Here is a 144,179-nt window from a genome sequence, read left to right on the forward strand (position 1 = left end):
TGGAAGACTTTCAAGTTCTTAAATGCTCTGGCTGCCAGTGGAAGATTGGACCTCACAGGCATTCTTTCAGAATCCTTCTGGGAAAACCTGGTCTCTTGTCCACAATTAAATAAATACATTGTATGCAAGAGAGACACCATTTTATTAGATCCCATGTTTGCACTGCATAGTAGAAGTTAAAAGAGGTCAAAATAAATGTTCAGCCCTATTCATAATTGCCAGATGCTGGAAAGAACCCAGGTATCCCTCAACAGAAGAGTGGATACAAAAAATGTGGTATATCTACACAATGGAGTACTATTCAGCCATTAGAAACAATGAATTCATGAAATTCTTAGGCAAATGGATGGAGCTAGAGAACATCATACTAAGTGATGTAACCCAGACTCAAAAGGTGAATCATGGTATGAACTCACTAATAAGTGGTTATTAACCTAGAAAACTGGAATACCCAAAACATAATCCACACATCAAATGAGGTACAAGGAGAAAGGAGGACTGGCCCCTGGTTCTGGAGAGAGTCAGTGAAACAGTATTTGGCAAAACCAGAACAGGGAAGTGGGAAGGGGTGGGTGGGAGGACAGGGAAAGAGAAGGGGACTTAAGGGACTTTCGGGGAGTGGGGGGCTAGAAAAGGGGAAATCATTTGAAATGTAAATAAATTATATCGAATAAAAAAAACATATTTTCGTCATAACTGAAGCAGATGAGTTTTTTTAAAACCTCATCCACTATACACTCTGAACAAGCACATCTGCACAGAAGCATAAGGAATGAGCTGCAAATGTAGGTATTAACAATATCTACATAAACATGGCATTTCAATGAATTATGTAATCGAGGATTGGGCTTGTGTCACATATTCCCAAAGACAATCTTCAAATGTTCATCATGATCCTTGATGCCAGAGAGTCATGTTTGTGAAAGCCACAGCTCCATTTGATGTTGGATGGAAAACATAGTTCACCATGTCTCACCTTGGACAAGAAGTTGGATTAATGGCAAAGTGCAGTCTTTTCCTGCTGCAAAAATGTTTCTGTTAATCTGAAGAAGCTCTAATTTTTAATTAGAAGAGAAACATGAATGAATCTGTTTAATATTGACTGCATACTGAAGTCTGTACCATCTCTTAATAAGTAGCAACATCATATCACCATTGTAAATCTGGATCTTTGAAATTAATTATCCCAAACTTATTCTTTGTTGGCTGGGTTACATGTGTAATTTTTAATCTATTAATACAAATGCCTGTTTTATCTTTTTCCCTTTTACCTGGAGACAATATTAAGCTTCTCAAAAGATGTTTCACTAAAAATTTAGCCTTTGATAATATTTACTGGGTTAACTGTAAAAATTTGACCCAATCAATTCTAATTAAGTCTTTACATGTTACACTGTACACTGAGCCATTTTTAGCACTGATACATTTTTCGGTGATACATACTTCTTGATAACATAGTAGATTCAAGAAATATGATAATTGTGTTTTATTATTCCTGTAGATTCCTTATTGTTATTTACCTAGAGAGTAATAAGTGAAAAGTGAGTTAATTTAACCTTGAAATGAATATTTCCTACAATTTAACAACAAAGCAATTTCTTGTATTTTTCTGTTGCTGACACATTCTTATTAGACATGTTTTTCATGCTATCATTTCCCATTAGTCATGGATTTTATGGTTTCTTCAATGGGCGTTTCTAACCTTATTATCTAATGATCCATTGATTTACTGCTACCTCCACCACACATTTGATGTTTAGATTTATGCAAATTTCACGTTTTAAGTATAGCTTTAGAAGATTTTTCACTCCCCTTTTCTTACTTTATATTTTCTCTTAATTTTACTACTAGTTCTTTCTCTTCTGTTTAAATTAAAATTCCAAGTTCAGCCAATATCCAAGGTGTAATATTTACATGTATAAACAATCCTGTGTGACATCATTTCTTTTTTTAATATTTTTATTTTCTATATTCTTTGTTTACATTCAAAATAATTTCCCCTTTCCCGGAACCCCCTCCGCATATGTCCCATAAACCTTCTTATCTCCATCCATTCTCCAATCACCTCCCTCCTTTTTCTCTGTCCTTATATTCGCTTCCAATGCTAGATCAATCCTTTCCAGGATCAGGACCCTCTCCATACTTCTTCATGCGAGTCATTTGTTATGCAATTTGTGCCTTGGGTATTCAGGGCTTCTGGGCTAATTAATATCCACTTATCAGAGATTGCATTCCATGTGTATTCTTTTGTGATTGGGTTACCTCACTTAGGATGATATTTTCCAGATTAAACCATTTGCCTAAAAATTTTGTGAATTCATTGTTTCTAATTGCTGAGTAGTATTTCATTGTGTAAATATACCACATTTTCTGTATCCATTCCTCCTTTGAGGGGCACCTAGGTTCTTTCCAGCTTCTGGCTATTATAAATAAGGCTGCTATGAACATAATGGAGCATGTGTCTTTATTGCATGCTGGGGAATCCTTTGGGTATATGCCCAGGAGAGGTATAGCAGGGTCCTCCGGAAGTTTCATGTCCAGTTTTCTGAGGAACCGCCAGACTGATTTCCAAAGTGGTTGTACCATCTTGCAGCCCCACCAGCAGTGGAGGAGTGTTCCTCTTTCTCCACATGGTGTCTCCTGAGTTTTTGACCTTAGCCATTCTGACTGGTGTAAGGTGAAATCTCAGGGTTGTTTTGATTTGCATTTCCCTAATGATTATTGATATTGAGCACTTTGTAAGATGCCTCTCAGCCATCCGAATTTCTTCAGGTGAAAATTCTTTGTTTAGATCTGTACCCCATTTTTAATAGGGTTATTTGGTTCCCTGGGGTCTAACTTCTTGAGTTCTTTGTATATATAGGATATTAGCCCTCTATCAGATGTACATTTAGTGAATATCCTTTCCCAATTTGATGGTTGCCGTTTTGTCCTTTTAACAGGGTCCTTTGCCTTACAGAAACTTTGCAATTTTATGAGGTCCCATTTGTCAATTCTTGATCTTAGAGCATAAGCTATTGGTGATCTGTTCAGGAACTTTTGCCCTGTGCCCATGTCCTCAAGGGTCTTCCCCAGTTTCTTTTCTATTAGTTTCAGTGTGTCTGGTTTTACATGGAGGTCTTTGATCCACTTGGAGTGAAGTTTAGTACATGGAGATAAGAATGGATCAATTCGCATTCTTCTGCATGCTGACCTCTAATTGATCCAGCACCATTTGTTGAAAAGGCTATCTTTTTTCCACTGGATGTTTTCGGCTCCTTGGTCGAAGATCAAGTGACCATAGGTGTGTGGATTCATTTCTGGATCTTCAATTCTATTCCATTGGTCCACTTGTCTGTCACTGTGCCAGTACCATGCAGTTTTTAACACTATTGCTCTGTAGTATTGCTTGAAGTCAGGGATACTGGTTCCCCCAGAATTTCTTTTGTTGTTGAGAATAGTTTTAACTATCCTGGGTTTTTTGTTATTCCAGATGAATTTGAGAATTGCTTTTTCTAACTCTGTGAAGAACTGAGTTGGGATTTTGATGGGAATTGCGTTGAATCTGTAGATCGCTTTTGGCAAGATGGCCATTTTAACTATATTAATCCTGCCAACCCACGAGCATGACAGATTTTTCCATTTTCTGAGGTCTTCTTCGATTTCCTTCTTCAGAGACCTGAAGTTCTTATCATATAGATCTTTCACTTGTTTGGTTAGAGTCACACCAAGATACTTTATATTGTTTGTGGCTATTGTGAAGGGTGTCATTTCCCTAACTTCTTTCTCAGTCTGCTTATCCTTTGAGTATAAGAAGGCAACTGATTTGCTTGAGTTGATTTTATAACCAGCCACTTTGCTGAAGTTGTTTATCAGCTGTAGGAGTTCTCTGGTGGAGGTTTTCAGGTCACTTAAGTAGACTATCATGTCATCTGCAAATAGTGATAATTTGACTTCTTCCTTTCCAATCTGTATCCCCTTGACCTCCTTATGTTGTCTAATTGATCTAGCTAGAATTTCAAGTACTATATTAAAAAGATATGGAGAGAGAGGACAGCCTTGTCTAGTCCCTGATTTTAATGGGATTGCTTCAAGTTCCTCTCCATTTAGTTTGATGTTGGCTACTGGTTTGCTGTATATTGCTTTAACAATGTTTAGCTATGGGCCTTGAATTTGTGTTCTTTCCAAGACTTTTAGCATGAAAGGATGCTGAATTTTGTCAAATGCTTTTTCTGCATCTAATGAGATGATCATATGGTTTTTTTCTTTGAGTTTGTTTATGTAGTGGATAGTATTGATGGATTTCCTTATATTGAACCATCCCTGCATCCCTGGGATGGAGCCTACTTGATCATGGTGGATGATCATTTTGATGTGTTCTTGGATTCGGTTGGCAAGACTTTTATTAAGTATTTTTGCATCAATATTCATAAGAGAAACTCACCTGAAGTTCTCTTTCTTTGTTGGATCTTTGTGTGGTTTTGGTATCAGCGCAACTGTGGCATCATAGAATGAGTTGGGTACAGTTCCTTCTTTTTCTATTTTGTGGAATAGTTTGAAGAGTATTGGTGTTAGGTCTTCTATGAAGGTCTGATAGAATTCTGCACTGAAGCCATCTGGTCCCGTGCTTTTTTTTGGTTGGGAGACTTTCTATGACCTGTTTTATTTCTTTAGGAGTTGTGGAACTATTTAGATGATCTATTTGATCCTGATTTAGTTTTGGTGTCTGATATCTGACTAGGATACGGTCCATTTCCTCCAGATTCTCCAGTTGTGTGGAGTATAGGCTTTTGTAGTAGGATCTAATGATTTTTTGAATTTCCTCAGTTTCTGTTGTTATATCTCCCTTTTCATTTCTAAGTTTGTTAATCTGGATACTGTCTTTGTGTCCTTTGGTTAGTCTGGCTAAGGGTTTATCTATCTTGTTGATTTTCTCAAAGAACCAGCTCCTGGTTTTGTTGATTCTTTGTATGGTTCTCTTTGTTTCTATTTGATTGATTTCGGCCCTGAGTTTGATGATTTCCTGCCTTCTACTCCTCCTGGGTGAAATAGCTTCTTTTTGTTCCAGGACTTTCAGGTGTGTCATTAAGCTGTTAGTGTATGCTCTCTCCATTTTCTTTTTGGAGACACTCAGGGCTTGAGATTTCCTCTTAGCACTGCTTTCATTGTGTCCCATAGATTTGGGTATGTTGTGTCTTCATTTTCATTAACTTCTAAAAAGTCTTTAATTTCTTTCTTTATTTCTTCTTTGACCAAGGTATCATTGAGTAGAATATTGTTCAGTTTCCACGTGTATGTGGGTTTTCTGTAGTTTTTGTTGCTATTGAAGACCACTTTTACTCCATAATGATCTGATAGGAGGCATGGGATTAGTTCGATCTTCTTATATTTGTTGAGGTCTGTCTTGTGACCACTTATATCGTAATTTTGAAGAAGGTTCCATGAGGTGCTGCGAAAAAGGTATATTCTTTTGCTTTAGGATAGAATGTTTTATATATATATATATATATATATCTGTTAAATCTAATTGGTCCAAAGCTTCAATTAGTTTCACTTGTCCCTCTTCAGTTTCAGTTTTCCTGATCAGTCCATTGAGGAAAGAGCAGTGTTGAAGTCACCCACAATTATTATGTTAGGTGCAATGTGTGCTTTGAGCTTTAGTAAAGTTTCTTTTATGAATGAGGGTGCCTTTGCATTTGGAGCATAGATGTTCAGGATTGAGAGTTCTTCTTGGGGTGTTTTTCTTTTGACCAGCAAGAAGTGCCCCTCAGTGTCTCTTTTGATGACTTTAGGTTGAAAGTCAATTTTATCTGATATTAGAATGGCTACTCCGGCTTGTTTCCTGAGACCATTTGCTTGTAAAATTGTCTTCCAGCCTTTTACTCTAAGGTAGTGTTTGTCTTTGACACTGAGGTGTGTTTCTTGTATGCAGGAAAATGTGGGATCCTATTTACGTATCCAGTCGGTTAGTCTAGGTCTTTTTATTGGGGCATTGAGTCCATTAATGTTAAGAGATATTAAGGAATAGTGATTATTACTTCCTGTCATTTTTGATGTTATGTTTTAAATTTGATTGGTTAACTTCTTTTGAGTTTGATGAAAGAAGGTTACTATCTTGCTTTTTCCAGGGTGAAGTTTCCCTCCTTTTATTGCTGTTTTCCTCCTATTATCCTTTGTAGGGCTGGGTTTGTGGATAGATATTGGGTAAACTTGGTTTTGTCATGGAATATTTTAGTTTCTCCATCTATGGTGATTGAGAGTTTTGCTGGGTATAGTAGTTTTGGCTGGCATTTGTGTTCTCTTAGAGTCTGCATGAGATCTGCCCAGGATCTTCTGGCTTTCATAGTCTCAGGTGAGAAGTCTCATGTGATTCTGGTAGGTCTTCCTTTATATGTTACTTGGCCTTTTTCTCTTACTGCCTTTAATATTCTTTCTTTGTTTAGTACATTTGGGGTTTTGATTATTATGTGATGGGAGGTATTTCTGTTCTCTTCCAGTCTATTTGGAGTTGTGTAGGCTTCTTGTATATTCATGGGCATCTCTCTCTTTAGGTTAGGGAAGTTTTCCTCCATAATTTTATTGAAGATATTTGCTGGCCCTTTAAGTTGTAAATCTTCACTCTCATCTATGCCTATAATCCTTAGGTTTGGTCTTCTCATTGTGTCCTGGATTTCCTGGATATTTTGGGTTACAAGCTTTTTGCTTTTTGCATTTTCTTTAACTGTTGAGTCCATGGTTTCTATGGAATCTTCAGCATCTGAGATTCTTTCTTCTATCTCTTGTATTCTGTTGTTGATATTTGCATCTATGGACCCTGATTTCTTCCCAAGGTTTTCTATCTCCAAAGTTGTCTCCCTTTGAGTTTTCTTAGTTGTTTCTATTTCTGATTTTAGATCCTTGATGGTTTAGCTTAGCTCCTTCACTTGCTTGTTTGTGCTTTCCTGTAATTCTTTAAGAGATTTTTGTGTTTCCTCTTTCATGACCTCAGCCTGTTGACCAAAGTTCTCCTGTATTTCTTTAAGTGTTTTTTGCATTTCCTCCTTATTTGCTTTTGTATTCTCCTGAATTTCTTTCAATGATTTTTGTGTTTCCCTTGTAAGGACTTCTAACATTTGATCCATTTTCTCCTGAATTTCTTTAAGTATGTCCTTCATGTGTTCCTCTACCAGCATCATGACCAGTGATTTTAAATCCAAATCTTGATTTTCTGGTGTGATGGGGTATCTAGGACATGCTGTTAAAGGAGAATTGGGTTCAGATGCTGCCATATTGCCTTGATTTCTGTTAGTGACATTTCTGCATTTTCCTTTTGCCATCTAGTTCTCACTGGTGTTAGTTGGTCTTGTCCATGCTGGACTCACCAGTGCAAGCTTCCTCTTCCCAGGTGGCCTCTGGTGCATAGCTGACCTCCTGCACTGCCTGGACACAGGGTGCTGTGGCCCAGGCTGTTCAGATCCCGAAGCAGACACCTGAAGGCTCCCGCTGGGGCCTGCTGGACTCACCAGAGCACACTGACTCCTCCCAGCCGGCCTCCCGGGTGCCCCTCTGGCCTCTTGCAGGACCTGGAGATGTGGTGTTACAGCCCAGGCTGTTCTGGATCCCGAAGCGGAGATCTGAAGGCTCCTGCCCGAGGCCTTAGGACTGGAACCTAAGCTCTGTGCTGCTGGAGCAAGCTGTGGGCTCCCAGTTTGCCTCCGGGTGCACACCAGGCCTCTTACACTTCCTGGAGACCGAGTGCCTGTGACATCATTTCTATGCTAAGCAATGAAGAATATTATCCAAGAAAACTGTTAGTTATATACAAAGTCCCAAGTGTAGCTGGCTTACAAGGGCAAAAAAATAATTTCAACACCCAGTTTTTACCCATTCTTTTTGTAGAAGATGTATGATATGTTACAATAGGTTGAATCACTTTTCCTCATTACTTTTTTTTTATTCTTTTATTATACATGTATGGGTGTTGTGTTTCCATGTTCTATGAACATACTTGGTACCTGGAGAAACCATAAAAGGGAGTCAGATGCCCTGGATTCAACAGATGATTGTGAGCTGCCCTGTAGGTACTTGGAATTGAACCTGGTTCCTTTGGAAGAATGATCAGTGACCTTAACTACTGAACCTCTCTATTTATTCTTTACATACTCTTGATAGCTTTATAATTTAATGGGAATTATTGCATGGAAAATAAATGTTATTCACAAGAATAAAATTTTTTGAGGTGGTAAAAAAACAGCACAGAATCACTTTCTTAAGTAAAACAACTTCCACAAGAGCTGAGGCTCCTCTTTCCTCTTTTAAAGTTCACAATTAGTATTTGCAATACTGAAAGAGACTGTGTTATGAGCCAGGCATGATGGGATACATCTGTAATCTCAGGACTTGAGAGGTAAAAGTGGCAAGACCCAAAGTTCAGGGCCATTCTCCACTACATAGTGGGGTTGAGTCCATCTCAGGCTACATGAGATCTTGCCTCAAATCAAATGAACCTATAGGTAAACAAACACCAAACAAAACAACATATTTATGAGTTTGATTTCTACAGCTAAATTTAACTATAACTTGCTGTCTTGCAGCACAGACTGGCACCAGCTGGTACACTTCTGTTCCATTTCTCCATGATGGTGTCAGAAGCTACAGGTATGTGAACTTTTCAAAATCTTTTTTTCAATATATATGTATGGCTGTTTTGCCTGCATGTGTGTCTGTGTATCACTTTTGTGTCTTATGACTTCAGAGGACAGAAAAGGGTATCAAATCCCTTGGGACTGAAGTTACGCACCATTGTGAACCACTATATGGGTGCTGGGAATTGAGCCCAAGTCTTCTGCAAGAGCAGTAAGTGCTCTCAACTCTTGAGATATCTTTCTGTTCTCGCTCCCTCTTTTCTTTGAGGGATGATCTTATTGTGCTGTGCTGGTTTTGAACTCACTGTGGAGCTAATTTTGACCCCCCACCTCCACCTCTCCAGTGATAGAATCAGAGGCATTTATTACCACATTAGGTCTGTGCATGCTAATTGACTTACAAAGCTGGTCTCTGCATGTGTCTTTGTCACACACATCAGCCTACTCTAGGATTTTTGAGTCCCCTGCTATGTTATTTGTAAACCACACTAGCATAATCTACTATTTCCAATCTTAAACAGAGATATATATTTTTGTCTACCACATGCATTTGTAAATCTCAGGCCCCCAAAGACTTCAATGTTCATACCTCTGAAGAGAAATTTGAAAGCACATGGAAAGTTTCCATTTGAGTTCATTGTCCCAAATGCTGAAAGGAGAGAGAAAAGTGGCAAAAATCGAAAAAAAAAATCAGAACAAGGCCTAAAAATAGTTTTGTTCTCAGTGAAGAATATGTTGGGCTTTCTTTCCACTCTTCAAACCACCAATCTTTCCCATGTCGTGGTCAGCATCTCCCACACTTCAGCCAGTAACCACTCCCTTCACTGTAGAAAGGCACAGGAAGCAGCTGAGGAAGCAAGGCAGTCTCCAGGAATGCAAACACTCTCTCACTTCTCTTACATCATTTGCTTTATGACATAAGTGTACGTGTAAATACCACATACTGACCACATTCCCCATAGGCCTCTGCTGTCCCTGTTCTCTCCCCTTTCTGAGAATACTCTGTGTTTATACCTCCTATAGCATCAACTATATCCACTCACAAGGGGAAGAAAGAGCTCTGGAAAGCTGTGATGTGATTATGGGACTCATTTTTCTCTTTAATGTCCTGTGATTGTACGCAGAGGTCCCACTCTCCAGACTCGCACACAAGACCCTTTTGGTAGCTCCTACCTTCTCTTAGTGAGTTCCTATTTTCTCTGTCTTTGATAGCAGCCCTATTTATAATTGCCAGAAGTTGGAAAGAACCCAGGTATCCCTCAACAGAAGAGTGGATGGAAAAAATGTGGTATATATACACAATGGAGTACTATTCAGCCATTAGAAACAATGAATTCATTAAATTCTTAGGCAAATGGATGGAGCTGGAGAACATCATACTAAGTGAGGTAACCAGTCTCAAAAGATGAATCATGGTATGCTCTCACTAATAAGTGGATATTAACCTAGAAAACTGGAATACCCAAAACATAATCCACACATCAAATAAGGTACAAGAAGAACGGAGGAGTGGCCCCTTGTTCTGGAAAGACTCAGTGAAGCAGTATAGAACAAAATCAGAACAGGGAAGTGGGAAGGGTTGGGTGGAAAAACAGGGGGAGGGAAGGGGACTGATGGGACTTTCGGGGAGTGGGGGTCCAGAAAAGGGGAAATCATTTGAAATGTAAATAAATATATCAATAAATTAAAAAAAGAAAAGAAAAGTACATTTCCATCTTAATTGGAAGAGTAAGTAGACATGGCATAGTGCCCATAAAAAAAAAAAAAAGTGTTCGAGATCACTCTGGCATGATGAAGAAACATGAACTTGCAATATGAACTTCCTGCTACAAGAGAGATACCTGGGGTGTTTTGTTTTATCACACAGGTGAAAAGTTACCTCAAAGTTTTCCCCTGGATATCCCTGTCAAGCCTTCTCTATCCCATGGGCACCCCCTTACATGTCTCCTTATTTTCCAAGTATTGTTGAGTGGATAGTCCCCAGCAACACAGCAGCAGATACATTTCACAGATTGAGTAATCTGTAGTCTGATCAGATGTTTGATTCTGCAAACACTTCCTGGAACAGAAAAGTCTCTCCATGGCTGAAAGATGGCTCTGTAAATACATGGCCATTTGTGATGATCTGAGTTCAATCCCCAGAACATACATGGTTGAAGGAAATTGCAAACTCCCACTTCTCTTCTGATCTCCACACATGAGCTATGGCATCTGCACCCCAATAAATGAACAATTGTAATTAAAAATAATTAAATTTTCATCTATGATGCTGTTGTATGAGAAAGTGGTGGGAAGGTACAGAAAGAAGGCCCATAACATCATGCCAAGGAGAGATCTTGTGGTAGAATATAGTGGGGGCTGAGTGAAAGAAAGCTCTTGTACATGCTGACAGCATCTTGCCTGCAGTATACATCCCAGAACAACATATGAGGCTGTTGGTGAAGGCTAAATGCTCAGAGGGTCTGTGTCAATGAAATTCCATCTCTCAGTCAATAATACAATCTCTTTACCAGACTGACTTAAGAACACAGCACAGTCCTCCTTCCTGGCCTTCCTCAACAGGGCAAGTTGGCTTTGAGCATCAGGAATAGTCAGTAGTCAGGACATCGATACATAAGGCTTTAGCATCCAGCATCCTAGAACTGCCACACTCCTTCACAATTCTCACATAAGACAACAAATTGGGTCAAAAGTCTATAATGAATTCTGCTCCAATTCAGACAGGTGCTAGTGGTCAAAATCAGAGGGGACAGCACAATGCCTGTTGCCAGGTTGAAGACAATGCCTTCAATGAGATCTGTGTATGTACAGGCCAACCTGATGAGGGCTGGCATTTCGCAGAGGAAGTGGTCTACCCTACAATACCCACAGCAAGCTAACAACAATTATTTCCATACCCCTCAAGACCAGGAACAGGACCAGCTGCAGAGCACAGCCCACATAGCTGATGGTCTTGTCCGGCCCGCTGAGGTTATAGAGCAGCTGTGGGATGGAGCTACTGGTGAAGCTGAGGTCCAGGAAGGACAGGTGTGTGAGGAAGAAGTACATGGGGGTGTGCCGGTGCGGGTCCAGCCTGGACACCAGGATGATGGTGCTGTTGCCCCGCAGGGTGAGGAGGTAGGCGAGCAGGATGATGGGGAAGAGGACCCTCTCCAGCTGGGGCCGGTCAGAGAAGCCTATAAGGATGAAATGGCTGAAGGTGGTGTCGTTGACTGTGCCCATCTCTACTGCACCTGAGGAAGATGCAGAGTCAGACAGACAGACTGACTGACTGACAGATTGACAGACAGGTAAATTCTAAATTATTAATGATACTTTCTGGTAAAAATGACACATTTGTGCACAGTTTATGGGGTTACTTAAAGAAGTGGATACAATATTTCTCAATAGACCATCAGAAATTCTGTCAAAACACAGCACAAAACCTGAAAATACGTTTTTTAATAAATAAAAATATTGGCCAAAATTAAAAATAAAAACATTTTAAGGAGAAAAACAACAGAAAAAGCCTGCAAAATGATGTACTTAGACCATCTTCTGATGGTCCATTAGAAGGATGGTCCAAGGAGCCCATAAGGGCTCTGCATATGTTTTTTGGACAAAATTTCAGGTTGTTCAGAAATATACTATATATTCAAACAAGTTTCTCTTCAAATTCATGGAAAACTATTTGCTCCTGCCATATCTTTTGAAATTAAAAACGTATTCCTAATTTGAGGAAATCAGTATACTTTTAACTCTTTGGGACAAGTTCTCGCTATTGTGATAGGTAAAGATACTCCATTTCATGCCAGGCATCTATCTTGGTACCCACTAGCTATTTGCTTCTGACCCCAAACCCTGGGAGATAAGGTCCCATAACCCTGACTCAGAGACCCCCACCCAAAGATGGATTGCTGTGACTACTTAATTTATTGTAATACAACTAACTGCTTGTTTGGCTTTTGTAACTTGCTTATTAGGATACACAAAGATGGTTTGGTAGTCACCTCACTTGATAGAACAAGGCAGTTTTCACTTGCTTGCAGATAGTGAAGATCTTGTAGTTTCCCATTGAAAAATCCTTCCCTGACCTTATTTCTCAGGGCAATCTCAAATCTGGCTCAGAGATTATTCTTCATGCTAGCAACTAACAATAGATCTTTTTATGAATTAATTAACATCCTAAACACTGTCCCCCTCCTTGTCCCTCCCTCACTGAGTCCCTCTTTTGTCCCATTATCTTCTGAAAGAGTAGGGACAATGTGGATACCCTCCCCACACACCCCCATCCATTTGCCTGTGAATTTCATGACGTTCTTATTTTTGTTATCTGAATAATATTTCATCATGCAAATGAACCACATTTTCTGTAACCAATCATTGTTTGAGGTACATCTGGGTTGTTTTCCAGGTTCTGACTATTTTCACAAATAAAGCTGCTATGAACATAGTGGAGGACTTGTCCTTGTTGTGTTGTGGAACATCTTGTGGGTCTATGCCCAGGAGTGGTATAGCTCAGTCTTCAGATAGAACTATTTCCAATTTTATGAGAAACCATCAGCTTGATTTCAAGACACTAGCAATGAAGGAGTATTCCTCTTGCTCCAAATCCTTACCAGCATGTATTTCTCTTGAGTATTTTATCTTAGGCCTTCTGGTTGGTATAAGGTGGAATCTCAGAGCTGTTTTGATTTGCATGTCCCTGACGACATTCCCTTGTTGAGAATTCTCTGTTTAGCTCTGTACCTCATTTTTAAATTGCATTATTTGGGTTTTTGGAGTCTAACTTCTTGAGTTCTTTATATATTTTGAATATTATCTTTTAACCGGAGGTAGGGTTAGTAAAGATCTTTTCCCCAATCTGTAGGCTGCTGTTTTGTCCTATTGACAGTGACTTTGCTTCACAGAAGCTTCTCAGCTTCAAGAGGTCCCATTTATCAATTGTCGATCTTAGACCACCAATCATTGGTATTCTGTTCAGGAAATTTTCTCTTGTGCCAATTCTTTCAAGGCTGTTTCCCACTTTCTCTTCTATTAGATTCAGTGTGTCTGAATTTATGTTGAGGTTCTTGATCCATTTGGACTTGAGCTTTGTGCAGGGTGATAAATACGAATCAAGTTGCATTCTTCTACATTCAGACTGCCAGTTAGACCAGCATCATTTATTGAAGATGTGTTCTTTTCCACTGTATTGTTTGGCTTCTTTGTCGAAAAACAGCTATCCATAAGTGTGTGCATTTATTTCTGGGTCTCCCATTTTATCCCATTGATGAACCTGTCTGTCTCTGTACCAAACCCATGCAGTGTTTATTACAATTGTTTCTTAGTACAGCTTGAGGTCAGGGATGATGATGCCCCCAGAAGATCATTTACTATTGAGAATTGTCTTGGCTGTCCGGGCCATTTTTTTTCCATATGAAGTTGAGAATTGCTCTTTCATGGTCTGTAAAAAAAAAAAAATTGTGTTGGAATTTTCATGAGGATTTCATTAAATCTGTATATCGCTTTTGGCAAGATGGCCATTTTCACTATGATTGAAGATTTAGTATTTTTTTCTTTTACAAGTGTGGGTGCTCCCATATACACTTTCTGCTTACCTTGCTGTGTACCACATACGGTCTTGAAATCATGTTTCTCCTATCTCATTCTATTAGTATGATTGTTTATTTATTTGATTTTTTACACTATACTATGGTTTTCAGAACAGCTTACATATTTCAAACTGATGTATACAGCCAAAAGAAATGTAGACAATAAATTTGGGAAGCCGCTTGTAAGAGAACAACAAATAGTGAGACTGACTGCTTTGCTTGATATTTATAATTATTGTATCAATTTTGAAGAAGAGGACCTTATAAGTTACTCTTTTTCTGAGATGAATGCTTTTCAAAATCATCATAGCCAACGAACCAGAATCTTACCCTCACCTAATGTATGCCATCCTCCAGCAGAACCATTGCTCATTGAAACAGTAGATGAATGACTTCACAGACAGACCATCTTAATACACACGCCATTTCTTACATGAATGTAACCTGTTCCTTGTGGGCTGAGAATGATGACAATCACTCAAGTCAAATAGCTTTGACCATAGCAGGAAATCTGTATCCAAATAATCATGCCTACAATTCATTCCTTGGATCAGCATAACTGTCAATTCTTAGCTTAGCTACTAGGCAGGTAAAACATTTTGGTGAAATGAGGGACATTGAAGTACAGCCTTATTACAATGAACCTCAATGTCTAAAAATTGTTCTTATTTTGGGTTTTTACCACAGTAAGAGCCAAGATTTTAAGCTTTACTAAAAATAAAATAAACAAAAAAGAAAGAGAGAGAGGGGGAGGGAGAGAAGAAAGGAAGGAGAGAGGAGAGAGAGAGAGAGAGAGAGAGAGAGAGAGAGAGAGAGAGAGAGAGAGATTGAAATGTATCTCCTGAGACTTAAATAAAAAGCTAAAACTGTGAGACTATGTGGCTAGCGTTAACCATCAGGAGGTACTTTCTATGATTTTTCTACTACTCTAAATAAGTTAATCTTCAAGGAGAAAATTATGAAACTGCAAAACCGAATCTCAGTGTCTCATACAATTAAAGGAATAGAAAGGTTCACATGCTTTATATAGAGAAGTAATAATGCTCTAAACATAGTATTAAATAGTTTTTATCATTTTTCCTATTTTATCTCCATCAAAAAAAAAACAAAAACAAAAGACAAATGTGGATTCCCATCCATTTGGAGCATAGATGTTCTAAACTGAGATATCTTCTTGGTGGATTTTTCATTTGAGGAGGATAAAGTGTCCTTCCCTGGCTCCTTTGATTACTTTTTTGGTTGAAAATCTATTTTATTAGATATTAGAATGGCTACTCCAGCTTGTTTATTGGTTCCATTTGCTTGGAAAATCATTTTACAGAACTTTATATTGAGATAATGACTATCTTTGTAGATTCAGCCAAATTATGGATTTTGTTTAGGCATCCATTCTGTTAGCCTGTGTCTTTTTACCGGGGAATTGAGTCCATTGATGTTGAGAAATAGTAATGACCAATGATTGTTAATTCCTGTTATTTTGATGTTGTTGTTGGTGGTGGTAGTGGTGGTCATGGTGGTGGTGGTGGTGGTGGTGGTGGTGGTGGTGGTGGTGGTGGTGTGTGTGTTTCTTCTATTGGCTTTAATGGTATGACATTATTTCTTGTGGTTTTGTGAGTGTAGTTAGTCTCATTAACTTGGAAATTTCCTTCTAGTGTCCTCTGTAGGACTGGGTTAGTAGAAAAGTATTGTTTGAATTTGGTTTTATCATGGAATATCTTGGTTTCTCTATCTATGGTGATTGAAAGTTTTGCTCAATAAAATAGCCTGGTTTGGCACTTTTGTTCTTTTAGGGTCTACAAGCAAGACCTCTGCCTCGAATGAGACATTGGGTGTAATTCTGATAGGTATGCCTTTATATGATACTTGGCCTTTTTCCATTGTAGCTTTTAAAATTCATTCTTTGTTCTATGTGTTTAGTGTTTTGATTATTGTGTGGTGGGAGGATTTTCTTTGCTGGTCCAATCTGTTTGGTATTCTGTAAGATTCTTGTTCCTTTATAGCCAGCTTTTTCTTTATGAGTGAATTTTTCTTTTATCATTTTGTTGAAGATGTCTTGGGGGCCTTTGAGCTGGGCTGCTGCTTCCTTCTTTCCTCCTGTTCCTCCTCCTTCTCTCCTTCTGATTCCTCTTCCTCCTCTTCCTTCTCTGATTCTCCTCCTCCTCCTCTTTTTTCTATTTCTATCACCGTTAGGTTTGGTCCTTTCATAGTGTCCCAGATTTCCTGGATGTTTTGTGTCATGAGCTTTTTACATTTTGCGCTTTCTCTGACTTACGCATTGATTTTGTCTATCATAACTTCTAACCCTTAGATTCTCTCTTCCATCTCTTGTATTCTCTTGGTGATGCTTGTGTCTGTAGTTCTTCTCTTCCCTAGGTTTTCCATCTCCAGGATTGCCTCAATTTGTGTTTGGTTTATTGCAAGGACAGTTTTATTCATATCCTTCACCTGTTTGATTGTGTTTTCCTATATTTCTTTTTATTTATTTGTTTCCTTTTTTATTCGATATATTTTTATTTACATTTCAAATGATTTCCTCTTTTCTGCCCCCCCATTCCTCAAAATTCACATAATCCCCCTTCCCTTCCCCTGTTCTCCCACCCACCCCTTCCCAATTTCCTGTTCTGGTTTTGCTCTATACTGCTACACTGAGTCTTTCCAGAACAAGGGGCCACTCCTCCATTCTTCTTGTACCTCATTTGATGTGTAGATTATGTGTTGGGTATTCCAGTTTTCTAGGCTAATATCCACTTATTAGTGAGTGCATACCATGATTCATCTTTTGAGACTGGGTTTCCTCACTTAGGATGATGTTCTCCAGCTCCATCCATTTGCCTAAGAATTTCATGAATTCATTGTTTCTAATGGCTGAATAGTATTCCATTGTGTATATATACCACATTTTTTGCATCCATTCTTCTGTTGAGGGATACCTAGGTTCTTTCCAGCTTCTGGCTATTATAAATAGGACTGCTATGAACATAGTGGAGCATGTATCCTTATTACATGCTGGGGAATCCTCTGCATGGTATATTCCCAGGAGTGGTATAGCAGGATCTTTCGGAAGTGATGTGCCCAGTTTTCTGAGGAACTGCCAGACTGATTTCCAGAGTGGTTGTACCAATTTGCAACCTCACCAGCAGTGGAGGAGTGTTCCTCTTTCTATCAACCCTACATTAGATAGAGGGCTAATATCCAATATATACAAAGAACTCAGGAAGTTAGATTCCCAGAAAACCAAATAACCCTATTTAAAAATGGGGTACAGAGTTAAACAAGGAATTCTCACCTGAAGAACATTGGATGGCTGAGAAGCATCTTAAAAAATGCTCAACTTTATTAGTCATTAGGGAAATACAAATCAAAACAACCCTGAGATTTCACCTTACACCAGTCAGAATGGCTAAGATTAAAAATTCAGGAGACAGCAGGTGTTGTTTCCTCTTTTAATGCCTTTACCTGTTTGAATGCATTTTCCTGTGTTTCCTTAAGGGATTCATTCATGCCTTGTGTGAACCCTATTTTGCATGCTGTGTCCCAGTGAGACCCTGCTTGCTTAGTGAGCAGATATGACTAGGATGGGCAGTCAAGCAGGGTTCCAAGGTAGTTACTTTTGAGGCCCCCAAGGTTTCCACAGGGAGGAAGAATGCTCTTGGGGGCCTTCAAGACTCCTCTGAACAGAGGAGCAAGGGTAGATCTAGACAATGTGACCTTATTATTATTCCTATCACCATTAGGTTTATCTTAAACTTAATGGTGATAGGAATAGAAAAGAGAGGAGGAGGGGGAAGAGGAGAAGGAGAGAAGAAATAGGAAGAAGAAGAAGAATTGGAAGAAGAGGAGGAGAAGGAACAGGAGGAAAAAAGAAAGCCGTAACCCAGCTCAAAGGCCCCCAAGACATCGTCAACAAAAGACCCAAGATCACCAGTAAAGAATCCTTTTTTTCTAAGTAGTATTTTTTCATCTTAAGTCACAGAAAGGCCACCATCTCATAATAGGAGTTCCATTGCACTTGATCAGAGTTTCCTACTCCAGAGACTCATCCAGTAAGCATCATATGGCAGAGCAAGAGCCATAGACCACTTTAAGCAATGAGAACTGTAATGGGTGTTTTCTTTTGTACCTGGAAGTGTTGGAACATACACTAGCATTTTAATACCCTGGTATTTTGTCTTTGAAATTTTCCTGGGTAAATTTGAATGGGATGACTAACATTTTCTTAGTAAGTTGTTTATGCAAACATAGTTTAACCTTTAACAGTTGGTAATATCAAGAAATAATTCAAGATATTGACTGTATTGACTAGCCTAATAACTTTATGAAAATAAAGTCTTAAGCTAGATGGAAAAATTAGTTAAAACCTTCCATATAATGCTCATGTGTTTGCAAACTAAGGCTTTTTTCTTTCCTCCTAGTATAACAGGTGAGGTTCACAGGAAGCAAAACACACTAATTACCTGATAAAAATAGGCATGAAACAGGCAGTGTAATGGGTCCCAAAGCTCACAGTCCTTTCCCTGGAGACTGGAGTAAATTCACAGCTCACACTTTGCTTTGTTCTCTCTCTCTCTCCCTCCCACCCTCCCTCCCTCTGAAGAATGATGTCACCTCCTTACAGACCCACAGCAGTCTCTACAACCAGAACTACCACCATCACTACTACCACCACCACCATCACCACCATCATTACCATCATTACCACTATCACCAGTATCAGCACCACCACTATCACCACCACTACCACCTCTACTACCCTGCTATTCTCAGTCAGGTCTTTGCAGCCTGGGCTTTGGGCACTGAGGTATAGTTAATGAGTTAGTTATTGGAACAATAAACAAATAACTATCATCTTATTTGCTGCTGCATGTGTGTGTGTGAGAGAGAGAGGTGGGATGTAAGTGTGCACGCCACAGGGCCTTTGTGGGGATGAGAGGGCAGCTCTTGGGGCAGAATCTCCTTCTGCTTTGTAGAAGCCGGCTGTCTTGTTGCTTTTCTCACATTGCACTTTTGCCCTGGGTGGCCCATGAGTTTCTGGATGGCTCATCTGTCTCTGCCTCCCATCCAGCTGTAGGAGTGCTGGGATTACAGATGTGTGCCACCACACCAGGATTCTTTTTTATGGGTTCTGGAAATCAAACTCAGGTCCCCAGGCTTGGACAGCAAGTGCTCTTACCCTCTGAGCCAGATTGCAAAGCCCAAATAGTGGACTTAATTCTGTACTTTCCATTTGCATAATCCATGTTCTCCTCCTCTCCTTGATGGACATGATGGCAGAGTTTAGGGACACAATGGTTTATCCTCATTTCTCCTGGTGCTGCTGAAAGCCTCCAGGTAGGAGTGAAACTGTTCCAAAGAGAGACACTGTGACCCTCACTTTGGCTGTCAGACAACTGGGACTATGAATGCAAAGAACTTGGAATTAGCCCAGGAATCTTACACTTGGAGAAGAGAAAGGCTGAAGCTTGGTGCTGGCCAGAAGGGGTGCTTGTTCCCAGAAAGACATTTCATACATTTGCGACAATCATCAGACCTCCTTGTAGGAGGTAGGCATCTCAACAATGATGGGCAAGCAATGGGCAGGACCGTACTCTGATCAGGACTGGTTACCTGTACATGCCGCTTGTCGTCTTCAAAGCTACACTTCATGTCATGACACTGAAGATGAGCTTTACTGGGTCTATTGGTTTCTGTTCACAATGTGACCAGAATATGCTTTCTCTCTTTATTTTTCACTGGTACTTACCCTCTTTCTCTGGCTAACTGAGGACAGGCACCCAAGTCTGACTTGTCAGAGCTTAGGATTTAACACTACAGTCAGGACTACCCAAAGACCCTATCTCAAAAACCAAAGCAAATACCACTCGAAATAAACAAGCAAGCAAACAAACAAACAAACAAAAAACCCTCAAACAAAACAGAAGAACAAACCAAAAACAGAAACAAAAAAATAAAACCCAAAAACACCAAACAAACAAGCAAACAAACAGCCACCTATTTGACAGCAACTGTCTCTTCATCTAGGGGTTCTGATGACAGTAATCAGCATGTAAGGTTCCCGGCCTGAACTGGTACCTGTAGTCATTAGACTCATCCATATGGAGGAGATGGTGCCTGTCCTCCATCTTGCTGACCACTTTGGGAGGAGTGTGGAGGACACTAATGCTTCTGGCCAGCTGTACTTATTGTCTGTTTTTGTGAAATAAATGATCTTGAATGGGTTGAATTCTTTCACATACACCTTCGCTGTCTAGGTCAGGGTCTACTGTAGACTCAAGGCACCAGCCTTTTTACTACAGTGGGAAGGAGACCAACCCAGAGAAAGCCTGACCTTCTATTGTGGAAGTAACTTTGAACTTGCTACATAGTCAGGAGGTGAGCTTGAACTTGGATCCTCCCCTGAATTCACCTCACAAGTGCTGGCGTTACACATTCACACACACACACACACACACACACACACACACACACATACACACACACTGGTTAAGGGCTTCATGCACATTAGGCAAAAACTCCAGCAACTGAGCTATATCCCTAGCCCAACCCATAATCTCTGAAGAATAGGAGGGTGAGGTTTAGAAACAATTGGCCATTTAAAAAAAAAAAAAACCAAAACAACAACAACAACAACAACAAAAACCCATGTATTTAATGTACGAGTGCTCTCTCTGCATGTACACCTGCATGCCAGAAGAGGGCATCAGATCCCAAGCATAGATGGTTGTGAGTCTCCATGTGGTTGCTGGGAATTGAACTCATGTCTCCTGGAAGAGCAGACAGTGAGTACTCTTAACCACTGAGCTGTGCTTTCAGCCCTACAACTGGCCATTTTTAAGTTATAAAAACAATCCATTTGCAGAATCAGTACAGGAGGGCTCTGCCATTCACTCTAGACATGCTCCAGTTTTATTTTGTTCCTCTTTTGTTCCTCTGACCAAAAGCAACTCAGGGACAGAAGGGCTCATTGGCTTATTTTTGCAATCATTGTGGAAGTCAGGGCAGGGAACCGAGTAGGAACCAGATGTAGACTCCAAGAAGGAAACCCATTCCCTGACTCACTCACAGGCTCACACTTAGCTTCTTCCCTATACAGCCCAGATCCATTTGTCCAAGGAATGGTGCTGTCAGCAGTAGGCTGGGCCCTTCTGAACCAATGAAAACCAAGGCAATCCCTCATAGACATGCCACAGGCCAGTCTGACCTAGTCAATCTGTCAGTCTGTGCTCTCTTCTCAGATGACTTCAGGCTGTGTCAAATTGACAATTGAAGTTGAGTCTGACAAGATGTGTTTCTCAAACACATTGTTGTTTTCAAGATTAAACAAAATATTCCCAAGCTGGTGCTTTCCCCTGTCAACTACACAGGAGTAAGTAGCTGCTCACTTTCCGTGTTCTCCTGATTGGATGTTTCATGTTATCTTAGCCAAACCTATTATTTAGAAGACAGAGGGGCTTATGTTTCTTTTGTACACTTCCTTTGCTGAGGTGTAGCCCAAGAAGTTTCCAATTAGAGTAGAGGGTCTGCTGAGAGATGAGCCTGTGTTCCCTGATCTCTGGGGGCACAGCCATTACTAGAGGATCTGTGAAGACAGAGTGTGCCCATACACAGCAAGGGCTCACAATGAGGAGCCTGGCAGAGGCTCATCACAATCAGCTTTGTCCTGGAAGAAAAGTTGCATGGTTTTCCTGGAGGAAAACAAAAAAGGAGTCTCCCCTGCCTTTCGTGCTGGAGTTTTGGCAATAGAATCACAGCTGCCTGCAATGAAGCAAGACCTCATTGCATTGGGGTCTTGGGTATCTTGGATTGGGGGCAGTATATGTCAGGTTTTGTCTTCAGTTCTGAATCTAGTGTGGGAATCAACATAGTTAGGTCAGCCACAAAACAACACTGAGATTTAACAATAGGAGAGCCTGGTAGAGATTTACTACACATGGAGGCTTTCTCAGAAAATGAAAACAAGTCTAATAGTGAAGTATAATGCCCCATGTTGTTATCTTAGTTCAGCTTTTTTTGTTCATGCAGAATCTTATGGCAGACATGGGGTGTAGTGGGTCAAGTCAAAGGTTGGATTGTAAAGACAAAGAACCAATATATTTCCACAAAACGCTTTGGTTTGAATATTGGAAACATAAAACACTGAACTATGTGAAAGTCAGTGCTGCATGGTGGTCATGAAGAGAAAATATGTTCATATGAATAAAACACTTAGCATGTGATTAAGAAATTAAAAAGCAGGGTTGGCAAGGTGGCTCAGTGGGTAAAGGTGGTGCTTGTTTCCAAATCTCTTGACTTGATGTGGATCTTCTGGACCTGTATGGTTAAAGGAGAGAACCAACTCCTACAAAGTTGTGTAAGACTAGGAGAGCCTTAACTTTACTGGAGACCCCCTGAGTAAGCAACATGGAGACGAGAATCTATGTAAAAACAAGAGGAATTTTATTTACTCCAGCATGCTGGGGTCACATGGGGAGAGAACGACCATGCTCAGCAGGCTGTGTGGGCCTTTACACAGTTCTCCGGGCAGCCGCCATTAGATACAATGTGATTGATTTAGCTTCTCCCTTCTGGGAGGGGCAAGTGTTCCATGACCTTTCCAAAGTTTCTGAGCTAACCAACCCTTTCAGTTGTCCTCTGCTGTCCGTACATGCACTGTGAAACATACCAGTCTACACACTTACACACACACACACACACACACACACACACACACACACACACTAAATAAAAGTAATCAGAAAGAAATTTAAAAAGAGGTCAATGAGATACATTTCTAAGAAACTTTGTGTCCTACTTGGCTCCAGGTTACAAGCTGGTGGGAAATTACCTCTGCTGTTACATTAGTTACCTTTGCTGTTACATTAGTTACTGCTTCATTGATGAGACTAAGTCACTTAGCTTTGGTGAAGAAGTAACAGCCTCAGGCTCAGGGGCTCCAATGGTTCTGTCCATCTTGTCAGGAAGGTGGAGCCAGCAGAGCTGCTCCTCACCTCATGGCAGCCTGGGAACAGCAGGGAGATGTGGCTTACTGCTAGTTTCTTCTTTTTGAGTCTTGTTTTTTTTTAATTTATTGATATATTTATTTACATTTCAAATGATTTCCCCTTTTCTGAACCCCTACTCCCTGAAAGTCCCATCAGTCCCCTTCCCTCCCCCTGTTTTCCCACCCAACCCTTCCCACTTCCCTGTTCTGATTTTGTTCAATACTGCTTCACTGAGTCTTTCCAGAACAAGGGGCCACTCCTCCGTTCTTCTTGTACCTCATTTGATGTGTGGATTATGTTTTGGGTATTCCAGTTTTCTAGGTTAATATCCACTTATTAGTGAGTGCATACCATGATTCACCTTTTGAGTCTGGATTACCTCACTTAGTATGACGTTCCCCAGCTCCATCCATTTGCCCAAGAATTTCATGAATTCATTGTTTCTAATGGCTGAATACTACTCCATTGTGTATATATACCACATTTTTTGCATCCACTCTTCTGTTGAGGGATATCTGGGTGCAAAAGATGTGGTGGTATATATACACAATGGAGTACTATTTTTGAGTCTTGTTAACCGTCTGGGTCACGTTCGGGGTGGGTCTTTCCCCTCAGTTAATGCTTTACAAACACCCTCTCTGACCCACTCTGAGGTGTCCCTTGGTCTCCTGGATTCTAAACCAACTCATGCTGACAGAGGAGATGAGTGGGAATACTCTGTGTTGATTCGTGGTTCATCACAGGGTAGAATGTTTGGGAAACATGTAGTGTTCAGTTCATTCACAAAGCAGATGATTTGGGACCTCACACAGGATTATAGAAATCCCAGAGAATGCAACTAAGTGAAGAGCTTTCCACTAGTGTTGATCAGATCCAGTGCTGCCGATGCTACCCAAGGAAGGCCTTACATGGAGTAACATCCAGGCCAGCGATGCCCTACCCCAGATATCAAAATAGGGACATACATGGGGACAAGAGAGCGTAGATGCATACGCCTTAACTGAGAGGCCAGCTACCCACAGCCACTCTTCCCTAATGCTGCTGATGTAAAAAGTACACAGGAACCACCTGTTTCCCCTCCTCACCTTACTTTGAAAGAGAGCACATCTCACCATGTACAGGATGACACTACACCAGCCTAGGGACAAACCGTCAGATCTGCATCTTTCATGGGGAAGTTTGCTTTAACCATAAGGAAGGAATTTAAAACACACACCATCCTCATGACTACCAAATCCCAAAGCCCTTCACAAATCCAGTACCATGCCTGTGTTCTCTGTTGCAAGACAGTCAGAATTTTTCCCAAATCACTGCAGAGTATTTTCTCTGCCCCCCTTTCCTTCTCAATAAAATGCTTGCCTGAGGGTTTGCAAATTCTCTCAGTATTCGTTGCCATCCTCACCAGGACAGCTTCCCTCTGGTGCTTCTGGAACCAGCCCTTACTTGCCCTGCCTCTCGGCTGCCCAGCAGCAGCCTTCTGAGAGCCCCCTTCACCTCCTTGTTCCTGAGCGTGTAGATGAGAGGGTTGAGGAGAGGGGTGACAATGTTGTAGAAGAGGGTGAGGAACTTGCCCTGGTCCTGAGAGGAGCTGTTTCCCGGCTGCATGTACATGTAGATGATATTCCCATAGAAAAGTGAGACCACGGTGAGGTGCGAGCCACAGGTGTTGAATGCCTTCTGCCGTCCCGCAGCAGAGCGGATTTGCAGCACGGCTCTCACGATGCAGCCATAGGAGACCAAGATGAACACCAGGGGCGACAGCACGATGCCTATCGCCAGGACAAAGACAGTGCCTTCCACTGCAGCAGTGTTGACACAGGCCATCCTGATGAGAGCTGGCATCTCGCAGAGGAAGTGGTCCACTCTTCGGTGCCCGCAGCGGGGTAGGCTGAGGGTCACCGGAGACATAGCCAAGGAGTTGGCCACCCCACAGCTCCAGGCCACTGAGACCAGGCCCACACAGAGCCTGGGGCTCATGATGACCATGTAGTGCAGGGGCTTGCAGACCGCCACAAAGCGGTCATAGGCCATGACAGCCAGTAACAGGCACTCCACACCCCCCAAGCCCAGGAACAGGACCAGCTGCAGAGCACAGCCCACATAGCTGATGGTCTTGTCCGGCCCACTGAGGTTATAGAGCAGCTGTGGGATGGAGCTACTGGTGAAGCTGAGGTCCAGGAAGGACAGGTGTGTGAGGAAGAAGTACATGGGAGTGTGCAGGTGCGGGTCCAGCCTGGACACCAGGATGATGGTGCTGTTGCCCAGCAGGGTGAGGAGGTAGGCGGGCAGGATGATGGCGAAGAGGACCCTCTCCAGCTGGGGCCGGTCAGAGAAGCCTATAAGGATGAAATGGCTGAAGGTGCTGTCGTTGGCTGTGCCCATCTCTACTGCACCTGAGGAAGATATCGATACTGACAGTGATTGGAGAGGACAGAGCTTATAAAAGTGTTCGCTTATCAAAAGTTTATGAAAAGCTTATCAATAGTTATCTACAAGATGCAGATAACAATCAAACTTGAGTTATGTATGTGGCAGGCCAGTTGCCATGGGTAGAAAGGGGACAGGGTTAGTTTTGAACCCAGCAATTGCTACATAGCATTTCTGCTTGACTCCCTCTAGACTTGCCTCTAATTCCATGAAGTGAGAGATGAATTGAACTGTGTCCCAGGTTTTAATTCTCTCCAGACCCACAATCCCAAGCTCCTGTCCAAAGACAAAGAGCACAAGCTACAGCCCTGCATAATCATCCCAGAGCAGATGCCTGGCACAGCTGACAGGAAGTGTGGACATCACCCAGGGGAACCCACGAGGGATGACTCACACCCAGACGTATTTGAAAATAAATTTGCTGGGTTTTTCTTTAGAGATTTTTGAAAAATTGGTAATTAAGTACAGACTGGTGTTACCTAGAAATATCTTTAAATATTTTTACAAATGTATAAACTGTATTTATACATTATGAATTTTATAATCTACCACAAAATATAAAGGCATCTACTATAAAATATTAAAGTTTATCCAAATTGACAAGAACAAAATCCACCTAGAGCATTGTCCCCAGCAGAGAGGAACTTAAATGTGGAGGTGAAGCACTATACCACATCAGGATCAAACGGACTGTGGTTTGCTTGGGATGCATGGGACTCATTCTGTACTTTTGACTGTTATTTTTAGTGAATTTTGAATGTCTGGATAGAAGAGTGGCATAGGAGACAATAGGTTATCAGTGAAACCAGGTGCTCATAAGACCTGTTCCTGGGCCTCCTGCCTAGGCAGCTGGTGCTTGTGTTTTTTCCAAAGTACATAGGAAATACTGCTTTAAAATAAATTGAATTACAATTAAAGTTTTTTAATTGCATTTGTGTGTGTGTGTGTGTGTGTGTGTGTGTGTGTTAGCTCACCTTTGCAGGTACAAGGACAACTTTTAGGAATCAGTTTTCTCCCTCCATCATGTGAGCTTGGGGGATCAGATTCAGGTCACCAGGCTTGGAAGCAAGTCCCTTGATCCACTGAGACTTCCTTCTTGCTAGCTAGAAGAAGAAATGGAGAAGACCCGGGGTCCAGGTGTGAATCCTGCTGGGAGAAGATTGGTTGACCCGCCTCACAGCTAAATGGCAGATGCATTGTCCCTTGCTTATGTAGCACGTTACAGGAAAGGCAGAGCAAAGGAAGGTTCTTGCTCTCCCAGTCTTGGTCAGAGTGTAAATAACCCAATTCTCTACCAATGTCCATCCCTTAATCTCCTTGGCAGACAGGAAAGCTGAGGCGGCCTGCGTGCCCCGCACCAGTGCTGCAGGGGTCATAGAGAGGCAGGAGACATTAACCCACACTTGCGTGCTTGATGAGAGCTTAAGTTGTCATCATAGGTCTTAAGAGATCCCTACTTCTCTGTACACACACCGCAAGGTTGTACATGTTGTTTTCATAAAAGAAACCTGTTTCTTTTACAGGATTGAAAATTGAGTATTTTCTCTTTGCTCTTATCCGTCTCATGTGTAGGAATCTGTCCTGAATTTTTTGACCCCCAGTCAGAGGATACATACCCTCCAGACCATCTTCATGGCATCAATTGACAGATGGTTCGCAGAAAGAGTATGTAGTTAATAACTCCTAGTTAATAACATTGTTATTTAATAGACAATGGCATTATAAATGGGAAAGAAGCAACTGCCAAATTCAAATGAGCACAGGCATGTGACATCACTTGAGATTTTGACCACCCAGATATAGTACGTTCAAATACATAGAAAACAAACTATGGGGCTGGGGTTCATGTTTACCTAGAATTCAAGAAGTCTAAGTTTCATCCTAGGCACTGTCCAGTATCATGTAAATGAAATGCATATCACTGTCATCCCAGTAGTCAGGAAACAGAAGTAGGAAGAATAGGAGTTCAGGGACATCTTTGGCTACACAGCAAGCTCAGAGCTATCCTGAGCTATACAACAAAGCAAAATGTATTGTGAGAATACACACAATAACTAAATAACTAAATAATAAGCAATATCTCTCTGTCTCTGTCTATCTGTCTGGATTTCTCTCTGTCTCTCTGTCTCTCTATATATTTCTCTCTCCCTCTGTTCCTCCCTCTCTTTCTCCCTCTTTCTCTCTGAGACAGAGTCTCACTTTGTAGCCCTGCTTGGCCTATAATTCACTAGGAAGACCAGGCTGGCCTCTACCTCACAAGCACCAGAATTAAAGGTATGTACTACCATGCCTGGAAATAAATCATTTTTCCAAAATAATTCAATAGCATATTTCTGAGTATTACATATCATTTGCAGATTTCTCTTAAATATATAACTCATGGTTATTGGTGATCATAAATCAATATCTTCATGTTTTAAATTGTTGTCCCTCAGTCATCAATAAGAATTGATAAGAATATTTCTCATGTTTAAAAATTGCTTCTTTGTAAACCTTTTGTTTACCTACAAGTCATTTTCTTTCATTTCTTATCCTGTCATAGGTTTTTTTATACAAGTTTTGTAAAAAGATATAAAAGTGGATCTCTCTTATTTCATACTTCACTTGGCAAGTGTGCTCTTTCTGATATTTGTTCTAGTTTAAGAAAAGTACATATATAAGCATCTGTCTGTCTGTCTCTAAGTCTGTGTGTGTGTCTGACTATCTTTCTCTGTCTCTGTCTCTGTCTTTCTCCGACTGTCTCTATGCAGATGCCTGCAGAGGCCAGAAAGGGACACAGGATCTGCTGGAGCTGGAACTATAGGTGGTTGTGAGCCTCCAGAAACGGGTGCTGGGAACCCAACACAGGTCCTTTGCAGGAGCTGTATGTGCTCTTAGCCCCGAGCTAGCCCTCCAGCCCAGGAGTTATACAATGCTAGTCTATTCTTTTATCTTGTCATTAGTTTCTCAGAGATCAGGACCCCAACTCTCTGCATTTTCCTAAACAACAGAGTGAGAGTGGAGATGAGGGAGGAAGACAAAAGAGGTTGAACACATGGTGGCTGAAATGGCTTCCAGTTACTATAGCAACAAGCTGATGCTTCCAAAGGGATACTGGGAACTGAGAAACACATCCTAGCACAAAGAAGGGCTTTGGTCTGGTTTTTAGGACAGCCTGAGTTCAGAGGTCCTTCCCAACAACCATTCTTCTGACTGACACAGTCAAGAACGACCTTCACTTGGGAAGATTTGGTGACTTTTTATGTACATGCTTAAGAGGAATGTTAACACTAATGGCCTCCGTGCCATCAGATGTTAAGAGGCTGCTTCACTGATGCTCTTTAAAAAAAAAAAAAAGAAAAAAAAATCAGCTGGTTCTCACATCCCTGGGTTTGTGTCTCTGTGAGGCATTCTAGTAATGAGGTCATTACTAAAGTGCCTAGATTTTGCATAATGCACTATTTCAAATTTGATTCTACTAAGCTGTTGATTTCTCTAATATGAGTTTTCTTTTCTCTCTCCTTAAAACAAAAACAATATTAAAGCCCAAACAAGCATAAGACCTGAAATTGAGACAGGTCACCATTCGAGCCAGCAGCTCCACAAGGATTTCCCACTAGCTCTAGCCTTTCTGAGAAACCGGTATTAAACAGGCACAGGGCACCTTTGCTGTCTGAAAGGCTCCAGGAAGGGCACACCCCTTACTCTTTCTGAATCAGACTCTGGAGGGACATCCTTTCCCTGGCTGTGCTTAGCCTCAGGTCCAGGATTTCTGCTCTCTGAATAGGTACTTCTTGTCCAGAGCAGCGTGACTGGTGTCCTATTGATAGACCTTGATAGAGAGAAAAAGAGAATTTAAAAAGCCGTTCATGGCTGGGTGGTGGTGGCGCACGCCTGTAATCCCATCACTCTGGGAGGCAGAGGCAGGAGGATTTCTGAGTTCGAGGCCAGCCTGGTCTACAGAGTGAGTTCCAGGACAGCCAGGGCTACACAGAGAAACCCTGTCTCCAAAAAAACCAAATCTAAAAAAAAAAAAAAAAAAAAAGCCATTCACGGCCAGTTCTTCCCAAACTAATTGGAGGCATATGCCTGTCTGAGCCAGCCTCTTGGTCAAAATGTTCTGAGCCATGGCTAACGAGATCCTTTCTGACACAGACATGGTTGCCTCAGACATCTGGACACCTCCCTGAGACATGTGAACACTAACACAGTGAATTCCTCTGAGACCAATAGCATTATCAGTCAGTAAGCCACTCTACAAATGGCTTACTTAGTTGTTGATAACACACTTTCGTGTAGACACCAGGAGCTTCTGCTTGTCTGGACAAAGCTGAGACCTCCAAAGACAAGGAACAAAATCTTATTTCACCCTCAGGAAGACACAAGCCAAAAGTTGAAAGAAAACAACACTCCTCATAGGACATGATAAGAGGATGCAGGCAGTTGTCCCTTCAGTAAGAAACGCCCTTCCAGACCCTAGAGCCCTCTCCCAGAACAGCTGCTTACAGACCCTCCCTGCTTGGCCTGCCTACTCAGAAAGAGTAGGGTGTTTTCCCCTCTATTTCCTCTTTCCAGGTACATGCCAAAATCTATTCTTGCTCTTTATCAAAGCCTTCAACTCCAATGCAAGCAGCTGCTGAGAATCACTGCTGAGCCCATTGTTTTGATAACCTCTAATGCAAAAATCTTGTTTGCCTTTCTCTACCTCCCTCCCTCCCTCCCTTCTTCCCCCCTTCCTTCTGATCCTGTCTCTTCCCAGAAAATTCTAGGATCTCCAGTGTTCCTGCCCTTTGGTGTCTTAAACTCTAATAAAATAAGATTGCCCTTCAGTTTTTCTTCTGGGTCCATGTTTAAATTCCTTTATCTATAAGGAATCTTAAATTCCTTGATCTACAAAAAGGACATTATGTGTGTCAGTGACATTAAACTAAATTAGATACCTTTCCATGCACCAAGCAGAGTTTCCTATGCTGGGGTAGCCTGAGCCAATCACATCCTGGACACAGAGCAGGCAGTTACTCATGGGTTATCTCATCCTCACAGCAGGGTGGTATTCTTGTCTTGGAGAAATATTCCTCTTTCACTTCCTCGTTCCAGAGGGAAACATGGATAGGGCCAGGCACTAAATTGGAGCCGAGTTCTCCCTACATGGGTTGAGGTCACAGGTAGAGAGACCAGGAGGAGACTGAAGAAGATCGCTCACAGATGGTGTTGGAATCAGCAATGCTGTTCACCTGCACAGAGGGGTCCTTTCTCTGTGAAGCATCTCTACAGTGTGTGTTTGGAAGCATGAGCAGACAGTGTGTCACACTGAAGTCACTTGTGGATGCTGATGGGTCAGGCAGTGGGGATCCCCTGTCTTCATGTGTACTGCTTCATCTTGGAAATGTCTGCACTTGATTGGAGTCAAAGTGGTGAGTTTTTGCCAGATCCTAGGGGTCTGACAGTATTCAGAAGGAAGTATTTCAGTTTACTTCAACATTACAATTTTTTAAACAAATTTATTTTATCATTTAAAAGACTAAAGATCTTACCCTCCTACCCCAAGTTTGACTGCAATACCAAGGTTCAGGTACTGAATTACACTTTCAGAGCAGGGAACATGGGTCATCCAGCAAGGAGCCAATATACATTTTCTTTCTTTCTTTCTTTCTTTCTTTCTTTCTTTCTTTTTCTAATATTGTGAAAAGTTTATTTGCATTAATTAACTCCTTTTCTTCCACCATCATAAGAGATACACTTGTTCTTTGTGATCAGAGAAAAAAATATTTTGGAATGGACAATCAGATTCTACTACTCATTAAAGAAAAATTGAAGTCTTAAAACAATCCAGTGCAACAATTTTCAATAGTATAATTCAGTGCAACAATTTTCAGTAGTCCTATCTCCAGTGTTACCCAGCAAAATATTCACATGTTTAAGAAATTCTAAATCCCAAGTTGCAAATTTATCATTTTTCGTCCTATATGTTCAAGCCAATGAACCTAAAGCAACAGTGGCCACTGCCTTTCAGATCCTTGGATATCATGATTGACAACAGAACTAAGTAGCTAAGTCATTTTATTTCTGTTGTGGAGTTGGAAAATCTAAATAAAATTCACACCTCAGATCTCATTTTCTCTCTTTTTTTCTTTTAATCTCACAAAAATCAGTTTTTCTTTTCCCCACAAACTCTATAGTTTCAAAATTCAGACACAACAAAACTCATATTTTCTGTGTTCGTTCAGCACTTTTATACCTAATCCTGTAAAAAATGGTGCACCACTAATAGTTAAGCAACATAATGTGTGTCCTGTGCTGCTACTGTCCTGACTCAGTATCTAGGAGTTACCTCCTCACTCACCAGGAGCTGAGGCAAGGTACATGAGCACTCTACTGCTGAGCTAAGCCTACAACTTGTCTTTGTTGAACAAACCAGCTGAGAAGTACAAATCTCAGAGCAGCTCCCACATTCAGGACCTACTCACCATTGTACCTGGGTGTGGCCAGTGCACTATATGTCTCTGTGCAGAAGATGTGGTCCTGCAGAGGTCAGGACAAGCAGTGGCTTCCCAATTAGATGCACATAGATGCTGCAGTTGGAGTCTCTGTGGAGAAAATCAAGGTGCCTATCCCTGCCTTGGCATCACCCTCTGTCTGAAGGTCCCAGTGTTTGCAGAGCAGAAAGTTGCAGTTGCAAAGATGATGCTCTCCAGAGGAGCCAGTAGTTCTGTAGGGGGTCTCAGTTCATCAGTATCCACTGGGGAGGCAGGGCCAGCATCCCCTCAGTATCCCCCATGCCCTGGGCAATCTTCTGAACCCACCAGAATCATTAGCACATTCATTTTGTTGTTCTCTTGTGCCATCTCAGTGTTCCAATCCCTACAGATCCAATCAGGAAATGGGAGCCATGAGAATTTGTCCCTTGATAGAAAAATAATTTAATATGGCATGCAAGCAAAATATGGGCACTAAATCTCTTGTTCAAAAGACAGGAATACAGCTGGCAGGAGGTGGTGCACGCCTTTAATCCCAGCACTTGGGAGGCAGAGGCAGGCGGATTTCTGAGTTCGAGGCCAGCCTGGTCTACAGAGTGAGTTCTAGGACAGCCAGGGCAACACAGAGAAACCCTGTCTCGAAACCCTCACCCACCAAAAAAGACAGGAATACACTGGGACAGTTTTGCTTTTTTCTCTTGTTCACAAGAATTTCTATGTGGTTTTAAAATAAAGATGAAATCATTTGAAGAACAACTAGACCAATTCGACCCAGAAAAGGATCACACACCTTTTAAAACCCAAGATCCACTGGAAATCAGTCTTTTTTAAAATCTTTAATCAATAATTTTATGTCAAGAAAGAGTCTGGTTGTCTAGACATTAGAAAAAGGTCATAAGTAAATTGTTTAATTAGAAGATATAGTTAATGAGTTGGCAGGTGATCTCCTATTTCTTTACTTTTACTACTGAATTTGGGGAAATGTTGGCATATAAGGATTTATATTTTAGCTTCATAAACTGAACATTATCTTGAGCTCCCTGATTTCTTTCTAAATACACATACATTTATTGTTTCTCTGTGGTTTTGTGAATAGACTCTAGGACCTCATATAGCCAGGCAAGTGTTGGCCACTTAATGACTCTGCACACATGTGTCCTTGTTTTAATATTATGTGAGGGGAAAAATAAATAGAAAAATTAATAGTCCTTCAAGTCAGCAAGTTGGTGCTAGAGACCAACAGATGGAATTAGAGCAATTGGCTAAGAAATGCATCAACGTATAGGCCCTTTTGGCTAAGCATAGCTACAGCTACAGAGAATATTCTCTGCTAGCATCTGTGTACCTAGGTGAGTATTTGCACACATGTGGGTTGTCTAAACCCTTTCCTCCTTAATGTTCAGTAGAATAGAGTGACAGAGACCATAGTCACAAACCGAGGGGCTTATGTGGTAAAGAGGTCAACTTTATCAAATTCTACTGACTCAAGTTTCTCTGCTCTGTGGGGTGCTGTGAGTAGGAGTCACCACTCTGAGTGAGGGTAGTGGGTAGGGCCAGTACCACGAGCCCTCTTCCCCTAGATTTCTTGATTCTGGGGCTTTCCAGAGTTTACTGAGAAAGCTGGTCTATTTAGATAACTCATGTATTAAACTTGTGACTTGATTCAGGAGAATCGGGCTGGAGGAGAGGAAAATATTTATGAAATTAGTTCTGTAAAGAACTCATCTAGTCTGCTTTAAATACAGCACAACTTGCGATTTACAGCTTTTAGGATAAAGGAATCTAATGTTGGGGGTGTAGTGAGAATTTTGGTTTCTTTGAAAAACACAGAAATATTATGGGGATATGGGGCTGTTTTACAGCAGGTGACTATGATTTGCCTCATGCTCTAGCAGGGCATGGTTTTGCCAGCTACAAATAGTTTCTATGACTGAGCAACATTTGGAATTCTGGGATGTTTTCAGAATGCATATACATGCTAGGGCCTCAATAGAAGGGGCTGGTTGGCCAGTTGGTGGTGGTTGCTGTCTGTTGCAGTTTGTTAAGTAGTCATACAGAAAGAGATGAAAAGAAATTAGATAACATGACAGTGAAGCTCAAACTTGCCCCAGGGAACTCCACCTCCCTAATCCACAGGAAGTAGTCTAATGATATCATCACCCCTTTCCCCTCTAACCCTTTTTCCTCTTTCATAGTGTTACAGGACTGAAAGGGAGGAAGGAGAGGTGTGGAGAAGGGTGAAAGAAAAAAAAAAAAGAACCCACAATGTAGCCCAAGTCTGGCTACATAGAGGTTGACTTTATAATTATTCTTTATAGAAAAGAGAGTGCCCTAATTCTCAGAGCAGTGTGAAGGAAGTGCTGTGCCAAGAAGCATTCATGACCCACAAAAGATCACCAAGGAGCCTATTCTCATTCAATTCCATTAGAATCTCTTTATTTATGCTCCACCTTGGGATCCCTGCCAGCCCTGACACAGCAGGATAGGAAGGTGGAAAACCCAGCCCAGTTTCAGGCAAGCATTTGTAGATCTAAGAAGGGGGTATACATCTGATTGGGGGACTATTATGGTCTTTAACATAATTGGCTGGTGCTGGGAGCCAAACCATAAACATAGCTTCTGTTTCCCTCCTGATCTGTGGCTATTAGGAAGTGAAGTGTTAGGGACAGGCTTGTAACCTGGAAGTACAGATTTGTTGGGGAATAACCTGGAAAGTGGTGTTAGACAAAGGCCTTAATGGAGAGGGGGGCTGTAACCTGGAAACTGGTACTAGATGCCAGTGTGTTAGTTAACTCAAGTTCAACCTTAGGTCAGTTTCTCTAAGGTAGAGTCTGAAGCCAAAAGAACCCAAATGATAGAGTCTGAACCCAAAAGTCTTTCAGAAGTAAGAGAAACTTGAAAAAGTGGAAAATGATAATACTGCAGACTAGAAAAAGTTCAGTCTATAATAAGAGGAATGTTCACTATGATAGAGATGATAAGGATAGGAGCAGATACCAGACATCACGTGAGGGAGGGATCCTTCCATATGACTCGGAAGAGAGGCCCATGCACAATGATGGAATCCTTTCTTTTATTTTCTTCTGTGTGTGTGTGTGTGTGTGTGTGTATGTGTGTATGTGTGTGTGTGTGTGTGTGTGTGTGTGTGTGACAGAGAGAAAGAGAGAGAGAGAGAGAGAGATGAATGGGTGTTCACATAAGTGTGGCCCCACATCTGTGACGGCTGGAGGGTGATGTAGGAAATTATCCTCAATTACTCTTCTATTTTATCAAGACAGGGTCTCTAAATCAAACCCAGAGCTAACTGATCTGGACAGTCTTGCTTGACACCTTACTCTGGGGATCCTGTCTGGAATTACAGGAAGACTCCACACCCACTTGGAATTTACATGGGTTGGGGGTGGAGAGATGGCTCAGTGGTTAAGAACATTGACTGCTCTTCCAGAGGTTCTGAGTTCAAATCCCAGCAACCACATGGTGGCTCACAACCATCTGTAATGAGACCTGATGTCCTCTTCTGATATGTCTGAAAACAGTGACAGTGTACTTACACATAATAAATAAATCTTTTTTTAAAAATAAAAAAGAAAATTGCATGGGTTCCTGGGACCCACACTCTGGTCCTCACATTTTATAGACAAGCAATTAAGCACAGAGATACCCTTGCTCCAGGTATCACTTATCAAAGTTCCTAGGTGATTCCCCACATTCCAAGTCAGTAACATCTGACACATGGCCTGCGTATCCCGAGGGAATCCACAATTTAATGAGTATATTGTGACAATGAGAAGACCCCAAACTCTAACATGTTTAGTGAAACCTTATCTGAGAATGCAGTACTATCCCAGCACTAGAATCCTGTATGTCTCTGAAGTGGGCTTTCTAGTTAAAAACTTTCTGTGTTAAAAATAGACTGGACATGTTTAGCACTTGGCATTAACCTTTATTGGATGATGGCTGTCTAGTTACAAATAGTATCTCTATTTTGCATTTTCCAAGACACTTCTAACTACATCATTTAATTCTCTTTCCAGGTACTTAATCGTTTACTCATTCAACAAATAAGCATTCAGCTATAACTACAGCCAGCCAGTGTTTGAGATCCTGGTACATGCTTAGGAATATCCTGTTAATAAATATCCTGCTCATCTTCATGATGCCATCACTGCACCATGAAAGGACAAATAAGTTAGTAATTAAATAGGAGTTCAGTGCAGTGTTCCTGGAACTGATACATACTGTATGTATACCATGTGGGGTAAGTGAGCCTGCATGAGCCTGGTGAAGGATACTGGGAATGTGTGTTCTGGGGGTGTGGAGAGAAGATATGTCCAGTGAGAAGACTTTGAGTGTCCTGTAAGAAGCCTTTGAATGGGTTTATCAGGGAGAAGGAAACAGATGAGGAAGCACTGGGAAAAAAGAATTGTAAGCATAAGTCACAGCTGGGGAGCAGTCCTCTGGTGGAAAGAACTTGTTTGCTATGGCTCTACCATTCAGGCAAGGTAGATGGAGCAGAATGAAAATGGAGATGAGAGAGGAAGACAGAATTGGAGGAGGGATTGGACTCAGGTCTTTGAGGGCCCAAGAGCTCAGCATGAAGGGTGAAGTTTACACAGGACTCTAAGACTAGTGAGGGTCAGGTCAGTACACTGGCTCCACTGGCTGGGGCCTGAGTAGGTGTGTTGAAGATGAATGTGGGAGGGGCGGGGACAGCTGGGATACTATAGAGAAGTGAGTACAGTAATGCAGAATGTTTAGGGGAGGGGTGAGGAGGGTTGAAAAGTGCAGGCCGCTACTGCAGCAGCTGGAGGTCAAGATGGTTGGACTCTCCAGCCCTTTGAAAACTGAGTCACACTGTCACTACTGAGGGTCTACAGGTGGAGAGTGGAATCGGGAACACAGCAAAGGAGTTGCTTGGGAGGAGCAACAGAAGGGAAGGCGCTGTCAGCACTAAATACACAGACTCTTTTCCCCCTGTATTTAATTAGAGGGAGATTTACCTTGGTAGGGTCCCGGGGCTAAGTTTTAGGCTGGGTTTTAAATGCCTATAGAGTTCAAGTCAACAGTTACATATAAAAAAGGTATTGTGTGGGAGAAAAGTTAGGGAAGGTGGGGAAATATGTATCTACTTAGAGGGCTTTGCAGGCAATGAGCTAGAATTTCAGTGGAATGGTGAGAACATATTGTGGTTTGGAAAAGCAAGGAGAAAGATTTAAACAAGACACATGAGATTTGAAATCTTAGAATACAGAGGATGAAGTCTTTAATGACTCACTGTGTTGGTGACTGGTGAGATGGAGACATGGTGAGATGGCAAGACTCAGGTACGCCCTTAAGATGGGAATGACGGGTGTTTCTGCTGTTGCCCTCCCCAAAAATGGCTTCCCTGTCCTGTGAGTGGTTGGATATTCTGTGAGAGATGTCACCTCAGGCCAGTCATCGGTCCATTGAGGAGGAAGCTCTAGCATGGATTCAAAATCCTTTGCTCCACCAAGATCATGAACAAAAATGGCTTGTGTGGTCTGTGAACTACCATGGGATCATGGAAAGACCTGTCATTTCCTCTCTTTCAATGAGAGACAGAGCAGAGAAGTATCTTCGTATAACCAATTAAAAATAATCTAGAAATAACCTGTGACAATAACATGTTATAAGTGACAAAGTCAGCCATAAAAATATCCGTGGAAAAGAAAAACATCTTGGACTTTAAAGTAGAGCTGGAGAGGAAGATAAATATCAAGATATAGACAATCAAATTTGCCAACAAGTCCTATAGTGTTGGCATTTCAGAACTTGGTGTTTTAGCATTTGCTTAACACTTATTTAGTAGACCAAGATACAGAGAGGTATGGCAGGAGGTGGCCTTCAGTGACCTTTAAGGGTTTCATTAGAAAAACACAAAACACTTTACTGTAAAAATAAATCAAATATCATCATCATTTCAACACCATCTTTACATAGTATTTAACTAAGAGCTAAGTTCTGGCCACTCATCAGCCATAACTTCAAATATCTCCATTACACTACAAGGGGTCATCTGTGTTTCTTGCACAGGACCCACATCCAGCCTGGGTGATTTCATTAAGGCCCTGACAACCAGGATCATGTGCAGAGGCAGAAAGCCAGCACCTGTTGTTCCCGTGCCAACGAGATTTATCACTGTGAGTGAATGGAGTATAAATTTAAAGTCTGTTTTCAAGCCAGTTACTTAGCCACTAAATACTGAAAAATACGTTTAAAATAGTGAGAAAAATTTGCCTGTTTAGGTGTTGAGGATTAAATTCAGAACGTTTAATAAGATAACCAAATGCTTTTACAACTAAGCTATATTTTCTTTCTTTCTTTCTTTCTTTCTTTCTTTCTTTCCTTCTTCCTTTCTTTGTCACTTTCTTTTTGTGTTTTTTCTTTGTTTGTTTGTTTGTTTTTCTTTTTGAGGTAAGATTTTGCTATGGAGCCCACACCAGCCTCAAAGTCCTGCCTCTGTCTCCCTGATGCTGGAATGACCGGCATACACCACCACTAATGCCAGAGCACAGGCTTTCTTCTAAAAATTAACCCAGGGCTAGAGAGATTGCTCAGTCATGAGGAGGTCTTGCTGCTCCTATAGAGGACCAGGGTTTGGTTCCCAGCACTCACATGGTGGCTTGCTACTCACTGTTCACAACTCTGGATCAAAGGGAGATGATACCCTCATCTGACCTCCTCGGACACCGCACACACATGGTGCACAGACATACATGGGAGCAAAACACTTATACACATTTTTAAAAAAAATATTTTAAAATAAACAATGATGCCAAAGACAAAAGAGGAGATCTATGAATCAGTGAAACTGGATTTAGAGTAATGGATTTCAAAAATCACTGAGAGCTCCTCCAGAATAAATGGAACTGGGGCTGCAGAGATTGCTTGGTGAATAAAACTGCTCTCTGTTCTGTTCCCAGTATTCACATTGGGCAGTTCACAGATACCTGTAATTCCAGCTCCAGGGGAGCTGATAGTCCCTTCTGGCCTCTGCTAGCACTTGCATTGATATAGCATACACACACACACATGCACACACGCACACATACACACACGTGCACACACACACACACACACACACATGAGAGGGAGAGAGAGGGAGGGGGAGGGAGACATGTGCACTTATACACTTAAAAAGAATAAAATCTTTTACAAAGCAACAACAGAAAAGAGGATAGGATGTCATTGAATGTAGTGCTAGGGAATACAAACAAATATTCAGAATGATTCCAAATATATGATTCTAGGACTATAAGACTAAGTAAGAAGAAACAACAGAAAACAATGAGAGAGAGAGAGAGAGAGAGAGAGAGAGAGAGAGAGAGAGAGAAATGGACTTCACTAGAATAAGGTTATTTTGAAGTAACCTTATTTCTAAGCTAAGCTTTGTGGCACACACCTGCACCTAAGACACTGAGTTATTGGGGATATCCTTGGCTACAAAGAGAACTATGTCTCAAACAAACAGAAACTAGTAGAATTAATACTCTCAAGTCTCTCCGTATGGAGGGTTGAGGATACAAGGAGAATAACATTTAATTCTAGCTTTTCACCATGAAGATGCTCTAAGGAAAATCGAGACTTCTGGCAACAGAGTTTGATGAGCCAGCTGCCTTTCCTGAGTCATTCACTCCACAGAGTTCCTCAGTATGTGAAGCACCCTGGATGCACTCCGTAGTCCCAAAGGGAGAATTTCCACTGCGCAGGCCTCAGAGCAGGCGTTGATGTGGTTTGCAGAAGCAGGGCACAGCCATGCTCTCCCACACCCATCCATCCAGGACGTCTCTGAAGCGCAGCACTTCTGGATGGGTTTAGTATTCCTCACTTCTGGCAGCAGCAGCAAGATCAAGGAGACCCTTGGGAGTCCAGTTTCCAGGCCCTGCTTCTGTCATGGGCGGCAAGATAAGAGGCGTTTTGTCACAGACAAAGAAGTAGGGCCTGAGAACGCCGGAGAAGAGATGGTTGAATGTGTAGATGTAAGACCCATTTGTGACATTGTAGAAGGAGATTTCACCAGCTTCGTAGTCCAAAAAGATCCCGATGCGGCGAGGTCGCTCCTCTTGGAGCACAGGCACTGAGGGAGAGGACAGGACCATGTACTCGCTCCCCCTCAGCAGCCACATGGCCCAGACACCGTTCTCTGGGGACGGTGTGGTCTCCCCTTTTCTCAGCACTGAGTCTTGGCAGACCCCAAGCCCCCACTCTGCTCTTTCCCCCACGATGACTTCCCAGTAATGCCTCCCGGAGGAGAAGCCCTGCAGGCCCAGGATGCAAGGCCAGGTGTCAAAGCGCTCAGGGTTGCTGGGGACATCCCTCCAGACCTCTGCATCCTGCACAGTGCGCAGGTCCGCCGTTAAGAGCAAGCTTGGGTGGGCCGTGGCTGGATCCAGCTTCACGTCCACTGTGGAAAGAGTTTTGCAGAGCACGAAATTAAGCAGAAATGCATAATAAAACCTTATCTCCCCTCTCCTCCCTTCTTCCCTCCCTCCCTTCTTCCCTTCCTTCTTTGTTTCTGTCCTTTCTTCCTTCATCCCTCCCTTCCTATCTTCTACTGCTGTGCTGAGGATCAGCCCTAGGACCTTGTGTAGTATCCCTGAGCTTCAGTTCCAGCCTTTGAAACCTCAGGATCCACTAAGAAGCCTCAAGGTTCCTCATTTCTCTCATCCAGAAAAGCTGAGCCTGGCAAAGACCTTGAGTTTGGCCTCGCAGAACTCTGCTGTACACAATGGGACTTTGATACACACACCCCCAAATGCCGCAGTTAAACCAGTTGCTTTGTGTGTGAACAAAAACCATAAATAAAAAGAAAAATATCAGAATGTGTGTAGCCTCAAGACAGCTAAGCCCATGGAGGTTCCAGGAGGGAGTAGAAGGTATTGGGGGTGTTTAGACGGTGTTGGGGGTGTTTAGACGGTGTTGGGGGTGTTTAGACAGTGTTGGGGGTGTTTAGACGGTGTTGGGGGTGTTTAGACGGTGTTGGGGGTGTTTAGACGGTGTTGGGGGTGTTTAGACAGTGTTGGGGGTGTTTAGACGGTGTTGGGGGTGTTTAGACAGTGTTGGGGGTGTATAGGAGTCGGGGTGGGGCAGAGGCTTGACCTCTTCTCTTTTCTCCCATCTCACCTCTTCTGTCTGCCTGTCTCTGCATCCTCTGTGACACCTTCACAGTAAATGGGCAGGTAGTGTACTTCTGTGTTCTGTAAGCTGGCCTAGCAAATTAATTGTATTAATTGACCCTGAGGAGGGGAGCCCTAAGAAACTCTGTTGACAGCTGGTCAATCAGAAGTAGAGGCCAGGGCCTGTCAACTGCACTGCTTTTGCCAGTTATTTAACAGTTCAATAAAACGAAAGGGACAGGATGCTACAAACTCATTCTGTGGAGCCAGGATCACCCTGATGCCAAACCGAGAGAAAGGCGCAAAGGACTTTTCCTTTGAAACTTCCATGATGAAAACAGATGCAGAAAATTTTAGTAAAATACTTCCAAACCAAATTCAAGAACACATTAAGAATGTCCCATTGTTAAGTTAGTTTTATTCTTGCCCTGAAAAGGTGGTTCAATAAACACAAATCAACATATGCAACCCAGCTGTGCTGGCTAGTCTTCAATCACCGTGACACAGTGGAGTTACCTGGAAGGAGGCAATTTCCATTGAGAAAATGCCTCCATTAGGTCCAGCTGTAACGCATTTTCTTCCAGGCATTTTCTTTTCTTTTCTATTTTAATATTTTTTATTCAATATATTTTTTATTTACATTTCAAATGATTTCCCCTTTTCTGGCTCCCCACTCCCCAAAAGTCCCATAAGCCCTCTTCCCTCCCCCTATCCCCCCATCTACCCCTTCCCACTTCTCTGTTCTGGTATTCTCCTATACTGCTGCACTGAGTCTCTCCAGAACCAGGGGCCACTCCTCTTGGACATCATTTAATATGTGGATTATGTCTTGTGTATTCCACGTTTCTAGGCTAATATCCACTTATCAGTGAGTGCATACCATGATTGATCTTTTGAGACTGGGTTGCCTCACTTAGTATGATGTTCTCCAGCTCCATCCATTTGTCTAAGAATTTCATGAATTCATTGTTTCTGATGGCTGAATAGTACTCCATTGTGTAAATATACCATATTTTTTGTATCCATTCCTCCATTGAGGGACACCTGGGTTCTTTCTTAGTTAGTGATTGATGGGGGAGAGCTTAGTCCATTATGTGGGGGGCTATTCCTGAGCTGGTGGACCTGGGTTCTATAAGAAAGCAGGCTGAGCAAGTCATGTGAAGCAAGCCAATAGGCAGCACTCCTCCAAGGCCTCTGCATCAGCTCATGTCTCCAGGTTCCCGACCTGCTTGAGTTCCTGTCCTTCCTCTGTTGGCCAGCTGTGATGTGGAAGCAGAAGCTGAATAACTGCCCAGCCTCCCAAGCTTACCTTTGGCCATGATATTTCATCATAGCAACAGTAACCCTAACTAAGACACCAGCACATAAACCGACCTAAGGACAGAAGTCACATGATCATCTCAAAAGATACAGGAAAGACCCTTAAAGATGCTAAAAATCCCCTCCTTGAAAAAAAAAAGCCATGAAGAAACTAGGAACAGAGAGATATACCTCAATATAATAAAGGTTATAAGATAAGCATAGCATTTTTTTAAAGTTAAGGCTGAGACAGGAATACTCACAGTGTAGTCACTGTGTAGTGCTTGAAGTCTTAGCCAAAACAATAAGGCAAGATAAAAAAAAAAGTTAAGAGTGCAAATTTGAGGGGAAAAAATCAAGCATTCCTGTTTACACATGGTACAATCATATACTTAAAAGGACTTTACTGCGAAACTTTAGATCTGAGCAAAGCTTCCAGTCATGCAGTGGAAGACACAACTCATATACAAACATCAGTATCTTTTCTGTCTACAAACTACCTGGATGAGGAAGAAAAGTACTATTCATGATAGCTTCTAAAAATCCAAAATAAGACAAAAAATAACAATAAAAGTCCACCCCAAGATTCTGGAAATGAACCTATCCAGGGAATGGGAGAGCTTCTACAAAGAAAACTTTGAAGCATAGAGGGAAGAAACTAAAGGTGCCAGTAGAAGATGGAAAGACTGCCCTGCCCACGACTGGCAGTATTGTTATGGAATGGTAAGGTTACTTAAACAGCCTACAGATTACAGTGATCCCAACCAAAATCCCAGTGGAAATCTTAGAACTAGGAAAAACAACCCTAAAATTTATGAAAAAGGAAAGCACCTGGGACAGAGAATGCAAAACAGTCCTGAACAGAAAGAGCAAGGCTGAAGGCATCGCAATACCTGATCTCAAATTATACCACAGAGCCATAGTGACACAGTTTGCGTATTGTTAATACAAAACCAAACATGTGGGACAATGGAATACAAGAGAGGACCCAGCTATGAACTCATACAGCTCCAACCAAATGAGTCTCAACAAAAGGCCAGAGTCCTGCATGGGGGAACATAGTCTCTTCAGCTAATGGTGCTGGGGAAATATCCACATGCCAGAGAATGCAGCTATGTCTTTACCTTTCACCTGACACACAAATCAACTCGATATAAATAAGACCTGAGCTGAAGACCTGGAGCTCTGAAGCTAGTAGTGGGAAATATCTATTTGTTGCTATATTTTTCCAACCCAATTACTGGGTAAAAGAAATCTCAACTCAATAACAACACAAGCTATACGCCTAGATTGGGCGGATCTCCCACTACACTACTCTATTCCCATCTATGATATCCCATATAACTTGCAGTTTCTCCAGGCCATGAGCTTCTCCCAATCCTCTCCTTCGATCCTCCCTAGCTCCCCCCTTCCCGTCAATCATCCTTAACTCCTCCCCATTCCCATCGATCCTCTGTAGCTCCTCCCCCTTCCTGGTGATCCTTTACTCCTCCCCAAACCCTCGTTCCTCTCCTTTCCTACTGCCCAATCATTGGCTCAAGCCTTTATTTGAAACTTTAAGGTGGGGAGAAGGTTCACAAGACAACTCCTCATCTGCAGCCCCTCCCAGGAGTGGAATTAGCATCAAAATACAAGGCCAGGGCTATCAAAAACATCTATCCTTCATGCAGATTTTAAGCTATGAAAGCAAAGGGAGATATTTAAATAAGGGACAAAGACCAACAGGAGGTAAAGGGGCCACAGCCTGTGATAGGACTGAGAATGAGCCAAGTACAATGTCACATGTATGTGAAAATGTCATAAAGAACCTATTGCTGGCCACTGAAGGTGGCTCTGAGTTAACACCCACATAGTGGCTCATAACCATCTGTAACTCCAGTTTCAGAAGAGTTGATGCCCTCTTCTGGCCCCAGAAAGCACTGTACACACACAGTGAGGCAAAACACACTCATGTATAAAATAAAAATGAAGAAAAAATTTTTAAAGAAATTCATTACTTTGCATGTTTACCAAAAAAAAAAAAAAAAAAAAAAAAAATTAAATGGAGCCTCTTCCCCAGCAACACAGGCTATACAGCCTGCTTGCCACTGGCATGGGGAAGGGTGTCAGCCTGTAGGATGGTCTGTCAGCCTGATTCCATCACTGGCCTGATCTTGTCAGAAAGTGAGCTGAGTTAGATTCCCAGCTGGAAAACCCACTAGGGCATCGATCAGCTGTTGCAGGAAAGACTCTAGAATGTTTTGGTGACCAAAGGCACTGGAGTCATTGAGAGAACAGGGAAAGAAAATAAAGATAGGTTTTGTTTGATTTGCCCTTTTTCTGGATGATGCACCAAGGCAGAGGTCAAGCTCTGGGTCCCACAGTCTGACAGCGTGCTCTCAGGTAAGCCTTTGCTGATTTCTGCCTCTAGGAGGTAGGGCTCTGCCTGTGACCACTACCTGATATCCACAGTCAGATGCACTCACAGCCTGGCCGGACCATCAAGGCTCTATCTACAAAGGCAGTCCTGCTGCGGGTAAGAATAGGACAGAAGCCTCGGAGCCAGAGAAGAGGCAAAACTTCCAGCTGAGTCTGCGCATGTGTACACCCTGTTCTTAGTTTGTCTTTTAAACACATTGTGAGACAACATGGAGAGGAATTGGGAGCTTATCTTTCTCCAGTTCTGGCCCAAACTAATTTCCTAAGACCTATTCTAGTCTCCCGTTCTTTTTGTAAAGCGGTCCCTGCAGCGGCCTGGTTGCCTACCTTGGAACTTCCTCAGCATCTCTCTCATCCCGGGGATGCGGCACACAGTCTTCAGCTCCATAGAGACCGCCTCTGGTTCCAGCCTTGTGATGGCTTCACTTCTGAAATGTGTAGAGCCTGCAGGTGTCAGTGTGGTCTCCAGGGGCCTCCCTCCCCTGCACCAGCCCCCCCCCCCACACTGACTCAGAAGTGAAACTTACCGAGTCAAGACATCCCTCGCTCCCTGAAAATGAAAGACATACCAGGATGAGTCCGATCTCTGACTACTTTCTTAAGTCAGGCCAGACACACAGTAATAACGTCATTAGAAATATCTGAAAGTTGCTAGCATCTAAGATGAAACTTCAAGGGACAATGAACTTTAGTATAAATTCTATTTACAGTAAATAAATAAGACTTTGCACAATCGATCAGTCAAAGAACAGAATCGTTCTGCATAAAGTTTTTGTCCATTCCCTCTAAATCCATCACCACAGCTACTTCCTAAATTGATGATTCTGCCAACTGGCTGTTTTGAAAGAGTTAGAGCTTCTACCTGATGAAGATAGAATTGGGAAGGGGCATCAAATATTTGAGGTAGGCACACACACACACACACACACACACACACACACACACACACACACACACGTTACCCTTAATGCCTTTGTTAGAGACCGCTAAATGTCTTTGAACCATCACACCAAAAATGACCATTTGATCTACACTGATAAGAAAGGAAGCCATTAATATCTAGCAGCGGTTTCTCTTTTAAAAGATATGCATATGTGTACGAGTGACTTGTAATCTAAAGATAGTCAAACATCTCAGTTCTTGTAAACATTCATTTGTTTACTGTCATTTAAGTTTTTGTGTTAGTGTGAGCTATGTGGCTCTCCAGGGTACCCTCTGGTCGCATGCCTTCTGTACCTGTTTCTACTCTTTTACTAAGAGTGAGTCTGCCTAGGTGTTGGCATCGAATGACAAGATCCCCCTCTGTCCCTTAGCTCCACACCTGCCTCCTGCCCATCCCTGGAGCATGTCTCACCTCCAGCAGCCCCAGGGCTGGCCGCTGGCTCCTCTCCTCCAGCTCTTCAGCCAGTTCCCTCAGGACCTTGTTCTGTTGGGCCAGCCTGTTCCTACTGTCACGCAGTCTCTGCAGAGTCGCTCGCTCTTCCTCTTCCAGCCTCCTCAGCTGCAGCTGCTCCTCCTGGGCCAGAAAACCCCTGTGTTTCTCAAACTCCAGCCTGAAACGTTGTCTCTGCATCTCCACTTTCTCCTGTGGGGACACAGCAGGCAGGGTCATGGCGATGATGTGAGGTGCAGCTGGGTCCTCCTGCTTTCACGTGTGGAGCAGTGGAGCTGGGGAGATGTGCACAGAGCCCTCTCTGCTCTTCCACCCTTGAACTGACTGTTGGCTGTATTCTAACAGCCTGCAGAACCTGGAAGCCATTTGTATGAGGGGAGTCTGGCAAAGTAGTGGTTTGAAAAAGAATGCTGGAACCAGGATCCCAATTTGACATAGCTTTGAAGCGTTTCTAGATACAAGATTTAGCATTGAAATCAAAATAGGAGAGAAGTGTAGCAATGGGAGGTCAGTGACCATCTGTCTGTCTGTGAACAGTGTCCAGCATAAAGTCACCACACAATTCTAGTTACTATTTATTCTACTAGTGACTAGTGACCATGTCTACGCAAAACAACAACAGAGAGATTAAAAGAAACCTGTACTTGTAACAGAAAAACTTGAGATTGAGAACATGGACTTTTAATGCTCGTGTGTGTGTGTGTGTGTGTGTGTGTGTGTGTGTGTGTGTGTGTGTGTGCAGGTGTGTTTACATATGAGTGCATATGTAGAGGACAGCCAGAGATTTATTTTAGGTGTCTTCCTCTATTACTTTCTACCTAATGACAGAGTTTCTCCTGAAACCCAGTACTCACTGTTTAAGCTAAGCTGGCCAGCCATCCCCAGGAATCTGACTGTCTTTGCACCCCCAACTCCAGCACTGAGGTTTCAGATATGCACTGCCACACCAAGCTTCTGATGTGGGTGCTGGAGATCTGAGTTCAAGTCCTCATGGCTGCAGGACAAGCACTTTATCCACTGAGCTGCCTCCCCAGCCCTGAATGTTCTTTACTCCATGGCAATGGTGGTTAGAGTTTTTTGTAAAGTCAAGGAAGAGCTAAGTATTCCTAGGTCACTGGCTTGCACATTAGCATTACATTGTTGTCTTGGTCTTCACCTAAAGATCTCACATCTACAACTTCCGAAGGAATGGATTTGACTACAGGTTACTGTATCTCAAGTTGATTCTCATGGAATTAGCATTTAGGAAACCAGCTGTAAACTGAGTGTAAGAGGCAAGTTACCCCCCAGAGCATCTACCTCCTGCTTCTAATGTTTATAATTTCCTGGTTTCCCTGAAGGACAGGATGCCATTTTCCCATTAGAATCAGCTGTATTAACAGCCCCTTAAGACAATGCCTTCCTCAGATTTTTTTCTTTGTCCTTTCACCATCTTCTAAATCACTCCATTCATATGGTCATGGCCACCTTCTAAACTTAAATAGATTGGAATTTCCTGCCCTTATTTCCAAAAGGTGAGGCTCCTTTTATATACATAACACTCCCACTGTGGAAAGCTATAAGACTACTGCTGAACCAGACTGAGGGTGTAGGGTTACAGTGGGTCAAGCTGGGGGCACAAGGGGTGGTGGTGAGGAGAGGCTTCCATAGTCCATCTCTCCTCATTTCTTCCCTCTGCATGTGAAAGTTACAAGTGCCAAGACAGGAAGACAACGACGGCATTTATCAAACTCCTCTTTTTGCCTGTGTCTCCTGTGATCATGTTACTGGCTGTCTTAGGGTTTTACTGCTGTGAACAGACACCATGACCATGGCAACTCTTACAAGGACAACATTTAACTGGGCTAGCTTAGAGATTCAGAGGGTCAGCCCATTATCATCAAGGTGGGAACATGGCAGCATCCAGAGCAGGCATGGTGTAGGAAGAGCTGAGAGTTCTACATCTTCATCTGAAGGCTGCTAGCAGAATACTGGCTCCCAGGCAGCTAGGATGAGGGTCTTATAGCCCACACCCACAGTGACAAACCTACTTCATCAGGGCCACACCTTCTAATTGTGCCACTCCCTGGGCTGAGCATATACAAACCATCACACTGACTGTAAACCCATACAGGAGCACTTGTCTTCAAACAGGACTCTTGGCAGCACATCTATGTTAGCTAGCCACTAGAGGGTCTAGATGTGAGGACCCAGGTCTTGCTCCTGATCTTTGCCTGATTGCCTAGATCCAAGGGCAGGCCAGGATCGGGAGCAAGTGACTTGGATTATAAGACTGGATATCATTAATCTGAGAACCAATGTTAAACTTCACTCATATTGGACACTGTGGTTGGAATGAGACTTGTCCCAGAAGAAAATGTAGGGGAAAAAACAAAAACAAAACCAGTTCCTATGGGGTGGAGAAACTATCTATATATGAAGGACTTTTGACAAAACCAAGAAGGGAAGATTCAGAAAAATATAGAAAAGGTTATTTGTAAAAGGAGGAAAATAAGACTATAGCTTGGAATATATCTTGGATATTATATAATATATAATTGTTGCATATATAATATGCCCATGATTTCTTAGTCGCATAGTCTGACACGATTGAGAGTCTGATCAGGTAGCTCTCTGTCTCAGGTGTGGGTAGAATCTTGAACACTGTATTGGGTGTGTCCAGCCCACAGCCCATGGGCCAGCTGCTAGTGTGCTAGGGCAGCTGTGAGTGCCACCCAACACATTTGTAGATGACAGGGCTATGTCTCAGTGTCAAAGGGTGGAACACCCTTCTGCCACAGTGTTCTGTACCATTGCTGGCTCTGCCAGAGGTGGCGGCAGCCTTCTCCAAGTTGTGACATCCTGAAATACCCCAGGTTAAGAAACACCATTTCTAGCCAGGAGGTAGTGGTGCAAGCCTTTAATCCCAGCACTTGGGAGGCAGGGGCAGGTGGATTTCTGAGTTCAAGGCCAGTCTGGTCTACAGAGTAAGTTCCAGGACAGCCAGGGCTACACAGAGAAACCCTGTCTCGAAAAAACAAAACAAAACAAAACAAAACAAAACAAAAAAAACAAAAAAAGAAAAAGAAAAAGAAAAAAGAAAGAAACACCATTTCTGCCAGTATGTAAATGAGATGCTGCGTCAGCAGGTTGTCCTATGTACAGATGGTTGTTGTTCCCTGTACTCTGTCATATTTCATGTAGCGTTGATTTTCATTCATCCTACAGATCTGTTAAGGCTGTGGTGATTGGGTTCCACTAGTGAGGCTGACTGTAAGATTCAGATAGCAATACCACTTACTTACTTACATCAGGTCATATGAAGAGGATTTTAAAAGGAATGGGTTGGCCCAGGAAGGCATTGTGATGCTGTTCTGGAGGAAATAATGAGTTGGAACATGAGTGGGAGAGAGGTGGCCATGATGGAGGAACATCTCACATTGGCCCGCAAGCTTCCTGAAGCCACGGTTGGTTCCGCCTCACCTTCCAGATGATGGTCTTCTTCCCCACGTTGGCCTCCTGGGTCAGAGCCTCCTCCATTTCCTTCTTCACAAGTTCCGAGGCCTCTCGGAGCTTCCTCTGTTTGGGAACACAAGACCATTGTAGATGCACTCTCTCAGGCCTTAGAGTTTGCTTAGATGTCCAAAGATCAGCAGGGAGTCACCAACTGACCTCTGGACTCACAAAATTCAGCAGATACTTACCTCATCCAGTGCCAGACACCAAGATGTGCCTAAAGACCTGTCATTATGTCACTCTTTCCGATAATAACCACAATGTTAAGATGTGAGGTAAAAAGAAAAAGTAACAATAGAGTATAAGTAAGGGGTTGTAGTAGATTTAATGGTCAGAAACACAATTATAATAACAAATAGTTGTATTTTATACAATATAATGCCAATTTTGAAAAATGTTTACAGTGAATGTATAAAAACTATATTGCAGCAGAGGAAATGCTGTCTCATATTGAGAGACTGAAGGGTTATTTATCACTTAAGAACTTTAAAACATGTATTTATTTAGTGTGTGTGTGTATGTGTGTGTGTGTGTATGCATGTATGAGTATGTACCCACAAGAGTGCCAGAGACACACATGGAGTATATATACAATTTGCAGGAGCCAGTTATCCTTCCGTTATGTGGGGTTGGGGGGTCAATCTCAGATTGCAAGCCTGGCAGCGAGTGCCCCAGCCTGAGAAGTGGAGAGGGTACAACAGAAGCTGTCTCCCTTCAGCACCAGGACCCTGCAGTAGGCACACGGAGGCACATGTGAATATTTGACTGCAGAGAACACATGCACAAACACATGCTTTGGGAAGAAAAATATATGAACCCCACCATAAAAGCTGGTTAATAAGCCCTACATGCACATGGCTCATACTTGAAAAGCGGGCACTATAGGGCTGTGTCGAGTGTGCATACGAAATGGCCTTGGAACTCGCTGTAGTGCCTGACAAGACTGAGTAGGATTTGCTCTGCTGTTGAAACATTTAGCTCAGCAGATGGAGTAAAGCTCCACCAGCCCAAAGAAACCACGAGCCACACCAGAGAGGTGACAAACAGCACAGCAGGGCTAGGGACAACAGTGACAGGGCAGATTCTGCTGGATCTGTGTGGTTAGGATAAGAGCTATGCAGTTAGCACAGGGCCTTAGGCGGCTGCAGCTGATTGGCTGAGAGGTCTATGGTGTTTATTTGGCATTTAATTGAGGGGAAAAAAAGCCCACAGAATATTTGTAGAAAACAGTATCAGAAATGTATCACTAGCCAAGCTCTGTGTGACATTTTCAGGACTTAAAGCAGGTGGGGGTCATAATTTTTAAATCTGACTAGAAAAGAACTCATGCCTAAATCTTTACCAAGTTGAGGAAAGCAAGCAGTAAAATCAAGAGAGAGGCTTCCAACGAGTTGAGGAAAACACCCTCATTTTTAATTTTAGAGAAAATCAACCCAGCAAGCATCTTAAGAAAGCCAGTGTTCTGTGCCTCTGAGGTGGTCAGGCTTGTCGAGGAAGGAAAACCACCACCACCACGCTGCTGTTCCTTGTGCTGGTTGTTCAGGAAGTGGGAAACTTAAATGTTCTTAAAACGTGTCCAGCAACGTCGAGGGAAGATGAATGAGCCCGCAGCCTTCTGCCTGTGCCCAGATAACACACACAGAGGGAAGGCAATAGGAAATCCCTCCTAAGACAGTGGAGTCTGTGCTCAGCAGAGGGAGTTCCGCACCCCTGCTACACCAGAGGCCCATTGTGATAGGAGGTTGGACTTAGCATATGCCCAACCCCGGGGTTCCCAGGAGTGAAAGCCACCGGAGCTTCCCTGAGTGTGAGCCTGTCAGAACGGGGAGGAGGCTAGGGAAGGAAGGAGCTCGGGAGTTAATAGTTAACACTTATGCAATAGCGCAGTTGGCTCTGTCTTGAATAGGTCCCTTCACATTCCAAGATCATCTGCCCCAGTGTCTTCCCAATTTCCACATGGGAACCTGAGCTGGGGCTTACCTGGTAGCGACTGGCTGCCTCCTGCAGCGTCTCCGTGCGGTGGCTCCGGTGTTCAGGGCTGGTATCACAGACCCAGCACAGCATCGCCTGGTCCTCTTCACAGAAGCGGCTCAGATCCTCACCGTGCCTCGCACACTGACGCGACCCCGCGTGTCCCGTGCCCAGCCCCAGCTGCCGCACGCTGTCCACCAGGCTGGCCAGCTGCCGGTTGGGTCTGAAGCTGGCGGGCCTGAAGGGACCTCTGCACTGGGGACAGGGATAGACGCCCTGAGCGCTGTCGGACTTCTCGCAGAACTCCGAGATGCACCGCAGGCAGAAGCTGTGGCCGCAGTCCACGCTGATGGGCTCCTGCAGGAAGTCCAGGCACACGGAGCACCGCGCCTCCTCCTGCAGCCGCTCTCCGGGTGCTGCGGCCATGGTCCAAGCCTGTAGCAGCGGCTCCTATCACCCTAGCGGTCTGCATAGAAGGGAGGAAACCCAAAAGGAGGGGAGCAGGCCCTGAGGGTGTTATCGCCTAGGCTGGCCTGGATCCAGAAGCCAAAAAGAGCCACTCCTGGTGACAGCAACAAGTCCAAAGATTGTCACCTCCTCAGAAACCTAGCAGCTCCTCCTCCGTGTTTTCCATTCCTCCCTTCCCTGCCTTTATTTTGAGTCTGATATAATGTAGCATTTGTGTCACCCTAACTCACATTTAGAGGCAACTGAAGCTTGCAACGTTTTGTAGTATGGACCGAACCCAGGGCTTCACACAGCCAAGCACATTCTAACGCTGAGGGACACCCCCAGTCTCTTTGTACCTCAAATTTTGGGATGGGAGATTTACCAAATATGCCCAGGCTGGCCTAGAATTCACCTGTAATCCAGGTTGTCTATGAACTCTTGTCACCTAGTCTGACTTTGAACACCCTATTTCCTGGCTCAGCCTCCCAAATAGCTGGGAAGATAGGACTATACCATCAAGGCCAACTAACTTGCACACACCCTCTCCCACAAAAATATGTTTTTTTATTTAAAGCTCTAAGATGGCTTAGATTCTTGCCATTAAACCTGACCTGAATTTGAGTCTCCAGATTCACATGGTTGAAAGAAGAAAACTGACTGGCAAAAGTTGTCTTCTGGCCTCCATGTCGGTGTGGCAGAACACACACACACACACACACACACACACACACACACACACACATATACTCCCCCCCCACACACACACCCAACACAAACACAAATAAACTCAAATGTAAGAGTAACAAAAGTTCCCAGAATTTCTTGAAGCATGCCGACTTAGGGTTAGCTCTTCAGTCTATCTGCACATATTACACATGAAGTTCACTTGGGATGGCCACCCTGCTAATAGGGCAAAATCAGAAATGAGCCTGCCTCTTAGGTGTCCCTCATGTCACATCAGCCAATGTGGGGCACACCTGCCTTCTTCCCCACCCCCTAACTGAATGGCACCATGAACTTCTGCTGTAATCACTAAAAACAAAACAAAAACAAACAAACAAAAAACAAAAAACAAACTTGGAAAAATACTCATTTTTTTCCTGTCTTTCTTTCCCCAAACTTGAGACTTTGTACATTCAGAAATAAACTACCACACCACTTGAAGGACAGATGAGAGGGATGACATGTGTGGTACTGGCAGGTGGGCAGCCCGGCATGGAGGAGAACGGTGTAACACAGGCTCTCCTGGAGCTAGAGTTACAGATGCTTGCGAGCCAGGGGTACCAGGATCGGAACCCAGGTCCTCTGCCAGCGCAGCAAGCCCTCTTTGACCACTGAGTCACCTCTCCAGCCTCTGAAAGGAGCAATTTCGAGTAGAGCCCACAAAAATTGCACTTGTTGACACAGGGAGGCTGAGGTGATTATGTAGGAGTAGGTTGATTTCATAGATGTGTTGTGATTTGGTCCCATGAGGAGGCAGGACTCCGGTGAGCATGGTGACATGTTAATGGCTGTCACCTGAACACTTTGTGGCTCTACTGAGGGTCAGTTTGTTTGGTGGCTGGCACCCTTCTGGCACATTCGACCATCTGTCATCAGTATATATATATATATATATATATATATATATAGAGAGAGAGAGAGAGATGGATATAGATATAGATATAGACAGAGACAGAGATAGAGATCAATAGATAGATAGACATACATGTATATATATGACATATACATATATGACATATATACTGTTATATGACAGTATAAAACTCTATATAGTGTGTGTATGTGTGAGTGTTGGGAGTCTTTAGTCTCGGAGGCAATTTTGGATACTAAGGTGCAAGGATGTGTGTGTGTGTGTGTGTGTGTGTGTGTGTGTGTGTGTGTGTGTGTGTTGGGAGTCCTTAGTCTCAGAGGCAGTTTTGGAGGAGCACAGCACAGGACTCTAGCAGGCAGCCACAGAGGTTGGACATCAAAGGCCTCTGAGCTAACAGAAGAGGACAAGCTGGCAAAAAGTGAGCACCTCCTCCAGGCTGTGACACTGTCAGGAGCCATAATGGGACACACTAATATACTAGCAGGTGATCATCCTGAAATGGCCTGCTTCAGATTATTATATAATTGGACAGGTGAGCCCTCATCCAGCAAGGCTGTGGGGAACTCATTTTAGGAAAGATTCCTGCTAGTGATATGCTTTTCCTGTAATTATTATACATATATAATAATCAATAAGTAATAGCACATCTCTTTAAAGTAGATCTCTGCAGATCCACGAAGATGAACTGTCTTATAGTGATGCTATGTAGACAAATAGATGACTTAAGTTTTAATGATGATCCTATAAGAATGCCTAAAATTATATCTGTGATTATTAAGCTCTCTTATAATGGGACTGCTACTAGGTCCTGTTCTGCAGTGAGAACTCTGCCAGTCTCCCAAGTGTCACAAGTTAATTCCTCTTAGATGGCAACCAGACTTTATCCTACTCAGAGCATATTCCAAGAGGTTATAAAACAATTAACCAAAGATCATAAAAAGGGAACTAATGATTTATTGTAGGTGCTAGGACAGAAGATAAAATATTGACTGGGTTTATCTATACAAAACTTCACTTATAACTTAGTTATGGTTTTAAACTTTCTACAAACCTGTAGAGAAGACAAGTGATAGATGGTACTATCTAGATAATTACTCCTAATTATCTCTGTTGTAAACTTCTATTTCAATGTATGATTTTATTTTTGTGTGAACTTGTGATGAACTTTGTAACATGTGATCATGTATTCTGGAAAATGTATAAGTACTGAAGACAAAAGAGAAAGGACACTACTTCTCTCTTCTCTCCTTTTCACCTCTCTCTCTCTCTCTCTCTCTCTCTCTCTCTCTCTCTCTCTCTCTCTCTCTCTAGTGTGTGCATTCTTTTCCCCTTCTCTCTCTCTCCTGCTCTCTCTGACTTTTTACCTTTTCCCACTTAGAATAATTTTTCCCTTTCTCCACTTAGGATCTTTCTGCTTTTTCCTCTTAGATAGCTTTCATAGGAAACTGTTTACAACTTAGTAATAAACTCATTAACCACTTCTCTAAGTGTCCCGTTTTTCTCCCTGCTGACTCTTGACCAGCAGGCTGAAAGTTAGGGCCCAGCAGTTCCTGCTGAGATAGAACAAAGACCACATTTGCTTAATCCTCTGCTGTTAGGCTACAGGTGTTAATCACCTAAACCAGCAGTCTTTCACCCTCAGAAAGAGCAAGAAATTTTCTAGGACATTTTAACAAGTTAACATCAAATTTTCAGTACAGTTAAAAAGCCCTGAGACCCTCAGACTTCAAAACCATCACCATCAGAGTCCTACTTCCTGCCTCCACAACTACCTTCCCCTGGTCGGGAGGCTCTGGGGATGTTCCAGGGGAGTATGAGACCCCAAAGTGTCCTGGGTAGGGGGCTGGCTACATCCAGATGACTAAGAAGCCTCCAGGAAGGCTGACCCTGACAAACAATAGCAGACAAGCTTGCTAGGAGCGGCCAGGCTGGTGACTCAGGACCTGGCAAGCTCCTCCGAGGTTTGCAGAACTCAACTATGAGGCAAATCTTGGCTTGGGGCTTTGATGGGGTACAGGGGCAAAGTGTTCTTGAGGCCATCTGTCTCAGGGTTAAGTGGATAATTGAAACAGAGTCTTCAGGACTAAATACAGAAAACATTAAAGATGTGACATCAGAGAAGAAAGTGGGGCAAAAGGCTTAGAGGGAGCAGAATAAAGTCTAGCTACAGAACAAGAGTGGGTATTGCTGAGTGGCTTGGGGTGGAGCGTGTCTGTGACCCCTGCTGCATTTCATCTCACATATAAGGATGATGGTGTTAAAGTCATTTTCTCTCTCTAAGGCTTCTCGGTATATTAAGCAGGTACCCCACACTTAGTAGAGGTTTGCCACATAGCAACTGTATGCAGTTGAAGAAAGATAATAGAAACTGGAACACAAACAGAAGGATGAATCAGAAGCTAGCTGCATTAGTACTGAGGGGTTCCCCCAATTTTGTTTACCACTGTACCCCTAACTTTACAGAATGATAGAAGCATATGGCCACTCAACAAATATGAGCAGAAGAAAGAAGAAAGTGGACAAACAGAATCAACACAGGCTATTCCAGGCAGCCTGCACGGAGAGTGCAAGCGGGGCCATGTGGACTCTTCCCCGGGGCACACAAATGTTCTTTCTCTGCGTCCCCATCACTTGCACAGGTTCTGTAGCATGTGTCTGAGCACATGGAGACAGAAAAAGGTATCAGGCAAATGTCTGGATCTGAGCTCTCTGCACTTGGGTCTTATCTGAAGCCAGACTTCTCTACCAAGGACAGCTAAGGAGAAGTGTGAGGGACTGCATGCCTTGAGGCTGGGGCATCAGGATGGGGGAGCTCACTGCTAGCTTTTCAACTGCTGGACTTAAACTATTTTCCCTCCCAGGTTTGTAGTCTAAGGTGAGAGCTGTAGTATTACTCTTTCAAAATGAATTGTAAGATATATACATATATGTATATATGTATATGTGTGTGTGTGGTGTGGTATGTATGTATCTGTGTGTGTGTGTGTGTAGCATGGCACACTTATCATATGTAGGTCAGAGGACAACTTGTAAGAGTACTCATTCCTTCCAGCATGTGTGTTAAGGAGATCAAACTCAGGCTGTCAGGCTTGGCAGACAGTACCTTTACCCACTGGGCCATCTGACTGGCCCCACTGCTCTTAATATTACATGAGATTCACTTACGAGGCAGCATCCAGGTCTGTGGTAAACAGAAATGAGAGGAGCTGCAATACAGGGTGTGGGCATACATGGCTGGCACCCTCTAGCTTTCTAGGGACAGAAGGGACTAATTGAGATGTCTACTTTCTCAGGATCTCTTCTCTCTGGTGGTGTGCTATCTCCCACGCAGCCCATGGGCAGGCTGATTGAGTTTGTCTTTTTCTAAGTTCTCTCTCTCTCTCTCTCTCTCTCTCTCTCTCTCTCTCTCTCTCTCTCTCTCTTTCCCTCCCTCCCTCCTCTCCACTTCTGTTTTGTCTCCTCTGACTTTGTGTTAGTTCACTGACACCTGTACCCCAAATACCTTCCCTCCTTTGGGGCCTTGGTCTGCCTTCCACTGCTTCAGAACATCAGTGGGTTCTTCTTTCCAATGAGAGCCCAAGGCTTCTTAGTTCCGCCTTTGTATCACTAGGGGGAGCCACAGTCCAGTGCGCAACAGCCTGGTGCTCAGTCAGTTTCTTTAGTTTTGGGTGTGTTCCTGAGCAGCGTGTATGCTCTCTGTCTCTCTCTCCCCCACCTCTCTCACTCCGCAGTTCCTCCTCCCTCCCTTCTACTTTCTTCTCACCCTCACCCTCTCCCCCCATTCCCCCCCCCCGCCCCCCAAAACTCAACAGGTTCCCTTCCTTCCTGTTTTATTTTTAGGACATCAGTCTTCATTTAAGCAACTGTACCCCATATTGTTCTCTTAATTTTAAAAATTGTGATAGATGTGCATTACAAAATTTAAAACCTCAAATGTACTTAGCATTTTAATATTTAAAATTCAAAAGGCGTACAGTCTAAAATTTAAGTCTACAGTTCAGTGGCACTGAAGGTATTGATAAATTATTGGTTTTCTCTAGAGCTCTTTCCCTTACCCATGGAAGCTCTGTGCCCACTAGACAGTGAACTTCTCTCTGTCCCCATTCCTTCCCGGGCTCGTGACAACGCTAGCTTACTTTGCTTAAGGGAACTCAGACGATCCTTGTCATTTTGTAGACAAATTAGCTCAGGCCCTCAGCACTCCATCACAAAGTGACCTACTGGAGACTGTGTGTCCCACACTCTGCAAATTAGTCTAAATAATGAGCTCTTTATTACGCTCTATAAAACCTTTCTGCTTTATAGAAACCATGAAAACAAAGTCCTTTCTTATAACACACGTCTTTCCCTCGTGTGTAAGAGTGAAAGTGAAATTGGGAGAAACCTTGGAGGATGTTTGAAGGTGGTCTCCCTAACAAGACTCAGCATTCTCAGAGAAACAAGACAAAATTCAACCCTACAATAGATTACAGAGTATGTAAGGTAAGTTTTATTTTAGAAGTAAAATTGCTTCAATTTTTTTTTTTTTTGAAATTTTGTCAGGAAAACAGATCTCCAATGACTAGGTGATACAAAGTACCAGAGCAAGGAGCTGTACCCCAAATCTCCCCAGCTCCAAGTGGAGGTGACTCCCTACCACTCATCCTCACCCACCCAGTTCACCACTCTGATTTGGGGAAGGAGTCTGGTCTCCTGCTGTGTAGTTCTTACTCCCTCTGGACTCCATAGCTGGGCCAGAAACCTGGTATCTTAAGGTAACATTCACTTTTGTTGGTGAGCAAGTTTGAGACCACCGTCACAGCACCTGCAGATCCCATAATTTTCCTCAGAATTTTTGGTTTTGACACTGAGATAGACCTAGGTTCACACCCAGTGCTCTGCCCACCCCCTTCAGGGCCTCTGGTGAATTATACAAGCCTGCCTGCCTCCTTCCTCTGACCTAAGCTGTTAGGAGGCTTGCTCATGGACATTGTGGATGGACTTGTGGATTCCTGGGACAAACAGCTGTGGTGCCTATCTAACATATCAAAGGGGACCTGGCCTCTGGGCTCTCCCAGCATCCCTCAGTCCCTATTTGTTACAGGGTAGGGCTGGCAGAGCCTGCCCTCCACCCTGAACCCTCCAGCCCCGGTGCTGGGGTGGGGTGGGCTGCCCTCCCCTATATTTTGGTTAGCACCCTTTTGTACCTTTGCCCCCTGGCTGCTGTACCTGGGTTCCCTCTTCCCTCTCTCCGTTCTCCTCCCCATTTCCCCATATCGCCCAGCCCAGCCTGGTAATATTTATTCTGGACTCTTCCCAGATGCCCCTGCCTCTGATTACATCTCCCTTTTATCTACAGTAGACTTTCATTTCCACTGTACCTAGGAGAAGTCATGTTCTTTCCTTTCCTTTTTTTTTTAAATTTTATTTTCTATATTCTTTGTTTACATTCTGAATGCTTTCCCCTTTCTCAGTTCCCCCTCCCCATCGGTCTCTTAAGCCCTCTTCCCTTCAACTATTTCCTAATAACACCCCCTCAACACCCCCCCCACCGCCGCCGCTGACCGTTTCACTGTCCTGGTACTCCCCTACAATGCTGGATCAACTCTTTTCAGAGCCAGGGCCCTCTCTTTCCCTCTTCTTGGGTATCATTTGATATGCTAACTGTGTCTTGAGAATTCAGAGCTTCTGGGCTAATTAATATACACTTATCAGTGATTGTATTCCATGTGTATTCTTTTGTGATTGGGTTACCTCACTTAGGATGATATTTTCCAGTTCCAACCATTTGCCTAAGAATTTCATGAATTCATTGTTTTTAATTGCTGAATAGTATTCCATTGTGTAAATATACCACATTTTCTGTATCTATTCCTCCATTGAGGGACATCTGGGTTCTTTCCAGCTTCTGGCTATTATAAATAAGGCTGCTATGAACATAGTGGAGCATGTGTTCTTATTGCATGCCAGGAATCCTCTGGGTATATGCCTAGGAGAGGTATAGCAGGATCCTCCGGAAGTGTCATGCCCAGGTTTCTGAGGAACCACCAGACTGATTTCCAAAGTGGTTGTACCATCTTGCAATCCCACCAGCAGTGGAGGAGTGTTCCTCTTTCTCCATATCCTCACCAATACTTGCTGTCTCCTGAGTTTTTAACCTTAGCCATTCTGACTGGTGTGAGGTGAAATCTCAGGGTTGTTTTGATTTGCATTTCCCTAATGATTAATGATGTTGAACATTTCTTAAGGTGCTTCTCAGCCATCTGAAGTTCTTCATGTGAAAATTCTTTGTTTAGCTCTGTACCCCACTTTTTAATGGGGTTATTTGGTTCTCTGGGGTCTACCTTCTTGAGTTCTTTGTATATATTAGATATTAGCCCTCTGTTGGATTTAGGGTTGATGAAGATTCTTTCCCAATCTGTTGGTTGACGTTTTGTCCTTTTGACAGTGTCCTTTGCCTTACAGAAACTTTGTAATTTTATGAGGTCCCATTTGTCAATTATTGATCTTAGAGCATAAGCTATTGATGTTCTGTTCAGGAACTTTTCCCCTGTGCCCATGTCCTCAAGGGTCTTCCCCAGTTTCTTTTCTGTTAGTTTCAGTGTGTCAGATTTTATGTGGAGGTCCTTGGTCCACTTTGAGTTGAGCTTAGTACAAGGATATAAGAATGGATCAATTCGCATTCTTCTGCATGCTGACCTCCAATTGAACCAGCACCATTTGTTGAAAAGGCTATCTTTTTTCCAGGATGTTTTCAGCTCCTTTGTCGAAGATCAACTGCATGGTATTGGTACAATGACAGGCAAGTGAACCAATGGAATAGGTTTCCTTTCCTTTTTAATTCTTTTTATTCTTTTCATTTAGATTCTAAACTATATGGTGGCTGCTCCTCCGGATCTGGCTCCACAGTCAGATAACCCACTGGGGAGACAAAAAAGAAGCACAGACCTTTGGGGGAACACATTCAATTGTCTGCACATTCTAATTGTTCTGAAGTTCTCTCTCCTCTACTGTGAATTCAATGTGGGATATTCAAAAGTTAGACTTTATAATTAGGCACCAAGTGGCTCATGAAGACAATAACAAACCACTGCTGATTTCATGATGTGACTGTCTGCAAAGGAAGAGCTGTTGACCCCTCCCCCCCATACTGCTCATTTTTCTTCGATGGCTCTTAGTTTTAACTTAATCAGTGGTTTGATTCATTTGCTTGATTTCAGAGAATGGTTCTAAATCAATGGCAGCACTATTGTCCAAATCATCTCTTGGAATTCTAAGAAACACTAATAAGATTCCAGTGTTTTCGATTGCTCTCCCGGGAAGATGCTGCCGGGTGGAGCCCACACGAGCACGTTCACACTACAGATACACACCGTGATGCAGATTCAGCCCTCACTGCATTCCTTAGAAACAAAGCAAGAAGGTGAAGCCTGAAGATAACTCTCCCAGCAACCAAGATTTCCGACTCGAGGTTTTCCAGGCTGAGTCAGAATAAGAACGGTGTTGGTTGGTACCGGTTCTGAGGCAGGCGGGCTTTTAGGGAAGAATCCGACTTTTAGAATAACTTCCACCTCTGTCCTCAGACTGGCAAAGCTGCACTAAGATTTGGTCAACAGTGTGCATCCAATTAGTGCAAATAAGTAAATAATAAATAAATAAATACCTCTTGTCTATGAGATCATAGAATTGCATTCTAGAAATCGCATGGCTGCATCTCCTGCCTGTCAAATCATTTTTGCTCGTGTGGTACCTCAGTATAGCTGTCTTCTGAACAACCAAAATCCTGAGCTGTAGGATATCCTTCCCTTTAAGCCTACATGTATGCATCTAACATCTCCAGCTGCTAACAACATTCATGAATATGTGTATAGCTCTGTGTGGTGACATGCAACTTTAATCCCAACAATTGGGAGTCAGATACAAGCAGATCTCTGTGGGTTTGAGGCCAGCCTGGTCTACATAGGAAGTTCCAAGTTAGCCTGGGATACATATTTAGAGTGTCAAATGTGTATTATAAATGTGCAGTAAGTTAGCAAATTAACTGTTCTTGTAAATGCATTTAATTCAATTCCCCTTTCCTTTCCTTTTTTTTTTGGGGGGGGGGCGGGGGAGATGTAGTGGGGATTGAGGCTAGACAGGGTTTCTCTGTTTAACAGCCCTGGCTGTCCTGTCCTGAAACTCACTTTGTAGACCAGGTTAACATCGAACTCACCGAAGTCTGTATGCCTCTGTCTGCCTAGTGCTGGGATTAAAGACACGTCCCCTGCCATCTTCTCTTCCACCTCCACCAGGCTTCAATACCTCTCTCTAAGCGATCTGTTTATCTCTTTTTCTGCATCAGATGAAACACCTCTTCTTCCTTTCCTTTTCATGTAGTTATAAAGCCTCAGACCATTCTCTCATAAACTAATAATCTAGAAGCTTCCAGCGTGCAGACTTAAGAAGTTAAATACAGCAGCAGGAGAGACATGGTGCCCCCAGCTTCGTGCATGACACCCTGAGCTACAGCAATGCCTTCACGCTCAGTGTTTCCTGACTAGATCAGACATGACTCTCCCACTTCCTGCATTTAGAGAGGGGAGAAAAAGTCACATTTACAAATATGGCCTCTCTCTGCCAGTACCTGACAAATACAGAGGTGGGTGCTCTCAGACAACCATTGGACTGAGCACAGGTTCCCTGATGGAGGATCTAGAGGAAAGACCCAAGGAGGCAAAGGAGCTTGCAGCCCTATAGGAGGAACAACAATATGAACCAACCAGTACCCCTAGAGCTCCCAGGGACTAAACCACCAACCAAAGAATACACATGGAGTGATCCATGGCTCCAGCTGCATATGTAGCAGAGGATGGCCTTGTTGGACATCAAAGGGAGGAGAGGCCCTTGGTCCTGAGAAGGCTCCATGCCCAAGTATAGGGGACTGCCAGGACAGTGAAGCGGGAGTGGGTAGGTAGGTAGTAGGTAGGTGAGCAGGGGGAGGGGGGGAGGGGGGAAGGGATGGAGTAACCAGGAAAGAGGGTAACATTTTAAACATAAAGAAAATATCTAATATATATATATATATATATATATATATATATATATATATATATATATATATATATATATATATTCAAATGGAAGTTCCCAAGTGTTGAGTGGAGAATAAGACTCACTCTATCCCACAGACATTGTGCAGGCCTTGGGCTGCAATCACAGGCCTGTTCCTTTCTGCTAGATATACTATTTATAACATAAAAACAATAAAACAACCTAATACGGCCTCTGTATTCTGGATGGAGCTGTGGCACTGTAGGGCATTTACATGTATATGAGAGAGTTAACTTTTCAGAATTGTGATAAAATGACTGAGATTATTACCTTATTAAGGAAATGTTTATTTTGGCTCACGGTTTCAAAGGCCATGCTCATTGGTACTGTTGTTTTGGATCTGTGATGGTAAAACAGACTAGAGGAACCCCAGGGCAGTAGGACAGTAATTATGCATTGTTAGATCAAGGTTTATAATGTTAATAAAACTTGTTGCAACTACTATTTTTAATGTGCATCTTCCTTTCACATGACCTTAAGGTTTGGGGACCAGGATGACTTAATTCTCTTCTGACTAACAGCTTATGGTGTTTGTTTTTTACATTGTGAATTGAACTTGTGCTCTCTCTCTCTCTCTCTCTCTCTCTCTCTCTCTCTCTGTCTGTCTCTCTCTCTCTCTCTCTCTCTCTGTGTGTGTGTGTGTGTGTATGTGTGTTTCTCTGCACATGCATGTGCTGTGGTTGCCAGGTGGGGATACCTTGTGGGAATTAGTTCTCTCCTTTAATACCATGGGACACGGGGATTGAATTCAGGTCATCAGTAAGTCCCTGCTGAGCTATTTCACCAGACTTCATGGCTCCCCAACCCCACTCAAAACCATCCACTTCCTTCTAAGAGGTGACATGTGACCATCTAATCTCTCCTTCTTGCCCCAGGAAAGAGAAGCCCTGTGGTGACCTGGCCCTCAGCGCTTTGACACCCTCTCGTCCTGTCACACCTCTGCTTGGGGGAGGGGGGTGATGTCTGAGTGCTCTAACTACACACTGTCTCTTTGTCTGCCTCTGGCTCAGGGCTGGACTGTGACTTTGTAAACCCCAGGACCCTCCTGTCTCTGCTTCTCCAGCTGCTGGTGACCAGAACAGAAGCTCTATTGGTTTGTTTCTGCAGCTGACAGGAAAACGGAGTACATGTCGCTGGCTTTGCTGGTTTCTTCACATTACTCTCTGCCAGGACGCAGATCTTAGGCCTGGATGGCATCAGACACAAGGAGCTCCCCCCACAGTGTGAACAATACACAAGCCCTAACCATATCTAGACCAGTCACACTAATATCTACAATGCCATGGCACTAAACAATTACAAGATTTCAGCATGTTAGGGTTTTTCCTTTAAAAAAAAAAAAGACCCCCCTAGGGTAAACATTAACTGAAAGTGATCACAAAAGAACCAAGGTGGATGTTATATTATAATCTAACTGGCAACATCATCTGTGGAACACAGGTGCTTGGCTTTGGAGCACAGAACTATGGGGTTTTCAAAAAAATGTAGATTTGTCTGCATTTTACTTCCTTCTCTGAATTTTATGAAGGTTATACACACAGATCAAACTGTTTCGAAAATACTCATTTTATGAAGCATAAATCAATTAGAAAGGCAGCCCATACCACCACATAATAAGTAAGAAAGGCAGTCTATACCACCACAGGGTGCTGATGGACCTAATGTCTGAAAAAGCCCAAAGCAATCATAATTGTCAAATGTATTCTCATTGGTTGAATGAATGAATGGTTTTAAATCTTCAGAAGAAGCTCGGGATGGCATGTGCCTATCATCTCATCTCTAGGGAGGTGGAAACAGGAGGAGAAGCAGTTCAGGGTCAGCCTCAGAACTTGTCTCAATAGAACCTCTTAATATTTTCTTTTAAATTAAAATAGATGCATTTAATTTAACTAGAAATATTGGTATTTGTAATGATACAGTTCTTCATCCAGTCGGTTTTTATTTCAAGTCCTGCTAGATTACAGATGATACTGATGAGTTTAAGAGCATCCCTTTTCCGATTCCTCTTCCAACACGTCAATGGGTATCACCTCCCACGCCAAGTCCTTCCTACTACATTAGCCTAGTTAAACTGAGCATTCACAGATATTTCTGGCACAGATCTGTTTAACTGATGAGCTAATTCATTTGTAGTTGTACAAATATTTAACTTCATTTGCAATTATAGTGGAACAGTGAGATACCACTCAACAGAATGCAGAAGTTACACCAGCTTCAGAAAGTTCATCACAATCATACCACCACTGGGCTTAAATGAAGCACCTTTTTGGTTGACATAAGTCTTAGATCAGAATTAGTGGGATCTACCTTAATTTCAAAATTCAAAAAAGTTCCTTCCCAAGAGAATACAACAGTGGCATCTTTCCCTTGAGCTCTGTCATTGAGGGCTCCTGGGCAGAGCTGGGTCTTAGCAGGAAATTCTTATTGTTTATCCTCTTGATTGGGAAATTATGCAAGACTGTCTTGGGAACAAGGGTCTCAGAAGGGCCGTGTCTCCAGGAAACCCAGGTCTATTGAAAGGAGAAGTCTGGTTCCCTCAGCATCCAACAGCAGCAGGAGATGGCAGATCCCAGATCTCACCATAGAAGCCCAGCACTCATCCGGGCAAGAGGAAGCTTGGCCCTTAGGTCTCTGGGCTCTGCTCAGAGGGGCAGGTATCAGGAAGCAGCATGGGCATGGAGGTGAAATTGCCTTCTGGAGATAACATGGTATGTGTCTGTTCAGTGCACATACTTACTATTATTTGGGGCAGGGAGGTTGAATGTTAGATGTAAATGTTACACTGACTCCAGTGTGTATTCCTTATGACCATGGCAGTTGCAAGCCCAGATGCATGCTGTTTATGTGAAAGAACAGATCATCGTGCTGAACTGACCAGAGAATTAAAGCATAATATGTAGGACTGCAAGGACCAGTAACATTCTGATTGAGTTGACTTTATATAAAGGGGAGCTGCACCTAACTGAGCTGAGGTTACACTGTTTGCCCCAGGGCTTCAGAACACTGCACTGCGGAAGGCAGAAGTGTTTCTCTAGCTCAGTGTGAATCAAGTCCATTTGGAAGCTGTCACCTTTCAGAAGACCTGTATTTTGATAGGTGATGAGCAGATTGTATGAGAAGAATGCTGTGAGCTCGGGTGTGTGTGTGTGTGTGTGTGTGTGTGCGTGTGTGTGTGTTGTGGAGGGACTTCAGTGAATGGAACCCAAGCTGACCTTCCAGCAGCCTCAGCATATCTTAGTGCGATGTCACTATGATCTCATTAGCCTGCTCATTAGGAGAACCATTTCTCCTTCACTCTGAATTATTCTTTTAAAGTGTGTTTACTGTTCATTTTAATGAGCCCGGTAGTGACACACTTCCAGAAAGCAAGAGGAAGCTAAGGTAAGAAAGGATCATTTTTTTTTTTAGAGATGACATGGTTGATTCACCAAGAGAATTTGTAGGTATAGACATGACTCAACAGTACTACAGTCACATCCCCTGCTTGAGAACACTGCCATCTGTGTGTGGATTGAAGGTCTGTTGGTTCATACACAGGCAATACCAGGGAGAACTCTCCTGATAACAGATGTGAAGATGTAAAGATAGTAAAAAATGCAGGGCCATGTGAATGTGGTGCTTCCAGTGAGTGACCCAAACATGTAAGGGGAAAACAGAACCAACAGAGCATAAACTGTGTCAGAGTGAAGAACCAATGTAGCCAATTAGCAGTAGAGCCCGTGCCCAGGGGTGACTAAGCTGACTGAAGGCCAAGTCCTCTTCACCCTCTCTGTGTGTTCTGCTGGTGGTTCAAATTTTTAGCTCAGTTACCTTTCGGGGTACTGTGGATTGGACATGAGAACTACAAAAGACAGCATCGCAAAGATATAGGAGAGAGGGGGTAGCAATTTGTTTACAGGGCAAGCAATGTAGGACAGAGAGTAGAGGGGAATTAGGAATATTTGCATCTGGAGTTAGCTGATATAACAACAACAACAAAAAAAAATGCTACCGAGTCAGATATACAATATCACAAATCCTGCCCTGAATAAGAAGGCAGAGGGAGGTGAGGTATCTTCAGTGAGGAAGACAGTGAGCCCTGAGGGAGACATGTGTGCTGCCAAAGGTACTCAGGAGAGTCAGTTTATGTGGAAGCTCAGATGCTAACACTGATGAGACTAGCGTGTGTTCCCAACACAGCAATTGTCCAAACAAAGCCCATGGTCAGCCTCATGTATGAGCCTGAGAGTCAAGAGCCAAGGGGATTTAGAGGCAAGAGGAGGGAGCTCTGGCTTCTATCCCTAGAACCACACCTGAGTAAATAGTTGAAGGTTGAAGGCAGCAGAAGGATTAGAGGCCTGGGAGGCACCCTGACCTAATGCAGACGCTGGTCTGGAGCCTGTGAGGATGGTCAGAAAGAGGGGGAGGTCAGTGAGCAGCAAGGTGGTAGTGGCAGAAGAGGAGGATTGGGAATGAGGGCAGTTTGGGGAAGGTCAAGAGGGGCATGGCAGGGCTCATGAGGAGCAGGGATGACAGAAAAGCCCTGACTGCAGTGGATAAGGGTCCAGCTAGAGAAGGCCACGCCCTCCAGGGAGGCATCTGGGGAAATGAGTTTACATAAGAAGTCTTTGGAAAACATTAGCTTCAAGGCCCTTCTTTGCTGTGTTGCCCTTTTGGAAAGGGGGGACAAACAGTGGCTCTTTGGTCAATAAGAAGAAATACAGCAGAGAGGCGGCCAGCACTGAATCCTTGGAGGACAGAGGGAGGGCTGCCTGACATTTCAGCGTCTCAGAGACTGCTGAGGTGAGCAGGGGAGGAGGGAGAAACAAGGGGCAGGCGCTCTGTAGACCAGGGGCACAGGGTTTCTGGTTGTGAATTTTAAAGACGTATTTTATTGCTAATTATGTGTATATTCTCTCTTCTCTCTCTCTCTCTCTCTCTCTCTCTCTCTCTCTCTCTCTCTCTCTCTCTCTTTCTCTCTCTCTCTCTGTGTGTGTGTGTCTGTGTGTGTGTGTGTGTCTGTGTAGAGGTGCCTGCAGAAGCCAAAAAAAAAACCAAAGCACCCTGGAGCTGAAGTTAAAGGCAATTGTGAGTTGTTTGACTTGATGCTGGGAACTAAAGTCCAGTCTTCTGCATAAGCATTATACACTCTTAGCTGACCAGCCATCTCTTGGGCCCCTCCTCCTTTACAGATTTTAAGATGGCAAATGATTTTTGTTGGTTCCCACCGCTTTAACAGTTTTGCTGGATCCCACTCCATTAGAGGCACAGAGATCAGGTTTGGCAGGTGGGTGTGGACTTTTTGCTGTGTTTGACAAAGAATTAAATAAAAGTGCAAGGCATCTGTCATGTTGGATACAGAAGAAGGGTCAAAGTGGGGAGTGTGTTTCCTAATGGCTAAGAAGGGCCTTTGTGGGAGTGAGAATTAAATTAACTGACCACTAAGCTACACGCACATACACACACATACACACACACACACACACAGACATATACTCATATGTGCTCACACATACGCACAGTCATACATGCATACATACATACATACACTCACTCATGCTCACACATATACACATACATACATACACTCACACATATATACAATCATACATGCTTACCACATGCTCACACATATACATACATGCACATGCTCAGACACATACACATGCACATATACTCATACTCTACATACATACACACATTCACACATGCTCACCATGTGCTCACACATATACATACATACATACACACATGCTCACACATACACACACACATACACGCACATGCTCACATATATACATATGCATACATACTCATATTTACACATACACACACAGGCTCACACACAGTAGACTTTCAGTAAAATGTTATTTAAGGAAGAATGAACAGACTTTCCCGGGACCTCAGAGAGTGCATTCTCTCTCCCTTTTCTTCCACATGGTTTTAATCAAATTTTGTTGTTTCTGAGATTTTTCCCCCCAGTGTTATTGATGTCAAGCACTAATGTGTACATTTAAGGGTAGGAAATTTTATTTTTGATTTGTTGCTATAAAGCAGAGCTCCCACTCTGCCTACCTCACCCATCACCTCAGGCCATTGCAGTGGCGTCCTTCTGTCTGTCCTTCTGTCCTTCTGTGTGCGTGTGCTAGTATGTATGTCTCTTTCCCTTATGTCTTTGGATCTGAGACTTCAGTATTTCACAAACTCCAAAGAAACTGAACTTGATAAATCTCTTTCCAGGATTTAATATCGGCGTTTGGCTTGTTACTTTAAACGTGGTTTGTAAACGTTGGGTGTGGTGGCAGGCACGAGTGATCTTGGCACATGACTGGTTGAGGCAGGCAGACCGTGAATTTCAGTCCAACCTGGATATCTAGTGAGACTCTGTGCCCCCACACTCAAAGCAACAACAACAAACAAAATGCGTTTGTGCAAAGGAAAGCTGGAATTAACACATCTGTCCCTCTGAAAACCTGCACGCAATTTGATTGCCAGTTTGACACTTAGATCACCAAACAGACAAGTCTGTGGGCGTGTCTGGGAGAGAGTTTCTAGATAAGGTCAACTGAGCTGAGAAGACTCCCTGACTGACAGAACTTGGATAAGTGAAAAGGAGAAAGCAGAGCAGTGAGCCCCCTCCACCGCCCCAGACTGTGGAGACAATGGCACCTCCCGCTCCTACAGCCACACCCTCCCCACCAAGATAAACTACACACCAACTGTGAGCCAAAACAAACCCTTCCTCCTAGAAGTTGCATTTTGTCAGACAATTACCCAACACTCTATACAATAGTTTCAAACTACCAGAGGGTTGACCCCTGAAGCCCAAACATCAAACGTTGCAAACGTCTTATGTCTTATGCCTTGTACATACTGTTTTTCAAAATGTGTTCTGCCTTCACAGAAAATGGAGCCCCAAAACCTATCCAAGGTCACTGAGTTTCAGCTCTTAGGATTCCAGAACCTTCTTGAGTGGCAGTCCCTCCTCTTTGCCGTTTTCCTGTGCTTCTATCTCCTCACCATCACAGGCAACATGGTGATCATTGCTGTGGTGAGTGAGGATCCGCGCCTGCGCGCTCCCATGTACACGTTCCTCCAACATCTGTCCTTCCTGGAGATCTGGTACACGTCCACCACGGTGCCCCTGCTGCTGTCCAACCTGGCCTCCTGGGGCCACATGCTGTCCTTCCCCGCCTGCATGGCCCAGCTGTACTTCTTTGTGTTTTTCGGTGCCACCGAGTGTTTCCTCCTTGCTGCGATGGCTTATGACCGGTACCTGGCCATCTGCCATCCGCTGCACTACTCTCTTCTCATGAGCCCTGACACCTGCGCTGCTCTGGTAACAGTCTCCTGGGTGACAGGGGTGGGCACGGGCTTCCTGCCTTCCCTCCTGATTTCTAAGTTGGACTTCTGTGGGCCCAACCGCATCAACCATTTCTTCTGCGACCTCCCTCCGTTGATCCAGCTGTCCTGTTCTAGCGTCTATGTGACAGAAATGGCCATCTTTGTCCTGTCCATCGCTGTGCTATGCATCTGTTTCCTCTTAACCCTAGTGTCCTACATTTTCATAGTGTCCTCCATTCTGAGAATCCCTTCCAATTCCAGCAGGATGAAGACGTTTTCTACGTGTGGTTCTCACCTGGCCGTGGTCACCATCTACTACGGGACCATGATCTCCATGTATGTGCGCCCAAATGCACATCTGTCACCGGAACTCAACAAGGTCATTTCTGTCTTCTACACTGTGGTCACTCCACTGCTGAACCCAGTTATCTACAGCCTGAGGAACAAAGACTTCAAAGAGGCCCTTAGAAAAATTGTGAGAACGAAGTGTGGTGTCTACAGAGCCAGAGTGAAAGGAAGTGTCATCACTAAGTAGGGACTCTGCACACACAGTGCTTCAGGTACTAGGAATTGTTTCTCCCCAGGGAGCTTGGGCACAGAAGTTTCTCTAAATCACAGTTAGACTGGCCTTTTAGACCCAAAGCCTGATGCTATTCAATAGCTGTACAAAGAATGAATGGAAAAAGATAAAACTTTGAAATATAAGAAAGAATAAATGCTTCTGCAGTCCCAAGCATTTCTTCTTTTATAATCTAGAATTTTAAGGTGTTTTAGTTAGGGACTTTCTAGAAAAAGAAAAAGAAAAAGAAAAAGAAAGAAAGAAAGAAAGAAAGAAAGAAAGAAAGAAAGAAAGAAGGAAGGAAGGAAGGAAGGAAGGAAGGAAGGAAGGAAGGAAGGAAGGAAAGAAAGAAAGAAAGAAAGAAAGAAAGAAAGAAAGAAAGAAAGAAAGAAAGAAAGAAAGAAAGAAAGAAAGAAAGAAAGAAAGAAAAAAGACAGGGAGGAAAACAAAAGATCCAGAATCTTTATGTCTTGGGATTTGTCTTAGGCAGGGTTTCTATTCCTGCACAAGCATCATGACCAAGAAGCAAGTTGGGGAGGAAAGGGTTTATTGAGCTTACACTTCCACATTGCAGTTCATCACTAAAGGAAGTCAGGACTGGAACTCAAGCAGGCCAGGAAGCAGGAGCTGATGCAGAGGCCATGGAGGGATATTTCTTACTGACTTGCTTCCCCTGGCTTGCTCAGCCTGCTCTCTTATAGAACCCAAGAGCACCAGCCCAAAGGTGGTACCACCCACAAGGGGCCCTCCCCCTTGATCACTAATTGAGAAAATGTCCCACAGCTGGATCTCATGGAGGCACTTCCCCAACTGAAGCTCCTTTCTCTGTGATAACTCCAGCCTGTGTCAAGTTGACACACAAAACTAGCCAGTACAGGATTCAAGGTTTCACTTACTGTCCTATTTGCTGGCTGCCTATCTTCCTTCTTCCTTCCTTCCTTCCTTCCCTCCTTCCTTCCTTCCTCCTTCCTTCCTTCTTCCTTCCTTCCTTCTTTCTTTGTTTGCTTTTCTTCCTTTCCTTTCTCCTCCTTCCCCTCCTTCTTCCTTTCTTCTTCCTTGTCTCCCTTTTCTTCTTGTTTTGTTTTTTTTGAGACAGGGCTGTCTCTGTAGCCCTGGCTGTCCTGAAGTTCCCTCTGTAGACCAGACTAGCCTGGAACTCAGAGATCCACCTGTGTCTGCCTCCTGAGGAGTGCACCAGCATTGCCCAGCAATTTATTTATTTATATATTTTTAAATTTTAATTAAATTAATTAATTAATCTAGAGAAAGTCTGTATGTAGCCTTGGCTAGCCTGTAACTCAGTAGGTAGACAAGGATTGCCTTGAACTCAAAGAGTTCTATCTGCCCCTGTCTCCTGAGTGCTGGGATTAAAGGTCTAAGCTATTTTCTTATTTCAGATGATATTTAGGTCTGGGCTAGCCTTTTCCACTAATCTATTCATTAGGCCTGCAGATATTTTTGTTACCTTGGCCTGTACCAGGTCAGTCAGCGCTACAGTCTGACAGGGTACAACAGCAAGCCAGGGAAGAAAGACTTTCATTAATGGATGCTCTGGTCTAGAAGGGAAGAGAAGCATAGGGGTGGGGACAAAGCAACTTCTAGAGGTGACCACAGTCAGACAGGCTGGGACTGAGACTTGGAAAAGGAATCGGCCCATGAGCTGAGCACAGCTGATCACAGGGGCTTCAGCCTCCGCTTCTGGCTGAGAAGACTGAGCGGAGCAGCCAGATGGAGGACAGACACTGAGGGCAGAAGGGACATCGAGGCTCCTGGCAAGTGCAGAGGAGAGTTTGGTGAGGAGCAGAGATGGATGATGGTACAGGTTAAAGACCCCACAGAATTTTCAAATTCTGTGTAAATGATCACCAAAGGGTAGTGTATAGACAATTGAATGAGAAACTCTACATTTAAAAAAATCCCAGTGACGTGTAGAAAACAAGACAACGACCACCGCAATCTGCCACAGGAAGTGTGCTGGTGGAGAACGTGAACCAGAGAGCTGAGTGGGGAAACGGTCACAGAGGAGCTTCAGTGTGTGAGGCCTGAAGGGAAGGGAAGCCTGTGCGCATCCACGGTGGGGGTGGCAGGGTGGGAGGGGATTCCTGCTAAAGGCAAAGAGGCTGTCGGCAGGCAAGGCAAGGATGGCCAAGTTTCCATTAAGCATCTCTGAACAGACCCTTTGCAGGTGGTGGCCTCATTATGGGAGGGTGACTGTGGAGAAGGGGAGTGGCTGGGGAGAAACCAAAGCCAGGGTGTAGGTGTGCATACAGCTGTCCGAGAAATGTGCTCTTGAAAGGTGAGGGGGAAACATCTTACTGGAGGGACAGTTGTATTTTTGTAAACCATAAGGTTTTAAGCACCTGGGTGAATTGAAACAGTTGTGAAGATCAATTAGTATATTAAAAATATAAATGATTACTGGAGTACCAACCAGAGCCCAAGATATGGCGGGAAGGAACTATGAGCAAATGTGGATGCAGCAACACACCAGAAGTACATATTTACTAGAGGAATTGGGGGGAAGGGGCACTTATTTCAATACCATTTTGTGGAGATGATGATTTGTCTGGAAAGAGATCAGTAAAAAGTAGTAGTCTGAATTTGAAGAACATGGTGACATCAGGTAAGAGGAAGGGACCAGTAGATGATTACTTAATACTCCTGAGGGTAGAGGGAGCGATGTTGAAAGACAAAATCAGCTGAGTGAAAATGGTTTCCAAGGGCCTGGGGTTGGAGGAGGATATTCTAAAAGCACTAAGCAGCATGGGATATAATCTGCAGCAGTGGTGGAGGGCTCAGGCTTCTGCTAGGCAGAGCAGGAGTGTAGGATCCTGAAGTAAGGCCGCTGAGCACGGAGCCTCATCCCCGGCAGGCTCTGGGCTACTGGAACCTTCCAACAGCGGCTCTCTAAGGAGGCTTCCCACACAAGGAGAATACCAGTGCCCCGATTTACAGAGACGGACTTCAAGTGTCCTGAAATTTAGTACAAACCTTGGTTCCTTTCATCATACAACTGGGTTATCAGGTTAAATTAGGCAATATCATGCTTTAAATCTTTTTAAGATTATTTTATGTGTATGAATATTTGGGCTGTGTATACGTATGTGTGCCACATGGGAGCCTGGTACCCATGGAGGTCAGAAGAGGACATCAGATCCCCTTATAACTGGAGTAGTAGATGGTTGTGAACCGCCATGTAAATACTGGGAACCGAACCTAATCCCTCTGTAAGAACAGCAAGCGTTAAGTACTTAGACATCTCTCCAGCACTCCATTGCCACATTTTAAAAATAATATTTGCTTTCATTCTACATGTATTGTCCTCTTTTGGATGTTGTGTTTTTTTTTGAAACAGTGATTCACTATGCTGTCTTGGCTGGAACAAAACCAGGCCGGTCTTGAACTCACAGAGATCTGCCTTCCTCTGTCTCTGAGTGCTGAAATTACAGGGGTGCCTTGTATTTATTATCTTTTTAAAGGACTGATTTCAGAAATCTGAAAGTTTTTTGGTCAAGGAAATGTTGGGGGAAGCCAGGCAATGGTGGTACAACCTTTACTCCTAGCACTCAGGAGGCAGAGATCAGCCTGGTCTCCCGAAAAGCCAGGGCTTCACAGAAAAATTGTCTCAAGAGAGAAGCATTGGGGGGACTAGTTTAGAACCTTGAACAAAGCCCATTTACTACTATGAAGAACTCATGTGTACCCCAAAATGCATCTGTTGTCTAAACTAAACCATGGAAACCATCGATTGTGTTATAAAATAAACATTTGTTACTATGGGATTGTCCATGAGGTTTGGTTAATACTCTATCTTACCAATTGTTAAATGATGAATGGGGAAATAGGCTTTGAACTGCCAATAAATCAACCTTTCTATTTTTCATGAAAACCACAGAAAACAAACCTGATCAACACCATTTCACTACTTATTGATTTTTATAGACAAGATCATATATTGTATTTCAAAGTCTGGACCTTACCATGCTGGCCTTAAACTTAATCAATTCTGCCCCCCGTCTCCAGGGCACTGGTATTATATATGTGAGTCACTTACACTGACTGTCTAACTATTCTATGAAGATGTCAACCTGAAGGTGGGAATCAGCCTTTTCTATGGTTAAAAGAAAACACCATAAACAGGATTGAAGATCCAGAAATGAACCCACACACCTATGGCCACTTGATCCTCGACAAAGAGGCTGAAAACATCCAATGGAAAAAAGATAGCCTTTTCAACAAATGGTGCTGGTTCAACTGGAGGTCAGCATGCAGAAGAATGTGAATTGATCCATCCTTGTCTCCTCGTACTAAGCTCAAATCCAAATGGATCAAGGACCTCCACATAAAGCCAGACACTCTGAAGCTAATAGAAAAGAAACTGGGGAAGACCCTTGAGGACATTGGTACAGGGAGAAAGTTTCTGAACAGAACACCAATTGTGTATGCTCTAAGAGCAAGAATTGACAAATGGGACCTCATAAAATTACAAAGTTTCTGTAAGGCAAAGGACACCATCAAGAGGACAAATCGGCAACCAACAAATTGGGAAAAGATCTTCACCAATCCTACATCAGATAGAGGGCTAATATCCAATATATATAAAGAACTCAAGAAGTTAGACTCCAGAAATCTGAACAACCCTATTAAAAAATGGGGTACAGAGTTAAACAAAGAATTCTCACCTGAAGAACTTCGGATGGCGGAGAAGCATCTTAAAAAATGCTCAACTTCATTAGTCATTAGAGAAATGCAAATCAAAACAACCCTAAGATTTCATCTTATACCAGTCAGAATGGCTAAGATTAAAAATTCAGGAGACAGCAAGTGTTGGAGAGGGTGTGGAGAAAGAGGAACACTCCTCCACTGCTGGTGGGGTTGCAAATTGGTACAACCACTCTGGAAATCAGTCTGGCGGTTCCTCCGAAAACTGGGCACCTCACTTCCAGAAGATCCTGCTATACCACTCCTGGGCATATACCCAGAAGACTCCCCACCATGTAATAAGGATACATGCTCTACTATGTTCATAGCAGTCCTATTTATAATTGCCAGATGCTGGAAAGAACCCAGGTATCCCTCAACAGAAGAGTGGATGCAAAAAATGTGGTATATCTACACAATGGAGTACTATTCAGCCATTAGAAACAATGAATTCATGAAATTCTTAGGCAAATGGATGGAGCTAGAGAACATCATACTAAGTGAGGTAACCCAGACTCAAAAGGTGAATCATGGTATGCACTCACTAATAAGTGGATATTAACCTAGAAAACTGAAATACCCAAAACATAATCCACACATCAAATGAGGTACAAGAAGAAAGGAGGAGTGGCCCCTGGTTCTGGAAAGACTCAGTGAAACAGTATAACGGGGAAGTGGGAAGGGGTGGGTGGGAGGACAGGGGAAGAGAAGGGGGCTTACGGGACTTTCGGGGAGTGGGGGGGGGGCTAGAAAAGGGGAAATCATTTGAAATGTCAATAAATTATATCGAATAAAAAAAAGAAAACACCATAATAATTTAAATTATGAAGAAAAATCTACAACCTTAAATCTTATCAGAGAAAAACATCTACGAAAGGGGGTTTTAGAAGTCATGCAGAGCCTTTCATTTTCTTGTTTTTTCATGTAAAATCTGTATGCACAATAGACATGTCCATGGTCTATGTCAGCCGGCATTTTTATCCAGATTTCCATATTGCTTAGCTCTTGCTGTGAGAAACGTAGTCTCAGCAAATGAGGGTCAACATGACCTCTCTCCACAGAAGAGCAATTCAGATTTCTCTGCTGTAGATGACTACTTGTAGCTCTGTATTCATTATCAAAACAGCTTGATTTATGTTTTTAATACAGGCTGAACACTCCCCAAATGATCACACCCAAAGTTACGATATTTTGCTTATGTGTGTATATGCGTATGTGCACTTGTGTATGTGTGTACACATGTGTGTTTGCATGTATATAGAGGCGAGAAGGAAATCTCAAGTGTTGTTCCTCAGATTCCGTCTACCTGCTCTCTTCCTTCCTTCAGTCTTCTTCTTCTTCTTAATTTCATTAGTTATGCAAAACTTTGACCCAATGTACTTGGATCATAAGTAACTTCCCTCCTCCAACTCTCTCCAGATTCCCTTACTTCCCCACTCAATATAGTGTCCACCACCCACTCACATCAGTACCAATTTGTACTGTCCAGATACTCTTGGATGCACGGCTTGAGTTATCAATGGTACACTTTTAGAGAACACTGACCCTTCATCTCTCAGCAGCTAACAATAGCTCCTTGGTTAGGGATGGAACTTCATGCCTGCCTCCCTTCTCCATGAGAGATTCTGTCTTGTTTAGGCTCTCACGGGTCTTGTGAATGACATCACAGTCACAGCATTGTGAGTTCATTATGTGTAACTATCCGACTGTGTACTGATATGTGCTTTCCTTGTGGTCATCCGCCACCTGTTGCTATTACATTCTCTCCATCCCCCATCCCCTCTCCTGCAGTGATCTCTGAATAGCTCTCTCACAAGTCCAAACTCACCAATTCAACTGGGCAATCTAGCCAGTAATCGTCAAAGACGCTCCTGTCTGCCTTTCCAGTGCTGAGATTTCTGTCTCACCGCCAGCTTTTGAATGTGGATTCTGGGGAATCAAACTCAGATTCCTCATGCTTGTGAGTCAAGTACTTTTTTTAACTGACCATCGCTTTCCATCTCTTAATGAAGAAAAGATGCTGAACTTTGCAATTTTAGGCAAAGAGATAAATAGCAATTTTCCTGAGTGCAAAACCTCCCAGACTGTCTTTGTAAGCTTTTGCAGTCTTTTAGACTGCCCGTGTCATGCAAAGTTCTTTATAGATTGTGCAATATATTAAGGACAAATCCGAGAGGCTTGAGAAATGGCTTAGCAGTTAAGAGCACTTGTTGCTCTCCCAGAGGACTATGGTTAGGTTCCCAGCACCCGTACGGTGGCTCACAAACCTCCTGTATCTCCGGTTCTGAAGAATCTGATGCCGCCTTCTGGCCTCTGCGGGTACAGGGGCAGGTGTGGTGCACAGACATACATACAGGCAAAACATTCAGCACACACTTAAAAAACAAAGCAAACAAAGCCAAAGAAGGAAGAGTGAAAGCCTCAACTCAGATCAGTGACCGTGCTTAAGGATACAGTAACGCAAGGCCCCCACATGGTCATTACTGACATGGAAACACATTCAGTTCTCTTGCTCCTCCTCATGAAGATGCACAATTCTTGTGCAGCAGAGCCTGGATTGCAGAGTGAGTTCCAGGTCAGCCAAGGCTACCTGGTGGGACCCTGTGTCAAAATAAATGTTTTTAATACTTCCTTTCCCCCATAGAGCTCTTTTGTTTTCATATCAAAATCTCACTGCCTCGAAATGAACGTTTGCAGTCCATATAACTGTGGTCTTGCAGTCATCTCTCTGCCTTGCTTGATCTTCTGGCCTCACAGGTATGAGGAAAAAAACAAAAACAAAACCCTCTACAGTCATTTCTGTTGAAATCTTTGGGAAGCAGCCTGGTTTTGATTAAAATTTCCCCTTAATCTTGCAAATATCAACTCACGTTCGCTCTTACATGGAAGTCTAGCCACACATCAAGAATACATTTTGTCCTTACCACTGACAACATGCAGATACAGAAAGTGTAGCCCTTTAATAGCAACTGTTACTGGAACCATCTAAAAATATACTTGTGGCCAAGGCACTGGAATTATAGAAGAGATGGAGGGGAGCCAGTGTCTGAGATGTCTTCAGGAGGAACATTCTGTTCAAGAAGGAATTACGTGGTCCTCTCAGAAATCTCAGTGAGATCACGACAGGGAAAGACGCTCCATAATTGTTGGCCCCATATTCTTATATATAAATGAAGCCCTTTTATAAAGACTTAAATACAGTTTGGATGGATGGGATGATCTAGCTGATCAAATAATAAATTAGGGATCTACTAAACATTTTCCTTCTCTCTTAGAAAGAAGATAGGCTATGATGCTGTGCGTATGTGTTTGCATGTGTGTATGCATGTGTGCATACACACACACAAACACACACACAGAGTGGTCTGCCTCTGGTGACCCTTTGTGCTTCTCAAGGTGTAATATGAGTGCCCTGGAGAGGCTCTGCCAGGCAGCGGGCAGAATGGACAACCAGAAGGATGAATTATGTGCTTGTTAGATTTTCTTTCTTCTTTTCTTTTTATTTCTTATTTTATTAGATATTTGCTTTATTTACATTTCAAATGATAGTCTCTTTCCTTGTTACCCCCCCAAAACCCCCTACCTCCTTCTTCCTCCCCCTCCCCCTGCTTACCCACCCCCTCCCAATTTTCCTGACCTGGCATTCCCCTACACTGGGGCATCAAGCCTTCACAGGACCAATGGCCTTTCCTCTCATTGATATCTAAAAACACCATCCTCTGCTAAATATGTAGCTGGAGCCGTGGGTTTCTCCACATGTACTCTTTGGTTGGTGGTTTAGTCCCTGGGAGCTCTGGGGATACTGGTTTGTACATATTATTGTTCCTCCTATGGGGCTTCAAACCTCTTCAGCTTCTTGGGTCCTTTCTCTAGCTGCTCTGTTGGGGACCCTATGCTCAGTCTATTGGTTGACTGTGAGCCATGGGTATTTTGATTCACCTTCTAAGAAGAATCAAAGTATCCACATTTCGGTCTTCCTTCTTCTTGAGCTTCATGTGGTCTGTGAGTTGTATCTTAGGTATTCTGAGCTTTTTGGCTAATGTCTACTTATCAGCAAGTGCATACCCTGTGTGTTCTTCTGTGATTGGGTTACCTCACTAATGATATTTTCTAGTTCCATCCATTTGTTTAAGAATTTCATGAATTCGTTTTTTTTTTTTTTTTTGATGCATTCCATTGTGTAAATGTACCACATTTTTCTGTATCCATTCCTCTATTGAGGGACATCTTGGTTCTTTTCAGCTTCTGGCTATTATAAATAAGGCTGCTATGGACATAGTGGAGTATGTGTCCTTATTACCTGTTGGAGCATCTTCTGGGCATATGTCCAGCTGTATATACATATACATATATGTATAGCTGGGTCCAATTTTTCTGAGGAACCACCAAACGATTTCCAGAGTGGTTGTACCAGCTTGCAATCTCACCAGCAATGGAGGAGTGTTCCTCTTTCTCCACATCCTCTCCAGCATCTGCTGTCCCCTGAGTTTTTGATCTTAGCCATTCTGACTGGTATGAGGTGGAATCTCAGGGTTGTTTTGATTTGCATTTCTGTGATGATTAAGGATGTTGAACATTTCTTTAAGTGCTTCTCAGCCATTCTGTATTTCTCAGTTGAGAATTGTTTAGCTCTGTACTCCATTTTTTAATAGGGTTATCTGGTTCTCTGGAGCCTGTGTTGTAAACTTCTTGAGTTCTTTGTATATATTGAATATTAGCCCTCTATTGGATGTAGGATTGGTAAAGATCTTTTCCAAATCTGTTGGTTGCCATTTTGTCCTATTGACAGTGTCTTTTGCCTTACAGAAGCTTTGCAATTTTATGAGGTCCCATTTGTCAATTCTTGATCTTAGAGTAAAAGCTGTTTTGGTGTTTTGTTCAGGAAAATTTCCCCTGTGCCCATGTGCTCCAGGTTCTTCCTCACTTTCTCTTCTATTAAATTCAGTGTATCTTGTTTTATGTGGAGGTCCTTAATCCATTTGTGCAAAAACCATAATAGATATCCTAAAAACTGACACCACTGTACTGAAGGAGTAGATGTCTTCATAGCTTTAGAAACAAAGCGAGTTCGTATCTCTTATTCACATGCATGACTGACATAAATTGTTAATCAAAATGCCAAGCTGTCCATCTGTAAGTGGCCAAAGGGTTTGAGTCAATTTTAATTCTTTTAATTCATTTGACAAGGTTGCTTAAGTCATTCATCACACAAGCACATTCTGTACTTTGAGTATCTGCCTCTCCCCCCACCTCCTACCCTGTCACTACCCCACCACTCCTATTACTACCCTTTATTTCTCACAGGTTTCAATTTTACTTTCCTGTCATTTTATGTGCCTATAAAGATTAGAACCAATAAATGAGAGAAAAAGTGAAACCTGTCTGATAATGCCTTGATTGACTATGTACAGTGATCTCTACTTGTGTGTGTTTTCCTCAAACCTCATTGGTCTTTATGACTCTAAATATTGTATGTATATGGGTGGCATTTTCTTTATCCTTGAACTCAAGGCTTTACAGAGAATCTACTGGTGAGCTAGCAAAACCAACACTTTCCAGAGTATAACTGCACCCTGCCTGACTTGCCTTTTGGTTTCTGAGAGCAAAGGGTGGTTTAGTGGGAGTCTGTAGATAAATGTGCCTGGTCTGTGCCAGTGCTGATTTGAAGGGTGAGAAAGACAGAGTGACAGGTGATTCCTACAGCTGGCCTTTACCCCAGGACTACCACTTGGCCTGGTCTCCTGTGCCCAGCTGGCTAGCTCTGTATCTGCCCCATGCTCTCCTTCCACAGTACACCCACTTACCTCATGCCAGGTACAGAAGCCACCTCCCTCACTTGTGATGGCAAAGGACACCCTCCCTACCTTTTTGCTTAGCTCTGGTGGCTCAGAGATGCTTATGAACACTTCTTATGTGACTGCCCTCTCTCTGCCTGGCTCAGGGACTTCCCAAGGGTGTTGAGCATGATTTTCTTCTTGAGAAGGATATGCTGTGTCTTCTGGGCTTTGTAGTGGTCTACTGGCTCCTCCTCCAGAGAGGTTTTAGTTCAGAGGTCCCATGTCCCAGCCTTCTCTGTACTTTCTAGCAGCCTTGCTGCCTGGAACATTCCAGGCTCTCCCTCTGGCCTCCATGGACTTATATCAGCTGGTGCAGTAAGATCCTCCTTAATTGGGAGTTTAGTCAATGATGAGCAGTGACAAGGACTCCTGGGTTCCCTCTCCTGTCCCTGGATAACTGTTGGCCCTGGGTGAATGACGACCCTTTCTCATGCTTCCTGGTAAGCCTGTTCAGCAGGAGATTCAAGTCCCTGCCTCTGTCTTCTCAGTTCTGTTCTTTGAAATGAAGGTGTGTCCCCTTCATTGTTGCCTAACAGGGAAGGCACACAGTAGATGCTAAATAAATAATCTTAATGCGGGCAGCCAACACTCTGAGGGCCTCAGGCAGCCAGGCATCATCTGCTGTGTCTCCTATAACTGTGTAAGCCTTATAAACACCCATAAGAGGCTCTCGGCTCTTGAGGAAACTGAGGCACAGAGAACCTGAGTCACTGTGTGAAGGTCACACAAAAGGACTAGGACCCAGGTTGTCTGAGTCAAAAGATTCTCATGCTGGGAAGCCAAGCGTTTTCTGAAGCCTTAAGACTGTGCATTCAGGGAGTTGTCAGCCAGACTCTATCACTCAAGCTGTCTTCCCTCAGCCAAGAGCACACACAGAGCTCCTAAGAACAAACCTCTAGGCCTCCAAGGTATCCCTGATGATTCCAGGAAGGGCAATGCCAAACTAACATGGAGAGGCCAACTCACGTGCTTCAGTCTTCTTCTTGTCTTGTCATGTAAGTCCCCAGTCAGCTTGGACCTCCATGCTGAAAACCTAACAGGGCCTGTTGCTTCACACTGTCCAGTCATCTCTGCTTTCCAAAATGCCTCTCCTGAGCCTGTTTTCTCCAAAGGAGGGGGGCACTATCATGAAAGGAAAGAGTGAGAGGTGAAGCAAGGAAGAAGAGTACAGAGCTCTATTCTATTATTCCTAATTTCTGATATGACTTTAGCCATTTTATGCCAGGCATCCATCTTGGTACCCACCAGCTGTTTGTCTTGACTCTAATCCCTAGAAGATAAGTTCCCAGTAACCCTGACTCGGTGACCCCTACCCCAAAACTTACCAAATAGACACCATGACTGTCTATTTGTTATGATAATATGACTACTTTTTTTTTTTTGCTTCTGTACCTTTCTTACAGATACCCAGAGTGTTTTTAAACCGTCTTAATCTCTTAACTTGGCAGAACAGAACAGTTTCTACTTGCTTGCATAGATACTGAAGATCTTCCTGTGGTTTTCCCCTTCAAAAGTCCTTCCTCATACCCCTCCTTCGTGGCAATCTCAAAGTTATCTCAGAGATTGCTGTCCTGCTAGCAATTAATAAACCTTTAATTATAATTGGATTGAGTCTACGTGTTTTTCCCAGGGGTCACAAACTCCATAACACTTTATCTTACTTGATGACAGCATGGCTTCCCATACATAGGGTAACATCATGCTTAGCACCATGGGGCACTGACGGATAAGTTCCCAAGGTCAGGGGAACATTCTAGAGCCCCTCGCTTTCCTGGCTGTCCTTTCATGTATTGCACAGTCAGGCATGAAGGTGATCAGGCAGGACCCAGGAGTATTTTTTATAAGAAAGTTTGCCTACTGTGGCCAGCACCTCACCAAGATACCAGATACAAAAACACCATCAAGAAGAAAGGGAAGTAAGGAAATCACATGACTACAGAGCCCTCAGCAATGGACTCCATCCAGCATGGCAGTACACAGTGACCATCTGGACAACATGGGTGGAGATGTTTATACCAATGTGAACTTGCCATTACTAACTCCTTTACCTGTCTGCACTTGGTGTTGTCAGAAGCCCCACCCTTATGTTGAGTTTGTTCTTCCTTCTCTAGAAATGTCCTCTAAGGGATAGAAGCTGGATTCCTACTGAATCCAAAGGATGGAGTCAGGTCAGGGTGGAGATGGGGGATTCTACTGTCTTTTGCTGCTCTCTCTGTCTGGGATGGGTCACCAACACTCTGCTTTCCCCCAGGGTACTAGGAACAGGTGGCTTCTAGATATGGGACAGACTCTAGACACACTCATAGAAAGAACATCTGCAATGCACTTCAGTCTTCAACAGACTTTGCTTCTGTGTCCTGAGTTCCTCTCTTCCTGCTCAATTGGCTATAGACTCATGGCCTATGAACCAGATTACTCTAGCCAAAGAGGACCACTGGAACGGAGAAGCCCACTCCAGCAAGTCATTCCTCAGGGCTGGCATTGGCCAGAGCGCTCTCTGCAATTTAAAGCTCCCAGGTTACATGAGGATACCATAACAGGTCTTAATAAAAGGATTATCATTTCATCAAAGCTGGGTCTCTGCAGCGACTGCCCTGTGGAGTTGCTGTTTGTCTAGTGGGCACCCTGCAGCTGACCCATAGAATAGGTCTCAGGGATCTATCAGGAAGCAAATATTCTACATGAAGCACTACTTGATCTTTTAGAGGAGAGAACTTTCAGGAAGGCAGTCAGCAGTAGAACTGTGAGTCCTGGTGAGCTCAGGGCCCACTGTTATCCACACACTGACCTAAGAGCTAAGTCAGGTCTTCTCCCACTTTGCAGATAAGAGAGTGGGGATACAGAGTTTTGAGTGACATTAAATGAGACATTATTTGGTGCAGTTGGAGACAGTGAGACTCCATCCAAGGGAGGTGAGGTGGCATCAAGTGCTTTGCTGTAGCTGAAAAAGATTCAGCATGTTCTAAATCCAACATGAACAAGTAGTAATTTAGAGCAGGAAGGTGGGGGTCAAAGGATGGGAAGTGCAGTGCTAAAGGGGAGTTCTAGGTTGCCAGCTCAGTAGGGCCATTGCTAAACCAGACTGGGTGATGAAACTTGTTTCTGTTTAGATGACTTCATCTGAGTTTATTTTCTGTTCCAATTAAATAATTACAAGGTGGATGTATTGGCTGGTTTTGTGTGTCAACTCGAGACAAGCTGGAGTCCTCACAGAGAGAGGAGCTTCAGTTGAGAAAAAGCCTCCATGACATCCAACTGTAAGACATTTTCTCAATTAGTGATCAAGGGAGGAGGACCCATTGTGGGTGGAGCCGTCCCTGGGCTTGTAGTCCTGGGTTCTATAAGAAAGCAAGCTGAGCAAGTCAGGGGAAGCAAGACAGTAAGTAACATCCCTCCATGGTCTCTGCATCAGCTCCTGCTCCCTGAACTGCTTGAATTTCTGTCCTGACTTCCTTTGGTGATGAACAGCAATGTGGGACATATAAGTTGAATAAATCCTTTCCCCACTTTGCTTCTTGGTCAAGGTGGGTTTTTTTTTCCAGGAATAGAAACCCTAACGAAGACAAATTGGTGCCAGTGGGATATTTCTGTGTCCATGTTTTGGGGAGGATTGTGGAAGGACATTGGAACTTTGGGCTAGAAGAGCCATTGAGTGTTATGAGCTCTGTGGGATGTTCTGTAGGAGCTTGGAAGATAATGTTGAGAAAAATGCAACTATGGAGGCTTAGCTTATGAAATTTCAGAGGGAAGATTAAAGACTTATCAGGATCATTGCTGTCTTGATTGTGAAAATTCTGTAGTTTTGGTTAGCTGGAGCTGAAGAATCAGCTGTGATTAACAAGATACCAGAACTGCTAAAGCAAAACCTTTGCATTACTGGGATTATTGATGTTGGTTAGCTGGAATTAAGACTTTAGTGGTGATTAAGAAGAGACTAGCATGAAAGGATGCTGAATTTTGTCAAATGCTTTTACAGCATCCAATGAAATGACCATGTGGTTTTTTTCTTTGAGTTTGTTTATGTAGTGGATTGCATTGATGGATTTCCGTATATTGAACCAACCCTGCATTCCCGGGATAAAGCCTACTTGATCGTGGTGGATGATCATTTTGATGTGTTCTTGGATTCGGTTAGCAAGAATTTTATTGAGTATTTTTGCATCGATGTTCATAAGGGAAATTGGTCTGAAGTTCTCTTTCTTTGTTGGATCTTTGTGTGGTTTCGGTATCAGAGTAATTGTGGCTTCATAGAAGGAATTGGGTAGTGTTCCTTCTGTTTCTATTTTGTGGAATAATTTGAAGAGTATTGGTGTTAAGTCTTCTTTGAAGGTCTGATAGAATTCTGCACTGAAACCATCTGGTCCTGTGCTTTTTTTGGTTGGAAGACTTTCTATGACTCCTTCTATTTCTTTAGGCATTATGGGACTGTTTAGATGGTCTATTTGGTCCTGATTTAATTTTGGTATTTGGTGTCTGTCAAGGAAATTGTCCATTTCCTCCAGATTCTCCAGTTGTATTGAGTATAGGCTCTTGTAGGATCTGATGATTTTTTGGATTTCCTCAGTTTCCGTTGTTATATCTCCCTTTTCATTTCTAAGTTTGTTAATTTTGATACTTTCTCTGTGCCCTTTGGTCAGTCTGGCTACAGGTTTATCTATCTTGTTGATTTTCTCAAAGAACCAGCTCCTGGTTCTTTGTATGGTTTTCTTTGTTTCTACTTGATTGATTTCAGCCCTGAGTTTGATGATTTCCTGCCTTCTACTCCTCCTGGGTGAAATAGTCTACACAATGGAGTACTATTCAGCCATTAGAAACAATGAATTCATGAAATTCTTAGGCAAATGGATGGAGCTAGAGAACATCATACTAAATGAGGTAACCCAGACTCAAAAGGTGAATCATGGTATGCACTCACTAATAAGTGAATATTAACCTAGAAAACTGGAATACCCAAAACATAATCTACACATCAAATGAGGTACAAGAAGAAAGGAAGAGTGGCCCCTTGTTCTGGAAAGACTCAGTGAAACAGTATTCAGCAAAACCAGAACGGGGAAGTGGGAAGGGGTGGGTGGGAGGTCAGGGAGAGAGAAGGGGGTTTACGGGACTTTCGGGGAGTGGGGGGGCTAGAAAAGGGGAAATCATTTGAAATGTAAATAAAAAATATATCGAATAAAAAAAAAAGGGTTATGGGACCTCATAAAATTACAAAGTTTCTGTAAGGCAAAGGACACCATCAAGAGGACAAATCGGCAACCAACAAATTGGGAAAAGATCTTCACCAATCCTACATCAGATAGAGGGCTAATATCCAATATATATAAAGAACTCAAGAAGTTAGACTCCAGAAAACCGAACAACCCTATTAAAAATGGGGTACAGAGTTAAACAAAGAATTCACACCTGAAGAACTTCGGATGGCGGAGAAGCATCTTAAAAAATGCTCAACTTCATTAGTCATTAGGGAAATGCAAATCAAAACAACCCTGAGATTTCATCTTACACCAGTCAGAATGGCTAAGATTAAAAATTCAGGAGACAGCAGGTGTTGGAGAGGGTGTGGAGAAAGAGGAACACTCCTCCACTGCTGGTGGGGCTGCAAATTGGTACAACCACTCTGGAAATCAGTCTGGCGGTTCCTCCGAAAACTGGGCACCTCACTTCCAGAAGATCCTGCTATACCACTCCTGGGCATATACCCAGAGGATTCCCCACCATGTAATAAGGATACATGCTCTACTATGTTCATAGCAGCCCTATTTATAATTGCCAGATGCTGGAAAGAACCCAGGTATCCCTCAACAGAAGAGTGGATACAAAAAATGTGGTATATCTACACAATGGAGTACTATTCAGCCATTAGAAACAATGAATTCATGAAATTCTTAGGCAAATGGATGGAGCTAGAGAACATCATACTAAGTGAGGTAACCCAGACTCAAAAGGTGAATCATGGTATGCATTCACTAATAAGTGGTTATTAACCTAGAAAACTGGAATACCCAAAACATAATCCACACATCAAATGAGGTACAAGGAGAAAGGAGGACTGGCCCCTGGTTCTGGAGAGACTCAGTGAAACAGTATTCGGCAAAACCAGAACAGGGAAGTGGGAAGGGGTGGGTGGGATGACAGGGAAAGAGAAGGGGACTTAAGGGACTTTCGGGGAGTGGGGGCTAGAAAAGGGGAAATCATTTGAAATGTAAATAAATTATATAAAAAAAAAAAGAAGAAGAAGAGACTAGCATCACTGAGGTGAAATCTTCTGGGAAGTGTTTTCTGAGAGCACAAAGAAACTGTGTTCCAGAGATAGCTAAGGTTGTACCTCATGCTGTGCCTGGACTTGGTAATGTATAAGAGTCACCCAGGTGGTACTGGTTTTGAAGGCATGAAGGGGTCATGAAGAGCAGCTGAGGCTAAGCAGTGTGATAGGCCATGGAAGGCTATTTGCAGAAGGTGCAGCCTCAGTTGCAACTGATGGCCTGGGACTGAAGGGGCCATACAAAGAATTTGAGACTTGGCACCATGAAGAGAACCTATGAGAGGCTATTGGTGAAGACAAGTGGCAGTGAAAGACATCAGTGTTTTGGAGATGCCAGTACCATGCCATGACCAACAAGAACAGCAGCAGCAGTGGAGTACAGGCAGCTGGAGCCTAGAAGACATGGTGTGTGCTACAAATGGCAGGGCTAGAGAAGTGACCCAAGCCCCTGGAGTAGCCCAGAAGATCGTGAGTGGATCCCAGACATTGGACAATAGGAGTTTGATTTTGCTTTTGATTGTGACTGTGCCTTGATATTTTTCCCTCTTGAAGGAAGAAACTATTTTAGTGGAGCCCACAGTTAAGAGACTTAATTGTAAAAAGACTTTGGATTTTTAAAGAGATTGGATATTTTTAAAGGATTGAAATTTTAATATGTAAGAATTTACAAAGACTGTGGTACTCTTAACGTTATTTAGATCCTGGGGATGAATAAAAACCTAAGGGTTGAGGCTTAATAGTGATGCATTTGTGTGTCAAGTTGACAAGGGGTCAATTGTACTGGCTGGCTTTGTGTGTCAACTTGACACAAACTGGAGTTATCACAGAGAAAGGAACTTCAGTTGAGGAAATGTCTCCATGAGATCCAGCTGTAAGGCATTTTCTTAATTAGTGATCAAGGGGAGAGGGCCCATTGTGGGTGGTGCCATCCTGGGCTGGTAGTCTTGGGTTCTATAAGAAAGCAAGCTGAGCAAGCCAGAGGAAGCAAGCCAGTAAGGAACATCCCTCCATGGTCTCTGCATCAGCTCCTGCTTCCTGAGCTGCTTAAGTTTCTGTCCTGACTTCTTTTGGTGATGAACAGCAATGTGGGAAGTGTAAGCTGAATAAACCCTCTCCTCTCCAATTTGCTTCTTGATCATTATATTTTTTTTGCAAGAATAGAAACCCCGACTAAGACAGTAGGGAAAATCTCAGATAATTAGGCAGCAACAGGTGTCAAGCATTATTAAAAGTGAAGACATTCACATAGCAAGGCACATGGAGAGAAAGATGCCCTGGAGAGCAGAGAGGGGAGTCCACACACCCGCACGTGGAGGGCTAGGGATTTTAAGTGTTTTGAGTGGCCTGGTCCTTCCCCTCATTTTGGGTTGATTGGCTTGAACCAAGAAAGAAGAGCTGGAAGGCCCTCCAACCCCCATGTGAGAGAAAACCCTGATAGGCTTTTGTCTCGGGACAGGAGGGTGAAGGAAAATCCCGTTTGCCATCTGTCTTGGTCTTTCTCTCTTTGTGACTGTCTGTCATGGTCTGGCTGACTCCTGATCATTCAAAACCTCACCATGGATGTTGTGGGGAGCAAAAAGCCAATTGACCATGAAGAGCTGTGGGGTCTGTTAAAGTGACAGAACTGGACTGTTGATGAGGTTACTGGCTTGTTTCATTTCTGTTGCTGTAACAAGTACCCTGACAGAAACCAGCAGAGAAGACATGGCTTTTTGTTTTGTTTCCCTTCCTTATAACTCCAGGTGATGGTCCATCTGTGCGAGGAAGCCACAATGGAAACTCAAACAGCTAGTCCTACCACATCTACAGGCATAGAAAAGAGAAAATGAACTCACCCTTGCTTGCCTCTCTTCGGCTGGATTCCCCAATGTTTAGACTGTTCAGGACCCCATGGCAAGGAAATGGTGCCTCCCTCATGGGCTGGGCCTTTCTATATCAATTAATAATCAAGATTGATTCCCCTCACAGACAGGCCCACAGTCCAATCTGACATTGATAATTCCTCATTAAAGCTCACTTCCCAGGCGATTCTAGGTTGTGTGGTATTGATATTTAAAGCTAAGCAGCATAACTAGGCTACATACTAACAAATGTGTGACTGAGAGATTCTCACTGGCAAGGGAGCTTTGGGGAGCTGGAGTCATATGATCAAGGAGAGCGCAGTAGCCTGGAAAACAGGCAGCTTGGGTCCCTCTCAGAACTGCTCCCAGGAAGCAGACCACAGGAGGACATTTACTTTCTTCTGAGAAGTGTCTTTATCTGGGAGATCAAGCAGACTGTCATTTATGGTCCCAAGAATGAACACAGAACTGAGCTCTTGATGGAGTAGGTGGGACCTATCTGAAGCTAAATGTGTATTCATATACATCAGAGAGAGTGAGGCTTCTAGGTTTTTTCCATGCCTCATCTCTACTCTTCTTTATGGTTCTGAGGGGAAAGGTATTCTGGCAGTCAGAAGCCAAAGAATACCACAAAATCACACTGCACACAAGAGATTTGTTAGGAAAGGCACAAGAGTATGGCTACCTCTGTTCTGGCAAGAAGCAGGAAGGAACTGAGCAGAAGGCAGAGTTTATATAGGGTTTACATGGTGGGGTGAGGGTGGGGGTGGGTGCGGGAGGGTGGGGAGTATGGGGGTGACAGAGCTTTCCAGGGTGGCCTGGGATTTGGTATGAGTCTGTGACCTGATCCTAGGGCAAGCTCAGGTATTGGAGGTATTTTTTTCCTTGGCCCTGGTCTTGGGGCAAGTCAGGGTTAGGGTGTTACTTCCTTGGCCCTTTGATCCTTAGTGCCCATCCAACTTCTGTTGTTTTATGTCCAAATTCTGCCAGATGTATGCAATCTCTCTGAGACCTTGCTCTGACAGAAGGAAGCTGACAGAGTTTCTGTGGTGCTTGGTAGATGGGAGCCATGCTCCACTCCCCATGAATGAATGATGGTGGCCTTAGCTTGCTGCCATTGTGCTCAGCACTGTCAGGCCAGTGCATCAATGAGACGTGGCCATTAGCCTGCAAGACATAGCCATGAGCCTGCAAGACGTGGCCATTAGCCTGCAAGTCTGGCCTCTTGGCTCAGAACCGACTTGTAGTCACCATCCTTATCTCCATTCTCTGCTAATTGGGAGCTCACAGTCCAGTACTGGTTACACAACTTGAAGTTCATTAAACCAAATCACTAGGGAACCATAAAATACAGTCTGAAGCTATGACTTTGACCCTGGGAGAAGATGCAAGGCCAGGTGTGTGATAGGATGGGAGTGGTGGTGGGGCACATTATGAAATGCCACAAGATGCCAAATTACTCCTTTGAAAGGCAAGACTCAAACTGACTTTTTGAAAAGGCCTTCGTTGTGTTTCAGGGAGAGTGTACAGCATGCCTTGGCTGCTGTCTCATCTTGAGCAATGGAACAGGAACTGAGATAGGCTTCATCATTAGGGACCCATGATATCTTCACGCAGCATCTCCTGCCAGTGTGGCAGGTCTACTCCTAGCTCTTGTTTCTATGTCCCATAAAATGTTTCCTCAACTTACTTTGAACACTGAAGTTCCAGCTAAGTCTCTGCTGGGCTCTGTAACTATAGATGTCCTTTCTCAGTCCTTCGCCTCTGTGACTGTTGGGTGTTCCTCCTAATTTCTTCCATACCCCAGCCTCTGAGGAACATGTACAAGCCTGTTCCTCTCCTGTAACCCACGCCTTCTTCAAAACTCTGCATATTGACTTCCCAGAGAGGGGGAACTTGGCACTTGAATTTTAAGAGTATGTGTCTAAAATCTGGATGACTAGAGGAAGTGTGAGTCCTTCTAGCTTAGCCTTTCTCTCCATTGTAAATAAGACAGCTGGTGAGCTATGGCCTAACAAGATGCTGCACTAAAAATAAATGGTGTGTGTGTGGGGGGGCACCCAGACCCTTCTAAGCAGAGAAGTAAACAGGCTCTAGGGAGAAAGGAAAGGATAAGAGAGAATCTGGGGATCTTCCCCAAGCAACAATGAAGGATGGTAGCTACACACTGTAGGCCAATTCCTATACTTTTTAACTTCCAAGTACTCTAAACTTTTCTGTAGCTCACTTCAAGCACAGTAGCATTACAAACTCATTTCCCTTCTTTCCCTACCGACCAGAAGCTCAAGAACTGTTCTCACAGTATCTCTCTCTAGAAGATCAGGAAGTGTAGTGCACTTGACTTCATGCCAAGATACTATTTACAGTATCTTAATTGCCAGGCAATGGTTCTCTGGACTATAAAAGTGACCGGGAGGCAGAGGAAGTTCTGCTTTCATCCTTTATCTAGGTAAGACCGCTTCCTCTCCAGCTCAAGACCATCCTTTCAGAAAAGCAGGAATCCTTCTTGGTGAGCATTTCCAGAGTGGGCCATGATACCTGGTGATGGATGTCATCCATTGGGGGGAAGGTGCCTTAGAACTAGTGAAGCCATGTCATTAGCTAAGGGTCTGATTGCTCTTGAGCACCATGGCCCAGAACTCTGTAGCACACAGAGAGCCTCCACGTGTTCTCCTGAGGAGTCATTTCTTGACTCAACTATGTCAACTCTGGAAGGAGATCTAGTGCCTTCCAGACCCATGAAATAATTCCTCCTAAGTCCTTTCTCAGAACCCATCCCCATCCCCAACCCCTATCCTTGATAAAGGATATGGTGTCTTTGCCAGTTTTGCATCCTTCCAAATGGCCACATCTAGCATAAAACCAGTGTTTGATAAATTTGGGCTTTCAGAAGGATGAGTGAAAGGGTGAATGAACGAATGAACACATGGACAAACAACATAGTCTAGTATGTGGATTGCTGGATTACAGGTCTGAGTCCCACTGCCCTGATCCCATTGTCCTTACTTGCATCTCAGGCAGTGTTCACAAGTGTTACCATGGGCTGGTCCTCCGTTCTGAAGAGTCTCCTCACAGTTTTTGTCTTTAGCACCTTAGCTGTCATCTCTGTAGGTAAGAGTAAACAAAGCATTGCCTTTTCCTAAAACTGCAAAGGGGAGGTAAGCAGTCAAGTGCCTGGGGGAGGTAGCCAACAACAAGAGACTCCAGTAGTCTGTTTAGCCACCCCCCCATGGCTTCTCGACTCCTAAGCAACATCAACTACAAGGCTTTGGGATTACCTTTTAAATGATGTGCATTTCCTCCTTACAGAGAGTTACAACTGTACAAAAGTTGGATGTACCAATGGAAATTGTGTTGAGAATACGGGGTTTTGTCTAACCTCTTTTAGCTGCTTCAGCCAAATACAGAAATTGGAAACAGCATGTAAGCCAACCCTCACTACCTTGAGCATCCTCCAATTTATCCTTGCCTCCTTTCCAGCATGAGAGTAGGAGCTGGGTGGAGATGGAGTATGTGCTTGTTGTAGGCCCTAGATTCTACATGATGAGGACCATTTGGGAGTGACTCCATTCTTTTACAGGGTCAGGGATTAAAGTCTGGGCATCATGCTTGCTAAACATGTACCTTACCACTGGTCACTTCCTTTGTAGCAAGTGGCCCATGCTCTGTTGGTTTGTTCTCATTAGACTAGTACAGAGAGACTCTTGGAGAGTCTCATCCACACTCAAGAGAGAGGGGATGAAGGAACAGGTTATTTACCACTAGCTCAGGAGGAAATTTTACTTGGTGGTTTAATTTTCTGCAGCTCCAGGTACAAACCTACTACTTGAGCAAAAAGGGTGTGCTACATTTCTAAACCCATGTGACATGGAATTCTCAGCAACACTGGGGAATCAACAGAAATTTAAATACAAGAACCAGTGCTGCACTGGTGATTTTTGCAACAAAGATAACATAAGTTGTGAGTATACCTCTTGTCTGTGTCCCAACACATGAACACAGTTCATGTCTGTGCCCTACCACCTGCTCAGGGCTCCTCTACCTTTCCATGGGTCTATCTCTGTGCTTATGGGCTATAGTAGTGATGTCTACCCTTCCCCTTTTGCTTGAAGCCTTTATTTGTAAGGGCCTGGGTTCGATACAAGTCCTCTCTTGAGGTGTATGTGCACACATTTGCATATGCAGACTGAGAGACTCCTAGGCAGCAGTAATTGGTCCAAGATCTACTCTCTAAGTAGGTTAAGTGAATCTATAGGTTTAAATTCTCTGCTCTGCTCTGCTCTGCTCTGCTCTGCTCTGCTCTGCTCTGCTCTGCTCTGCTCTGTTCTGTTCTGTTCTGTTCTGTTCTGTTCTGCTCTGCTCTGCTCTACCCTGCTCTGCCCTGCTCTGCTCTGCTCTGCTCTGCTCTGCTCTGCTCTGCTCTGCTCTGCTCCTCTGGTCGAGAGACTTCCCACATCTATTTTGTTACTCATATTGGATTTTGTATTGTTGAGATGGAGTCTTGTTATGCATCCAGGCTTGCACTGTACTACTGGGATGAAGTAATCCACCTGCCTCAGCCTCCTAAGTTGGAGTAGCTGGGAGCACAGGTGTTTGTGGACTACACGTAGGTCATCCCTAACCCTTTGAACAGCATCCTTTTAGAATACAGATCCTCTCCTCTCCCATTTTTTAGGACTTTTCCTCCAAGGCAGAGAGCAGAGTAACTGATGAAGGTGAGGACAGCTCTGAATTCCTGTGAGGTCCTTCATGGTGCTCACACCCCAGTGCCTTTTTCCTGCACCTGCCTCCTCTCAGCTCATCCTCACTGCAACACTTTTTGGGAGAATTATGGGAAAAAAACTGTATTAGATGAGCAGTGGATAGACATGTTCTCAGCTGTTTCTTCTTTCTATTCCCCAAGATGAAAACTTTTCTCTCTCCATTCAGTGACTCCATTATCTTCAGAAGTCAATGGTGTTGAATGTCCTGCCTGCTACAATGAGCAAAACCAGACATGCCCCACAACGACGACCCTAAAGTGCACAGGAGCAGAGAATAAGTGTGTTGAGGTTACCGGTAGAGGTAAGAGTGTTTTCTTCTTATTATTCTTACTTGTCACTTTAAGATGTAAATGGTCTTCAAGGGTATAGTATACCCACCATTTGCTTGTGTGTATCCAAAGCTTAGCAGCTAAAGAATAGCAAATATAAATCCCAGTTTCTATGAGTCACTAGCACTGGTTCTAGCTTAGGGTGTCTCCCGGGGCCATGTGAGTTGTCAGCAGGGCCCGGGGTCCTTCAGATGGAGGATCTGCTTTCCACTTCACTCATGATTTGGGTAGTGTCAACTCCTCTTCATAAAGTGGCTTCATGGTCTATCAGCTGACTTCCCTCAGCACTAATGATCAGATAAAGCGGCAGACTGATAAGGGGAGTCATAGGCTTTAATAGTCTAATCTCAGAAGTTACATCATTTCTGCTCCTTTTTTTTGTATTTTTTACATTAAAACTTCAAAGAACTTACAAACTTAAGACATCATGTAGTGAGATTATCCAGATCCAAAAATCATATATCTCCATGTCCTATACAGGTAAAGTTGTAATTCTGAAGATGTGGTGATTAGGATTGAATTTTACTTTCATTGTTGACTATAATTTTATGCACTTGTCCTCCATATGCACACATGCCTACACATAGACACAACAAGCAAGCAAACAACCATGATAACAGCAACAACAAAATCCAGGGCAGAATCAAAACAAAAAATGCAATTAGTTCCATATCCTCTCATGACTCTCATGTCCATTTCCTCCACCCCACTCTTCCTCATCACCTAATGCAACAGACCCCTCTCAAGAGTCAAATCTTTCCTCTTGTCTCTACTTAGATCTCAATATAATCCTTATACAGCGAATCCTGAGACAACATGAATGGGGCCTACAGAAAGCCACTCTGCCAGTAGTTGGAGAGAGTGGGGGAAGGGTCCTCTTAGAAGGTAGTTTCCTCACAAAGAAAAGGGCAAGATAAGGCCAAGCAAGCTCTTGGTTATCTCTCTAAGATCTGGAGAGAATCATTTGCTGGCAGTTGAAGAGGTGTGTGCGTGTGTGTGCGTGTGTGTGTGTGTGTGTGTGTGTGTGTGGTGGAGGTAGGCAGTAGTAAGGCAAAGAAATACAAATGCTTGCATCTGCCTTGATGTGATATCCTGCAATGGGACCTTGGCTCATTGGCAACATGGGAGGTGATTTCATTTCTGAATGTCACATAAGTGAGCACTTGAGTTTTTCATAGAATTACTGTGAATTTAGCAAAAGTTTTATGACTTTTCCTGAGTGAGCAGAACTGTGTGTTTGTTGTGTAAGGTGCATACATCACTCAGGTAGGAGCTAGAAAAGCAACTGTGGGATTTTCTTTGTGCACTACATAACTGGAGGAGGCGGTGGCAAGTCTTTTCTGATCAAGACATAAAATATTCCATGGAATTGTAGAACGAAGAACTTGATGATTTGAAGACAATTCAGGCCTTATATCTGGAATAATCTTGAAGGAGGGTCTAGGGTGAGTAAGGAAAAGACCTTTGTGGAGAAGAGTTGAGATGAACAGGGATAATGGGATGTCACACAGGATACAGAGGATAGTTGAAGCCATCCATGGCAGAACAGCCTTCTAATTCAATTTCCATGGGAAATGGAGACATATGTTTCCTGGTCTCCTGTGGAACTCAGAGGTCTTGAAAGAAGGATTTGAGCTTCAGGGCATCTACAACACTTCCTTCCATTTTCCACAGCTAAGTTAGGATGGAGCACAGATGCAATTTAAAATTTTGCCAAACACTTGTGGTCCTTCAGCTAGTGTTCTTCTTGTGTATATTAAGTTCATCCCTTGTAATGAAAGAGTTCTGAACCCTGGTATTAGTAATCATGCCTTAAACAGAGGCCCAGCCTGTGCATGGAGCTATTTGCATGTATATCACCCAGAGACATAGGTTACATATTTAAGATCATTCTGGGCACATTTCTTTCCTCAGAGAACATGGCTAAGTAGGAGAGGAGAGAACTAACTGTTGACTCTTTCTTTCAACAGATCCATCTTCTAAGGTAGTTGTGTATGGAAAAGGCTGTGCAACTGAAAGCGCCTGCACACTGAATATTAACATCTTAACTTACCTACAAATTAAGACCTCTTGCATCCCAGCTGTTTCGAAAAGCCCTGCCCTCAAATCCTTTGCATCACTCCCAATTGTTCTGTTCCTCCTAAAAATCGTGCTTTGATCACCCAGGCACCGGCAATCCCCTGAATATAGACCCGTTGGTATACTTGGATGGTTATTTCCAAAACATGAAACAAATAAAAACTGGTGATGACTTCTCTGTTCTTTCTGTGAAAACTTAAGTCCATTTTTTTTGTAATATCAGGAAACATACAGAGATGACCATTTCTGCATGTCCCCTCTTCTCCTTATATAGTTCTAGAGGTCCTAGTCAGACCAATCAAAGCAAGTAAAGTTAAATCTGAAAGCAAGAATAAAGAAAAGCAAAATAAAAAGGAAAGAAGGAGAAGAAAATGTATTATATTTGGATTGGAAAGAAATGTGTAAAACTACTAGAAGAAAACATTTGTGTGTGTATGCACATGTGTGAGCATGTGTGTGTGTGTGTGTGTGTGTGTGTGTGTTGCTGGAGAGAACTTTTGGGTATTAACCTAAGTATTTTTTCTGCCTTAGTTGGTGTTTCTAACAACGTGGTAAGGAAAGGAGGAAAGGGTTTATTTCAGCTTACAACTCTCATATCACACACCATTGTTTTTTCATAATTTGTATTAAAAATTTGGATAACCAAAACGTGCTGGTTCTTTTGTCTTTGTTTTTAATTTCAACTTGACACAAACCTAGACATATGTGAAGAAAGGGAGTTTTAGTGAGGAATTGTCTCTATCAGATTGACTTGTAGACAGGTCTGTGGGGTCATTTTTCTTGAATAATGATTCATGACGAGGAAAGCTTCAGCTTACTGAGGACAGTGCCAACCCTGGCAAGGTGGTCATGGGTGGCGTAAGAAAGCAGGCTGAGTAAGCCACAGAGAGAATGTAAGTAAGCAATGTTCTTCTGCTTCAGTTCTTGCCTTTAGGTTCCTGATAAGGTTCTTTCCCTGACTTCCTTCGATGGACTGTGATACTGAGGAGTCAAGTGTTCTCTGAATTCTTAAAACTGTGCCCTGGTACTAGCCTTCCAGCTGGTTCAGCATCATCCTATGACCCCGTGTCACAGTCAGGAGGCAAACATAGAGCTTCTAAGAATAAGTCTATATGCCTGAAAAGCCCTAGATCATTCCAGAAAGGGCCAAGTCAAACTGACCCAAAGAAGCCACCTCTGGTTCTCTGGCTCTCCTCTTGCCCTTTTCACATGGATGCCTCTGTGCTCTTAGGACCTGGTGATCCTCTTTGCTGCCTCTAGTGCCGCTCAGCCTTTTCCTCTCCAAAGGGGCAAAAGGGACCTGGGAAGAAGATGACTAGAGAGCAAAAGCCTGGGAACAGCACAAGATCAGGGGCCACAGTAAAGTTCAGGAGAGGAGAGGCTTTTCACTAGGGCCTTCATCCTGCTTGATGGCAGCCATGGACTCCTGCTGTCCCCTGAGGCCATGGGGCAGATGAGCTCCCAAGAGCAACAGAACCTTCCATAGCTCCTCACTCTCACACTGTGTGACTGATAGCCAGGAAGGAGATCAGGCAGGACTCAGGGGTGCTTCTCCTAAGAAGCTGATCAACCATGTAAGTGCCCCTCTGAGACATCCAATACCAAATGTGTCCAAGAAGGAAGAACTTGAGGAGATCATGTACCATAGAGTCCTTATCTATGACTACAACCCAGATCTGCAGTGTATAATGACCTGGATGGCAGGTGTTGGGTGAGGATGTTTACTCCAGACCTGACATCATTGGCCTGCACCTGCCTGTACCTGCCTGCACCTGCCTGTACCTGCCTGCACCTGTTCTTGCCAGAAGCCCCACCTTTATGTTGGGCTTGGTCCCTGTGCACTGAGGATCCTCAGGATCTGGTTACCAACCTCTTACTGAGCCAAGATGATAGGGTCAGGTCAGACAAGGTGGTCTACTGACTTTGCTGTCTACTCTGACTGGGCTGGGTTTCATCAGTCTGCTTTCTCTCTGCTTTCACCCCTATCCTTTGTGAAGGGACCAAGATGAATCCCTTCAGAAAATAGAGAAACACACAAGTAAACACAGCAGGGCAGTTTGAGGTCCTGACTGAGCAGCTTTGGGGAACCTGAATTGTGTGAGAGGAGACAGTTTTGCCAGTAGGCTGAGAAATATGCAGTGTGTTCTTCCAAGAACTGATCCCATGTGGAAGGCTAACAGGAAGATGGACGGTCACTCTGTCCCCAAGGAGTGATTTTATGGGACATGTAGCAGAATACTATTTCTGCCCCAAGAATGAGAAGAGAGTGGAATGCTCTCCAGGGTCTTGTGGGACCAATGTAAAGACAAATGTGTAGGAGATACACATCATAGAGTAGGAACCCCTAACATCACCCCAAGTATTTTGAGCATTCTTCTTTGACATCAGAAGGGTGTCCCTCCAACAGGGTCTGTCAGCTACCCCACAGTGACACTCAGGCTACACATATCCGAATAGTAGTTCCCATGGAGCTTTTCGGAGGCCTTGCTCCAGGAGCAGGAAGCTGACATAGAGATGAGTGACTTCTGTCCACCTGGCACCACCCTCTGTTCTCTCAAGAAGAGTGACAGCAGCTTCCTAAAGTGACATAGCCAGCTTATTGTGACCCTGACCTGTTCTGCAGGCTCTCAGCCAGTGTCATCTGAGGAAAGGGCAACTGAGGTCATCCTGCCCCAGACTCTGCTACCAATATGGCCTCTCGGATCTTGCACCTTCTTTGCCAAGAACTATCCTTATCGCCAACTCATTAATCACCTTGGAATTCATGGTCCAGTATCAATAATACAAAGTGAGATGGGTTAGTTAGCTGAGCAGATAAGAGAATTGTGAAATGTACAGCTGTGGACTGTGACTCTGAACCTTAGGAGAAGACATGAAGGAAAGTGGGGTAGCATTGGAGTGCTGCGGGAACTCCCAGAGGGTAGGAAGGCTGCCTCCCTTCCACTGTAAAGAGAAGTGTCCCTGACCGTGGTTGAGAGCAGCCCAGGTCTGTCTGCTCCAGGAACTGAATCTCAACTTTTCTTGTTTGTTTTTTACTTTGAGTGGAAAAAGCAGAGGTAACAACAAAAAGCAGACAAGGGGAAATGTTCTTTGAAGGTCAGGTGTCCTGCCCAGAAGAGGAAGCAGTGAACAGACTAAGACACACTCTAGGCAGTGTAAGAAAAATTCTTGCAAACGGTAGCTCTGTGACAGGGTCGGGGCTCCCGACATAAAGAGCTCAAGTACCTCAGTGCAAAGGAGACAGTCTCCCCTTAGACACTGATGAATGGCCTGAACAACTTTTCACCACAGCAAGCAGACAGGTGGGACAAAATACAGGAACACAGAATAACCAAGATCGCCAGTGTAAAGGGAAACTGTGGACAAATTCCTGTGAGAGTCCAGCCCAGGTCTCCAAGTGTGATTATCCTGATGAGAAAACACAACAGGCAGTTATCACCAAGAATGCACCAACTGCTGGTGGGAAAGGAAATAACTCAGATATTATGAAAAGAATAGGAGCAACACTAAAAAGAAAGTGTGGGATTTAGGCTACTCAGGCTACACTCACATCTCCTTTCTGTCCCATCACTAGAGAGAAATAGTAGAACCCTAGGAATACAGTCTCCCCAAAGGAGGCTTACCCTAAGTGAGCAGGAGCTTCAAACAGTTCATCCACCATGATGTTACAAACAATAAATAAAGGGCAGAACCTTTGTCCATCTCTCTGCCATTCAGGAGTCAGAGAAAACCTGATTGCCAGCTCATTATGTTGATGATAATGGACTGAGCCTCAGAACCTATAAGCCGCGCCCAATTGAGTGCTATCCTTTCTAAGAGTTGCTTTGGTCATGGTGTCTCTTCATAGCAATGGAAACCCTAAGATACCTCTCAAATCTAACTTCTAAAACTAGAAAAATACAAATCATAAAATATTTTTTAAGATGAAAGAAGAAATATAAAAAATTATTTTCTTTTTTTTATTCCATATATTCTTTATTTACATTTCAAATGATATCCCCTTTCCTGGATCCCCCCTCCCCAAAAGTCCCATAAGCCCTCTTCTCTCCCCCTGTTCCTCAATCAGCCCCTTCTCGTTTCCCTGTCATGGTATTCCCCTACACTGCTGCACTGAGCCTTTCCAGGACCAGGAACCTCTCCTTCCTTCTTCTTGGGCATCATTTGATATGTGAATTGTTTCTTGGGTATTACAAGCTTCTGGGCCAATATCTGCTTATCAGTGAGTGGACACCATGTGTGTTCTTTTGCGATTGCATCACCTCACTCAGGATGACATTCTCCAATTCCACTTGCCTAAGAATTTCATGAACCACTCTCCTGGGCATATACCCAGGGTATTCCCTGGCATGCAATAAGGACACATGCTCCACTATGTTCATAGCAGCCTTATTTATAATAGCCAGAAGCTGGAAAGAACCCAGATGTCCCTCAGTGGAGGAATGGATACAGAAAATGTGGTATATTTACACTATGAAATACTACTCAGCTATTAAAAGGTTATTTTCATGTGTGAGTAAACATTAATGATAAACCTAAAACTCGTGAGGAAAAAGATGAACCCCATGGTTGTCTAATTGAAGCAAGCTTTATTTTAGAGGTGCACACAGAACTAGCCAGATATCTGTATCTGTCTTAACCTATGGTGAGATTTTAGAAGAGCAGCCCTCATTGGCTTTTCAAGGTCCCTTTTGTTAGGTCTCAAACCTAACAAATGGCTAAGGTACCTATTTAACTTATCAAAGTGAATTTGGCCCTAGGCTTTCCAGCATCCCTCAGTCTCTAACTGTTACAAGGTCCTTCTGGCTAGCATACCTCACTGGCTACCCTAACCTTCTCTAGCCCAGGTGCTGGGCTGCCCTTCCCTATATAATCCAGGCATTATGGTTACCTTTCCCTTATCCTCTGGTCTTTTTTTTTTTTTTTTGGAAGACATGTTCTTTTATTGAAAAAGGAAGTAAAAACATTTTATGATAAAATTAAAGATTTACATAGAAAATATCTCTGATAAAATAGAAGAGATATAGAAAAATACATTAAAATTGATATTTTTCATGGAAAATTAAAGAGTAAAATGGAAGACATAAAAAAACATTGCAAAATTAATTGAAAAGGGGAGTAGAAACATTTTATGATAGAATCGAAGATTTACATGGAAAATATTTCTGATAAAATTGTAGAGAAATATAGAAAAACATGTTAAAATTGAGGATTACCATGGAAATTTTTATATAGATATAATGGTAGACATAAAAGTATTTCTAAGTTGATTGAAAGTAGAATTCTAAACATTTCCTGATAAAATTGAAGATTTAAATGGAAAATATTCCTGATAAAATTGAAGAAATATATAGAAAAACATGTTAAAACTGAAGATCATCATGGAAAGTTTACAAATAAAATGGTAGGCATAAAAATAATTCTAAATTGATTGAAAGTCGAATTATAAACATTTTCAGGTAAAATTGAAAATTTACATGGAAAATATTCTGATAAAATTCAAGAAATATATAGAAAAACATGGTAAAATTGACTATTTCATGGAAAATTAGGCAGATAAAATGGCAGACATAAAAATCTTTGTAAATTAATTGAAGGTGGAATTAAAACCGTTTGTGATAAAATTAGAGATTTACATAGAAAATATTTCTGATAAAATAGAATAAATATATAAAAATGTTAAAATTGAAGATTATCATGAAGAATAATGCAGATTAAATGGTAGACATAAAAATCTACTAAATTAATTTAAAAAGGAATTACAAACATTTTGTGATAAAATTGAAGATTTACATGAAAGATATTTCTGTTAGTCTATGTCTTTTTATTGGGGAACTGAGTCCACTGATGTTAAGAGATATTAAGGAATAGTGATTGTTGCTTCCTGTTATTTTTGATGTTATTTTTATGTCTGTGTTGTTACCTTCTTTTGGGTTTGTTGGAAGATTACTTTCTTGATTTTTCTAGGGTGTAGTTTCCATCTATTGGTGTTTTCCATCTATTATCCTTTGTAGGACTGGATTTCTGGGAAGATATTGTGTAAATTTGGTTTTATCATGGAATATCTTGGTTTCTCCATCTATGGTTATTAGGATTTTGTTGGGTATAGTAGTCTAGACTGGCATTTGTGTTTTCTTAAGGTCTGTACGAGGTCTGCCCAGGATCTTCTAGCTTTCATAGTCTCCATTGGGAAGTCTGGTGTAATTCTGATAGGTCTGCCTTTATAAGCTACTTGCCCTTTTCCCCTTACTGCTTTTAATATTCTTTCTTTGTTCAGTGCATTTGATGTTTTGATTATTATGTGCCAGGAGGACTTTCTGTTCTGGTCCAGTCTGTTTGGAGTTCTGTATGCCTCTTGTATGTTCATAGGCATCTCTTTCTTTAGGTTAGGGAAGTTTTCTTCTATAATTTTGTTGAAGATATTTATTGTCCCTTTAAGTTGTAAATGTTCTCTCTCTTCTATACCTATAATCCTTAGGTTTGGTATTCTCATTGTGTCCTGTATTTCCTATATGTTTTAGGTTAGGAGCTTTTTGCATTTTGCTTTTTCTTTGACTGTTGAGTCAATGTTTTCTATGGTATCTTCAGCACCTGAGATTTTTTTCATCAATCCCTTGTATTCTGTTGTTGATGCTTGCATCTATGACTCCTGATTTCTTCGCAAGGTTTTTGATCTCCAGAGTTGTCTCTCTTTGTGATTTCTTCATTGTTTCTACTTCAACTTTTAGATCCTGGGTGGTTTTGTTCAGTTCCTTCACTTGATTGTTTGTGTTTTCCTGTAATTCTTTAAGGGATTTTTGTGTTTCCTCTTTAAGGGCTTTTACCTGTTGACCCATGTTCTCTTGTATTTCTTTAAGGGAGTTATTTATGTCCTTCCTGAAGTCCTCTATAAGCATCATGAGATGCAATTTTAAATTGAACACTTGCTTTTCTAGTGTGTTGGGGTTATCTGAGACTTGCTGTGGTGGGAGGACTGGGTTCTGATGTTGCCAAGTAGCTTTGGTTTCTGTTGGTAGGGTTCTTGTACTTGCCTTTTGCCATCTGGTTATCTCTGGTGTTAGTTGGTCTTGCTGTCTCTGGCTGGAGCTTGTCCTTCCTGTGGGCCTGTAAGCCTGTGTCCATACTCCTGGGTGATCAACTCTCTTCTGGCAGGGTCTGTGCACAGAAGGCTGTGGAGCTGCCTTTGTGCAAATGGTCTGGTCTCTTGGCCAGTCTCTAGGCCCAGTTCTCCCCTCTTGGTTGGTCGCTTCCCATCCCTTCCCAGTTCTCTCCTCTCCTCTCATGTCCCAGTTCAGAATCATGTCCACTCTGAACTCTCCCAGAAGTCTCTTTCTCTGTCTATGTTTTTGCATACCTAAGAACAGTTATGTTCTTTCCTTTTTATTTCTTTTTTTTTTCATTCACTCTTCCATGGGGGAAATAAAAGACTAGCAGCTATAAGTGTGTTTATAGGGGCAAGAGAGTTGGCTGTTAAAAGACAGAAAACACAATGAAAGAGGATGACAAGGATATATATTAAGTAAACATTATCAGAACCTCCTGAAGAAAGGGCCTGGTCGCTATTTCCTGGAACAGACCATACAGGACCTTGTGTAGTTAAGGTTAAGGGGTGTGGGGGGACGATGCAGGGGAGGCACAGCCCAGTCCTCAAGAAACAGAGGTTTAATTATAAACAGGAATGAACCTAGTTTATCTTTACTATAAAATGTCTTTTAAGCATAAATGAAGGCACTTTGGGACTGAGACTGTACCTGGCATGCCTTTAAGAAGGAGGGAAGTTTCCTTAATTGTAAACTCCATACATTTTTGTTTAAATGATTTTGCATGTGATTCTCTCTCAGACCATTAAGGTCACTGAAGTTCAACATTTCTTTCTTTTTGTTTTCTTTTTTCTTAAGACAGAATGAAGCAGCATGCCTTAACTGGAAATGGCTCTGTACTGCCTATTCCAGGAAATGCAACCTCACCTTTGTTTCAAAGAGTTACTATGGTTACCTGTTGTCATAACTACCTAACAATCATGCCTTTGTTTCAGAAAGTTTTTATGGTCACTTTTCATATCCACCTTCCAATCATGTCTTTGTTTCAAGAAGCTGTAATGGCCATCTTGCAACCCTGCCTTTGTCTCAAATGTTGTTATGACTGCCTTGTTTTTACCACCTTGTTATGTTCTGCCTCTGCAACCTTGTCTTCCTCACATCCAATGCTGACTTCTTGAATCCTGCATAAAAGGGAGGCAGCCCACGCATATGAATTGAAAAACTTGCTTCAATTGATTTCTTGATTTGGTTGATTTGGCTGTCATGATTTGGCTGGGTGCTGTTTCTTCTCCCATCTTTGGCATTAACAGCAGGATATCTCTACATACACCTGGCTATTCTGAAACTCTCTCTGTAGACCAAGTCACACTCACAGAAATCCACCAGCCTATACCTCCTGAAGCTGGGACTAAAGGCTTACATCTCTACACTCAGCTGACGTTCAAGATTTCAAAAGACAGCATTTTCTCAAAGAACTGATGTTTAATCCAAATCAGGTTGTTCTATCAGCGCAGAAGTCTTTGGAATCCAGTTTCTTCAAACAATTTACTTGGAGAATTCTTGAGTTCTGATAGTTTCCTACTAAAAGACTGCGTTTCCCAGCTTCCCTTGTGGATCATACAAGTCATCACCCCAGCCATCCAATAAGAGACAGAATTCCTGGCCAGTTTGTACCTGCTGATGACAAAATGCTCCCAAAATGAGAAAACAGGACCCTAGCAAGGGTGAGACAGAGCCTCTCGCTGTTTCTCCCTCTGTCTCTTTCTACAGCTGCTTTGAATAAACTAAAGGTTCAGCTCATATTCATTCTTGACACACCCAGTATCGTGTGGATTCGTATATAAGAAGTGCTAGTGTTACATTGAAACAAGCAGGATCAACATCCCTCTGAGCTGTCTTGGGAATCATGTTCCTTCTTGTTTGTATCAAAACTCACACTGATCAGTGAGTGCTAGTTGCCTTCCTTCACCAGCAGAACAAAAACTCACACAGATGCCAGTTTGGTTTTTGAGACAGGATGCTGCTGTGTATCCCTGGCTGGCCTAGAACTTACTATGCAGACTAAGCTAGGTTCCAACACAGAAATCTGCGTGGCTCTGCCGCCTCAGAGCTGTAATTAAAGGGGTGCACTACAAGAGTGGGGACATTCTTAAATACTGTCTCTCTCCCTCTGGCTATCTGGGCTGCTAAAACAAGACATCCTCAAGGGCAAGGTCCTCATGTCTAATTTAGGCTTAGAAACAGCCTTTTGCAATGTTGAGTTTGGGGATGGTTCCCCAGACTAGAAAGATGGCCCAGCGGGTAATAGCACTTTATTTCAAGCCTGACCACTTGAATTTGATTCCCAGGGCCCACATGGTAGAAGGAGATAACTGACTTCTGCAAGGCAAGTTGTTCTCTCTCTCTCTCTCTCTCTCTCTCTCTCTCTCTCTCTCTCTCTCTCTCTCTTCTCTCTCTCTCTCTCTCTTTCTCTCTCTCTCTCTCTCTCTCCCTCTCTCTCTCAAAAATAACAAAAATAAGTCTTTAAAAACCTTAGTGTCTTTCTTGTGTAATTCCATTAAGATTTCTGGGAAGACCATGCAATGAATACTTGTTCAGAAACTTTCTCCTAATTAATCCTCGGGAGACTGAGTTCGCTCTGTGCCTCGCCCGTCAAGACTCTCCTTGGTTTCTATTCCGGGCCTTGTTTTCCATTACCCACCTTCTGCTAAACTGATGAAGAGTTTGTCTCCACATTTCATCTCTAGCTAAACCCAAAACTTATTTTTGACACGGTACAATATTTGTTTAAACAAAAGTGATAATGTGCTAATTTTTACAGAATGAAGTAAAAATTGCATGTCCTTCTCAAATGCATTAGCAGTCAATATTAGAATTTGAATTGATTTAGGAGCTGGAGAGGTATCTCAGTGGTTAAGAGCACTGGCTGCTCCTGCAGAGGACCTGGCTTCAATTCTCAGTCACCCACATTGTGGGTCACAACCATCTGTAACTCCATTCCAAGAGATCTGATGTCTTCTTGTCTTCATGAGCACCAGACACGCACATGGTATACACACTTACATGCAGGTAATATACCCATATCTATAAAATGAAAATAAATAAACCTTTTAGAAAAAGAATTTGAATTAGATATATGAATTTTTCTTTCTGAGAAGCTAAGAAACTGTGAGACACAGAGAACTGGAAAGTAGACAAATCTGTGCTCTTGGGACTTTTATTTTGTAGCAGATAAGTATTTGACTTCATTAGAATTGAAACAAAACAAAACAGAAGAACTCAACAAAAGAATCACATGTGCCAAGCTCAGGCTGTGCCTTATTCTAAATTGCTTGACATTGTGTAAACGTGATCTTTCCAGTTGTGCATTGCCCTAGGAGACTTCACTCCTTTCATCTGTGCCTGGCCTCATATCAACCAATCTGCTGATACCTGTTGTATGTCAGGAACAGGGAACTCCACAAATGTCCCTGGATCTACCAGTTTGTTTGGTGCCCTGCTGTTGGTGAGGCCTGCTTGAACTGCCTGACACCCTACCTGTTTGGCACTTGGACCTGACCCACTGTTCCCAGCTCCTGACATGCTTCTTGCTGTGACCAACTTTGGTATTTGGCTTAAAGCTGAACTTGGCAGATTCTTCCTCAAATCTGACTCCAGCAGCTCCAGTAGCAGCGTCCTCTCAGCACTGATCTGATTCATTATCTTATGAACACAGACTCTTTGCCAACTTCTGAAATCCCTCAAACTCTCAGCCTCTTTACACTGTATATATTCTGTAACCCATAGCTACACACATAGATATAGATATATTTACTATGGAATTTAGAAATGAGGAACATAAAGGGGTATGTGTGTGTGTGTGTGTGTGTGTGTGTGTGTTATTTTGAGATAGAATCTTACTGCATAGCCCAGGTTGTCCTATAACTCCCTATATAGACTAGGCTAGCCCTGAGCTCACATAATTCCACCTGCCTCTGTCTCCAGGTTCTGGGAAGTGCATCTGATCACTCCACTGTCACATTCTCTGTTTTTCTGCCACTGTACATAAAACCATAACAAATATTCTCACACAGAAGCAAAGCAAGACTCTTGGATATTTTAGCCCTTGATCTCTTCCCAGAAAATCAAAGTCCATCCAGAAGGGAGATGCTGGCTGTTAACTACTGCAGACATTTAGTAGTCTCACTGGAGATATTGAGTTCCTTAGGCTTTATATTTAACTACTATAGGATAAGAGCTCTCATCAATGCACTTCCAGCCTGTGAAAAGAACTATTCACTAGTGTGGAAGCACCAACAGCCAACTGCAATTAGTAAGACAGTAGACAGGGAACTAGGTGACTTTAGAATGATGACATCATGTATTTACCTTTAAAATGATATGCTTGTCTGCATGGATGTCAGCTTTCCTGATTTTTTACATAGAAATCCTCGCACAAAGAGTGGCTGAGCCTGGAATTAAGTAGCAATATTACAATGTGTTTATATGGCCTACTAAGACATATGCTTGTTAATGTAAGTATATATAAATAAATAAATAAAATTATAGTTATTTGTTTTTGTTGGGCTGCCTGGCTACTGGGGATGTGACAGCTGCTCAAGGGAGGCAGGATACAGAAAGTGATAGAGGTCTCCAGGTATTGCCATCCCTGTAATCAGAACAGAATGTTTCTGGTATAACCAGAATGCCCGGTGTTACAGCTCTCCAAAGGGGAAGCTCATGTAGGGCAGGACGCCAGGTCCTGGGGATCTCCCACTATCATAGCAGCACTAATGCCAGGGGCAGTTTTCATGCCATTTAATTCTCATGCAGCTGAGTTTTGTCTTTACTTTGTGTTCCTCAACAAAGTGCAGCTGATTAGGAACCAGGAACCTGCATTTGTCATGGTCTGGAGTCCGATGAAGGGATAGAAACTGAGACGACCTCAGGTGTGGCAGCATACATCAGCAGTCCCAGTCCTCAACGCCAACCTGAGCAAGGCAGTGTCTCACAAAATGAGAGAGAGAGAGAGAGAGAGAGAGAGAGAGAGAGAGAGAGAGAGAGAGAGAGAGAGAGAGAGAGAACTATAAAATAGAGAATGCATTCAGTAACAACACTGAGGTAAAGTTCACGTATTAATGTCTAATCTTGGTTCTATTATCCCCATTTGATTGAGCTGACAGGTGATTTGTTGACTCCTAATTAATACACATCAGTATTTACTCATAAAGCAGACAAACATGAAAGAAAAGTATCTGTGTGTTAGGGGCAGGGGGAGGAATTCTGGTAAGTTGAAATTGTGACTAGTGAGGTTGACTCTCAAAGACTCTGGGCTTGAACCTGTCAAAATGTTGGTAAACGAATACAGGACTCAGCTCCTGAAAATCTAGAAAGTGATTCTGGTGCTTTTCTTGTATCTCTCGACCAGTCTCCTCATAGAGCCCTGCACTTCCTTGTTTCTCAGGCTGTAGATGAATGGGTTCAGTGCGGGGCCGATGACCGCATAGAACACAGAGAGCAGTTTGTCTCCCTCAGCAGAGTAAAAGGACTTGGGCCTCAAGTACCTGATCAGCCCTGTTCCGTAGTAGATGGTCACCACAGCCAAGTGTGAAGCACAGGTTGAAAAGGCCTTTTGTCTGCCCTCAGCCGAGTCTATTCTCATCACAGCCACCAGAATGTGAAGGTAGGAGAGAACAATCAGGAGGAAAGGGAACAACACAGTGCCAGCCCCTCCAATAGCCATCGTGGCCTCCTGCACAGATGTATCTGCACAGAACAGGTAGAGAAGAACAGGCAGCTCACAGAAAAGATAATCAACAACATAGGGACCACAGAGTGGCAGAATCAGGAAGCAGAGAGGTATAACCGAGGCACAAAAGCCTGTGACCCAGACTGCCACTGCCAGTGCAGCACACACCGCCCAGCTCATGATGAGAAGATACCTCAGTGGGTAGCAGATGGCCACATAGCGATCTATGGCCATCACCGCAAGGAGAAAGCACTCGGTCGACTCCAAGAACAGGGTGAGGTAGGTCTGAGCCATGCAGAATGGGTAAGATATGACCTTCCTGCTTGCAAGGAGATTGAAGAGCATCTTTGGAGCCACAACCGTGCTGAAGAATCCATTGAGGAAAGCCAGGTGGCAGAGGAAGAAATACATGGGTGTCTGCAGAGAGACGTCTAGAGCCACTAAGGTGACAACGGCTGTATTCCCCAAACAGTTGGCTAGGTAGACCAGAGAGAAGAAGAGGAAGAGGGGAACTTCAGTCTGGTGGTGATCAGAAAATCCAACCAGGACCAGCTCAGTGATGGCGCTGGAATTCTGGGCTCCCATACCTGCTACTGAGCCATACCTGTCCAAATGAGAAGAAATCATAGAACCCCGCATGAAGACTCCTAGGTCAAACAGTCCCCCTGCACATTTGTGTTAATGATGATGGTAACCGCATCCTGCATTTAAAGGCTCCTCTCTTTGTAAGACCTTTTCAGATATAAGTTTAACTCCTAACTCTGAGTGGCTATTTTAGGCTAATGACAGCAGGGATAATTTTCATAGTCTCATAGTTTCACAGGGATAATTTTACCATTGCTACATTATGTCAAGGAGACTACAGGGCACTCCTTTGTGTTTTACTAACTGCAGGTTTTAACTATCTTAAAGTGTGCTATAACTCCAGTTTAAAAAAGACTTGTCTGACATCACCAGTAAAAAATATGAAATGTGAAATAATTGCATTGTGCTTCAACTAGGCTGATAATTGATATTACTGAGCTCATTTAACTGATCAAGTTACTCAACATTCCCAGGCCCTACAGGAAATAGTCTATTGGTCTCTACAGGTACAAAGTGACAGTATTTAAACCACTTAAGTCAGCATTCACAAAAACAATCCAACTAAGTCACCCAGATATCTGGCTTTCAGATCCCTTGACATGGTCCCAGAGAATATAACAATGTTCAAAGCCAGGATTTTCTTATTATTTTTAAGTTAGCATACAGTGTGATGTGTTAAACCAGGCATCTTCACACCCTTTACTTGTAATCATCTTCCTTGCTCACTCTCCCTCCTCCCCACACAGTCCTCCTTTTGCCCAGGTCACATGAACTCTATTACCCTCTCTTTGGCTCTCACTGCCTGAAGATTCATCTCACCTCTGCCACAGTCCATGGTCCTCTTTGTAGTTTCATAACCACATCTATATACTATATACGAATTTAAACCACAGGTCTGCACATGAAAGAAAGCATGTGGCCTTTGTCTTTTAGAATCTCAATACCAAGATTTTTTATTATATTAGACACAGTGTGAAACACTCCCAAATGCACACCTAGAAGTCTGCACTTCTTTAAGAAATCATGAATTACATTTTTGAATGTGCTGAAATGTCAGGTCTCTCCTGGCTCCATCACATGTGGAATATCACACAACACAGATGCAAGTACTACCTTTTGTTGGCATAGCAACACAGCAATAAACAAAACCAAACGATGCTTTTGAGGATGTTTTCCACATAGAGCTCTGTCAGTCACAGACGCGGAGCCCAGTCTTCACTCAGCTACATCCACCTTCACACAGCTCCTGTCTCCACGAACTCCTGGGCACTGCTGCCTCTTCATCTAGTTAGAGGGTCTCTGTTTTCTCATTTCCTCGTTTAATTCCACATAGAATGATTTTTTAGATTTTTTTTTAAAAATCACTCTTTCTTCAATGATTTTTTACATTTGCATAGTTTATATCAGTGTATCAGTAAATAGAGTGCACAACACAAAGCAATAGTAAGAGACAGGAGAAGAGGAGGGAGAGGGAGACACACACACAGCTTCCTGAAGCTGGGAAACATGTCAGCTTCTGCTCAGTACTAGTAAACGATGTATGGAGTTTCCTGAAAAGGACCAGTACCTTGGCTCCATCTATAGAGGAGGCAGCATCAGGACCACAGCCATTTGCCAGCATGAGAGTGTACATGTAACATACCCAGACTCTCTTCTTTCTTCATGGTGGGCTGCTCAGCTGTGAACACAAATACACGAATCTTGTTCCCGAGCTCCCGTGATTTCATCATGATGAGTCTCCACATTCTCTAAGCATTTCCATACTCATCTCAACTTCTCGTTTACCAGGATTTTCCTGAGTTGAAGATAAATAATACTAGTGTCTACACATAATTCCAGACTGGAGACTTTGCTGAGTTTTGAAAAACCCCATTAAGGAAGCAAAGTTTTAGGTGTGTCCCAAGAGGCCCAGTTAACTTCATGTGTGAAAAACAAAAGTCAAAAATTAATTATTTTCCTTCTTACTGTCAGTGTCTAAAGGTTCATTAATATGACTTACAGTTTCCCATTGGTGGTGACATAATGAAGCTGCAGTTCTGTGAAAAAAGCATCTCAACTGGGACGTTTAAGTGGAAAATCTATAAAAGCAATGAGTTCGTGACACCCTATTTTGCTTATTTACAATTTTTGTTTTTACTATACTTAATCAATTTTGTTTCCTGCAGGGAATCTGTGGGTGTCACTGTGATCTCCCTGATGAGCATACACTGTGCTGTGAACACACTCAGCCTCCCCTGCCCTCTGTCTCCTCCCCCTTCCCTTCATCCCTCTGCTCCCCTTTCATTTACTTTACCATTCATCTTCTATATTCAATGGGTCCACATTTATTAAGTCTAGCTCCATCCACTCAAGGTAACAACTTCAGTTATATCAAAATGTCTATATATGAGATTTGACTCTTCGTGGATGAATGTTCCATATATGCAGCACATGCCATATATACCACATGCATATACACCACATGCTATTATCCATTCATCTGCTAGCAGGCATCTAGTCTGGTTCTAAGTATCTATTGTGAATACTGCACCTTCATGCCTCCAGCTATGTCCCCAGGAGGGGTAAAGCTGGATCAGATGGTAATTCTACTTTCAGTGCTTGCTATAATGGCTGCACTGGTTCCTTCTACCTCATGGATTCTTACGTTTGGGCACTTCATGGTCACCAAGAGTTCTTGAGAGTGGCAGCCATGCTGACTATTTTCTCTCTTTAAAAATTTTACTTATTTTAGTATTTCAAATACCTTATTTGTGTGTGTGTGTGTGTGTGTGTGTGTGTGTGTGTGTGTGTGTGTGTGTGTGTAGGTGAGCATGTGTGCCTGTGGAGGACAGAGGAAGGCACCAGATCCCCTGGAGCTAGAGTTACAGGTGGCTGTGAGCTGCCTAATGTGGATGCTGGGAACAAGCTAGGATCATCTGGAAGAGCAGCAGTCTTCTTAGGAACTGGACCAGCTTTGCTTTACTGACCCCCCCGCCCCTGTTTATTAACATCTAAATGTCCTATTTCCAGCCCTTTCCCTCTATCCTTGGTATTCTATCTTCTGCTTAGTCTCAGCAACTACTAATGCTTCCCATTATGTTTTATTGAACTCATTAACTCATTTGTATTTATTTAGTTTTCCCACATCTCTATTTTCTTCTGAGTTTCTGCTCAGGGTGCTGACTTCATCATAGAGTCCTGACTTCACCATCAGTGTGCTGTGTCTACTTCATCCATGATGGAGACTCTCCTCATCTATGTTATAGCTTTCTCATGCACTTATATCTTTCCTCTCTAAACCCTGAACTGATTTCCTTACTCCATTCTTTTTTTTTCTTTGTACCCTCTTTGAAATAAATGGAATTTGGAAAATTATGTATAGAAATAAATATGTATGTAAAAACTTACATGGAAAATACTTCAGATAAAAGAAGAGATACGTAGAAAAATTATACATAGAAATGTTAAAATGGACAGTTTTCACGGAAAATTAAAGAGTAGAGTGGTAGAAATGTAAAACATTGCTAAATTAATCAAAATATGAAATAGAACCATCTTATGATAGAATTGAAGGTTTACATGGAAAAAACTTCTGAGAAAATTGTAGAAAAATGTAGAAAAACATGTTAGAATTGAAGATTATCATGGAAAATTTTATATAGATGTAATAATAGTAGGCATAAAAGTATTCCTAAGTTGATTGAAAGTGGAATTATAAACATTTTCTGATAAACTTGAAGCTTTACATGGAAAATATTTCTGATGAAATTGAAGAAATATATAGAAAAACATGTTAAAATTAAAGATTATCATGGAAATTACACCGATGAAATGATAGGCATAAGGATAATTCTAAGTTGATTGAAGGTGGAATTATAAACATTTTCAGATAAAGTTGAAGATTTACATGGAAATTATTTCTGGTAAAATTCAAGAAATATATAGATAAAAACATTAAAATTGACTATTTCATGGAAAATTTTGCATATAAAATGGTAGATATAAAAATTCTACCTAAAATAATTAAAGGTGGAAATAGAAACATTTGTGATAAAATCAAAGATTTACATTGAAAACATTTCTTATAAAGTAGAGAAAATATATAGGAAGACATATTAAAATTGAAGATTATCATGAAAAATAATGTAGATAAAATGGTAGAGATAAAAATTGCTAAATTAATTAAAAGGGGAATTACAAACATTTCCTGATAAAAATTGAAGATTTACATGAAAAATATTTCTGTTAGTCTCTGTCTTTTAGTTGGGGAGTTGAGTCCATTGTTGTTAAGAGATATTAAGGTATAGTAATTGTTGCTTCCTGTTATTTTTGATGTTATTTTTATGTTTGTGTGGTTACCTTCTTTTGGGTTTGTGGGAAGAAGATTACTTTCTTGCTTTTTCTAGGGTATAGTTTCGTTCCTTGTGTTTGTAGGGCTGGATTTGTGGACAGATATTGTGTAAATTTGTTTTGGGGTTTTTGTTTTGTTTTGTTTTGTTTTGTTTTGTTTTGTTTTGTTTTGTTTTGTTTTTCGAGACAGGGTTTCTCTGTATAGCCCTGGCTGTCCTGGAACTCACTCTGTAGATCAGGCTGGCCTCGAACTCAGAAATCCGCCTGCCTCTGCCTCCCAAATGCTGGGATTAAAGGCATGTGCCACCACTGCCCGGCTGTAAATTTGGTTTTATCATGGAATATCTTGGTTTCTCCATCTATGATGATTGAGAGTTTTGCTGGGTATAGTAGCCTGGGCTACTATTTGTGTTCTCTTAGGGTCTGTATGAGGTCTACCCAGCTTTCAGCATCTCTGGTGAGAAGTATGGTGTAATTCTGATAGGTCTGCCTTTATATGTTACTTGCCCTTTTCCCCTTACTGCTTTAATATACTTTCTTTGTTTAGTGATTTTGGTGTTTTGATTATTATGTGCCAGGAAGAGTTTTTGTTCTGATCCAGTCTGTTTGGAGTTCTAAAGGCGTCTTGTATGTTCATGGGCATCTCTTTCTCTAGGTTAGGGAAGTTTTCTTCTATAATTTTGTTGAAGATATTTACTAGCCCTTTAAGTTGGAAATCTTCCCTCTAGTCTATACCTATAATCCTTAGGTTTGGTGTTCTCATTGTGTCCTGGAGTTCCTGGATGTTTTGGGTTACCAGCTTTATGCGTTTTGCATTTTCTTTGACTGTTGAGTCAATGTTTTCTATGGTATCTTCAGCACCTGAGGTCCTTTCTTGTATCTCTTCTATTCTGTCATTGATGCTTATATCTGTGACTCCTGAATTCTTTCCAAGGTTTCCTATCTCCAGAGATGTCTCACTTTGTGATTTCTTTATTGTTTCTACTTCTACTTTTAGATCCTGGATGGTTTTGTTCAGTTCCTTCACTTGATTGTTTGTGTTTTCCTGTAATTCTTTAAGGGATTTTTGTGTTTTTTCTTTAGGGGCTTCTGCCTCTTGACCCAAGATCTCCTGTATTTCTTTAAGGGAATTTTGTGTTTCCTCTTTAAGGCCTTTTACCTGTTGACTAATGTTCTCCTGTATTTTTTAAGAGAGTTATTTAAGTCTTTCTTGAAACCCTCTATCAGCATCATGAGTTAAGATTTTTAAATGAACTCTTGCTTTTCTAGTGTGTTGGGGTATCTGGGACTTGCTGTGGTGGGAGAACTGGTTTCTGATGTTACCATGTGGCCTTGGTTTTTGTTGGTAGGGTTCTTGCACTTGCCTTTCACCATCTGGTTATCTCTGGTGCTAGTTGGTATTGTTGTCTCTGGCCGGAGTTTGTTCCTCCTGTGGGCCTGTAAGTCTGTGTCCTTATTTCTCTGAGCTCAGAATTGAAAGCACTGCTGGAAGATCACTCTCTCCTGGCGGGCTATGTACAGGGCTATGGAGTTTCCCAGGTCCCTGGTGCAAATGGCAGCAGGAAGACTTCCATCCCAGCTGTTCCAGTGATCTTATGCCCTGTGTGCTCCTAGCTGTTCCCCTTCAGAGAGAAGGTGGAGATCTCATCTCTGAGCTCAGAAGTGAAAGCACTGCTGGGAGATCTCTCTCTCCTGGTGTGCTGTGCACAGAAGGCTGTGGAGTCTGCTGGCTCCCTGGTGCAAACACTCCTTTTTTTTTTTTTTTTTTTGAGTCTTCATCTGATATTTTACACAGATCAGTAATGGAGGAGTTAAGATCTTTTTAGGAGTCCTGTTGTCTTGGTTTTTTTGTTTGGTTTGGTTTGTTTATTTGTTTTTCTTGTCTTCCTGTGTGATGGTTTGCATATATATTGGTTTGTTATTTTTAGATTCCCAGTAACTTTTTTTTTTTTTAATCAAGGACTCTCCTCTTAAGGACTCAACTCTCAGGACCAACCAGAGAGAAGAAAGCAAACTGCTATAACAGTAAAGATGTCAAGCTGGACAATATATAAAATTCCACTTGCAATTCATTCCATCCCAGTAACACTGTAGACATCAATAACTATAGGATTCAAATGGTAGACAATAATGAACATGATTCTATGATGTTAGATGTCATTTAGGGTAAATGTAATCAGATGCAGCACTGAGATAGAGGGTGTGGAGAAAGCATGGGAGAGGCAAGGGAAAGGGCAGAATGGTGGTTTTATTTTTTATGCTTTATTTTATTGTAATAATTTCATGTTTTATTTTCTCCTTCCTAGAAGGAAGGAAAGAAGGAGAAAATAACCAGCAATGAATAAAAATGAACAAAATCCGTAAAATAAATCAAGGGGCTAGCAAAGTTAGATACATGTAAGGAAGAGAATACATTTTTAAAAACTAATTTTTAAAAAGTCTACCTCTCATGATGAATAATAATTTTGGTATGTTCTTGTATTTGGTGACAAGAATATTATTGAGTATTTTTGCATCAGTGTTCATAAGGGAAATTGGTCTGAAGTTTTCTTTCTTTGTTTGGTCTTTTGTAGTTTAGATGTAAGCATAATCGTGACTTCAGAGAATGAACGGGTCATCTTCTTTCTGTTCCTATTTTGTGGAATAGTTTGAAGTGTTGATATTAAGTCTTCTTTGAAGATCTGATAGAACTCTCACTAAACCCATTTTTTGGGGTTTGGGAGACTATTAATGACTGCTTCTATTTCTTTAGGGGTTATGGGACTGTTTAGATTGTTTATCTGATCCTATTTTAACTTTGGCACCTGGTATCTGTCTAGAAAATTGGCCATTTTATCCAGATTTTCCAATTTTATTGAGTATAAGCTTTTACAGTAGGATCTGATCATTTTTTGAATTTCCACAGTTTCCATTGTTATGTCTCCCTTTTCACTTCTGATTTTATTAATTTGGATACTTTCTCTGTGCTCTCTGGTTAGTCTTGTTAAGGGTCTCTCTATCTTGTTGATTTTCTCAAAGAACCAGATTCTGAGAAGCACCTTAAGAAATGTTCAACATCATTAGTCATTAGGGAAATGCAAATCAAAACAACCCTGAGATTTCACCTCACACCAGTCAGAATGGCTAAGGTTAAAAACTCAGGAGACAGCAGGTGTTGGCAAGGATGTGGAGAAAGAGGAACACTCCTCTACTGCTGGTGGAATTACAAGATGGTATAACCACTTTGGAAATCAGTCTGGCGGTTCCTCAGAAAACTGGGAATGACCCTTCCGGAGGACCCTGCTATACCTCTCCTGGGCATATACCCAAAGGATTCCCCAGCATGCAATAAAGATACATACTCCATTATGTTCATAGCAGCCTTATTTATAATAGCCAGAAGCTGGAAAGAACCCAGATGTCCCTCAATGGAGGAATGGATACAGAAAATGTGGTATATTTACACAATGAAATACTACTCAGCAATTAAAAACAACGAATTCATGAAATTTTTAGGCAAATGGTTGGATCTGGAAAATATCATCCTAAGTGAGGTAACCCAATCACAAAAGAATACATATGGGATGCAATCTCTGATAAGTGGATATTAATTAGACTAGAAGCTTTGAATACCCAAGGCACAATTAGCATAAAAATGACTCCCATGAAGAAGTAAGGAGAGGGTCCTGATCCTGGAAAGGCTTGATCTAGCATTGGAGAGGAGTATCAGGACAGAGAAAAAGGAGAAAGGTGATTGGAGAATGGGTGGAGAGAAGAAGGTTTATGGGACATATGGGGAGGGGGGAACTGGGAAAGGGGAAATCATTTGGAATGTAAACCAAAAATATAGAAAATAAAAATATATAATAAAAAAAAAGGATTCCCAGGCCAATGAAAGCCAGTGCCAGCAGGACCATTGCTATTATGTAACACATCATCCTCTATGTATACAATCAAAACTAAAGGGGACAGGATTTGTGTACTGAATGCACAAAATGTAAATGCATATAAAATATTCAAATGACAAAAAAACAGATTCTGGTTTTGTTGATTCTTTGTATAGTTCTTTTTGTTTCTATTTGGTTGATTTCAGCCCTGAGTTTTATTAGTTCCTGCCATCTACTCCTCTTGGGTATATTTTCTTCTTTTTGTTCTAGAGATTTCAGGTGTTTGTCAAGCTGCTAGTGTAAGCCCTGTGCAATTTCTTTTTGGAAGCATTTAGAACTATGAGTTTTCCTCTTACCACTGCTTACATTACGTCCCATAAGTTTTGCTATGAGACATACAAACTATCATTACCACGATCAAATAGGCTCCATCCCAGGGTACAGGGATGGTTCAATATATGGAAACCCATCAATGTAATACACTAAATAAACAAACTCAAAGAAAAAATACACATGATCATTTCATTAGATGCTGAAAAAGCATCTGACAAAATTCAGCATCTGTTCATGTTAAAAACCTTGGAAAGATCAGGAATTCAAGGCTTATACCTAAACATAGTAAAAGCAATATAGAACAAACCAGTACACAACATCAAACTAAATAGAGAGAAACTTGAAGCAATCCCACTAACATCAGGAAGTAGACAAGGCTACCTACTCTATCCCTATCTATTCAATATAGTACTTGAAGTTCTAGCTAGAACAATTAGACAACAAAAGGAGGTCAAAGGGATACAACTTGGAAAGGAAGAAGTCAAAATATCACTATTTGAATATGTTACTTAAGTGACCCCAAAAATTCCACCAGAGAACTTCTATGCAAAGTTGCTGGATATAAAATTAACTCAAACAAATCAGTAGCTTTCCTCTACGCAAGGATAAACAGGTTGAGAAAAAAATTAGTGAAGCAACACCCTTCAGAGTAGTCACAAATAATATTACATATTATGCTGTGACTCTAACCAAGCAAGTGAAAAATCTGTATGATAAGAACTTCAAGTCTCTGAAGAAAGAAATTGAAGAAGTTCTCAGAAGATGGAAAGATCTCTCATGCTCATAGATTGGCAGGATTTATATAGTAAAAATGGCCATCTTGCCAAAAGCAATCTACAGATTCCATGCAATCCCCATCAAAATTCCAACTCAATTTTTCATAGAGTTAGAAGGAGCAATTTTCATTCATTTGGAATAACAGAAAACCAAGGATAGAATAAAATATTTTCAACAATAAAAGAACTTCTGGGGAAATCACCATCCCTGACCTCAAGCTGTGTTACAGAGCAATAGTGATAAAAACTGCATGGTATCGGTACAGAGACAGGCAGGAAGAACAATGGAATCGAATTGAAAACCCAGAAATGAACCCACACACCTTTGGTCACTTGATATTTGACAAAGGAGTTAAAACTATCCAGTGGAAAAAAGACAGCATTTTTAATAAATGGTGCTGGTTCAATTGTGGGTAAACACGTAGAAAAATACAAATAGACCTCCTCTTATCTCCTTGTACAAAGCTCAAGTCCAAGTGGATCAAGGACCTCCACATAAAACCAGATACATTGAAATTTATAGAAGAGAAAGTGGGGGAAGAGCTTCAAAACATATAGGCACAGAGGAAATTTTTATGAACAAAACATCAGTGGCTTCTGCTCTAAAATCAAGAATCAATAAATGAGATCTCATAAAATTGCAAAGCTTTTGTAAGGCAAAGGACACTGCCAATAGGACAAAACAGCAACCAACAGATTGGGAAAAGAACTTTACCAACCCTACATCTGATAGAGGGCTAATAGCCAATATAAACAAATAACTCAAGAAGTTAGACTCCAGAGAATCAAATACCCCTATTAAAAATGGGGTACAGAGCTAAACAAAGAATTGTCAACTGAAGAATATTGAATGACAGAGTAGCACCTAAAGAAATGTTCAATATCCTTAGTCATCAGGGAAATACAAATCAAAACAACCCTGAGATTCTACCTCACACCAGTCAGAATGGCTAAGATAAAAAACTCAGGTGACAGCAGATGCTGGCAAGGATGTGGAAAAAGAGCAACATTCCTTCATTGCTGTTCGGATTGCAAGCTGGTGCAACTACTCTGGAAGTCAGTATGGCGGTTCCTCAGAAAACTGGACATAGTACTACAGAGGACCCAGCTATACCACTCCTGGGCATTTGCCCAGAAGATGCTCCAACATGTCATGTAATAAGGACACAGGCCCCTCTATGTTCATGGCAGCCTTATTTATAATAGCCAGGAGCTGGAAACAACTCAGATGTCCTTCAACAGAGGAATGGATACAAAAAATGTGGTATATTTACACAATGGAGTACTACTCAGCTATTAAAAATGATGAATTCGTGAGCTTCTTAGGCAAATATATGGAACAAGAAAATATCATCCTGAGTGAGGTAACCCAGGCACAAAAGAACACACATAGTTCACACTCACTGATAACTGGATATTGGCCCAAAAGCTTGGAATACCCAAGATACCATTCATAGACCACATGAAACTCAAGAAGAAGGAAGACCAAGTTGTGGGTGCTTCAGTTCTTCTGAGAAAAGGAACAAAATACTCACAGGAGCAAATATGGAGATAAAGAACAGAACAGAAACTGAGGGAAATGCCATCCAGAGACTGTCCCTCCTAGGGATTCATCCCATATACAGTCACCTAACCCCAACACTATTGTGGATGCCAAAAAATCCTTGTTGAAAGGAGCCTGATATGGCTGTCTCCTGAGAGGCCCTGCCAGAACCTTATAAATACAGAGGTAGTTGCTGGCAGCCAACCATCAGACTGAGTGTGGAGTCCCCAATGGAGGAGTTAGAGGAAGGACTGAAGGAGCTGAAGGGGTTTGAAACCTGATAGGAAGAACAATACCAACCAACCAGATCCCCCAGAGCTCCCAGGGAATAAGCCATCAACCAAGGAGTACACATGGCTCCAGCTGCATATGTAGCAGAGGATTCCCTTGTCAGGCATAAATTGGAAGAGAGATCCTTGGTCCTATGAAGACTCGATAGATGCCCCAGTGTAGGGGAATCAAGGGCAAGAAGATGGGAGTAGGGTGGGTGGAGGAACACCCCACAGAAACAGGGGAGGGAGGATGGGATAGGGGGTTTCCTAGAAGGGGGAAAACCAGGAAAGGAGATAATACTTGAAATGTAAATAATGAATATATCCAATTTAAAAAAAAGCATAAAAACCTATCTTTCACAAATTAATATGGGGCCAGGAAAATTGCTGACCACGTAAATGCAATTACTGCCAAGCCCGATTTCAGGTGTTTGATTCCTGGGACCCACAAGTAGAAAGAGGAAACTTTCACACATGTACTATGGCACATACATGCCCCATTCCCAACACACAAGAAATAATCACAAAACATTTAGAAATAAGATAAAATAAATAACCTAGCAGAAGTATGACTGCACACGGACATCCATAGCCAATGTGTGCCTCAGTGGTGGAAGACTGAAAACTTTCCTGGTGAGATCAGAAGCAAGACAAGACTCCAAATGGAAACGAATTAGGAATATCTCTGCTGTCAGCTACTGAAATGAGATTCTGAATTGGCTAATTTTCTTGTTGCTTTACTCTGAAGTGAGAAAAACATCTGGCAAAAGCCACTGAAAAATGAAGGCTTTGCATTGCTTAAAGTCCAACGTGAGGTTGTCTCTCATGGTAGACAGGGTACCGTCACAGAAACACTATGGAGTTGTTCATACTGCGTCCCAAATCAGGAAGCAGCAAACTGACAGGAAGTGGTCACGTGGATTACCGAACTCCAAGGCCTGCCCCCAATGACCATTTCCCCCAGCAAGGCTCTACCTCTGTGAGGTTTCACAACAGCTACTTAGGATCCCTTAAGATGTTTTTTCTTCATTAGGGTTCCTATTGTTGCAACCAAACACCATGACCAATATGTAAGTTGGGAAGGAAATGGTTTGTTTGGTGTATACATCCATATCACTGTTCATCATTGAAGGAAAGAAGTCAGCATAGGAACTCAAGCAGGGCAGGGACCTGGAGGCAGGAGCCATTGCAGAGGCCATTCAGGGTGCCGCTTACGAGCTTACTTCCTTTGGTTTGCTCAGCCTGCTTTCTTATAGAACCCAGGACCACCATCCCAGGGATGGCAGCTTCCACAGTGATCTGGGCTTTCTCATATTTATCATTAATTGAGAAAATGCCTGACAACCAGATATTGAGTCAGTTTCTCAATTGATGTTCCCTTCTTTCAGATAATTCTAGTTCATGCGTCAGGCCGGCATACCTAGATGTTCCATGACAGAAGAATGGATACAGAAAACGTGGTTCATTTACACAATAGAATGCTACTCAGATATTAAAAACAAGGACATCCTGAGTTTTGCACGCAAATGATGGAGCTAGAAAATATCCTGAGTGAGGTTACTCAGACCCCAAACGGCATGCATGGTATGTACTCACTAATAAGTGGATAATATCCACAGAACTCTTTAACTAGGAGCTCTGTTTTGAAAAGTGTGGAACCTTTGAACAGCAGGGAATTGGGTTTTCTTTATTTATTTATTTATTAAGGGGTGTTTTGTGGCCTGTAATGTTGTCAATTTTATAGAAGGTTCTATGTGCCATTGATAAGAACGTATATTCCCTATCTCCTGGTGGAAAGTTCTGCAGTTATCCGTGTGAACTCTGTACCTCTTCCTGATATGTAGTAGCCCTCTTATGATTAGTTTTAAAACCTTCTTTATCATATATAAGAACAGTTACCGAGCATGACTGTGGCCTCTGTTTGCTTATCTTAATTTCTAACCTTTGATTCTTGGTTTGTAGATGCCATTCCTACCCATGTGTGATTCTTTTTTTTAATTAATTAATTAATTATTTACTTTATACTCTGATCTAAGTTTCCCCTCCATCTCCTTCCTCCCAATCTCTCCCTCTCACCTCCCTGCTCTATTCACATCTTTCTCCTCAGAGAAGGGGAGGCCTCCCATTGTTATCAACACACTTTGGAGTATCAAGTTGGATATCCCAGCCTAAATAAGACCAGTCACATCTTTTCTTATTGAGGTTAGACAAGGCAGCCCACTTAGGGGAAAGGGTCCAAAAGCAGGCAACAGAGTCAGAGTCAGCCCCTGCTTCAGTTGTCAGGAGTCCCACATGAAGAACAAGTTGCAAACCTGTTACATATGTGTAGAGGGCCTAGGTCTGCCCCATGCATGCTATTTGGTTGGTGGTTCACTCTGCGAGCCCCTATGGGTCCAGGTTAATAGACTCTGTCAGTTTTCTTGTGGTGCACTTGACTCCTCTGGCTCCTGCAATCTTTCCTCCCCTCTTTCACAGGATTCCCCAAGCTCTTCCTAATGTCTGACTGTGGGTCTCTGCATCGGTGCCTGGGTGAAGAGTCTCAGAAGACAGCTAGGCTCCTCTCTGCAATCAGAGTAGAATATTATTAATAGTGTCTGGGATGGGCTCTGCCTTATGGAATGGGTCTCAAGTTGGGTCAGTCATTGCCACACATGTTTTTGACCAAATTTTTATTTGTCATTTTCACAGAGAAGTGGATTGTTGATTTCGCAGAGAAGTTAATTGCCACCATGGAAAATGAATCATGGACAAGGACAGGGATCTCGAGGACAGGGATGGAAGTATAAACTAAACAAACCATTTCCTTCCCAACTTGCATTTTGGCCATGGTGTTTGGTTGCAACAATAGGAACCCTAACTGATAAAAACATCTTAAGAGATCCTAAATAGCTGTTGTGGAACCTCACAGAGGTAGAGCCTTGCTGGAGGAAATGGTCATTGGGGCAGACCTTGGAGTTCAGTTGTCCAAGTGATCACTTCTTGTCAGTTTGCTGATTCCTGATTTGGGACACAGTATGAACAAGTCCATAGGTTAAATTATAGGTGAAACTAAAGGGGCAACTAACTTCATTGAGAAGGAAATGAACCCAGTGTGATGCAGCCAAGATACAATCACAGCTAAATGTGATAAATCTTGAACAAGTTATGAAATGTTAGAAAATGTATGTGTATGTGTATGAGTGTGAGAAAGTGTCATGTATGTGAGTGTTATGTGTGTGAATGTGTGTGTCGTGTGTGTAAGTGTATTGTGTGTGAGAGTGTGTGTGAGTGTGTGAGTGTGTGCATTATGTATGACAGTATGTGTGAGAATGTGTGAATATGCTCTGTATTGAATGTGGGGTTGATTGGGGGAACACAGGGAGGGAAGAGGGCTTATGGGACTTTGGGGAGGGAGGAACAAGGAAAGAGGAAATCATTTGAAATGTAAATAAAGACTATATCTAATAAAAATAAAACAATTGAATAAAAATTGATTCAGTCTCACTTGTTTTTGTTCTCTTACAAGCCACCTCACAAGTGTCTATATTTATTTTGGCTCTATAAGTAATGCTGAAATATGTAAACTGTTCTGAAAACCATAGTACAGAGTAAAAACATCAAATAAACAATCCTACTAATAGAGAGACTGAGATAGGCGAAGCCTGATTTCAAGATCATTATGTGGTACACAACAAGACACTGTCAAGTATGAACAAGCAGAAAGTGTAGATGGATTGTACAATATTGGATATATTTCTTCAATAATGAATTTAGAGAGACCATTGAGTGACAACCAACAAAATTCTAATTCATATTTTTGAATTTCAATTGGTTAGGATATGTTGGTAATATTAATTTTCATATTAAGAGATATTAAGGAAAAGTGACTGTTGTTCCTGTTATTTTTGTTGTTAGAGTTGGAATTATGTTTGTGTGGCTTTGTTAAAGATTACTTTCTTGCTTTTTCCCTCCTTGTGTTGGTGTTTTCTGTCTAGGGCTGAATTTGTGGAAAGACATAGTGTAAATTTGGTTTAGTTATGGAATATCTTGCTTTCTCTGACTATGGTAATTGAGAGTTTTGCTGGGTATAGTAGCCTGTGTTCTCTTAGGGTCTGTTCTGTATGACATCTGCCCAGGATCTTTTAGCTTTCATTGTCTCCATTGAGAAGTCTGATGTATTTATGATTGATCTGCCATTATATGTTACTTGACATTTGTCCCTTACTGCTATTAATATTCTCTCTTTGTTTATTGCATTTGGTGCTTTGCCTATTATGTGATGGGAGGAATTTCTTTTCTGGTCTACTCTATTTGGAGTTCTATAAGCTTCTTGTGTGTTCATGGGCATCTTTTTCAATAGGTTAGGGAGTTTTCTATAATTTTGGTGATGCTATCTACTGGCCCTTTAAGTTGAGTATCTTCACTCTTTTCTACACCTATCATCCTAAGGTTTGGTCTTCTCATCGTGTCCTGGATTTTCTGGATCTTTTGGGTTAGGAGCTTTTTGCTTTTTGTATTTTCTTTGATTGTTGTGTCAATGTTTTCTATGGCATCTTCAGCACCTGAGATTCTCTCTTCTATCTCCTGTATTCTGTTGGTGATGTTTCCATCTATGAGTCCTGATCTCTTTCCTAGGTTTTCTATCTCCAAGGTTGCCTCCCTTTGTGGTTTCTTTATTGTTTCTAGTTTCATTTTTAGGTCTTTGAAGGTTTTATTCATTTCCTTCACCTGTTTTATTGTGTTTTCCTGTAATTTTTAAGGGATTTTTGTGTTTCCTCTTTAAGATCTTCTAGCTGTTTTACCCGTGTTCTCCTGTGTTTCTTTAAGGGGATTATTTATGTCCTTCTTAAATTCCTCTGTCGTCATCATGAGAAGTGATTTTAGATATGAATCTTGTGTTTCTGGTTTAATGGTGTATCCAGGACTTCCTATGGTGGAAGAATTGGGTTCTGAGGATGCCAAGTAACATTGGATTCTGTTGCTTATGTTCTTATGCTTGCCTCCAGCCATCTGATTATCTCCAGTGCTACCTGCCCTTGCTCTATCTGCCTGGATCCTACCCTTCCTGTGATCCTGGTTGTGTCAGAACTCTTCAGAGTTAAGCTGTCACTGTGATCCTGTGATTCTGGGATCATGTGATGCTGGGTGTGTCTGAGCTCCTGGGAGTCAACCTGCCTCTAGGACCCTGAGATCCTGGTTGTGATCAAGCTCCTAGGATCCTGGGATCCTGGGATCCTTGGCTAGTTATAACACCTGGCAGTGCAGCTTCCTCTGGCTGGTCTGGGAATGGCTTCAGAGTTTGTTCCCAAGGTCTGCTCAGGGCACCACCCCAGAAAGACTGGAAGGAAGCAGTGCCACTGGTCTGGTGGAGTCCCTGTGTGCCTGGGTCTCTCTGGAGTTGGGACATATGTTGGGTACTTCACACTTCTGATCCTATGATCCTGGGCATGGTAGAGCGTCTGGCATTGGAGCTTTCTCTTGGTGTTGTCACAGTGTAGTCTGCAGTCCAACTCCCCACAATGGTGAGCAACAGCTGTGAATGGAAGTTCAAGGATCTAGCAGTTGGTCAGTTCAAAAGGCAAGCAGGCAGAAAGAGAATGGTTCGATGATATTCTGTATATGCAGTTTTCAGTGTCCCCTGCCTGCTTCCTGTGCAGATCAGTCTGCTCAGCTGTGACTTCAGCCCAAGGCCTTTCCCCAACAAGGCAGAGATCCAGGCAATGTTACCCTTCCTAAGAGTTCTGTATGGCCAACTCAAATGGTGAGAAATAAGAGGGCAAGGAGATTCGGTCTCAGTAGATGGCTTCCTGATTCTCATTAAGATTATTCAGATTTATGTTACATCCTGGATACCAGAGTTGGTGCTTATTTTAATTTTTTAAGTTTTAAAATATTTTATTTTCTTAGCTATCATTGTATTCTCTTTTCTGCCCACTAATTAATTTAGTTATTCACTTTACAGTCCAATTGAAGCCCCCCTCTCCTATCAGTCCCAACTCATGAACGCCCTCCCCCATAACTCCCTCCCCTGTCATGGCCCCCTCCCCTTTCCTTATCCTCTGAGAAGGGGGAGGGACTTTTATTGGGCACCAACCCAGCCTGGCACATTAAGTCACTGCAGGACTAGGCCCAATCTCTTCTATTGAGGCCAGACAGTGCAACCCAATTAGGACAACAGGATCCACAGGCAGGCAACAGAGTCACAGACAACCCCTGCTCCGGTTGTTGGGGGAACCCAAATGAAGACCTGCTGCATGTGTGCAGAGGGCCTAGATCCAGCCCACATGGGCTCTTTGGTTGGTGGTTCAGTTTCTGAGAGCCCCCAAGTTGACCACATTTTTAAAATCCAATTTGTCTGCATCTTTTCATCTATGAATTAAGTCTATTTGCATGCAAGGTTGTAATAGAGAATGATTTTCAAATGCTGGGATTTTACTGTTTGTTGTTCTGACTGATTAATGGTTATTACTTTTCTCCCATCCCTGGTAATTAATGTTGGCTGCTCTCTAGCCTGCAGTGTCAGACATAATTGGTTATTTTCCCATCTGCTCTTCTACTGCTGTCATGGGTTACATTCTTCCCTGTGCTCTTGTGTGAGAAGCTATCTCCCTTCTTCCTCTATGGCCAGTGTTCTTGTAAGAGTATTCTGCAGTGCTTCATTCTCAGGAGGTCCCCTAACTTCTGCTTGTCTTAAACTAATTTTTACTTCTCCATCTATTTTAACGCACAGTTCCCCTGGATAAACTTGACCTGATGGAAGTGAGATTTTATCTGAACAGATGGAGCATACAAGAATAAAGCCTGGAGCTTTAAAGATAAATAAAGACTTTAAAGATAAATCCCAAGTCTGGCTCTAATGACAATAGAATAATGTGACTTTATCATTAGAATTACTATTGTTATCTTCTTCTTACTGTTACGTATAATGACTCTGTATTCATGTGTCTCCTATTTATATTTCAATGTGCAATAAAGTGTGAAATACTAAAGGGAGTAATCTGAAGACCCAGGCAAAAAGGCCCTGCCACTGGGTCAGCACAGGTATCACACAGCTGTGATTTCAAATATGGCCAGCAGAGGGCAGAAATCACACACAAAAAATAGGTCGTGTAAACAGGCAGGGATTTCTCATTCACCTGCAAGAGAAAGACAAGAACTCAAGGGCTGAGGACACTGGGGTGGTTAGTGAAGAAGTTGATCAGGAGGAGCCCTTGGTGGAGGAGCACACTTAGGATGGTGGTGTAGCAGGAGGCTGGAGCTGTAAGACATGCACTATGCACAAGGTGATTTGCTCTGCTCCTGGGTGTTCAGGCATGGTGAGTCACTCCCTAGTCTGCTGTTTTGCCCTGGAGGAGTTGAGACTGGCAAGGCATCCAGGAGTGGGAAAGCCAGATCAAGGACAGTCGTTGAGGTGTGGATTTAATCAGAGTTTTGTTGAAGGAAACAGACCTAACCCTAGGCAAGGTTTTAAACTAGGTCTGAACAGCATGATTTTAAAAAACAAAAATTATGTAAACAAAGCAAGAATGTAGAGTGTGTAGTGTGGAACCCAGACTCACCCATTTAGTCCCCTCACCTCTGCCTTGGAGCCCCATACTTCAGTAAACCTTGGCTTGTGACTGCCCCAATGGGCCATAAATTTGAAGGAAAGTCCAAACAATGACTGGCCCAACTTGAGCTAGACTTGACACTAGTAATGATACTCTGCTGTTTCTTCACACAGGAGCCCAGTAACTGTCTCCTGAGAGGCTTCATCCAACAACCCATGGAAACAGATGCAGAGACCCACAGCCAAACATCAGGTGGAGCTCGGGGAGCCTTGGGAATGTGTGGGGCATAGGATTGAGGGAGCCAGGGGCCAAGAACACCACGAGATGATCTACAGAGTCAACTAACATGGGGCAATGGAGGCTCACAAAGACAAAAACATGAACCAAAGAACATGCAGGGACTGAACCTAGGCCCTTGGTCTTCATCTGGGTCCCCTAACAATTGGAACTGGGGCTGTCCTGACTCTGGTGCCTGCCACTGGATCACCTTCCACTACCTGGACTGCCTTGTTGGGCTGCAATGCGAGAGGTTGTGCCTAGTCCTACTTTGACATGTCCCAGGCTGGGTGGTACCCAAGTTGGGGGAGAAGGGCTTCCTCTTCTCTGAGAAGAAAGGGGAGTAATGGAAGAAGGGGATAGTGAGGATGGGAGGCAGAAGCAGCAACAACAACAGACACAATAGGAAGAAGGGCTTGCAGGGCACAGGCCTCTGTGCTTCCTACTTCCACCCATAAGGACCCCAGCCCCTGGCAGGATGCTGCCCACATTCCAGCGATTGTCCTACTCAGTCTGCAAGCTATTCTTCTGTCATGTCACCCTTTTCAAGAAGCTTCTCCACAGACAAACAGAGCTATTCTCAGCATCTCTTATTCCAGTCAGGTCCACAACCAAGACCAGTCATCACTCTCATGGCCAACATCTCAGCATTTCACATTCTGAGAGTGTGTGAGTAACACATTGTGCATGTGTGAATAAATGTCACACTTCCTGAGACACTAAATAAAAAGAAGTGCATAGCTCAAAGAAAGGGATTTCCCAAGGTTCTCACATCTCACAACAGACACGGAGGAGTATAAATTCCAAGTGCACTGGCCCGAGGGGATATCGTGAAAGAGCACTACAATACTGGCTATGAAGAAGGAGGTAATAGCTAAGGTGGCCTCACACACTCAGACATTGATCACCTCATGACAATGCAATCTTCACATGGCAGCTCCCATGCCATTGTCCAGAGTCTCTGCAAAGGCTTTGGGGCCCTGTGACTGCCAACAGAAATCTGTCATTTCTACCACTTGCTGGTTCAGCCTGGGACTGCTGTAAGCTTCTCCAGGTGATCACAGAGAGCATGCTGAGACCTATTGATGGACAAAGAGATCTTTTGTATTTCAAGGAGGAAAGAGCAGGTTGAGGTGGAGCATGGTGAGCAGTGGCGAGCTCCCTGTGCAGCTGTATTTTTGGACACTATGGTAAATGGACCTGTAGGGAAGACTGAGGAGAGAAGTGGCCAATGGGGAGCAACACTGTAAATGATTGAAGGAAGCAAGCAGCATGGGAGAAGCCACATCCTCCCAGACACAGTCCATTCCCTTGAGAACGGGGAACCTACTCACCCAACCTACTACAGCTCTCCTGCCCTACACCTCATTGCTGGGAAGTAAATCATGAATCCAAAGTTCATCTCTGATTTCATGGGCCCAGCTAAAAGCTATTGTGACTCTCAACCACAACTCTAGAGTGGAAGGACTGACTGACACATCAGGAGTGGGTCTTGAAGGCATCACACTCTGGATTCCCATTGCCTTTCTGTGTTCCCTTGTCATTCCTTCCATCCTTGGTGTTTGGCGCCTCTTTGTGCAGAGCCTGCCTGAGCCCCTGTGTCTGCACCTGAGATTTCTCTTTCAGTCACACTGAGGTAGGTGTCTAGCACAGTTTTTGCTGTGGCAGCAACTCAGTAAGATCCTAGTTACCAACACCTGGTTCCAGCCCTGGACTTTAGTCTGAAAGCATTATTGATGTTATAGTTGGTTTGAGAATGTTCATTGTTGTAGTAATTTCCAACCCCAATCGGTCAGAGCAAACCACAACAGTTCATGATATGAAATGCATCTATTTGCTAAATACCTCTTTATCTGGTGAAGTTGTCCTTTTCCCTGCCCCCTTTGACAGAGGGCTGTGATGACCCATTTAACCACTTCATTGTTGCTGTTAGGACCATGTTTCCATGCCTTCTGGACTCCATCTCAGTGATTATTCTCATCCAGGAAGTGACTAAGTCCTCCTTGTCACTAAGGAGCTGAGTTCTCATTTCTCACTCTGAAAGCCTCCATTAAATAATCTTTAAAGGTCACAACTAAAAGAGTTATCAAGAGACAACAAACATAAAAAGGTAGAAATTATGATGTCAACATTGAAAATGTAGGGAAAAATTAACATTAAAATTTACCTTTTTTTAACTGACTAAAATTATTCTCTTTAAAATAATTATTTTGCTGGGCAGTGGTGGCACATGCCTTTAGTCCCAGCACTTGGGAGGCAGAGACAGGTGAATTTCTGAGTTTGAGGCCAGCCTGGTCTATAGGGTGAGTTCCAGGACAGCCAGGACTATACAGAGAAACCATATCTTTAAAAAAAAAAAAGAAAGAAAAGAAAAGAAAAAGAAAACAAAGTTTTAAAATAATTATTTTACTAAAGTATATTAAAATATACTATTTTCTTAGTCTTCTAGTCTTCTAGTAACCACAAAGTAAGGTTTTATACACAAACTAAAAAAAAAGAAAAGTCTTTCAATAATATTACTAGAGAAAGTCACCTAAGCACAAAAGCAAACAGTGAGAAGACAGAAAATGAGGGATGTGCAAGACAGTTAGGAAACCGAAGCTGTTATAAACAGGGCTGCTATGTACATACTGGAGCATGTGTCCTTATTGCATGCCGGAGAATCCTCTGGATATATCCCCAGGAGTGGTATTGCAGGGTCCTCCAGAAGTGTCATGCCCAGTTTTCTGAGGAACAGCCAGACTGATTTCCAGAGTAGTTGTACCAACTTGCATTCCCACAAGCAGTGGAGGAGTGTTCCTCTTTCTCCACATCCTCGCCAACACCAGCTGTCTCCTGAGTTTTTAACCTTAGCCATTCTAACTGGTGTAAGGTGAAATCTCAGGGTTGTTTTGATTTGCATTTCCCTAATGACTAATGATGTTTAACAATTTTTAAGGTGCTTCTCAGCCATTTGAAGTTCTTCATGTGAAAATTCTTTGTTCTGGAGTCCTGAGGCCTCTGGCGAAAGCCTTCGAGTCTCTGCTTCGGGATTGGGAACAGCCTGGGCCATGGCACCCCATCTCCAGGAAGTGCAAGAGGCCAACTGTGCACCTGGAGTCTGGCTGGGAGGAGGCAGCATGCTCTGGTGAGTCTGGCCCTATAGAGCAAAGGACCCAGTCCTGGGGACTCTGGCAGGAGCCTTCCAGTCTCTGCCTCTGGATCTGGAACAGCCTGGGCCAAGGCACCCCATCTCCAGGCAGTGCAGGAGGTCAGCTGTGCACGCAGAGACCAGCTAGGAAGAGGCAGCTTGCACTGGTAAGTCCAGAATTGACAACAAGACCAACTAACACCAGTGAGAACTAGATGGCAAAAGGCAAATGCAGAAACGTTACTAACAGAAATCAAGGCAATATGGCAGCATCTGAACTCAATTCTCCATTAACAGCATGTCCTGGATACACCATCACACCAGTAAAACAAGATTTGGATTTAAAATCACTGGTCCTGATGTTGTTACAGGAACACATAAAAGACATAAATAAATCTCTTAAAGAAATTCAGGAGAAAATGGGTCAAAAGTTAAAAGCCCTTACAAGGGAAACACAAAAATCATTGAAAGAAATTCAGAATACAGAAGCCAATAAGGAGGAAAAACAAAAATCACTTAAAGAAATACAGGAGAACTTTGGTCAACAGGCTGGGGTCATGAAAGAGGAAACACAAAAATCTGTTAAAGAATTACAGAAAAACACAAGCAAGTGAAGGAGCTAAGCAAAACCATCAAGGATCTAAAATCAGAAGTAGAAACAACTAAGAAATCTCAAAGGGAGACAACTTTGGAGATAGAAAACCTTGGGAAGAAATCAGGGGTCATAGATGCAAATATCAACAACAGAATACAAGAGATAGAAGAAAGAATCTCAGATGATGAGGATACCATAGAAACCATAGACTCAACAGTTAAAGAAAATGCAAAATGTAAAAAGCTTGTAACCCAAAACATCCAGGAAATCCAGGACACAATTAGAAGACCAAACCTAAGGATTATAGGCATAAATAAGAGCGAAGATTTACAACTTAAAGGGCCAGCAAATATCTTCAATAAAATTATGGAAGAAAACTTCCCTAACCTAAAGAGAGAGATGCCCATGAATATACAATGAATACAATATACATGAATACATGAAGCTTACAGAACTCCAAACAGACTGGACCAGAACAGAAATACCTCCTGTCACATAATAATCAAAACCCAAAATGTACTAAACAAAGAAAGAATATTAAAGGCAGTAAGAGAAAAAGGACAAGTAACATATAAAGGAAGACCTATCAGAATCACACCAGATTTCTCACTATGAAAAGCTAGTAGACTATGAAAGCTAGAAGATCCTGGGCAGATCTCATTCAGACTCTAAGAGAACACAAATGCCAGCCAAGACTACTAGACCCAGCAAAACTCTCAATAACTATAGATGGAGAAACGAAGATATTCCATGGCAAAACCAAGTTTACCCAATATCTTTCCACAAATCCAGCCTTACAAAGGATAATAGGAGGAAAATACCAATGCAAGGAGGGAAACTTCACCCTGGAAAAAGCAAGAGAGTAACCTTCTCTCATCAAACCCAAAAAAAGAAAACCAATCAAATTTAAAAAATAACATCAAAAATGATAGGAAGTAATAATCACTATTCCTTAATATCTCTTAACATCAATGGGCTCAATGCCCCAGTAAAAAGACTAACAGACTGGATACTTAAACAGGACCCTACATTTTGCTGCATACAAGAAACACACCTCCGTGTCAAAGACAAACACTACCATGGAGTAAAAGGCTGGAAGACAATTTTACAAGCAAATGGTCTCAGGAAACAAGCTGGAGTAGCCATACTAATATCAGATAAAACTGACTTTCAACCCAAAGTCATCAAAAGAGACTCTGAGGGACACCTCTTGCTGGTCAAAGGAAAAATACACCAAGAAGAACTCTCAATCCTGAACATCTATGCTCCAAATGAAAGGGCACCCTCATTCATAAAAGAAACTTTACTAAAGCTCAAAGCACACATTGCACCTAACACAATAATTGTGGGTGACTTCAACACTGCACTTTCCTCAATGGACCAATCAGCAAAACAGAAACTGAACAGGAACACATTGAAACTAATTGAAGCTTTGGACCAATTAGAATTAACAGATATATATAGAATATTTCATCCTAAAGCAAAAGAATATACCTTTTTCTCAGTACCTCATGGTACCTTCTCCAAAATTGATTGTATAATTGGTCACAAGACAGAACTCAACAAATATAAAAAGATCACAATAATCCCATGCCTCCTATCAGATCACTATGGAGTAAAAGTGGTCTTCAATAGCAACAAAAACAATAGAAAGCCCACATACATGTGGAAATTGAACAATATTCTACTCAATGATTCCTTGGTCAAGGAAGAAATAAATAAAGAAATCAAAAACTTTTTAGAATTTAATGAAAATGAAGGCACAGCATACCCAAATCTATGGGACACAATGAAAGCAGTGCTAAGAGGAAAACTCATAGCCCTGAGTGCCTCCAAAAAGAAAATGGAGAGAGCATACACTAGCAGCTTAACGACACACCTGAAAGCCCTGGAATAAAAGGAAGCTATTTCACCAAGGAGGAGTAGAAGGCAGGAAATCATCAAACTCAGGGCTGAAATCAATCAAGTAGAAACAAAGAGAACCATACAAAGAATCAACAAAAACAGGAGCTGGTTCTTTGAGAAAATCAACAAGATAGATAAACCCTTAGCCAGACTAACCAAAGGACACAAAGACAGTATACAGATTAACAAAATTAGAAATGAAAAGGGAGATATAACAACAGAAATGGAGGAAATTCAAAAAATCATTAGATCCTAAAACAAAAGCCTATACTCCACACAACTGGAGAATCAGGAGGAAATGGACACTTTCCTAGACAGATATCAGACACCAAAATTAAGTCAGGATCGAATAGATCATCTATACAGTCCCATAACCCCTAAAGAAATAAAAGTGGTCAAAGAAAGTCTCCCAACCATAAAAAGCACAGGACCAGATGGCTTCAGTGCAGAATTCTATCAGACCTTCATAGAAGACCTAACACCAATACTCTTCAAACTATTACACAAAATGGAAACAGAAGGAACACTACCCAACTCGTTCTATGAAGCCACAATTATGCTGATACCAAAACCACACAAAGATCCAACAAAGAAAGAGAACTTCAGGCGAATTTCCCTTATGAATACCAATGAAAAAATATTTAATAAAATTCTTACCAACCAAATCCAAGAACACATCAAAACGATCATCCACCATGATCAAGAGGCTTCATCCCAGGGATTCAGGGATGGTTCAATATATGGAAATCCATCAATGCTATCTTCTATAGAAACAAACTCAAAGAAAAAACCCCGAAGGATCATTTCATTAGATGTGGAAAAAGCATTTGACAAAACTCAGCATCCTTTCATGCTAAAAGTCTTGGAAAGGACGGGAAGTCAAGGCCCATACCTAAACATAGTAAAAGCAATATACAGCAAACCGATAGCCAACATGAAACTAAATTGAGAGAAACTTGAAGCAATCCCACTAAAATCAGGGACTAGGCAAGGCTGTCTCTCTCTCCATATCTTTTGTATATAGTACTTGAACTTCTAGCTAGAGCAATTAGACAACATAAGGAGGTCAAGAAGATAGAAATGGGAAAGGAAGAAGTCAAATTATCACTATTTGCAGATGACATGATAGTCTACTTAAGTGACCCAAAAAGCTCCACCAGAGAACTCCTATAGCTGATAAACAACTTCAGCAAAGTGACTGGTTATAAAATCAACTCAAGAAAATCAGTTGCCTTCCTATACTCAAAGGATAAGCAGACTGAGAAAGAAGTTATGGAAATGACACCCTTCACAATAGCCACAAACAATATAAAGTATCTTGGTGTGACTCTAACCATACAAGTGAAAGACCTATATGACAAGAACTTCAGGTCTCTGAAGAAGGAAATCGAAGAAGATCTCAGAAAATGGAAAAATCTTCCATGCTCCTGGATTGGCAGGATTAATATAGTTAAAATGGCTATCTTGCCAAAAGCAATCTACAGATTCAAAGCAATCCCCATCAAAATCCCAACTCAGTTCTTCACAGAGTTAGAAAAGGCAATTCTCAAATTCATCTGGAATAACAAAAACCCCAGGATTGCTAAAACTATTCTCAAAAGTAAAAGAATTTCTGGGGAAATCAGTATCCCAGACCTCAAGCAATACTTCAGAGCAATAGTGTTAAAAACTGCATGGTATTGGCACAGTGACAGGCAAGTGGACAAATGGAATAGAATTGAAGACCCAGAAATGAATCCACACACCTATGGTCACTTCATCTTCAACAAAGGAGCAGAATGCATCCAGTGAAAAATAGATAGCCTTTTCAACAAATGGTGCTGGTTCAACTGGAGGTCAGCATGCAGATGAATGCAAATTGATCCATTCTTATCTCCTTGTACTAAACTCAACTCCAAGTGGATCAAGGACCTCCACGTAAAACCAGACACACTGAAACTAATAGAAAAGAAACTGGGGAAAACCCTTGAGGACCTAGGCACAGGGGGAAAGTTCCTGGACAGAACACCAATAACTTATGCTCTAAGATCAAGAATTGAAAAATGGGACCTCATAAAATTACAAAGTTTCTGTAAGGCAAAGGACACTGTCAAAAGGACAAAACCAACAAATTGGGAAAAGGTTTTCACCAAACCTACATCTGACAGAGGGCTAATATCCAATATATACAAAGAACTCAAGAAGTGTGACCCCAGGGAACCAAAAAACCCTATTAAAAAATGGGATACAGACCTAAACAAAGAATTTTCTCCTGAAGAAATTCAGATGGCCGAGAAACACCTTAAGAAATGCTCAACATCATTAGTCATTAGGAAAATGCAAATCAAAACAACCCTGAGATTTCACCTTACACTAGTCAGAATGGCTAAGATTAAAAACTCAGGAGACAGCAGGTGGTGGCAAGGATATGGAGAAAGAGGAACACTCCTCCACTGCTGGTGGGATTGCAAGATGGTACAACCACTTTGGAAATCAGTCTGGTGGTTCCTCAGAAGAGTGAACATGACACTTTCGGAGGACCCTGCTATACCACTCCTGGGCATATACCCAGAGGATTCCTTGGCATGCAATAAAGACACATGCTCCATTATGTTCATAGCAGCCTTATTTATAATAGCCAGAAGCTGGAAAGAACCCAGATGTCCCTCAACAGAAGAATGTATACAGAAAATGTGGTGTATTTACACAATGGAACTACTCTGCAATTAAAAACAATGAATTCACAAAATTTTTAGACAAATGGTTGGATCTGGAAAATATCATCCTAAGTGAGGTAACCCAATCACAAAAGAATATACATGGAATGCAATCTTTGATAAGTGGATATTAATTAGCCCAGAAGCTCTGAATACCCAAGGCACAATTAGCATAACAAATGACTCCCATGAAGAAGTAAGGAGAAGGTCCTGATCCTGGAAAGGCTTCATCTAGCATTGGAGGTGAGTATCAGGACAGACAAAAAAGAGAGAGGTGATTAGATAATGAGTGAAGAGAAGAAGGTTTATGGGACATATGGGGAGGGGGGAACTGGGAAAGGGGAAATCATTTGGAATGTAAACCAAAAATATGGAAAATAAAGATATATAATAAAAAAGATTCAAAAAAAATTCTTTGTTTAGCTCTGTACCCCATTTTTAATAGGGTTATTTGGCTCTCTGGAGTCTAACTTCTTGAGTTATTTGTATATATTGGATATTAGCCATCTGTCAGATGTAGGGTTGGTGAAGATCCTTTCCCAATTTGTTGGTTGCCATTTTGTCCACTTGACAGTGTCCTTTTCCTTACAGAAAATTTGTAATTTTATGAGGTCCCATTTGTCAATTCTTGATTTTAGAGTATAAGCTATTGGTATTCTATTCAATAACTTTTCCCCTGTGCCCATGTCCTCAAGGCTCTTCCCCAGTTTCTTTTCTAGCAGCACTATTTATAATAGCCAGAAGCTGGAAAGATCCTAGATGTCCCTCAGTGGAGGAATGGATACAGAAAATGTGATATATTTACACAATGGAATACTACTCAGCAATTAAAAACAATGAATGCATGAAATTCTTAGGCAAATGGTTGGAACTGGAAAATATCATCCTAAGTGAGGTAACCCAATCCCAAAGAACACACATGGAATGCAGCCACTGATATGTGGATATTAGCCCAGAAGCTCTGAATACCCAAGACACAATTCACTCATACACATTCACATACATTCATGCATGCATACACACAGAGTCACACCACAAACTCACACACAAGTATATACACACAGACACACACATGTACACAGCAATACACATGCACATACAAACACAAAAACTCACCTTTGCAGACACACTCAGACACAAAAAAGACACACATGGATACACACAATATCTGCCAGACATATAAACACAAACATTCACACAAATTCACAATACACACACAAAAGCACTCATATTCTTCAAGATGAAAATCTTTGTTTTAAAGACCAGAAAAATGATTTCTTTGGTGAATCCTAGTAAGTATGACATGAGGTATACCATTCTCCCACTGTTCCAGGATATTTAAGGAAGAGAAATACATTTCCATCTCTCACAAGAGGCTGATATTGTTATGCTACACACACACCAAAGAAGCATATAGGAAAACCATGGGAAAATCTCAAGATAAACATTTATTCTAACTTCTTCCCAGAGTACTGACAAATGATATTGAATATTCCATTATTGCTCATTATGAAAGAATGGAGCATATCCCAGGAAGATCAGCTTATATGATACACATAAAAAAGTAATGAAACCCATACAATCCTGCCAATACGCATAGCAAGCCCATTTCATTGAGTTGGCAGACAGAAGGCATCATGCTATCAGGCATGCCATGTGAGCAGCCACCAAATAACATCAGCATGACACTTGGATCAACAGATGTGTAGAGACAAGGAAAGAAACTATACTTTATAAATCACTTAAAGATCCATGAAAGAAGGACTTCACACTGAACAGTTTCTTCATAGCATCTGTGACATTCTTATTCCTAAGACTATAGATTAGTGGGTTCAACAGAGGGGTGAGTATGGTATAAAACACAGACACCACCATGTCCTTCTCAGGGGTGTGGAGGGAGGCAGGGAGCATGTAGGTATAGACAGCAGCTCCATAGAAGAGGAGGACCACAGTCATGTGGGAGGAGCAGGTGGCCAGGGCCTTCTTCCTGCCCTCTGCTGAGTTCATCCTGAGGACAGTGAGGAGGATGGATGAATAGGAGCCTGAGATGACTGTCACAGGGATGAGAAGCATGAGCACACAGCACACATACATGAGGGTCTCATAGAGCCAGGTGTCAGAGCAGGAGAGCTTTGTCACAGCAGGGACCTCACAGAAGAAGTGGTGGATTTCTCTGGATCCACAGAAAGGGAAGTTCATGGTGATTGGAGTAAGAATGAAGCCATCCAAGGATCCCAGGAGCCAACAGACAGACAACAGGAGGAGACACACCCTGTGGTTCATGAGGACAGGATACCGGAGTGGATGGCAGATGGCCACATAGCGGTCATAGGACATGGCAGCCAGAATGAAAAATTCGGAACCTGCCAGAATCGCATAGAGGAACATCTGCATCCCACAGGCTGCAGCCGAGATCTTGTGGCTCCCCAGGACCTGGTCCATGAGCATCTTGGGCACAGTGACAGAAATGTACATCATGTCCATGAGGGACAGCTGACTGATAAAAAAGTACATGGGTGTGTGGAGGTGGGTGTCAGAGACTATCAGCAGGATCAGGAGGGCGTTCGCAGACAAGGCCATCAGGAAAACCACAAATATGACCACAGCCAGCAGGGCAGGGTATTTGCATTGACTGAAGAGTCCCAGCAGGGTGAAATCTGACTGTCCAGTGTAGTTGTTCATCCAGGTGCTGAGGTCCATCTGTGTCTCCTTGTCAACCAAGAATGTTTTGGGTTTAGTGTCATAGGAATAAGTTCTCAGTGATTTGTGCTTCAACATGCCTGTGCTAAGTTCTATGGGTCTTAAAATCTAAAGAATGCAAATTACACGTAATCCAACCATTTTTTTTAAAGCTTAGAATTCACAACTTGGTCACAGGTATTGCTGTTTCAGGGTAAATTTTCCATAATCTAAAGTCATGAACTTTCCTAATGACAGATAATGTCTCCTCTCAAGTACTACAAGCTTTATAAATGCTGTCCCATGCTAACCCAAAAAGGGATTCAGTGACCAAAAAAAATGTAAAATCAAAATTATTTTGAACATTTGGTTTTAAAATATGAAATAAGTCTTGGCATTTCTGGTTTAAAGATACAACTACAATCTTTAATATACTGAGTCTATTTCATATAAAAATATTTTAAAGTAATAATTTAAAGGAGAAATTTTAACCAGGAGATCCTCATCAGTCCCCAGGATCTGGAGACTCTGAGAGTCTCTGTTCAGCCTAGAGGAAGCCTCACCATCACATAAGAAGGACCAACGCTCAAAACCCTAAGAGACTTGAGGCAAGGAACCCACTAAGTGGCCAAATACTGCTTCCAGTCCAAATTTCACTGAAATTAACAGTCCTCCATCTGCTCTTCCTAAAATAGTGCTGCTGAAGATAATGGTGGAAGTGATGATGATGATGTTAGGGGTAATAACTTTGCCTTCTGATTTTGCCAAGGTTAAATAAAGCAAAACATCTTTTAAGATTGTTTTCAATATCCCGCAATAAAAATAGAGGAGCACACACATAAACACTGTTAGAGATTTAAGAACTCACTATCCTGGATAGCCATCTCAGAGATGCGTAATATTATTGCATTGTATTTTGTTATTAAGGTTAAATATTATTTAAGGATTTAGTTTTTGAGGAAATAAGGGGAAATCATCAAATAAGAAATGTATAAGCCAAAGTAAGAATTACTATTTGAAAATTTCCATGTGTTTATCTGAATGCCTATTTTGTATAAACATATACAAAACTTAAATATGTGTACAGATAAGCATTTCTATGAGCATAGGAACTTCCAAGTATATATATGTAATATTTACACCTTTAGCCCTGATTAGCATAGTCAGCAGAAAAGTTCCCCTGTATAAGCCTGGGTCTCTCCAGGTTCACCTCCTCACATCCCCACCATGTGCTCTAACTCTGCAGGATCAGAGGTGATTGGTTACCAGGCCAGGCTGTGCTCAGAGCATCATCTGCATTGGTGGCCATCACAGTCTCTGTCTCTTGGAATCCAAGAGTCAGGGAGAAGCCTGGGTACCACAGAGATGCCTGTGGCACGAGCTCTGGATCCCTGTGCTCTGTGCTGTTAGCTGGACTCTGGGTTAGACTCTGAAAACATGCCAGGGAGACTTGAAACTTGACCATGTTTAAAGTGGATTCTTCCAGTTATTCAAGATAATATATAAAAATGATAAAATCAAATGTGTAAAGAGCTGCAGAAACAGAAAAGCAATGGGTACAAGGTACACCTAGCCTTTCTGAAGTCAAATAAAGTTTATGCCACGATTCCTTAAACACAGTGAATTTTTCAAAAGAAAAACTTTTTGATTTTTTTAAAAACATTTTAGCATGTGTGTTTGTTTTGCCTACTTGTATATATGTGCACTGCATGTGAACTTGCTTCCCAGGGGGGAGAGGAGGATGTCAGATCCTGACAAACAGGAGTTACAGGTGGCCGAGAGCTGCCATGTGGGTGCTGAGAGTCGAACCTGGGTCTGCTGCAGAAGCCACACACACTCTTAACCACACAGCCCTCCCGCCAGCTCCCCTGCCAACCTGTTCATATCTAAAATGGAAAATGTTAAGTTATGGATTCTCTCACCAAACACAGAGCAAGTATCCCTTTCCCCGAGAAGCATTTAGCTCTAGTTACAGGGCAGCAGAAATCCCAAAAAAGCTGCCAACTTCAGAGACATTTACAGCACTGTGAGAGTTTCCTAAACTAATCCTGATACTCTACTGCCAAAAAAAATTTTGTGTTGCCCACTGTTAAATTGGAGTTTCTCACACTGAGACACCCAGGGCAAAAGCACTGGGAACACAGTCTCTGGGGCACACATGGTGACTCCAGCCTGTTCCATCTTGTCCCTGCTCTTTAGTTTGCATCTCCTGTGGACAGCCAGATGCAACTTCACACTGGAGCTTACTGACAGGTGACCCCTGGACTCACTGGTACAATCACCCCAAGTTAGTGGAGCCAGCACCATCCGACTCCTACAGAACATCACCCCAGGAGCCTGAGTAACCTACTCACCCTATTTTCTTCATGTACAGAGAGGAAACCAAGATTTCAGAGAGTGTGTCTAACAGAAAACAACCAAGTGACCAACAGATGTACATTTCACCATTTGGGGGAACACAGAGCATGCTCCTGTCTCAGGTTTCTTGGAAGCCCCCTTTCCCTCTGTAGTCTAATCAAGGTCTTGCACATTAGATCACAGAAAAGACAGGATGAGAACATAATTCTTAGTGTCACTGTGACCCTCTGTTAAGGTTGCAGTCCCAAGACAGCTAGTTCGTGCTTACATGTTCTTCTGTTCCTAAATGACTATAAATAAAATGTGTTAAATCTGTTTCATTTCATAAATAGTATTTGAGTCGAGCAGTGTTGGTGAAAGCCTCTAATCCCAGCAACTGAAGGGCAGAAGAAAGCAGATTTCTGAGTTTTAGGACAGTCTGGACTATAGAGTGAGTTCCAGGAGAGCCAGGGCTATACAGAGAAACCCTCTCTTGAAAAACTGAAATAAATAAATAAATAGCATTTGAACTTTTTGAAGGAAAATTAATTTACTTCTCCACAGGAAAAATAAAAGTAGAGGAAATCAAAGAAATACTGTCAAGAACTAATAGAAGATTCTGAAAGCAGATGTTAAGTCAAGAGTAGTGACTCTCAGAGAGTCTCCTGTTAGATCCAACTCACCGCAGATGTTGGTGGCAGACTTGGCTGTGTGGACCAAGGGCAGTGGCTGCTCAAGTGCACAAAGAATAAGAGGAAAGTGATGTCATCCCTGACTGGACTCTGCTCATTAAGGGATGGTGTGGCGGGATTTTATAAATAATGTTCCTTTGAGACTTTGAAGATGTAATTAACACAACTAATAAATACTGACAGATATCTCCATTACACAGCTGCAGTTTCATCTTTGTGTCTTTTTTTTCTAGATTTGCAAAAACAGAGTTGTAACCAGAATTAACAATGATGTGAAATTTTGACTTTATCAATAAATCTCAACATGAAACACACAAATTAGCTAATGTATGGCCATAGGCTTGGTCACTTGTAAAGTTGGTCACTTATAAAGTCTCTCTCTCTGTCTCTGTTTCTGTCTCTCTCTGTCTCTCTCTCCTTCTCTCTCTCTATGTTTCTCTCCATGTGTCTGTGTGTCTGTGTGTATGTGTGTGTGTGTGTGTATGCATGTGTGTGTGTTCATATAAACTTCCAGTAGTTTCCACAAGTGTGAATGCCAAAGTTTGAAGTTGAGCTGCTTTGTAGTAGCCATTGCCTCTTGGCCCTTCCATCTTACCCTCTCCCCAGCCCACCTTCCCCGTGCTCTGATGTCCTTCACAAGTCATATTCTTTAAAGTTATTTGTTTCCGTTTAAATAGTGGAATGCAAATTGCATAACAGTTTACAGGAACAACAGGCTTCAATGAAAATGTAAATGTTTATATTACTGTCACCTGACTAAATCCATAGTCTTAAGACACCGCACACTGTTGTCACAGGATATGGAGAAGCCAAGCAGTACTCACCAGGAGTCTTTCCCCATGCTAACTAGCTTTTCTGGGACCATGAGGGGTTGCACAGGCTTTGGGTGCAGATAAACAGCAGTATCTACAAGGCAGCTTCTGATACTGTGAAATAAACATCCCCAGTCATTAATAACTTCATTTTTCCACATCTTCTGAGCAGTGTGTGTGCTTTCTTCAGCATTGGGGTCTTACCATGAAGTTCTAGATGAAGGCCAAGAGCAACAGCAAGAGCCCTGTTGTTTTGGAAGTCTGCAGGATTTTGTTTCCTGACAAACAGACCAAGATCAGATAACCCACACCTGCCCTGGGTTATTTGGCTCCCATATCTTGTGGCAGCTCTATCCACTGAGTAGAGTGCACACATCTACACAAACCCTTAGAGAAGAATGGCAGGCTTCTCCAAACAACCTTAGTGTTAGGGTTTCTCTTCTCTGTCCCCACTCTCATCCTTTCCCTACTTGGAACTCCTTCCCGGTGTCCTTGCTGCCACT

The 144,179-nt window shown here is 42.4% G+C and overlaps 6 protein-coding genes across 7 annotated transcripts; 2 read left to right on the top strand and 4 right to left on the bottom strand.

The window, feature by feature from the left end:
• Positions 1–22,609: 22,609 nt before the first annotated feature.
• Positions 22,610–29,530, bottom strand: LOC127695528 (olfactory receptor 2W3-like). The gene is made up of 3 exons (XM_052197749.1): positions 29,266–29,530; positions 26,556–26,684; positions 22,610–25,547 (listed from the first exon to the last, which is right to left on the bottom strand). The coding sequence occupies exon 3, from the start codon at positions 25,534–25,536 to the stop codon at positions 24,553–24,555; it is 984 nt and encodes a 327-aa protein (XP_052053709.1). The 5' UTR covers positions 25,537–25,547; positions 26,556–26,684; positions 29,266–29,530; the 3' UTR covers positions 22,610–24,552.
• A 6,428-nt stretch (positions 29,531–35,958) lies between these two features.
• Positions 35,959–52,335, bottom strand: Trim58 (tripartite motif containing 58). Its single transcript, XM_052197748.1, has 6 exons — positions 51,759–52,335; positions 49,746–49,841; positions 46,245–46,475; positions 45,418–45,440; positions 45,218–45,318; positions 35,959–40,461 (listed from the first exon to the last, which is right to left on the bottom strand). The coding sequence occupies exons 1-6, from the start codon at positions 52,173–52,175 to the stop codon at positions 39,872–39,874; spliced, it is 1,458 nt and encodes a 485-aa protein (XP_052053708.1). The 5' UTR covers positions 52,176–52,335; the 3' UTR covers positions 35,959–39,871.
• A 17,413-nt stretch (positions 52,336–69,748) lies between these two features.
• LOC127693471 (olfactory receptor 11L1) lies at positions 69,749–70,720 on the top strand. Its single transcript, XM_052194327.1, has one exon. The coding sequence runs from the start codon at positions 69,749–69,751 to the stop codon at positions 70,718–70,720; it is 972 nt and encodes a 323-aa protein (XP_052050287.1).
• A 13,742-nt stretch (positions 70,721–84,462) lies between these two features.
• LOC127694280 (protein RoBo-1-like) lies at positions 84,463–97,024 on the top strand. Of its 2 annotated transcripts, none has more exons than XM_052195799.1 (7): positions 84,463–84,539; positions 91,767–91,894; positions 92,403–92,496; positions 92,695–92,808; positions 93,191–93,346; positions 94,315–94,449; positions 96,448–97,024. In XM_052195799.1, exons 3-7 carry the CDS (start codon positions 92,424–92,426, stop codon positions 96,633–96,635), a joined length of 666 nt encoding a protein of 221 aa, XP_052051759.1. In that variant the 5' UTR covers positions 84,463–84,539; positions 91,767–91,894; positions 92,403–92,423; the 3' UTR covers positions 96,636–97,024. The 2 variants fall into 2 exon arrangements, with proteins under 2 accessions (XP_052051759.1, XP_052051761.1); XM_052195801.1 differs by having other exon boundaries at positions 91,767–91,834.
• Positions 97,025–108,958: 11,934 nt separating this feature from the next.
• LOC127694213 (olfactory receptor 2A12-like) lies at positions 108,959–109,960 on the bottom strand. The gene has a single exon (XM_052195699.1). The coding sequence runs from the start codon at positions 109,958–109,960 to the stop codon at positions 108,959–108,961; it is 1,002 nt and encodes a 333-aa protein (XP_052051659.1).
• Positions 109,961–138,887: 28,927 nt separating this feature from the next.
• LOC127694312 (olfactory receptor 2T29-like) lies at positions 138,888–139,856 on the bottom strand. The gene has a single exon (XM_052195859.1). It carries the CDS (start codon positions 139,854–139,856, stop codon positions 138,888–138,890), a length of 969 nt encoding a protein of 322 aa, XP_052051819.1.
• Positions 139,857–144,179: the final 4,323 nt, after the last annotated feature.

Source organism: Apodemus sylvaticus, chromosome 10, assembly GCF_947179515.1.
Source record: "Apodemus sylvaticus chromosome 10, mApoSyl1.1, whole genome shotgun sequence".
Classification (NCBI taxonomy): Eukaryota; Metazoa; Chordata; class Mammalia; order Rodentia; family Muridae; genus Apodemus; species Apodemus sylvaticus.

Coding starts and splice junctions, on each gene's coding strand:
- LOC127694280 (XM_052195799.1), top strand. CDS start 92,424: ATGGGCTGGTCCTCCGTTCTGAAGAGTCTCCTCACAGTTTTTGTCTTT. Junction 92,497..92,694: donor CTTAGCTGTCATCTCTGTAG/GTAAGAGTAAAC, acceptor TCCTCCTTACAG/AGAGTTACAACTGTACAAAA. Junction 92,809..93,190: donor ACAGAAATTGGAAACAGCAT/GTAAGCCAACCC, acceptor AATTTTCTGCAG/CTCCAGGTACAAACCTACTA.
- LOC127695528 (XM_052197749.1), bottom strand. CDS start 25,536: ATGGGCACAGCCAACGACAGCACCTTCAGCCATTTCATCCTTATAGGC.
- LOC127694213 (XM_052195699.1), bottom strand. CDS start 109,960: ATGCGGGGTTCTATGATTTCTTCTCATTTGGACAGGTATGGCTCAGTA.
- LOC127694312 (XM_052195859.1), bottom strand. CDS start 139,856: ATGGACCTCAGCACCTGGATGAACAACTACACTGGACAGTCAGATTTC.
- Trim58 (XM_052197748.1), bottom strand. CDS start 52,175: ATGGCCGCAGCACCCGGAGAGCGGCTGCAGGAGGAGGCGCGGTGCTCC. Junction 45,441..46,244: donor CAGCCCTGGGGCTGCTGGAG/GTGAGACATGCT, acceptor TTTCATTTTCAG/GGAGCGAGGGATGTCTTGAC. Junction 45,319..45,417: donor GCGAGGGATGTCTTGACTCG/GTAAGTTTCACT, acceptor TACACATTTCAG/AAGTGAAGCCATCACAAGGC.
- LOC127693471 (XM_052194327.1), top strand. CDS start 69,749: ATGGAGCCCCAAAACCTATCCAAGGTCACTGAGTTTCAGCTCTTAGGA.